Source organism: Eumetopias jubatus, unplaced genomic scaffold (assembly GCF_037043125.1).
Source record: "Eumetopias jubatus isolate StellerSeaLion01/CBP00866 unplaced genomic scaffold, mEumJub1_p1.0 scaffold_1, whole genome shotgun sequence".
Classification (NCBI taxonomy): domain Eukaryota; kingdom Metazoa; phylum Chordata; class Mammalia; order Carnivora; family Otariidae; genus Eumetopias; species Eumetopias jubatus.
This window is the reverse complement of record NW_028274807.1, coordinates 68869230-69011416: the sequence shown is the minus strand read 5'-3', so window position 1 is coordinate 69011416 and position 142187 is coordinate 68869230. Positions and strand designations below refer to the sequence as shown.

Genomic DNA, 142187 nt, shown 5'->3' with positions numbered 1-142187 from the left:
CGACTGAACCACCCAAGTGTCCCTACAATATTTTTAAATGGACACATAAATATATGATGTTTTAAAATAAAATTATTTTCATAGAATTGAAAAGATTTTTTTTTCCGTTTTACGATCAAATTTGCATACATTTCTATACCAGTCTGGCTTTTTTTTTTTAATATCTGTTAGTTTTCTCCACTATTAAAAATGTCAAAATGAACAATAGCTTCATTTCATTTTGATTATTGTGAGTGAATGTGTCAACATGAAAAGGGATGGAAATCTCCATTCTGGAACCACAGATGTTAGATCTGAAAGAGCTTATAGAGGACATACAGCCAATGTTTCTGAAAGTTTAATTTTAAAGGGAAAAAACAGTAGACTGTAAATATGTCTTAGAACCCTAAGTGTAGAAACACTTTTAAGAACTAAAGAAGATATTGAAGACTGTATCTTTCAATTCAGAATTATTTTATTACAAAAGAGTTTTGCTAGCAGAATTAGTAGAACATAAAGCATCATTGTCTGAACGATTTACAGATAGCATAGGGAGTGCTAGTGCTCATGACCAAACAGCCCGTGCCTGGTGCTGCTAGGATAAAAACCGTGGCTTTAGTAGCCCGGCCTTGGCCTTGGCCCCTTGTCATACAGCCTAAACATGATGGGCCAGCTGACCATGACTTACCTCTTATCCTGGACTTACATTCCAGTTGGCCCACTTGGATGATAGTACATTGAGGATAGCAATATCAGTGTGCTCCTATTTCCAGGGAACCCCTCCGTTCTCTCGTGGCTTTACTGAGCAGTGACCACTACATCCCCCCAAGCTTGCTTTGGGTATGGGGGTCCAAAAGACCCCTCCTCCTACACGCCTGTGCCGTTCAGATACCAATTTTAAGACTTGATCTCAGTCAGGTTTTGATAATTTCAGAGGGACCAGGGAGGGGATAGAGCATTCTTCTAATTTCCGGGAAGCTTTTCTTCTGAAGGGGATATGCCAGAACTCTTTTGCGACTCCCCAGAGACACCCCCCCCAAAAAAAAACAAACAATTGACTTTCTTCAAGGTCCACTTAGCAGACTTTGTAGCCGGGACAGTTCTAGCTCAGGCCCTGCGACGTCTCGCAGGGTCCATTTTCTACCCAGCTGGATCCAAATGGACAGTCTGCAGAGGGATTTGGAGTTTCCCTGTTGCGTATGTGCCTGGCATTTTATGTGTAATATTTCAAATTCTGAAAACAGCCCAGTGGGGAAGATGGTACTACGGTGCCGTTTTGCTGATGAGGCTACCGAGGATCAGGAAGGTTAAGTAACTGACTGCAGGTCACCCAGCTGATGAATGAGGAGGTGGGGATTTGAACTCAGACCTGCCTGACCACAAAGCTGCTTCTCAAACTCCTTCTCGCCTGCTGGCTGTGTTGTGCAGTAGAGGCCCGGCAGGCCTGTTTGGATGGCTCCTGCCTTCTTGTCCAGACTTAACAGCCCTTCAGTTTGAGATATGTATATCCCAACATCCTCAAAGGGTGACCTGGAAGATTAAAAAAAAAAAAATCTCCTGTGCCAGATGCTAATTTTATAATCTCTCTTCTTTGGGAATAAGAAAATTAAATGGGCAATGGTCATTGGGTAAATGAGAGGGACTTTGGAGGTCATCCAGTGAACTTGTTCCTAAGTGAACTCCCAGGCCTCTGATGGTTTACAGAAATACCAGCTATTTCTAGTATTTAAAAGAATTAAAAGGCATGTAGATGTATTCTGGATATAAGGCTACCCAGATGAATTAGAGCATCAAATTTATTTGAATTTGACTAGAATAAAAGAGAAATAACATCTTTTCTAAAATGACATTGGTTGCCATGATCTTTAAAGCATTGGGTCGCCATGAGGAGAAAAATAATAAAAAGTCATGGATTATGAAAAGGTTGCACCAACCCAGTTCAATGCTCATATAATAAAATACGGAGGTTGGGGCCCACAGAGGGGAAGACATGTCCAAGGTCATGTCTTTCGCATTTAATTCATTCAGTCATCAGTCAGCCAGTGTTTGTAGAACATTTCCTGGGGATTGCCCTGTATTGAGTGCTATGGGGTGGGGGTGGGGGAAGGTATGTCATCAGAAAGAGAAAACAAACCCCCATTCTTGGAATCAATGAACTTACATCCTCATTGGGACCCTCACCCCTGCCAGAGGTTCCAGCTTTATCTCTGGCCCCTTCTCTGCAAGTATCTAGAGTTGTCTGCTCTCAACACAATTCTGCCTAGTAAGATGTACCCGTGCTGGGGCCCCGTCCAGCTCCCAAAGCCATGTGTCATATATTCCATCTCGTTTGATAACATTATAGCCCTATGCGGTAGGAATTTACTGCTTTCTCCAGGTTTCCGAGGAGAAAGGTGAAGTTTAAAGCCACTATGCAAAAGCTGACATGGAGAAATTTGACTTCAGATATTCTTCCCAGTTCAGCCTGCTCCCTCCTGAGGCACGCTGCTTCTGAACATTCATGTATAGGCTCCTTCCTCCTCTCCCCATCCTGGCACCGATTCCAAAACGGCTTTAAGGGTGGTCTCCTTTATGAAGCCCTCCCTGGTTCTCGGCAACTGGAAGAGAGCGTCTTTGAATTTCTGTGGTAGATTGTGTTGCCCTATGGTGCTCACCTCTCCCCACTTCACGGTGTAGTTCCCTGACTCATCACAGGGCAGGACCCGCATGTCTCCGCCATTTGTTTCTGGCATGATGCTTGGCAGGGTGGGCAAGTAAATAAGTGTTCCCTGGGAGAATCGATGAGTGCACGAAGCATGCTTATAGAGAAGCCTAACAAACGTGCAAACCAAATATGCAAAACTTCACGGGTACCTTGAAAACACAAACTGAGTAAATTAGTCACCTTATTTTTAAAAGTATGATCGTTGGTTTGGCTGGGTGCCCTAGGTCTTTTTGCTGGATAACTCTGACATAGCAGAATCGTATTATTTTAGAACAAAAATCAAATGGGGACAAATTGCTGTGATGAGCCATGTGTATTTATACAAATGAGGTTAGAAATGTGTTTGTGTGAAAACTCAGATACAGTATCACATTTTCCCCCTCTTTGTGGTAGTTATTAAATCTGTTCTCCTCCTCCACAGTTTAAGAACACATTTGGCAATTCTGATTACGGACAGACTGTAATTAATAATGTAAGGTAAGTTTGCTATGGACCGATGGGATACTTCGGAGGCAGGTGTCCATTTGCCTGACTTCTGGTCTTCTCTTGAGTTATCTAAGTCCCTCCAGTGGCAAGTCACAAGAAGAGGTGGTCAGTCTGAGTGCTGGAGAGGGCTCTGCTTTCCATGTCACACTGACCCTGGCCTGGTTGGGCAGGCAGGCGCTTGGGGCAGCAAGATGCTGTCTGTGATTGGCTCCTCAGCAACTTGTACGCATGGCCCAGGGTATCGCCCTGACCAGTTTGTTTGGTTTTATTCCTTGGCTAAAACCACACCTGGTCAACCCCTAGAATGTGCCTTCCAGAGGGCAGGGAGAGAATGAATGGCTCATGGTCATCTCTTTTCTCAAGGGGCGGCGGGGAGTGAGGGAGACAGGAATATCCCAGTCACATACCTGGCTACTGAAGGGCCAGCAGTGAGCTCTCTTCTGCAGGAAGAACAAGCTGTTATTGAATGATATGCAATGACTGGTGTTGGATGCTTATTTGGGGACCCAAAGAGGCAGAGGAGTCTCAAGAAGTTACTGATTCCATGGTGGCCTTCTCTGAAGCACATTAATACACATGCGCTGCAGGCCAGGGAAAGAATGTTCTAAGATGAATGGAGTTGTACAGAAAAAGCAGCCCTAATGTAGTTAGGTTTTATGGTTTTACTGTTGCATCTGTCTTTATGAGCTTTGTCAAATCCTTTGTGAAATAAAACACAGTATACATATTTGATACATACAAATTCAGAGGAGACGTCCTATAAAAGTGGTGAGTTTTGAGCTTGGCAGTGAACAAGGGGCCACTGTGGTTGGTAGCCAGGAGGGCAGCAGGCAGCCTAATGGGAGGCACGGGGCTCACATGGCAAGGGCAAGCAGCAGCAGAGGCCCTGAAGCTGGACGTAGGAACGCAGCAGACTGCTGCTAAGTGCTCTGCATTGTTTCAGGGCATGTTTTAAGTTTGGTTTAATGGACAGCAGGGAGTTCGTGCATCAGGGATGACTGGATAAAGACAGGATCAGTGAGCTGTGGTGGCGTCAGCCACCTCTGTACTTGATTCCTGGCCTTGGCACTTTCTTGCTGTGTGACTGGGCAGGTGTTTCAACCTCTCTAAAGCTTTGTTATGTTGTCTGCATTGCTGGGATGATCTGATTGACTTCCTGGAACCGCGGGAGGAGTAAGTGGGATACCATGTGAAAGACGACCCGCACAGAGTGACTGGCGCATAGTCGATTTCAACACGTGGCAGTTCCTGTCTGTGTCCCTTCCGGAACAGGGAACCCTGCAAGTGTGATGGAGAGCTGGTCCCGGGGAGTGGGGGGGGGTTCCCCGATACTGTGGCATATGTTTGCTTTTTAATGACTTACTGAAAGGGACCCAGGAGCGTTTGGAGGCGACCTTCTACTTGTGAGCTCAGTGTTCCAGAGACGAACTAGCTCCGGCACCTGAGGGGGTGTGCAGGGCCCTCTCTCACCTAGAAAGGCATTTTTTCAGCTCTGCTCCCTGAGCTCTTTCTCTACAGCACCCATGTTGGAATTGGAAGGATCTTCAGAATTTCTCTTGCAAATCTCTCTTCGGAAAGAGGAGGAGACTCAGGCTCGGGGAAACTGTGACTGGCCTTGGGCCACAAAAGGTGGTGGCCATCTTGGGTCTAGATCTCAGGCCTCTTAGTGCCAAGGCTACTGCTCTGACCACTTATGCTATGCCGTTCTGTTATTAAATATGCAGTGGTTCCATTGTTCCTTTCATTGTAACATTTTGCCCCCTAAATTGGAGTGTGCGCTAGTAGGTTCTTTGAATGAATGAATTGTGGATGGCTTTTCTTTCCTAGGCCCTGCTGCAAAATGATACCAGAGATTTCTGCTCACTTTTCAACTGATCTCTTTATCAAATGACTTGTATCAAATATCCTTTGCTCACTGCCCTGTACATTCTATGGCCACCTCTAAATCCTATCATGAATGAATCATTTTCAGCTAGAATCAGAAGCCCATTTTGTTTTTTGCACTCCTTTTGTGGTGACCGTTCCTAAAAAACAGAATTTGGTTCTGACTTTGGATTTTGGATTTTCTCGATAGTTCTGAAGAACTTACATGGCTGTAAACATTTCCTAAATGGGTTGGGCTATGTTCCAAGCTTCTGATGTTTCTTCAAAAGTCATGAGTCTTGAAAACACACAGGCAGAGGTTGGAGAGGGAAGGAGTTTTTGAAGTCCTTTCTCCCCTCTCTGTCTCTTTTAGTGGTTGTATCACTTGATTCCTCTTGGACTGTGGAAGAAGTAGAACTTGGCACAGCGGTTCTTGGGGCGCAGGCACTCAGTTTCTGGGGCTCTGATGTGGTGGTCTTTGCTCATGCTCCCTACACCCCACCCTCCTTATTTCAGGGTATCACGTGTACTACTCTTGATTTTCTACAGAGAGGGACAAGTTAGTTTCAGATGTTACCTGTTCTACTTCTGGTTAGCTCCAGGCTTCTAGCTCCTAAAAAGGATTGTCCACAACTTTTCTCAATATCCTCCAACAGGGGGGCACCTGGGTGGCTCAGTTGGTTGAGCGGTTGCCTTCGGCTCAGGTCATGATCCCAGGGTCCTGGGATCGAGCCCCGCATCGGGCTCCCGGCTCTGCGGGAAGCCTGCTTCTCCCTCTCCCACTCCCCCTGCTTGTGTTCCCGCTCTTGCTATCTCTCTCTCTGTCAAATAAATAAAAATTTAAAAACTAAAAAAAAAAAAAAAAAAGAGGGCGGGGCGCCTGGGTGGCTCAGTCGGTTAGGCATCTGCCTTCGGCTCAGGTCATGATCCCGGGGTCCTGGGCTCGAGCCCCGCATCGGGCTCCCGGCTCTGCGGGAAGCCTGCTTCTCCCTCTCCCACTCCCCCTGCTGGTGTTCCCTCTCTCACTCACTCTCTTTCTCTCTCTCTCTCTGTCAACTAAATAAATAAATAAAATCTTTAAAAAAATCCTCCAACAGGACATTGTTTAGCTAGAGATGGCCTCTGAGCACACATCGAAGCGAGCTAGATCTCTGGGCCTATAAACCGCCATCTTACTGCACCTCCAGGTCCCCCGTATTTGGGCTCCAGTTGTGGATATAGGACAGTGGGTCAAGACTAGAGGAGACAGGAGTCTGGGAGGTTCTGAAGACCAGTCTGTGGATCCTTCGGTTCAGTTCATCAAGTGATGGATTCATTTCATTTTTAGCACCTCTTCAGCAAGATCAGGAGTGCGTGCTGGTGACAATGTTGTTGTGGTAGAGGTCTTAAACATCTTCACAGAAGCTACAAAAGAAACTGAGGAGACTGTGGCTGAATCAATTAAAAAAGCAATTCAAAACAACTTGGCTGGCATCACAAGCTATAATTGTAAGCATTCGATACTTCTCTTCGAGGTTTCCTTGAAGACCTACCTTTTTGTAAACATTTCCATTCTCTGAAAAGGGGGCAAGAAAAGCAGGACACTTGAATCCACAGATGGGCCCAGTTCCAGTGAACCAAGCGTTCTTCCTCCCTCTCCTCCCTTGCTTGGTTCTACTCCTTTCCAGCCGTTCCCCTCTCCCCACCAGGTCATCACACTGACCAGTTTGCTCCTCTCTTTGGAAGGTGGGAAGGTAGGAAGAAAGGAGAAACAAGAAGGCTGTATAAAGCCTTCATCGTTGGAAGCTGCAGCTTCCAAATGATCCCAGAAAGCCTTCCTTGCCCTGTTTCCCCTTTAGGCTGACCCACCAGCCCCCCCAGCACAGCTAGAACAATTCACTTTTGCTGTGTTACAAACCACCCCCAAGCTTAGTGGCCTGAAACAACAACCATTTATTTATCGCACTGACCTAATTCCTCTCCCTGTTGTCTCACTGACCATATTTCTGAATTGTCTGTGCCTCCCAGTTCAAACTCTGTGTGATTATTACGGTTGTGAAGAGGAAAATAAGCAAGACGACTGTAGCAATGGTTTGCTGTGTAAATGCAAGCAGGGGATGGAAAGACCTAACCCCCAGGTCCCTATGTGTGTTGGTGAGTGTTCCACTTGCTTGTTAAGTGTTCTTCACAACGCCTACCTTCTCTCCTTTTTCATTTGCAAAATACAAGCTTTACTGCTCATGCTTCCATGTGCATTCCAGAGTCTGAGGGGTGTGGGTTTGGGCTTTAGACACACGAACCTGGCAAGGCAGCCCGTGTGCATCTTCACAGGAAGCGTGCCGTGCGCGCAGCCAGGCAGCACCCCACTTTACCCAGAAAAAGCAATATTAAAAAATTGTGTTCTGTGACATATCACTTTGCGCTTGAAGGGGTTGTTTTTGAAAATAACTCAGAAATTTTCTTTTGAAGCTTCTGCTATAAAGTGTCCTGACACCTGCAACGCAGACAACAATATGCAATGCTTAGTGAATGAGAAAAACAGGAGCGCTGAGTGTGTGTGCCTGTCAGGCTACAAGGAATATGTTCCTGGGATCTGTCAAGAGTAAGAAGTCGCTCCTTTTTCATCTTACCACAATGGGAGCTAGCCACAAAGGATAGAACGTATAGACGTATGCATGGGTTTAGGGTCAGGATGTTGGAATGCTGCCATACGTTGGTAGGTATAAGAGCTCCATCATATCGTCATCAGCATTGATGGTTCTTGAACATTCTCTGTGTGCTAGGAACCACAACACTGTTAGGAATGAATTCATTCCCCATTTGCCAGGGAGCAATGTGAAGCTCAGAGAATGTAAATAAAGCCCCAGCTTACAGGGCAGCAATTAGGTGGCAGAGCCATGGGGCCTTGCAGCCGAGCACCCCCCCCACCCCCGCCGCCGGCCGCTGCAATGCTCCATGCCTCTGGGCTTCAGCTGAGTTTGAATTGCTGAATCTTCCGGAGCTCAGAGGGTGGAGGGTTCAGTCAGTAGGAAATGGGACCAATTGGAATTGTGTCCCCTCTTCAGCCTTCCAGAGCTCCATGGAAGGTGCTCACCTGGAAGAATGGGAGCATAAGGAAGAAAAGAGAAAGAGGAGAAGGAGAAAGGGGGCGGGTAGAATGAAAGGCAGATGGAAAGGAATACATGGTGGTTGGGTGGGAACTCTGACGTGAGCCCCGCAGAGACTGTACCATGGTTTCCATCATTGTATTTTAGGTGTGCATTTGGCTACAGCGGAGTCAACTGTGAAGACAGTGAGTATAAAAGTTCTGCTTTGTTATTAAGCTTCTGAGAAATAGGGAACACGTTCAAAATTCTGCCCAGGACTCCAAAGTCTCTGGCTCCCTTCATAAAGAGCGAGACAGTCTGCCTGCAGTTTGCGTTCTGGGTCATGCCGTCCCATGCCTGCCTTCAGATCCTGGGCAGCAGCACCCCGTTATAGAAAATAACAGAACCCAGCCCAAGAGGTGGGCTCTGGGTGTCCTAACATTCTGTTTATTTTCTGTCACTGGCAAGGATAAAAGACCAGTATATTCCAAAAATGTGTGTGGTCATGGGAGAGCAGAACTAAAAACCATTTAAATATTCCAGCCTTTCAGTCCCCGAGCTATTTACTAGCTTGGGATGTGTTGTTGCAAGCTCAGTTGCTTTCATTCTCTCCCACACCCCACCCCCACCAGATTGGGACAATACTAACTTTATATTTTTAATTATATTACATTTCAAATTTTACATAAAGACTGGTCATCCAAGGTGAAGGAAACATTACTCTTGGCCTCTCAGCCAGCCACAAAGTTAGTGATGAAAAATGCTCTCACTTTCTATTGTATTTTGTTGCAAGGCTGGATTTGCTAAGTTTTTCCTTCCTTCCGGGCTTTCGGCATGCACACCTACAAAATGAGAGGTTGACCTTTGAGGTCCCTTTCCAAACATGGTCTATGCCCCTATGAATCCAGGTTGGAGGTGGCATATATGGCAGTCATGAAGCAGAAATCTGAGACAGAGGGTTCTAGAACAGCACCGTCCAACAGAAATGTAATGGAGCTTCATATTTAATTTCAAATCTTAAAAATTCTAACTACATTTATTAAAGAGAAGTAAGTGAACTTGATTTTAATAACATTTTATTTCACTTCATATATCAAAAATATTTTTCAGCCTATCATCAATAAGTGTTTCTCATGAGAAATTTTAGGTTTGTTTTCTTTCATCCTGCGTGTTTGAAATCTGCCGTGGGTGCTGTCCGCACAGGCAGCTCATAGCCTCATTTGCCGTGCTCGGTAGTGCCAGCCAGAGCAGATCTAGAGGAAGAGAATGGTCGCCACGAGCTCTCCCCTCACTGATTCTATGAAGCCTCTGTTAGTGACAAATTTAACTCCAGCCTTGTTCCCCCTGCTTATCTGCAAGGTCAGACGTGGTGGGCAGGCAGAGGCAGCAGAGGTTAGGATGGGATGCGCCCGTCGGTTAATGTCTCATCTCCCGCGGAGCCCAGAAAGGCTCTGCCCCCCGCCCCCCCCATCATGGCCTCCTCTGTTGTTTATGGTCTTTTATCTGGCAAGGCAGCCTCTTCCGATTGGGTTCCGAAGACACAGTACCCCCCCCAACCTGCCAGCCAAGCTGGCCCGGGTGGGGGCGGGGACCACAGCCTGATTGTCTTCACAGCCAGGAACCTCTGGGAACCTCTGGGAACCTCTGGGAACCTGTGCAGTAGACAATGAGGGCTGCTTGTGGAAGGCTGTGCCTACTCTTTGCTTTTCCTTTTCAGAATTTCAGCTGATCCTCACTGTCGTGGGCACCATTGGCGGTGCCCTCATTCTTTGCCTGCTGATTGCATTGATCTTCTCAGCAAGGTATGGAGTGGACGTATCCCTTTCCCTAGGGCTTGGCACCACTGGCATCATGCTCCAGGTTCAAAACATACCTAGCCTTGCTGGGGCAGGAGAAGGGAGATGAGGCGAGACCTCTCTAATACTGTTGGCTTTTTCTCTTACCTTAATTTGCTTTGGTTTATATAAGCCATACATGATTACTGAAGAAAACAGAAAAATGTGTAAAGGAGCACAGGTAAAAAACCACTCACAAAACTTATCACCCTGAGGCAACTAACATTTTGGCATATATCTTTCCAGACTTTTTTCTTTTTAAATGATGGTATAGACAGAATTTTGTGACCTTTGTGTGAGTTTGTTGTTTTTGGTTTTTGTTGTTTTTGGTTTTTGCTTGTTTTAGAGACAGCACGTGTGGGGGGTGGGAGGGGAGAAAAGAAGGAAGAATCCCAAGAGCACGGAGCCCGACTTGGGGCTCGATCTCACGACCCTGAGATCATGACCTAAGCTGAAACCAAGAGTCAGAAACTTAACCAACTAAGCCACTCAGGTGCCCTTTGTGTTAAAAAATGTATATATATTGTTAAGGTTTATTTTTGCTTAACACTATAATGTGACATAACAACCATTTTCTGATGTCACTGAAACTCTGTGTTAGCAGTTTTCAACCCCACTGATGTTGTCAAGGATCATTCATCAAGGCCCTGGGCCCAGGACCCTGCGGCAGCGGGCCTAATACCGGCTGCAGCTGAGCCCCGTGGCTTGTTCTCTCCGCAAAGCCATTTCGCGGCTTGGTGCCTTAAGTGCTCTGCCTAAGAACTTGAGTAGCGTCCTTTCATTTATTCAACAAATATTTAGATAAAGTTCCCTCCATTAACTGGGAGAGAGAACACTGTTATCTCTATTCCATTAGAAACGTGCTGAGTGGGATGCACTTTGGTAAAAACAAGCTGCTTGTAACATTTCACTCACATCTTATATTTTGGCAAAATACGTATTTTGCACTATAATGTGAGAGGATAAATAGATTTTGTTTCTTTCTTCTTCTTCTTTTTTTTATTCCAGTTCGATATTAACTCTTCCCCAAAGCCTTTATTATAAGGATGCAAAGCTGAGAATTAGGAGTACGACCTTCCCTTTTCTAGGAAGATGGCCAGAATATTCTGTTCTGGAGCAAGGCTGCATCTTCCTTCCTTAGGAGGATTGCCTAACTGTCTTGGGTCTCCAGCATCCTCAGGGGCTGCATGTGGAACCTTGTGACCTCACCACAGCTATGTTTCTCAGCTCCTGCTTCCCGCTGCAGAGCTGGGTTTGCTCCTAGTTCAGCCTCAGATTCATGACTCTTGGGAACACATTAAGAATGACAATTTCTTGCCTATTTCAAAGGGAATGAAGCTTCTCCGCTTCTCCTCTCCTTAGACAGGAGTGCTCCCAAAGGGCGAGAACTCTGTTGTAGGCTAGGCGGGCTACCGGGGTCACAGGGTGAGTGGGTCTTCCCTTAGGACATTTCCGGTGGGTGACGGTCATTCTGGGAGTGCCCTGTGGACATCACAGATGCAGCCGGTCCAGTCTGCACTCCAGCGGTCCAGGGCACTACAGGGGCAGGTCTGTGGGCCAGAAGGCAGGAAGGGTCACTGTCAGAATTCATCGGGGGTGGGTACCTCCCTCACCTCCAAGCGCTTCTACTGGGCCTTGAATACTTACACTTGAGGTCCTTGAGGGGCTACAGCAGACCCTGGGAAACGCCTTTTTCTCCTTGTAAGATCTTTATACCTTGAACTTGTTTTATTGGCCGAGGTACTTCTGTAGACATTGACTTTGCTTGAATGAAAAATTGTATCACAGATCATCTTTTCTCTTTGACTTCCATATATAACTCAAAAGCACACTTAAGAATAGTAACATTATTAGCAAAATTTGCATGAGACCAACAGCACTGGATGGCATTGTTGGATCAGTGTTAATGTTCTGGTGTTGATGGTTATGGAGAGCTTATGAGGAGACTGTCCTAAAACTTAGGGAATGTACACGAACGGAGTAGTGAAGTATTATGGGTAGTGGGGCATCAGGGCTAAGCACTTATTCTTAATGGTGCAGAAATGTTAACAGTTGGGGCATCTCGGTGAGGGACGCATGGAAGCTCTGTGTAATTTTTTGGTTTGTACCTTATATGTAAATTTGAAATCATTTCAGAATTTGAAAACTTTTTTTAAAAGAATACTAACACTTGCGTCAAGGAACTTCTGCCATTGTCAGATCCTAATTCTTGTTACCATTTATAGCCAAAAGAACAAAAACAAGAATACTGAAGAACAGAACTTGATTGAGAACGACTTTCAAAACCTGAGACTGCAGCAGACGACAGGGTTCAGCAATCTCGGAGCAGATGGGAGCATCTTCCCTAAAGTCAGGGCAAATGTCTCCAGTCAGCCACCGAATCCCTATGCACACGGGAGAAGCATGCCCCGCCCTGACTACTAGGTGAGTCAGTGGGCTTGGGAGGGAGTGGAATGCCCAGGGCAGAGCAGGGACGGGGCCATTGGGTCATCCAGTCCTGGCTGCAGGCCTCTTTGTTTTTGTTTTCCAATCAAAAGAGAAAGATTAGAGGATGCCCCCTCCTATTGTTTTTTTGTTTTTTGCTCCCTCCTATTGTTAAATGGCCACCACTTGGGTCCCTAACACTGACCATCTATGTGACTTTAGACACATCACTGAGGATAGGGGCAGAGACTCCGCGTTCTCCGTGCACATTTCACTTCTGCAGACTTCCCCCGGCAAGCACACCACCCGCTGAGGATTTCTTAACACACTATGACCATCCTGGGAAAACGTGGCTTATTTCTATTTTGAAATCCCATGATTTATTTTGCATATAAAGTTTTCTTAAGTCATGGAAGTCTAAATAATGTTTCGTGTATGTACAAGGGGTTGACTTGCACCAGGAGCGCCATGTTGGATCAGACACATGGTCTAGTCGGCAACAGCCAAGAATGGTTGTCCTATGGGAGTGCCTGCTGGCCCCACGCAAGGTGAACCTTAACCAGCAGACTCATTACAAACCTCCTTTCCTCCTGATGGGGAGAGCTTTACATCAAGCATAATCTCTAAAGAGAACCAACCCCTTAGAGGTAGAATAAGCATGGGATTTAGAGCCCGGGTTTGAAGCCTTGCCCTTCTGTTACTTGTATCAGCTGTGTGATCTTTGACAAGGTATTCGACTTCTCTGGGTTTGTTTTCTCAGCTGTGAAATGGACATACGGATTTTTCTCTCGTAGGATAAAAATCAAATAAGCTAATATGGACAGGGAACCTAGAACAGTGACTGTTCTAATTTGAAAAATAGTATTCAAATACTGTTAATTGAAGTAATGTTAATAATTTGTTAATCTAATTTTTCTCATAGGATTCAGTTGCAATACTTCTAAGAGTTTCTTTTTCCCCCCCTCTCTCTTTCTCTCTTTTTGTCTAGAATGGTAAAAATTGGGGACCATCCATGGCCCTTGACCCAATGTAGGAGCTTTTCTTTTGAGTGTTTAAAAGGCCAATGGAGAAGTGAGCAGCCGGGAGGATCTGGCCTTTGGAATTCCTCTGCCACCCAGGACCCAGCCTCTCTGGATAAAGTTGTGACTGCTTTCAATGAATGCAGCTTGTTTGCTAAGTACCTAGGGAATTAAATGCACATAGATGCTATTAGCACTTGTAAGATAGTTGATTTTGTCCAATCAGTACAGTGGTTAGGTTTTTGGTTTTGTTTCTTTTTCCTGGTGGGGCAACAATAACCATTTCCAATCTAGAGGAAAGCCCCCCAGGATTGTTGACTCCTGGGAGAGTGTTGCTTTGAGTTGATAGCCTATAGATCTGGAACCTAATTCTGAGAGACTCTTAACGCGCCAGCTATGGCAGTTAAGGGCATGAGAAGAAATACCATCTTTTAAGGTTCTCGGGCTCATTCTCTAATAAATTAAAATAGGATGCTACTTCGGTCCCTCCAGTGTAGGCATTTCATCACCCTTGCTCTGCCAGGAGCTTGTGACCTGGCCTCACACCAAGGAGACAGAAAAAAGACCTGTCTCTCAGCTTTCGGGGGAGAAGTGACTGGGAATGCAGGATCTTTTTGATGTTAACTAGAAGGCCCAGACTAGAACTGCCCACCATGGAGTACATCCCAGAGTTTTTGAAATGCCAGTAGGTGGTAGAGGCGAGGAGGAAAAAAAAAAACCCAAAACCCATAACCAGGAGTGAGAGGAACAGAGGCAGAAGGGAGCTGGGCTGCGCGGATGAGTATGGGAGAACGCTCGCTGGATCTACCTTCATCCTCAGATCCTCCTCAATGAGCAAACAGACATTTCCTCCAGTTCATGTCCAACCCACGACTTGGAGCCTAAAGAAGTGTGAAGACAACACCCCAGGGGCAAGAGCTGGAGGTCACTTTGAGAAATTGCAGATTCTGTTTGGTTGATGGTGAAAGAGGGAGCTCGTGCTCTGGCTCCTCGGCTCCAGACGTCCAGGCTTGGGACACAGATTGCAGAGGTCCTTCATGGAGGCCCCGGCCTTCCCTGTGGCCGCCAGCACGCACACAGCCACACCCGGCACGCGCTCTCTTTAATGTTAATACTGTCCTTGTTTATGTCTAATGTCTGGTCCCCTTGCAAGTCATTTTTATTTGTTGTTACTATTATTTGTTCTTGACTATTAACTGTAAGAGGTAACAAAGTGTCTTTGGTAGGTGGTGTTCTTCCTTGTGTTTGGGCCCTTTGGTGATGCACATAGCAGTAAGTCTCTCTCCCTTTCTCTTTTCTTTCTTTCTTTCTTTCTTTCTTTCTTTCTTTCTTTCTTTCTTTCTTTCTTTCTTTCTTTCTTTCTTTCTTTCTTTCTCTCTTTCTCTCTTTCTCTCTTTCTCTCTCTTTAACTTAAAAAAAAAGATTTATTCATTTATTTTTAAAGCGGTGGGGAGGTGCAGAGGGAGAGGCGGGGAGAATCTCAAGCAGAGTCCCCGCTCAGCATGGAGCCGACACGGGGCTTGATCTCATCACCCTGAGATCATGACCTGAGCTGAAATCAAGAGTCTGACACTTAACCAAATGAGCCACCCAGGTGCCCCTAGTCTCACTTTCAATAGCAAACATGACACATGGCAAACTAGATTGATATCTGCAGTCCTCATTAGGGGCTGTTAGATCACCCAGGGTAATTGTTTAATTGTGTAGTAGATGTTTCTGGCTGTTTCCCCATGCACATCCTACTTCTCTCCCATTATGAAGCAGCCAAGCATTTTGGGTGGGACCAATCTGACCCCCAGCTCCAACGGCAGGTCTTGGTTGGCCCAAGCCGATCAGTGGAACCCCATTCCGCCTGCCAGTGATAGGTTTAGTGAGCACATGGCATAAGTGGACACAATTAGAATAAAGCCTTAATTTTAGTAGGAGGCTTGGAGAAAGAAACTGTTCTCTCTCTCTTTTTTTTTAAAGATTTTATTTATTTATTTGAGAGAGAGAGAACGAGAGATAGAGAGCATGAGAGGGAAGAGGGTCAGAGGGAGAAGCAGACTCCCTGCTGAGAAGGGAGCCCAATGTGGGACTCAATCCCGGGACTCCAGGATCATGACCTGAGCCGAAGGCAGTCGCTTAACCAACTGAGCCACCCAGGCACCCCAGAAACTGTTTTCTTAATAAAGTGGGCTTCAGGATGTGAGGCCTCAGACTGCTTCAGTCTTGCTCAGCTGACACACGGAATCATGGAAAAATGGAGAAGCTCTGATCAGACCATGCCTGAAGCATCTGGACTTTACTGTTGGTCCACTGTGAGTAGTTCTTTCTATTTTTGGAGCTGAAAACATCCTCACTGACACCACTCATGTTTACTCTTGTGTTCACAAGGCTAGGTGGTAAATGGGATAAAAGAAACACTCTTAGGAGCTATTAATACCTGTAAAGACATTAGCCATTAGTCAGTTTACAGCAGCAGAAGTAATGTAGATGTAACTTAAAATTGGTTGACTTTTTAAATACTTTTTTTATGTGAGAAAGTGCAAGAGAAAGCATGAGCTGGGAGGAGAGGGAGAAGCAGGCTCCCTGCTGAGCAGGGAGCCTGACAGGCAGCAGGGAGCCTGACGTGGGGCTCGATCCCAGGACCCCGGGATCATGATCTGAGCCAAAGGCAGACACCTAACGACCTGAGCCACCCATGCCCTCCTACATTTGAAGATGATTCTGGATTCAGTGTTAGAAGCAGGCTGTTGGAACCTCTCTTCTAAAGAGTCCCACCTTCCTGTGGCCCACTGCACCTCAGCATGCCAGTTTCCATCGCTTCTCAAATGTCCTGGGCCATACAAACTGGGCTTCATGACCAGAGTATCATCCATTTTTCGCAGACTTTCACTGCTATTGTTTAAATAAAAGGAATGCTCTAAATATGTGTATGTGTAATGTTTATGAAAATGACTTTCACATTCAAAGTTGCTTTTGATTCTTTCATAATATGACCTACAATTCATTTGTTTCTGCTCACTGGGAACTTTGCAAAGGTTTTCCAAACTGATTGTCCCACAGCCTTGGAGGGCTGTCAGAATGAACTTTCTAAGATGCGAATCTGGTCACGATGCTCCCTTGCTTAAGGCTTTCAGGGGTTCTCCACTGAGAGAAGAAAGCTCACAGAACTGAGGCTGACTCTCCTGGCTAATCACTGGTCACCGGGCAGGTCCCACCAACCACTTGAGCTTTGCCTGATGTCCCCACCCCACCTGAACCTGCTGCTCCACAAACAACCTCTTCACACCTCCATTTCTCCACTCATGCTGTTCCCTGCACTGGGAAAGCCCTTTTCTTTTTTTTTTTTTAAGATTTTATTTATTTTTCAACAGAGAGAAAGAGACGGCGAGAGAGGGAACACAAGCAGGGGTAGTGGGAGAGGGAGAAGCAGGCTTCCCGCTGAGCAGAGAGCCCGATGTGGGGCTCGATCCTAGGACCCTGGGATCATGACCTGAGCCGAAGGCAGACGCCTAACGACTGAGCCACCCAGGTGCCCGGAAAGCCCTTTTCTTAAAATTTTACTTTAAAAAACTGGTGGGGGGCGGGGCTGGGTGACTCAAGTCAGTTCAGCATCTGCCTTCAGCTCAGGTCATCATCTCAGGGTCCTGGGATCAAGCCCCACATCGGGCTCCCTGCTCAGTGGGGAGGCTGCTTCTCCCTCTGCCCACCGCTCCCCCTGCTTGTGCTCTGCCTCTCCCTCTCTCTCAAAATCTTTTTTAAAAAAGCCCTTTCCTTCAACTGTCTTAATAATCACCTCCATCTGTCTTGATCAGCTAAACCATCATCCCCCCTGACCAGCTTTTTCCCAATCCTCTCCTTTCCCCCACAGTCCTCTCAAGTAGAGGTATGCCTCCTTCACATCCCAAGAGCGTCCTGAAGCCACTTTCCCCAGGAAAGGGGGTGCATGGTGAGTCTGCGTTTCCTTCTCCCCCGCACAATGCCTGGCATGGAATATTAAATGATTGTGAAACAGCAATATAAAGTGGGCTCTCCCAGCTCGGGCTTGAAGAGTGTGTTCATTACGTGATGATGGTTCATTGTGGTGATGATTTCACAGGTACCTCCAAACTTGTCCAATTGTACACTTCATATACGTATGTACATATGTACATATGCTTATTTTATGTCAGTTATATCTCAACAAAGCTATTTTTGTAAGTGGGGGGTGGACCCTTACACAGGGGCCTCTCCGACCTTGACGGAGGCATCCTCTGATCATAGCCCTTAGACAGGACAGGAACATGTACGTGTTATTCTGCTGGTCTCTACACTGGACTGAAGGTCCTCTAAGGTCAGGACTGGGGGAAATGAGCTGGAGACGGGACGCTGCCCTGCTGAGAAGTTTTAAATCTTCTCAGCTGTATGTTGAAGTCACCTGAGAAGATTTAAAACTCACAGATGCCTGGATCCCAGAGCACTCCATCGGTCTAAGGCAGCCTGAGCATCGGGATTGCTTAAGCCCCCCGGGTGACTAGAATGTGCAGCAGATTTTGAGAATCACTGTTTTAGATCAGTGAGTGGTTTGGCTCCTCACAGCCAACACCCATATCACATCATTTCCCACTCCTTCCCCTGAAAGTCTAGAAACCAGGAGTCTGTTGTGCACAAGAAGCTTCAGTGGGTTCTGAGGCTCCTCTGGAGAAGGAGGACAGACACCAAAAACGGTTTGAGACTCAAATCTCTGGGCCAGTTTTGCCCCCGAACCAAAGTCCCCCTAACCCTTCCTAGCAGCAGGGCAAATTCCAGGGCCAGTAGGTGGCACTGTATCCTTTGACTTGCAGAAAACCCAACATCTGGTGGGGCAGCTCTTTCAAAAGGCTCCTTTGACATCGTTAATTTTGAATGCACTAATTCTGAATAGTTTCCCCTCGACTTTTTCCTGGTCTCTTCAGTGCTTGCTCTTGTGCCAGGGGAACATGAATGTTAGCTGACTCTTGTAATATATGCTCCATTTTTACTGGGTCATTGGAAATCATACATGGTTCCCTTTATTGGCTCTAAAACACCTGAGTATTGAAGTAGCGTTAATATATTATGGTACATAAAATTTGATACAACTATTCAGATAATCAATGTTTTCTTTCTTTCTTTCTCTTTTTTTTTTGAGGCGGGGGAGAGGGAGAGGGAGAAAGAGAATCTTAAGCAGGCTCCAGGCCCTTCTCTGAGGCTGACCCTGGGCTCTGTCTCACAACACTGGGATCATGACCTGGGCCGAAATCAAAGAGTTGAACACTTAACTGACTGAGCCACTTAGGTGCCCCATCAATGTTTTACTTCATGGTGATTTTCCAAAATAAAAAAAAGAATCCATTTTCATTGAAAAATTCTTTAGTTAAGATAAAAATCAAAATGCCACCAGTGGAAGGTCTCTTTCATCAGCTTTCATGAGGTGAGCAGGTCTGGCTGGGTTTTTTATTTTTTTCATTTTTAAAATTTAAATTCAATTAATTAACATATAATGTATTATTGGTTTCAGAGGTAGAGGTCAGTGATTCATCAGTCTTATATAACAACCCAGTGCTCATTACATCACGTGCCCTCCTTAATGTCCATTACCTGGTTACCCCATCCCCCCAACCCCCTTCCCTCTGCAACCCTCAGTTTGTTTCCAGTGATTAAGAGATCTTGTTTTTCTCCCTCTCTGGTTTTGTCTTATTTTTTCCTCTCTTCCCCTATGATCTTCTGTTTTGTTTCTTTAATTCCACATATCCGTGAGATCATATAATTGTCTTTTCTCAGATTAATTTATTTCGCTCAGCATAATACCCTCTAGTTCCATCCACATCATTGCAAATGGCAAGATTTCATTTTTTGATGTCTAAGTAATATTCCATTGTGTATATATAACACATCTTCTTTATCCATTCATCTGTTGATGGACATCTGGGCTCTTTCCATAGTTTGGCTATTGTGGACATTGCTGCTATAAACATTGGGGTGCAGGTGCCCCTTCGGATAACTACATTTGTATCTTGGGGTAAATACCCAGTAATGCAATTGCTGGGTCATAGGGTAGCTCTATTTTTAACATCTTGAGGAACCTCCATACTGTTTTCCAGAGTGGCTGCACCAGCTTGCTTTCCCACCAACAGTGTAGGAGGGCTCCCCTTTCTCTGGATCCTCGCCAACATCTGTCATTTCCTGACTTATTAATTTTCTGGCTGGGTTTTTCAGAGAACGAGGTTGGGGAGAGGCCGGGAGCACAATATGGGGATCTTTCCCTCAACATCCAGGCTATGAAATATGGGTTCTTTTATTCAAAGAAGCTTGGGACAAAATCATCGAAGTCTTAATAATTCCTGCAAGCCTGATTTTCTGAGCCCACAGTCACGACCAATGGTCCAATAGGAGAATTTTTGTCTGCTTCCGGGTGAGACAAGGAAAACATTCTGCAAAAGTCAGTTCTGAAAGGTTTGGACTAGGTATCGAAGGATGAGTCAGAGTTTACTCGTTGGAAAAGATCAGGGATAAAGCCTTTTGTGAAGAGGAAACACCAACGTGCAAAGGTGAGAGTGTGTTTATGAGGCTGAAATGCCAGGTCTGGTGCAAAGCGCCTTGCGTGTTATATCACCTATAGATTCCTGGTCTTTCAGTCACACTGAGTATGTACCCTGCCTTCTTTTTCTGAAGAGCAGGCTAAACAACTATAATTAATGAGGCATTTACTCAAGTCCTGTCTTCTGATGTAGGGTAATTTGCAAGCCTTCAGTGGTCTCTTTGGAAGGAGAGAGACCAGCTTGCTCAAGTTATGGCTTGTGCGCACAAGCCTAGGGTCTGGCTTGGCTCTGGCATGCACACCACTCAGAAAACAGTGATTTGGGTGACCTTGGTGAAGAGCCACAAACCCCCACAGCTAATTACATTTTGGCCTATTGATCTGAGGGTGAAAGGCCCTGTGTTTGCTCTCAGTGAAGATTTAATTGTGGCTGGGGACGAATGCTGGAAGGGCAGCTATAAAACACGGCTCTCTGTGTAATGAAAGGCCTACTGTAACCCTGGAAGGGCCACCTGTTGAACATGACTTAGACGACTAGTAGGTCAGAGCTATTGCCCTTAGAAGTCATTTAGGTCTGCCTCCCAAATTTAGGAAGTGCAAGGTAGACTCAATTAATAATTATTGAATGCCTACTATGTACCAGGAATTTTAATTTTATTTTTTTAAGATTTTACTTATTTATTTATTGAATGCCTACTATGTACCAGGAATTTTAATTTTATTTTTTTAAGATTTTACTTATTTATTTAAGAGAAAGAGAGAAAGCACACAAGCAGGGGGAAGGGGCAGAGGCAGAGGGAGAAGTAGGCTCCCCACTGAGCAGAGAGCCAGCAACTCCAGGCTCAATCCCAAGACCCTGGGATCATGACCTGAGCCAAAGGCAGATGCTTAACTGACTAAGCCACCCAGGTGTACCAGGAATTTTTAGATGCATTTACTAACCTGCACAAAATATTTTCTAAAATAATCACAAGACCACCTATTTGATGACATTGCACTTTAGAAAATATTAAAATATTACTGTATATTTCTTTAAAATACATTCAAATTATATTAAGACCATGTAGTCACACTGAAGATCAGAAATTCCAAATGAGGGACGTCTGGGTGACTCAGTCATTAAGCGTCTGCCTTCGGCTCAGGTCATGATCCCAGGGTCCTGGGATCGAGTACCACATCAGGCTTCTTGCTCATTGGGGAGCCTGCTTCTCCCTCTGCCTGCTGCTCGCCCTGCTTATTCTCTTTCTCTCTCTCTCTCTCTCTCTCTCTCTCTCTGGCAAGTAAATAAAAATCTTAAAAAAAAAAAATTCCAAATGAGGCAGCTGTGAAACCATAGAAAGAAGAGTGGTCCCTGGAGTCAGGAGATCTCAGCTCTATCGCTTATCACTTCTCTAAAGCCCCAGTGTCCAAGTGGGGGAGAATGAGGTATTTTTACAGTGGTTATTTGTATGAACGATACATACCTGGCTGGGTACCATCCTTTGGGCCTGAGTGTGGAGACCCTTAGAATTGTGTTTTTGTGAGGAAGCTGGAAACCCATGGAACTATTTGAAAATAGAATGGCTTGTAAGCCGGGGAATCTCCTACACCTGTGCTAACAGGGCTCCTACCTCCTTGCACCTGAGCTGACTGCTAGGCTCGGCTGACACCGGAGCTCTGTGTGATAAACTGTTGATGCTGCCATGCTGGTCAGCTATGATTCTTAGCCACATTTCTTTAAAGATTTATTTATTTATTTTATATTCTATATATTTACACACACACACACACACACACACACACATATATATATATATATAGGGAGAGAGAGAGAGAGAGAAGGAGTGCATGCATGCACATGTGGGTGGCAGGAGGGGCAGAGGGAGAAGGGAGAGGGAGAGTAGAGCCCAAAGCAGGGCTCAATCCCATGATCCTGAGATCATGACCCAAGCTGAAATCGAGTCAGATGTTTAATCAACTGAGTCACCCAGGTGCCCCAAGATTTATTTATTGGGGGGAGGGGTAGAAGGAGAGACTCTCAAGCAGACTCCCCACTGAGCACAGAGCCTATGTGGGGCTTGATCTCATGACCCTGAGATCATGACCTGAGCTGAAACCAAGAGTTGGATGCCTAACCGACTGAGCCACCCAGGCACCCCCCTCACCCAGCCACATTTTTTGAGTAAAGTCAAGTATGGCCCCTGCAAGGCTTGTGTTCTAAATGTTTAGTTGAACCTAGGAGGAACCTGCAGTAGGCACTGCAGGCATCATGTTTTATGACCTCTGAAATGTTAGAGCAGAGAGTGACCTATCTCTACTGAAGCCAGGGAAGAGGAAACTATCAAAGAAGGCGCTTACAATCAGAAAAACTTAGCGAGGGAGCTGATGGAGGCTCCTGGGACATCATTTAAAGAGCTGGGTGACCATTTGCAGAGTCAACTGTCAAGACAGGTCCTCACAGTCTTCCCACAGGCCTTGCATCCTCTGTTAAAGGGCAGTGGTTTTTTGAAGGACAATTTTTAGTTGGTACAACAGGTTATATAAACCAGAGCCTGTTGCCAAGTGCCAAACACATCTGACTTCACAAGTAGTAATTATAAAGCCAGGTCTGGCATGGACTAGAGTCTTCTCTTTCCACATGAGCAAACTGAGGTCCAAGGAGGGGCAGGCAGTTACATGGTTTTTCACCTAGGTTATGGCGTTGAGACTAGAACTCAATCCTTCCGATTTGGAGCCCAGATCTCTAGTTTTCTTCTACTAGCAATTAAATACGAAGAGCTATATTCTACAAAAGGGCAGCAGCCCTTGCACACAGACCAAATTTGGGTCCCAGGCTGGTGGCTTGATGTCACTTTGCAGGGCTGCTGGCCCTTGGCTTTTTGCAGACCCAGTCCTGGAGCAGCTACTCAGTCTCTACCCCCAAACCAGGCCCCCTAAAAGAGGTAGGGCGTCAGAAGCTTGTCCTACCTTTTGAAAAGCTGCAGAACTCCTGGGAGCTAAGGCAAGGCAGAAGAGAGAGGCAGGAAAGAAGTGGGAAGTGGCAGGTGAGGGAATGGAGTGTAGGCAAAAAGGAGGGCAAAAGAAGTGGTACTCAAGTGGCCAGGGCAGAATGCTGGCTCAGCTTCCGGGAGCATGCTCAAGTTATTGGCTTCTTCCTTCTGGTCTGCAGATGTCTTTGTCCTTGCCTGTGTCCCTGGTGTTCACTGCCCTCTGTCCCGTCCTCCTACTCTATGGCTTTTCCCCAGGCCACATCTGTGTGGACCATACCTGCGTTGTGTCCCTTCCCCATGCCCTACTCACTCCTTCGTTCCTGCCATTTACTCTTGAAGTCTCTAGACATAATTAATTTAAAAGGGGTGTGTGTATGCTTGTATTCATTCACTTTACTTTTAATTGAAATAACTGGAAAAGAATCTATGCCTTTAGGTGGTGTGAGGTAGCTTCTAGAAAGAAAGAAACAAATTTCAATGGCTCTGCTAGAGTGGAAAAGGGGCATTTAGGGAAGGACGCCAGTGGTCTCCTCTGGGTAAAATTGCCCTATGGACAATTTTAAAGAAAAGTTTTCTAAAAAAAAAAAACACTCATGCCAAAATTAGTTGAAAAACATAACTTTTACTGTAATTTTATTTATGGATATTATTTTTGAATGTTTTAGTTCATGAAAGCCAGAAAACATACATTCCCTCTGGAATATATAATCTTAGAAGTATTTTCAAAACTAGCCTTTGAGAAATTGCTCTCAGAAAGATATAATAATGAGTGTTTTCAGAACTGATACTTATATGAACAGAGAGGTTGAAAACACACAACTTGTTTACTAAGGCTGTGCTGGCTACTTCATAAATAAGTTTAATGCTCACATATGTTTCTTAGCTTCAGAGAAATACATTTGTACATTAAGAGCAACAAAAACAAACAGAAACCCCTTTCCTTATTGTTGAAAATCTCTGTCAAGATCTGTTTTGTATTCCATTTCTCAGTGTGAAATTCTACCCACTTCAGGCTTGGCATAACCCCAGTGTGCATGCTTAACCCCAAAACAAACAAAAATCTCTAAAGAACCTACTAAAGGCCAGTTAACATTGTAGGCTGTTTTCACCAAAATGGGACCTGGTGTGCTCACCATGACTCATCATTTGCTCACCTCCCGTGTTTATCCAAGCTGGAGTTTGCCTTTAGGTCTGTCCTTGTCAGTCCTTTAGTGGCTGTAAACTTTGAGAGTCAGCCTAGGGATTATTTTTTCCTAACCAGGACCATGTTATTACAGGAAGAGGAAAACCTATAAGGAACAGGTCATGATCCCAGGGTCCTGGGATGGAGTCCCACATGAGGCTCCTTGCTCAGTGGGGAGTCTGCTTTTGTAGTATCCTGTCACCAGGGTCATTCATTTCTTGCACTGTGACAAATCCTTGGCATGAATATTAAAGCAGAGTAAATTTTTTATTTACTTACCTAAACTAAGGTGAATACAGTAGGGTTGTCTTCTCCTCCCACCTTGAACTTTTTTCCCTACATATTAAATTATGACTATGTATTAGTAAAAGATTTTTGATCTGGATTGTAAATTGAACTTCAGAATATGACAACTCACTCTGGGAGTCAGTTAGCATGTAAATCTGAATTGTGAAATAGAGAAGTTTTAATTAATCTGATTTTTAAGTATTTAAAAAAATTATGGCAAAATACACATTACATAAAATTTATCATCTTAGCCATTTTAAAGTGTACAGTTCACTGGCATTAAGTGCACTCACAATATTGGACACAATTGCTACAATCCATTCATTTCCAGAACTTTTCCATTACTCCAAACTGGAAATTCTGTACCCATTAATTAATGACTCCCCATTCCCCCCCTCTCTCCAGGCCCTGGTAACCTCTATTACACTTTCTGACTCTATGAGTTGGTCTATTCTAGAGACCTTAAATAAGTAGAATCGTACAATATTTGTCCTTTGTGTCAAACTTCACTCAGCACGTTTTCAGGGTTCATTTGTGTTGTAGCATGCGTCAGAATTTCATTCCTTTCTAAGGCTAAATAATGGTCCATTGTATGTAGATACTACATTTCGTTTATCCGTTCATCTGTTGACGGACATCTGAGTTGTGTCTACCTTCTGGCTGTTGTAAATGATGCTGCAGTGAACAAGGGCATATAGCTATAGCTGTTTGAGTCCTTTTTTAAAATTATTTGGGGTATATCCCCAGCACAGGAGTTGCTGGATCATTCTATGGTAATTCTATGTTTAACTTTTTGGGGAACTAACCTTGTTCAATTTTTATATTTTTTAAACATTGTTGTTTATTTTAGAGAGGGAGAGTGTGCACACACAAACATGAATGGGGGAGGGGGGGAGGGAGAGAGAATCCTCAAGCCAACTCCCTGCTGAGCGTGGAGCCCATCCCCCAACCCATGAGATCATGACTTGGTCAGAGATCACTAGTTGGAGGCTTTACCTACTGAGCCATTCAGGAGTCCCCCCCGCCCCCATTTTTAAAACTAATAAGAAACAGTGGTGCATGGGTGGCTCAGTCTGTTAAGGGGCTGACTCTTTCTTGCTTTTGGTTCAGGTCATGATCTCAGGGTCCTGGGGTCACACCCCTCCTTAGGCTCTGGGCTCCTGGCTCCTCACTTAGCGGGGAGTCTGCTTGAGGATTCTCTCTCTCCTTCTCCCTCTGCCCCTTGCTCCCCACAACCCCTCATGCTCGTGCGTGCACACATACTCTCTCTCAAATAAATAAATCTTTAAAAGAAATAAATAAAATAAAACTAATAAGAAACATAAAATTTCTCTGGGTTATCCTTGCTCAAACTTTGAGAGTCAAACCCAATCCAACCAGTAGTGTCCTTCAAGCCCAGAAACTCAATGATCAGCAGTGGGATGTGCCCAGGGCAGCTACAAGGGAAGCTGTCCCAGGAACTGTGAGAAATGCTGACTGTCTCCCCTTCCTGAGGGGGTGCCTCAGTGCACCCTGTCTTTCCTGATTAGAGGAAGGCAAAGTATTTGAAGGGCATTTCTACCCTCCAGCTTAATAAAAAGAATGAGGAGTTCTAGAACAAGATAAAAGCCACAAGCCAGAAGCCAAAAACTTCAGAGAGATTAGAAGAGGCATTTTCAAAGTAGTTCTAAGATAATGCAGCATGGAAGAATGTTGTCATCATTTGGAATTCAGTGGCTTAGGGCAGGTCTGGGCAGGTTGGGAACCACCAGGTGGCACAGAATGGGGGCAGATTTGATTGCAGCCCTTTCCAGGTGCAGTCTAGGTAAATATGGGTCTGTAACTCCCCATTCCCCTGTCTCTCCAGCCCCTGGTAACCTCTATTATATTTTCTGACTCTATGAATTTGCCTATTTTAGGTATGTCATATAGGTAGAATCATACACTATTTGTCCTTTTGTGTCTTGTTTATTGCACTTAAGCAAATAAGGGTCTGAACTGTGAAACACGGTGTTGTGGGTGGGAAGGGGAAGCACAGATCAGACATCAAAGGCTTAAATTTAGAGGATGCTAGATAAATGCAAATTAGTATGCTTATCAATGCAACATTTACTCAGTTTTTGAGACTTAACTTTCCTTCCATCTCTGCCAGACAAATCTTCTAAAATCACCACTTGGCACATGTCAGCTCCCAGTTCAAACTCTCTTTCTAGCTTCCCGTTATTTATGATCATTGCCTCCCAACGCTGGATAAGAGTCGCTCCCAAGGCCACTCTCCCGAGAGGCCGAAAGACCTAAGATAGACCCAGGGCAGCCTCTGCAGCACCAATTCTACTGGAAAGTATTTGGGGATGAGTGTGACTGTTACATCAGAACAAACATGGGGATGTTACAGAGTGCAATGTTTGCATGCAGTTTACCGACGAAATGCTGGCCCTCAGTGAAATTTGGAGCTTTGCCCTTCGGCACAATATACTACAAGAATAAGTTTACTTCGTTAGGCATCAGGGCACCACCTTGGCAGAGTTTGGGAGTGGAAAGGGGCACAAATGAAGATTAAATTCCAAACTCCTTAATCAGGGCAGTCAGAACTATCTCCCGCCTGGCCCTTGGGAGCTATCACTTTGCACTTTACTCCTTAACTGCTTCTGTTTTTAGTAAAGGCATTCTGAACCTCTGGACAGGTATCCCAGCTCTGTCACTTCGTCCAGAAAACTAGCACCTCTGTGTCTCACTTTTCTCATCTGGAAAACAGCAGGGTTGTGGGGAGGATTAAGTGAGTTAAGGTGGTAATTTAGTGCAGTGCCTGGCTAGCAGAGTGTTCTCTGTCCGTGCTAGGCATCCCCTTACTATTGCCTTCCACACGAAGGCCACCTCTTCCCCTCCTATGAACCATTCCAGTCTTAATCCACTCATCATGGCCCAGCCCAAGCCCACCTGTCCCTGCGCGCGCGCTGTCAGGGGAAACTCCTCACTCTCAGCTCTTGGTGGCCATTTCAGAACCAGCTCAGATGTACAGGATAAGCTGAAAGCCCGAACATCTGTTTATGAGTTTAGCTCCACGAAAATCGCCAGTGTGTCGAGATAAGGAAAAGGAAGGATAGCGGCATATCGTCCAGTGTCGAATCCTCGGAAAGGGCAAAGCGTTAATGAGCGAAAAGTGGACCTAACCTGTGCCTCCGCGCCCCACATGCCCTCCCTTCCCGATCAAGCGCCTCTCTCCGTATTACACCGGCAGGCGCTTGCGTCGCTCTTCGGGCGAGCGCACGGCGGGCCGTGCGACTTTGGGACAACCAGACGGCCACCGCGGGATCTCACGGACCTGCTCTCCCTCCCGATGTCAACCCAAAGTAATGGGGGGCGTGGCCCGCCCCCTCCCTGTGCCGCCCGGCTGCTAAGAAAGCACGGCGAGACCCTCCCTCGCGACTCCCCCCCCTCCCCCCGCAAGGGCTCCAGAAGGGACTTCCACTTGGGAGTCAGGGGCTCCGCGTCCCGGGCGGGTCCCCGCGCGGGGCGGAGCTGGCCCGGCCCGGAGCTCGCCCCGCCCCGCCCCGCCCCGCCCCGCCGTAAACTGACCGTGTGGCAGCCGGGCGGGGGCTTGGAAAGGGGGAGAAGGGGAGGAGAGAGACGGAGGGAGGAAAGTGGAGCCTGGCGGGCCGGAGGGAGGAAGGGAAGGGGCGGAGGCGGAGGGCAGAGTGTGGCGGCGCGTCCCGGAGCCCAAGTCGCGGCCCCAGCGCGGAGTCCGCCCCTCCCGAGCCCAGAGTCGCCCGCCGGGGCCGTCCCGAGCCGCGACTACCCCCCGCCTCCCCGCCCCCCGGGCAGCCCCGGGATTCGGCTGCGAGCGCTGCGGGAGGGATGGTGGCGGCGGGGCGCGGGCCAGCGCAGCCGCCAGCGTCTCCCGCCCGGCCGCGGGCGCTGTGAGCCGGGCATGCGGCTGCGGCCCCCGACCCTCGGCCCCCGCGCTCAGCCCGCCGCCGCTGAGGCCGGGCGCCCCCACCATGCCGCGGGCCCCGGCGCCCCTGTACGCCTGCCTGCTCGGGCTCTGCGCGCTCGTGCCCAGCCTCCCAGGTAAGCCGGGCCGCCCGCGGCGCCCAGAAACTTTGTCGGGCGAGGAGCCGCCCGCAGGCGGCGTGGAGGGCCGGGCGGGGGGCGCCGTCTGAAGGGGAGAGCGTCTTCTGGGCCCCCCAGGTGGGCGAGTCGCGGGGTACGGCCGGGTGGGCGGCTCGCGAGGTGCGTGCGCCACTCCGCTCGCAGCCCGCAGTCGCCCCGGCGCGCTGTCGTCGGCCGTCCGTCAGTCCCGGGCCGAGGAGGAGCCTTCCCTTCCTGTGTAAACAGCCTTGCGGGGCTGCTGACGGCCCGCGTGCGCCCGCGCCCAGTGCCCGGGAAGGGCCGCCGCCCGCCCTGCGAGGGGGCTGGGGCGCCGCACTCCCCGGCACAAAGCGGCCCTTGTGGCCGGCCGGGGGCGGGCGGGCTGCGGGGAGGCGCCGACGGATGCCACCGGTGCCCCGGTCCTCAGGCGAAGGGCAGCAAGGGGGGCGGGGGAGAGACCGGGAGTCCTTGCTGGAGCCACGGCTTCTCGGGAGAGGGCTCGTCTCTTGGAACTGCGGGTGCTCGGGGCCCCTTAGCGTATCCTAGGGTTTCACTGCACCCAGGCCAACCGCCTCCCTTTAAAGTTGTAATCCCCTCGCTTCCTCCCCCAAACCACCGCAAAACCCGAGGGAGACCGGCGTCCCAAGCCACAGCCCCACCTGGACTTCCCGATCTGATTCCTTAGGCGTGGCTTTATCCCGAGGTTTACAAACACTCGCCCCCGAACATTCCCCTAACTCTGGAGGGTTCTGGGGCGGAGGGCAGGGGGTGTGCGATTGCTTTGGCGCGACCCTGCCAAGGGCTGGCGACTGTGTGAGGAGCCCTCGGTTACCTGCTGTAAGTTTTCGGGGTTGGGAGACGGCTGGATGTGGCAATTAGGAGGCCCTAGAGGGAGGATGCTCTGTTTTGCGCCTGGCTGCCAGGCCGATAAGCCACCCCCAAGCCCTCCAAGAAAAGCAGGAAGCTCCAGTCTTTCTCCTTTCCCGGAGGAAATAATTGTGTGCTGGGGTGCTTCGTTGCTCCATTGGCTTGCAAGCCCATGATAGTCGATTGCTTTTGTGTCTGGCCGCCAAGCGAGAGGGCACTATTCCCCTGTGGTGCCTCATTTAGGAAGGCAGATGAAGGTTTACCTGAGAGGAGGAGGGTTCTAGGCAAACGAAAACTTCCTTTAGGCCCGAATTCAGACTTAATACTGTAGCAAGGTTCCTCTAATGAGAAAATAATCACTCTAGAGCTTGGAGCAGATCCGTGGTTTGCAAACACCCATCTGGCAGCCAGCACCCATTAATGTTTTCCTGCGTCCTCGGGGAAATGCAAAGAGAAAGATGAAGGTTGTGTCACACACAGGAGTTTGTCTTTGCCAGTGGTCCCCTGCCTCACAAGGACTGTCCTTTAATTTGACATTACGTCTTTTTTATTTTTGGTGGGAAAACTTCTTTTCATAATTTATAGTGATGATAGACGCAAAATAAAAAATCTGGCAATCCTGTATAAACTTCCCCTCCTCTTTCTCTTTGTTTTGTTCTGTGAAAGTTCAACTTTGTCAAGTTCTGTGAAATCCCAAAGTTTGGAACTGCTAAAGGAGAGGATTTGTAAGTACCCCTACAGCTTGACACCCTCCGATTCTAATAAAAACAAATGTTTCTAGTTGTGAAGAATTCTTTTCATATATTGTTTTCCATTTGCGTTGTGATTTCTGTTTTTCACAGTTCACGTGTCTCTTCACAATGATCTCCATCTACTCAGATGGGCCCAAAAGGGCGAAGTGACTTGCCCGCTCTCCTTGTCTGCTGATCTCAAAGCGTCTCAGTCCAGGGCCCTTTGTTCCCCATGATGCAGCTTAGGTAGGGAGAAAAGTAGCGGGCCATGGTGGTTTCTCTCCAGCTCCTCAGAGCTCCCTTTTCTTGCGCTGTTGCCCTATGAGAGCTCCGCCAGCCCGCTGTGGGTCAGCAGAGCCAAGGTACAGCAAGCCCATCGCTGGCTTCCAGACCTGTCATCTCGCTCTTAGCCCTGGAACTTCTCAAGGTTCGAAGGGGCTGACTCATATCTGTGATTTCTCCCGGTGCCCCAGTGTTGCTGAGCCAGCCTCAAACAGTTCGAAACAGTTTTTCTTTTCTCTTCCTTCTCTTTTCTTCTCTCTTGAAGCAGCGCAGGTACTTTTCCCAGAGCATGTTTCCTGTCTTGCGGCTAGGAACGTGAGTGGAAAGAGGAACCTTCATTGCCTAGTGAAAGAAAGAGGTGACCTGCAGGGCCATGCCTGCCTGGGTGTTCCGGGCCCAGGGGCCCGGTTGCCCATCTGTTGCTTTCTCTACACTTCCATCCCTGTGCCTAAGCCAGCAGGAAACAGACTTAATTTAAGAGGGCTCCTTTCAAACAAGTCTCCCGCAGACTGACATCCCCTCCTCGTCCCGGTGTTATCTCCTGCTCTCCTCATCCCGGGGCCGAGAGCCTCCAGACAGGACTTTTGGACATGGTCTTCTCACAGAACCAGCGAAGGGTTTCTCTGGAGTGAGGCCTTTGCTCCCCCACAAGGAAGGGGAGGAGCGTGGTATTGATCTTGCTGCAGGACTGGAGTCGTGTTTGCTATCATCGTTCATTAAAAAAAAAAAAAAAAAAAATCAAATGTTCTTTCAGGAAATGCCCTGCAAATTAGAATGCTCTGAATCCTGAGAGAGCCCTTTATTCTGTTTTGTGGGCTCCTGTTGGCAGCACTCTGCCCTGCACCACAGGTTCCATGGCCTGTGAGGGGGGCCTCTGGATTTCGGCCTTGGCTTGGCAGCTCTCCTCAGGTAACCGGGCCTAGGTTTAGAAATAACAGGGCAGCAGGATGCAAACAGTGGGCTTGGTTTGGAGACTGCTCTTTACCCCAGGTATTTACATTTTAGCCCCACCATCCTTGAATGAGGGGGGCTTTTTATAAAGGGGATTGAGGCAGAAGAGGGCAGGGCCTAATTAGCTCTAATTAGTATTCTTCTGCTTGTTCTCCGTGCTTATTTAGCTACTGAGGCAACGGAGAATTAAAATATCTAAGTAGTTGGCAAAAGGCTTTTTGTGCCTGCCTGCCCTGGTTACTAGCTTCGCTTCTTTAGCTGGCTCCTGAAACTATTCTGAGAAGTTTCGACGGTATCCGTAATGTGGAACAGTTACGTGCTGCTTAAATAATAGCGTCCTTTTCATGGGGCAGTGTGCAGCTGGGTTGGAGTGGGGGGAGTCTCTTTTCACAGGTATTTCCTGTTGGCTGGGGTGGGGGGAAGGCTTCAGAAAGCCCACTGCTATAGTTTGTTTGCTTTCTTTCCAGTTGCATGGGATTAATGGGCTTCATAAATATAAAGGAACACTTTATGTATAGGCACCCACTTGTTTGTGAGGCTTCTTCTTGCTTCTATTGAAGGCAGGGTTTGATTCCTGGGCCACCTGGTGAAAAGTGTGCTCCAAGGCAGGCCTTGACACGTCCCCTATGGTGGATGCTTGGAAGGGGAGGTGGTGTGGCCTGCTCTCCTTACTAGATTCCCTCCCGACACCCCCCCCCGACCCCCCTTCCCCCCCCCCCCGCCCCGCTGCCGGCCCTCCTGCCCTCCTCCTTTAACACCACCCAAGATTTTCTCCCCTCCCCCGCAGACGGGGACTGCTCCTGCCCTTGTCCCTTTTACCTGTTTGTAGCTCTCACTCAGAGTGATTCTGTTAAAACTCAAGTCAGATCATGCCACTCTGCTTAAAACCCTCCAGTGGCTTCCAGGAGTCCTGACAGTGTCCCACCCGGCCTCTCCATGCACTCTGACTTCCCTGACTTTCTGTTTCTGGCCACTGCCACTAGTGCCCTTCACTCTCTCTGTTCTTGCAGCGCAGCAGGGCCCTCCGCGGGGCCTGGGATACGCTCCCCCAGATAGCCGCAGAGCTAGCTGCCTCCATCCTGCAGCCTTTTCTTGGTGGTCTCCTGCTCAGCCAAGTTGTCCCTGGCTGCTGTCAACTAAACCTCCTGCCCCATATTCCTCCTGTCACTTTTCTTTCCTTGATTTTTCTCCGCAGCCCTCATCCTCTCATGTGCTCTCTGATCTTGTTTACTGTGAGTACCCCCCAAGAGGATGCTCCTCCAACCAGAACGTAAGCACTGTGAGGACAGGGAGTTCCATCAGTTTTCTTTATCACTGTGTCCTCTGTGCCTAGGATAGAGCCCAAAGCATACTGGTTCAACGGATGGATGAGCTTAAGTCTTGGGGAGGTGTGTGCACGCAGGGCGGGTGGGGCTTGTTCAATCCTATGCTCCTTGCTGCCTTCTGTAACCGGTTTTGAGGTCAGGGACTGTGCACGTAGCTTACTAGTGGGAAACATTTTGGGAGAGAGAGAGACCCCATTTGAATGTGTCAAGGTTTTTTGAGCAGGAATAGATGATAGAGGCCATGTATTGCACCCCCTGAATTGCTTGCATGAGGATACTGAGGCCTGGAAAAGGTAGTGACTTGCCAAAGGTCATGGAGCCAGGAAGTGGCAGATCCAGTGCTTGGATCTCTCCTGCCTAGGATGGCCTCTCCTCGTCCCCTAAATGCAGCCCAAATGTCCCCTCCTCTGTGAAGTCTTCTCTGCATCCTTTGGGTAGGTGGAATTGGCCTCTCCTTCCCTTGCTCCCATAGGACATTCTGTTAGAGGGGCTAGAGGCTGGCCGGGGGGGGGGTGGTCTCCTTCACGTGCTACATGGCAAATTGCCCAGGTCTCGTTTACCTTTAGGTTCCTGATAACAACCACAGTGGATCCCCCTGCCCCCATCCCACTACCTCATGGTTTCAGTGTCTTTAGAAAACCCCTCAACTTTCTAAAAATGTAAAGCAGTTTTAGATTTACAGAGAAATTGAGAGGATAGTACAGAGAGTTCCTATATACCCTACACCCAGTTTTGCCCATTAGTAACATCTTACCTTAGTGTGGTACATTTTTTACAATTAATGAACCACATTGATACATTATTATTAACTAAAGTTCATACTTTATTTTATTAAAAAAATATTTTTTTTTTAATTAGGTTCCATGCCCAACATGGGGCTTAAACTCATGACCCTGAGATCAAGAGTCCCATACTCTACTGACTGAGCCAGTCGGGTGCCCCTAAAGGTCATACTTTAGTCAGATTTCTTTAGTTGTTACCCAATGTCCCTTTTCTGTTCTAGGATCCATTCAGGATGCTACCTAAATTGAGTTGCCATGTCTCCTTAGGCTTATCTTGGCTCTGTTTCTTAGTGTTTCCTTGTTTTTGAAGACCTTGATAGTTTTGAGGACATATTTTGTAGATTGTCCCTCTATTGGGATTTGTCTGATGTTTTTCCTCATGATTAGACTGGAATTATGGGTTTTTGGAGGGTCTGGGGAGAGGCTCTCCAGTGGCTTGTCACTTTAAAAAAAAAACAATAATGGAATGTTTTTATTTTCTGTTGTCTTGACAACAGTGACTAAAATGTAATTTAGGACCATGAGAAGCCCACTTCTCAATTGAATCATGAAGGTGACACACACACACAAACTGTTCTGAATATCATGGTCTGTTATTGTTCGTGTGTTTTCTAGGGTGAGTATACACCCTATATCCTCATGATGCTTTTCCCACTGTCCGGGCTGAATAGCATCATGTCCCCTCTCCCCCTGCCAGTATTGGGTCATTCCAGCTTGGTACTGGTTTCTGTTATCCCGCTGAATGTCTCAGATCAGGAAATTCCACCTGCTGGATGTGTGCTTTAGTAGGTGTTGTGTGACCTTGGACATGTGGGGTGGACAGAAATGGGGAGAAGCTGCAGGGAGGGGTGCTGGCAGGAGGCCCTTGCAGGAATCTAGACTGAGTGCAGAGGGCTGGCTCGGGCACTGTGGGGCAGGAGGGGGCAGGCAGGAAGGGTTGGATTAGGAGAAACATTTCATACATCTTGAAGGAATGATCGACCGGACATGGTGGCTGCCTGGATATGATTGATGAAAGAGAGAGGTGAGTCAATGAGTTGTGGAAGGAAAGCATATTTTTAGATTATGGTTTGCAGTAAACCCTGGCTGCAGAGATATTAAGGGCTGCAGGGAGTTGCAGTTGAGCTGGAAATAGTCACAGTGCAAACCAAGAAAAGCTGTGGCCGTTGTCTGGGCCACTAGTGCCTATTTCCATGACCTAGACACAACACTTTGACATTTGTGAACTCTAGCTGTTTGACTTTTTGTTCATTGCTTCCGTCCTTTCAAAATGCTGTTGGTGCCGAGTGAGTGACTCATCCAGCTAAATCCAAATTCTGAAATATTAATAGGTGGAGAGAGGAGAGATGCCAAAGGGAGGAGCCCTGGCACTGTGGCATGTGTCAGCACCCAGCCTAGGCTGTGGGTTCCAGGAGTGCCCGTCTGCTACCTGCTGCCTGGCACCCGGAGCTCCCCGGGAGCAAGGCCTGGCTCATTCATCTCTGTATTTCTAGCATCCCCTAGTCCACAGCTTAGCATTTAGTACATGCTTAGTGCAGGCTTTCTTGAATTTGAATGTGTCCCAATAGCAACCTCATTTTAGAGGAATCCTTTTAAGTGCAATAAAACGACTTTACTATTGCATGTGAATATGCGGTAGTAATAGAAACAATTAGTAAAGCAGAACAATAAATATTTTACGATTGTTCAGTATGTTTTCATACCAGATGTCTGTCATATCCTTTGAGCCACATCAGTATTACGTCCAAGATCTTTTAGGCTGCCAAAGCAGAAGACCGGAGCCCAGTCTGTCTGGGTCAGAACTGAGGAGCCCTTACTGCCCTGAGCTCAAGACCCATGATCCAAATTCCTAAAGCTCACTGATGAGGCCCTGGTCATTAGAAAGTGGTCTTTGTGAATTTATGTGGGTTGAAGCAGAGACATAAATGAGACATCTGACCTCAAATTCCTCTCTGATTGAGGGCTTGTTAAAGATCTCCTTGAGAGGACCCCAGAGCTCACTGGTCATGTGTCCCTGAGTCTGGGATGGCTTGGGGATTGCCAGGCATCCCCCATATGGGCTCTTGCTAGGCAGCACCCCTTCCGACCCCTTTTTGGAGACTGAGCTCCTTGTTTCAAGTCACTTATTCTTGTTTTCGCATGTTTTCATCTCTAGGATGAGCTGACTTGACTCGCTCATTTTAAGACATTTCTAGCTCTGAGGGTCTGCAATTCCATGATTTTATGGAAATGATTTTATACATCAAGGGAAATGATATGCCCCAAGGGCCCGAGTTTGTATTCGGTAAGGAGAGCAGGGGGAAAGTCACTTTCATTTCCAGTTTGATCCCTCCTCACCCCACATTTAGGTTTCTGACACATAAGGGGATTTGGCCACAAAGTAGAACTGGCATTTTGAAACTCTTTCTGCACACTTTTTTTTTTTTTAAGCATAAGTGCCTATTTAAAAGTCATCAAGTGAGTGGATTCACTTTAAAATGAGAAAGGAGGGACACCTGGGTGGCTCAGTCAATTAAGCGGCTGCCTTTGGCTCAGGTCATGATCCCGGGGTCCTGGGACCGAGCCCCACGTTGGGCTCCCTGCTCAGAGGGGAGCCTGCTTCTCCCTCTCCCTCTGCCTGCCTCTCTGCCTACTCGTGCTCTCTCTCTGTCAAAAAAATAAAATCTTAAAAAAATAAAATGAGAAAGGAATTTGTCAATGCAGGAGGCAGGCCGGCCCAAATTCCCAGTGGGCTGGATTCAGAGACCTGCTTGGTTAGTGTTTGGACCTGGGAAGGGCTCTTCTTGCTGAAATGAGGTTATGCGTGGTGGTTGGTCCCAGCTTGTTTCTCCAAAGAAATGTGTTCCAAGGCCAGGGCTTGCACCTAGTGGGTCCTGGCGGTGAGATTGGGGTCCCCCAGCTCTGGGGGTGTGGTAGCTGATGGGGACCAGGGGCCCAGAGTTCAGGGTTGGGGTCTCTGCCTGGAGGAAAGCATCTGACTTTACCGTCTCTGAGCCTCCAAAGCCTCCTTTCTTCCCAGCATCTTTGGTCCTGCCAGTTTCTCCTTCTTTCTATCCCGGTGGCCATTCTTACCCCAAATGGTGTATGTTCCCTCTAGTGTTCCTCGGGGATGACACTCCCTGTCACTCGGTTTCTGTTTTTTACTGCTAGTGGCAGGGAAGAAGCAGGGAGTTAAAATTAGCAAGTTGGGGAAATGCTGCAGTTTCAAGATGTCTTACAATAACTGTTCCCCCCCCACCCTGGGATCTTTTAAAATTTTTTATGTTTATTTAAAAATTAATTTTATTTTTTTTATTTAAATTCCATTAGCCAGCATATAGTACATCATTAGTTTCAGATGTAGAGGTCAGTGATTCATCAGTTGTGTATAACACCCAGTGCTCATGACATCACGTGCCCTCCTTAATGCCCGCCTATCACCCAGTTACCCCATCCCTCCACCTCCCCTCCCTTCCACACCCTCAGTTTTTGTTTCCTATGATTAAGAGTCTCTTATGGTTTGTCTCCCTCCCTTGTTTCTTCCCATTCAGTTTTCCCTCCCTTCCCTTATGATCCTCTGCACTGTTTCTTATATTCCACATATGAGTGAAACCATATGATAATTGTCTTTCTCTGCTTGACTTATTTCACTTAGCATAATACCCTCCAGTTCCATCCGTGTCGATGCAAACGGTGGGTATTCATACTTTCTGATGGCTGAGTAATATTCCATTGTCTGTATGAACCACATCTTCTTTATGTATTCATCTGTTGAAGGGCATCTCGGCACCTTCCACAGTTTGGCTATTGTGGACATTGCTGCTATGAACATTAGGGTGCAGGTGCCCTATCTTTTCACTATGTCTGTATCTTTGGGGTAAATACCCAGTAGTGCAATTGCTGGGTCATAGGGGAGCTCTATTTTTAACTTCTTGAGGAACCTCCATACTGTTTTCCAGAGTGGCTGCACCAGCTTGCATTCCCACCAACAGTGTAGGAGGGTTCCCCTTTCGCCACATCCTTGCCAACATCTGTCATTTCCTGACTTGTTAATTTTAGCCATTCTGACTGGTGTGAGGTGGTTATCTCATTGTGGTTTTGATTTGTATTTCCCTGATGACAAGTGATGTGGAGCATTTTTTCATGTTTCTGTTGGCCGTTTCTATATCTTCTTTGGAGAAGTGACTGTTCATGTCTTCTGCCCATTTCTTGACTGGATTATTTGTTTTTTTGGGTACAATAATTGCTTTTATGGTGCTTTGCGGCATTCACTGTATTTTCTCCTCCACTCTCCCTTTTTGGCTCTGTTTTTCCTGTTATACTTTGGGCCCTTCTTTGTAGGGCTGGTGGCCCTGGATTTCTTTTTTCCAGTTCAGTGGGCCTCTCTCCTTTTGACATTTAAGGCAATGACTAGGAGAGACCAGCGGGTCCATTAGCGCTATGAGGGCTGAATAGAGCCATTTTTATTCAGAGAAAAACCAACATGTTCTGCTCTTTGTCAAAAGAAATGTATCCTTGATGTTTCTGAGAGGAAGGGGAAAAATGGTTAAGTTTCACCAAGGATACCTGTGCTGCTGGCAAGGTTGAGAAAGGGTGGGGACTGGGTGTGGGGTGGGGAGTTGAGGGGGCAGTGGGTTTAACTTCACCACCAGAGGGGATTGGCCTTGGTTGAAATAAGTAGCTTTTACAATGATAAAGAAATTTCCTTCTAATCTTAGTTTCTGATGTTTTATTAGGGATGGGTTTTGAATTTGATCAAGTGCCTTTTCATTACCCAGTGAGGTGATGATATGGTTTTTCTTATTTGACCTACTAGTAGGTATACTGAATTAAGGAATTTTCTTTATTTTAACCCAACATTGTATTCCCTGGGCACGTTCTTCCTTAAGGGTTCTGCTGGCTTCCTTTGGTGCACTTGGATTTGGTGTGATAGTACTTGATTTAGGATTTTCTTTTCTTACGCCAGAAGAAGATCAATCTGTTCTTCATTTCTCTCTCTCTCTTTCTTTCTTTCTCTCTCTCTCCCTCCCTCCCTTTTTTTCTTTTAATTTTATTTATTTGAGAGAGAGTGCACAGAGGGAGAGTGAGAGGGAGAAGCAGACTCCATGAGGAGCAGAGAGCCTGACACAGGGCTTGATCCCAGAACCCTGAGATCATGACCTGCGCGGAAGGCAGACCCTTAACTGACTGAGCCACCGAGGCATCCCTCTTTCTTTTCTTTCTTTTTTTTTTTTTTTGGTACTATTTCTTTTTGTCATTTTGGGTGGACTAAGTGTAATGAGGCCTTCAGTGAGGGAGGACCTACTGTGTTATGGGGGTGGAAATCCAGGTGGTCCAGGAAAAGAAATGGGAGTTGCTAACCGAAGTGTGCATGCTCGGTGGGTGCTTCAAATGCTGCCAGTGCTTAGCCTCAGCCCATGTGCCTTACCCTGCAGTCAGCCCAGGGCCCTGTACCCTTCAGCCTTACCCAGACTCCCTGCTAAAAAAAGGAAGTGGCTCATCCTCCCACCCCATTCAAAGGCCTCGTCAATAAGGTTTATGGCCAGGAACTAATTGGTGCATCTTTATCTTTCTTTGAAGGTCTCAACATATGTACTAGTGGAAGTGCCACCTCATGTGAAGAATGTCTACTAATTCATCCAAAATGTGCCTGGTGCTTCAAAGAGGTATGTGGTGGTGTGTGTGTTGGGAGGGGGGGAGTGGCGGGGAGGGGGCGGCCTACACCCGGCACCCAAGTTGACTGCACAGAGAAAGGGGGCACGGATTCTGCAGGCTGCCTCTTCTTTTTCCCAGGGTGATGACAAAGCTACATTTTTATAACATGCTAAATTCAGTCGGGGCTTTAGATAGTGTTGAGTGTTTTAATCCTATTTTAGGAAAGCAAGACCTTCCTTCCCTTTTGTGGGGGAGCCAGTATGACTCTTGTATAGTTTCCTGCTATTTGGTAAAAGATCTGAGCATGTGAAGTGAGTTTGTTGTATAATAGTTCAAAACACGTGTAAGTGGGTGGCATGTGGATGGAGGCCAGGCGTCTTCATGTGGCTTATCTGAGGATATGAGTATTATGAATCGGCCTTTATGGTATAATTAAAAATAATGGTTGCTGTTTCTTCAGGCCCTGTAAGAAGGGTTACAAGTTCAGGGAGATGTTAGGCATATTGCTGTCATAAAGCAGGACAAATACCAGAACTTGGTGGGCTCATCGGCAAATGATCAACTTCTAAAATTCCTGTCTCGAAGGAAGTTCTGGGTCACTTTTTGAAATTGTTGTTAGAACCACAGGGCACAAACCTGCCTTGCACAAATGTACTGTTAAGGTTGTTATTTTTTCTTTTTAAGTTTTATGTATTTATTTTAGAGATAGAGCATACAAGTGGGGGGAAGAGCAGAGGGAGAAGGACAAGCGGACTCCGTGCTGAGGGCAGAGCCCAACCTGAGCTGAAATTAAGAGTTGGACACTTAACCCACCGAGCCACCCAGGTGCCCCGGTTAAGGTTATTTTTTAGAGAAGCTAAGACTTGTCATCTTGGACTGGCTCAGTCTCTGCAGTTCAGTGCACGGTACCTATCAGGATAAGAGATGGCTCCTGGGAAGCTGAGTGTCTTTGCCACGATGCAGCCTCAGAGGTCTGGGGATGGGTTCGACCCCATAAGTTTATTCCAATAAATCATCCCAAAATAGGAACTTCATTGTATTTGTGCTTAATTGTGGTGTGTTTGTTGTGAACTTTCTTTAAAACCTTTCACTGGTATCCTGTGCCCAAGCTCCATGGCCCCTTCCTGCTTCCCCGCCATTGTCCCTTGCCTGCCCACAGCACTTTAGTCAGAGGGAACTACCCGAAGATCCCCAGAGAGCCCTGCCTGATGGACGCCCTCATGGTTTTCCCTATGCTGCTCCTTCTCTGGAAGGCCTTCCTGGCTTCCCCTCCTTTCCCTGACCAACGTTTTGTCGTTGCGTTTTCGAGAATCAGCTCGGGACTCATCTACTCTCTGAAGACTTCCATGGTTTTTCCCAGACACGTCCATCCACCTCTTCATGCATCAGTCTGCCCAGGCCCTTTGATAGGAGAATGTTCTCTCTCTCTCCCAGAATGTGAGGGCAGCGGTTTTATCTGTTTTCTTCATTGCTGTATCCCCAGTACCCAGAGTGTTGTCTGGCACACAGTAGTTGCTCAATAAATATTGACTGAAGGATTTCACTGGATTGCTATTTATTGCGTGTCTGCATGTGCAGGCCATGATCTCCTCCTCATCTCTTTTTTGATAGCACTTATAGCCTCATGTTGTGTTGATTTGTTTTCATGCCTTTGACTGACTCAATCATCATCTTCTTGGAAACCTGAACTGTGTTTTATTCATCTTGGACTCCTCAGATCCAGCCAAGAATCTGGCAGAAATTCATAGTTGATAAAAGAGATGGGCTTAAACAACATGTAGTTAGAAAACCAAAGTTTAGGGCGCCTGGGTGGCTCAGTTGGTTAAGCGACTGCCTTCAGCTCAGGTCATGATCCCGGAGTCCTGGGATCGAGTCCCGCATCAGGCTCCCTGCTCAGCTCTCCTTCTGACCCGCTTCCCTCTTGTGCTCTCTATCTCTCAAATAAATAAGTAAAATCTTTAAAAAAAAGAAAAAAGAAAGAAAAGAAAACCAAAGTTTATTTTTAATTTTAATTTTTTAAAAAATTATTTATTTGAGAGAGAGTGAGCATGAGCAGGGGGTGAGAGGCAGAGGGAGAGGGACAAGCAGACTCCCCACTGAGCTTGGAGCCCGACATGGGACTCGATCCCAGGACCCTGAGATCACAACCTGAGCTGAAGTCAGATGCTTAACTGACTGAGCCATCCAGGCGCCCCTGGAAAACCAAAGTTTAAATCTCAGTTTTGCCATGCTTTACTCCCAGTTTCCTGATGTGTCAAATGATGGTGACAGTTGCCACCCTCCGGTGTTCCTGGGAGTATAAAACGAGATGAGTGCGTGAGGGGGCTTTGGGATGGGACTGCTAGTGAACAGAGTGAGTATTGTCCAGCACACTGCTGCTGTCATCCATGGCACCTTCTAGTAAATGGAAACAGTGGGATCTGGAAGCCAGGGTCAGTTGTCTACTTTACGTTTCTTCCTCTCTTGTGCTAGTGCTTCCAAGAGTCTGATGTGCTAATGTTGATAGTCAATGACATTATCTCGAGGAGCCTTGCATTGCCCCAGCCCACACGTGGGTTTCCTCTCTCGCCCGGCGGTTTCCCTGGGCTTACACGGAGCCTCAGTCTTGGCTGCAGAACTTCCTGGGACGCCTGCACGGAAAGGCAGCTTCCCATTTTCTTTGGGGGTGAACTGCCCTGGGGCCCGAGTGTGTTTCAGGGAGCTGGGTTTGGACAGTTCGGGAGTGGTTTTTGATCAACCTCTGCCCTTCAGCGAGACAGAGTAAGTGTGGCTGAGGGCCTTCCCAACCATGGTATCTGCCGAGGGTGTATGATGTGTGTTTACACTGAGGGCTGGTGCCTCGTGGACGGTCAAGGAGGGCCAGGCTCCTAGCCAGTGTGTTCATGTGGATTCGGACCCGCGCACCTGTCGTTGCCAAACACCAGCGCGGCGTAATCGCAGAACCTGTTCCCCTGGGACTCCCCTGCTCCTGATCTCACAGAGCTTTCTTACTTTACTTGAGGTGGGGTGGGGATCCTTACTCTGCATTTAACATTCCTTGTAACCTAATTCCACCTCTCTACCCAGTCCGCCCTCCCATTCCTGTGTTCTCCCACCGGTACTGAATTTGAGTCTGCCCATACCCAGCTCCCACTCAGCACTTCTTGCTGGTTTTCTACTCCGTTCTGCTGCATGGCCTTTGTTTGTTTGTTTGTTTAAAGATTTTATTTGGGGGGCACCTGGGTGGCACAGTCGGTTGAGCATCCAACTCTTTTTCTTTTTTTAAGATTTTTATTTATTTATTTGAGAGAGAGAGCACAAGTGAGAGCACAAGTAGGGGGAGCAGCAGAGGAAGAGGGAGAAGCAGACTCCTTGCTGGGCAAGGAGCCCGATGCGGGGATTGATCTCAGGACCCTGGGATTAGGACCTGAGCCGAAGGCAGCTGCTTAACCGACTGAGCCATGCAGGCGCCCCTCACATCCTACTCTTTATTTCACTTTGGGTCGTGACCTCAGGGTCGTGGGATCGAGCCCTGCGTTGGGCTGCACACTCAGCACAGAGCCTGCTTGGTTTCTCTCTCCCTCTCCCTCCGCCTCTCGCCCTGTGCTTGCTTACCATCTCTCTCTCTCTCATAAAAAAATAAATCTTTAAAAAAATTTTTTAAAAATAAAAAGATTTTAGAGTTGCCAGACTCTCTGGTACTCTGAGACCAGGAGTGGGGGCAGGCCGCCTGTCCTTGCCTTTCCTCGCCTGCTCCCACTGCACACCTCAGCCCCTGTCCCTAATTCATTCTGCGTGACACTCCTTTGTGCCCTGCTTCTCAGCCAGTGTGAGCATTGTGGGTGCTGTTTGTACTGCACTGGATAAAACACACAGCAGATCCGGCAGCGTATTATCCATTTTGTCTGTCATTTTTTTTCAAGTGGAAATCTGCCCCTGATCTGAGATTGTAAGCCTCACGGCCCAGCTAGCTATGAGAGGAATTTGCAGGGCAGAGTGTGTGTATGCTTTCCCGGCAAGGCCCAGGGCAGCCCACCTTGTTTCCACTCACACTTTCTTGCCAACCACCCAGTCACATCACTATTGCTACTTGCAAGGAGAACCAGGAGAGCGGATGTAGCTGTGTGCCCAGGAAGACAGAGGGAGCATAGGGTTCGTGCTGGAAGCAGGGAGGCCAGTGTGGCTTGCAAAAGGACGGTGGTTTAGGAGAAGTGGGCAGGGCTGAAGGACCCAGACTCCCTGTGAGGATAGAAAGCAGAGTTGTTGGGAGTGGGAGAGGAGACAAAGACAGGCTAGGAGATTGCACGCAGGGCTGGGGAAGTGGGGAGGCTGCTGGGCATGACAGAGAGACACTTTGAGGTGATGTGGCCACGACCAGCACATGCTGCTGAGAAACCAGAGGGAGAAGGGCCAGGGAGGCAAGGCTACTGGCCTGTGGCGTTTAGATGGAAATGGGGTTGGGATGGAAGAAGACCGGGGAAATGTAGGCTGGGGTGAAGGGTCTTTGCCTTGGAAGTAGACATGGAGAAGCAGAAACGAAGGGGTCAGTAGGGCTGGAGGCAGGGAAGCAAGACAGTGTTAGAAGTTAATTGGACACTTAGGTAGTCAGGACCAGGGTCCCCGACAAGAACACAAAAAGGCCGGGGCAGCTAAGACGAAACCACACTAGCATCCTCTTTTACAGCTTAGACAGGACCACAATAGCATCCTGTAATGGGCTGAGTGGACTTTCGGGGGAAATTATGGTGTCCACGGTATCGAGGAGACATTGCCTGTATGCTCCTTTGAGCTGGGAGGAAATGAAGAAAAGAGCATTCACTCCAGCTCACAATAAAATACAGATTCTTTGAGAGAAAATCTCTTTGTGGTCCTGAAAGGAATAATCGTGGCCTATTGTAGATGCTTCATAAATATTTGCTCAGTGAATTAAATGAGCCGACTGAAAGCTGACAGAGGGATTTCTCCATCCCCCAGGCAGAGGGTGGTGTGTTGCTCATGCGCAGATTTTGGTTTGCGACGCTTACCTTCTGCCCTCCTCCGCCCCCCATCCATGAGGGCTCTGTGGAGCAGGTGTGGCCCTGCCCTATCCCAGGGGAAAGCCCCGCCTCAGAGGGCAGTCAGCTCCCCCGCCTGCGCCCATCTCTCTGCCAGGCTCCCTGCCTGTTCACCAGTTTATTTCTTCCATCTTCATCCCAGAAATTGGGCCTGTCTGCCTCCTTTCCTGCTGGGGTTCCTCTTCTCCCACCCCTGCTGTTTCAGAATCAAACATGAATCCGTCCTCCCCCCCTTCCCCAAACCAACACCCACATCTTTTTAGAGTTTCGGCCTTCAGCAAAAGGCAGGGTGGTGTGCGGATACCGTCACGATAGTGTGGCCCACTCAGACAAACCTGAATGAACCCCACCTCACTGGCTAGGATGCGGGCTCTGGCTTTCACTGCAGGGAGAGAGGTTTTGGTGAACCAAATGTCCAGGGAGTTAGGTGTTACAGTGTTACGGCCAACAGTGGATCTCATCCTGTCCTCCACTTCATAGGCCCTGGAGCAAGGAAAGGGGAGCAAGTTAAAATAAAAAGGGATCCGACATTTGGAACACTTCCCTTGTCTTTATGTTACCACAGAGTGACTAAAAGCCATAAAAGATGTTTCAAGTTCCTGTTCCCATTCTGTTGCTTCTCTTGGAAGTTTGCCTGTAATGCCGTTTCCTTTTATGAGTCCTTGGAGGGTTGATGGATGCATTTCTGGAGACCACGGACAGATGCTTCCTCCATGAGCTGAAACTCCATCCAGCTCAGAGCATCAGGAGCATCTGCACACAGTTGCGCTCTGCCCCAGTAGAAGCCCTTTCTGAAACTAGTTTCCATTTTTCCATGTTGAGATGAGGTCCCCCCCCTCTCCTTCCATACCTGTTTTTCTGCATAAGAGAGAATGTTTATCCTCCAAGTCTGATAGATGGCAGGAAGATCTCTGCCTTGGGGGCAGCAAGGAAATACTAAAATCAGAGGGATGGGATCTGTGGAGCCAGAGTTTCCTACTGCAGCATTCAGCCGTGGCCTTCGTTGAGATGGAAGGGAGGCGATGCCAAGAGCCCTGGGGTCCAGGCAGCTGAAGCCCAATGAACTTGAGTTTCTTGGATGAACTGAGGCATGAGCTTTGGCATGTGGGCCTCTGATTCCTCACCCATAGAGAGCAGGACTGGCACCAGGCGATGGATTCAAAGTCCCTTCCTCTTGGAACTTGCTGTCTTCTGGCACCTGGATGAGGGCCCAAGTGTCAGGTCTCTGGCATCTGAAGGACGATCTAGAGAAGAGCTCAGGAGTAGAGGAGGAGGAGAAACACTTGGGCTTGTGGGGTCAGCATTCCCAGCTGGGCCTGCAGCACTCTCTGTCCTTTTCTTGGGCAGCAAGCAATTAGTTGTGGCTCTTTTCAGATTCTGTGCCAGATGGACCCTCAGCTATGTGGGAATCCCACTGCTGAGGTTGCTGCCTTACTCTCAAAAGGTGCTTCACACCTGCCATGCCCAGAGGCGCTTCAGGGGGTGTCTTTGAGGCCTCAGAGCCCTGCGACAATGACAAGATTCAATATATAGGTAAAGGTGTCTCAAAGGCTGTTGAACACATCACTGAAGTCATTGGGCCTGCCCCAAGTAACAGGACACTCAACTTTGTGAAATAGGAGAAGGTTGACAAACTGATGATAGAGATGGGTGGCACTGAGACTAAATCTGAATTTGGTACAGGTGCCACAGTAGGGTGTCCCTTGCTGTGTGTGCCGCTGTAGCTGCTGAGAAGGGCTCCCTGTGTTGTCCCATTGCTGACTTGACTGGCACTTCTGAAGGCACCTTATGAGTTGCAGTTTGTTTGTTTGTTTAATAGTAGTCTCTATGCCCAACATGGGGCTTGAACTCGCCACCCCTAGATCAAGAGTCTCTTGCTCTACCGACTCAGCCAGCCAGCCACCCCGCAAGTTGCAGTTTTAATGTGGTCGTTGGTAGTTCTCATACTGGCAACCAGTGACAATACGAAGGTTGATGGCCCTGCCGTGCCTGTGCAGCAAACTTCCGGGAAGCCATGCGCGCTGGAGTGGAGGTGTGCCACAACCTCGAAGAATATTATTAAGGAGAAATAAGCTATTACCAATGAGGGGAATGAAGAGAGCCTTATTCCTAATATCCTAGAGATTAAAGAAGCCTCAGAGCCTCTAGAATAGAGTTAGGAAAGCCGGACACACAGATCCACTTGTAATTGGCATGGGTGTGGCTGTCTCTTGAGTTCTTCAGGTCAGGGAAGGATGACCTGGACCTTAAGTCTCCCGATGATCTTAGCAGGTACATCTTCCCTGGCCAGCAGGTGGCCCTGTACAAGTTCTCCATCAAGGACTGGTAGCATCTGTTAAAAACCCCTTTGAGCAGGATGACTGGGAAGCTTGGGTGTTCACTGCTAGTGCAGGTGTCCGGGCAGTAGGGCATGATCTCGACGGCCAAGCTGAAATGAATTGCCAAGGCTGTGGATTGGGAATCCTTCAACTACCTCCTGCTTAGAGTGAAGCAGGTTGGCTCTGTGACCTAGTCTATTCCAGAATGCAAGCTGCTTCAGACCAATGGGAGGGGTGTCGGGGGTTGCCATCACTCCGGGGTGACCAAAGATGCTTTCATTGCCAACCTGGTGGCAGAGTTTTGCCCTGGACTGCTCAAGACAGTGTACCTTGAGAGTCAGAACTGGGCCGAGCACAAGCAGCTCGTCAGAACTAGAGTAGCTGGCAGCAAGCAAGGCTCAGGACACCAGGTGCCAGCAGGAAGCTCGGAAATTTTCACCGAGGAGGCTCTGAGCAGGCGAGCCCCTGAGCCCTTCCATCTCTGGACAGCCAGTTAGACTTCCGCTGCAGACAGCTCCAGACAGCAGACCACTACTGCAGGGCCCTCACGAGGTTACCTCTCCTTTCCCTGATCCCTGGGCTTTGTCACTGCTTTATTAGAATTTCTACATCAGAGCCAAGCTCAGCTACTTGGAACCCAGTTTGGAAAGCCTAGCTTTGAAATCTTGTATCATTTCAGGGATACCTATGTTAAGCTATGATATTTATTTTCTCACCTGGTCCACGAGTGTCTGGAGCCACTTAGACTTACAGCACCAAGATCTCCAGGGGTGAAACAAAAAAATTCAATTATAAAATAAACAACAACAACAATCACAGAGGCCCAGAACAACACATCTGGTTTCACTTATATAAAAACACTGCAAATTCTTCTTGACTTCTTAGTGTTGAATGTTGTGAAGGCTCAAACGGGCATTGGCTAGCCCTGGGGCATCCTAGACCATGGCGAAGGGCGAGTTCTCCGAGTCTCTGCTTCTGCCAGCAGTCTGGCTCCTAAAACAGCAGGGAGGACACTTGACTCAGCTGAGGCTTTCTGGCAAAATGTTACAGAGGGGAGAGGAAGCGGTGAGCATCATAACTCCTCCAGCAATCAGGAGGAGGATCTGGGCCAGCGCCGGCATCCAGCCAGCTGGTGGAGGCGATCTTATTTTCTACATGCATCAGTGAGAGGGTGTGCAGAGAGCATCCTGGGTTTGCTTTGCTGTTAAAAATTCCCTTACTGGAAAACGATCAATACTTCCAAAGTACCATATTTTATAATACAGTGTGTTATTTCATTTTAAAGTGAATGGCCTAAACTCCTGGTGCCCCAGATAAAGTTGGGTCATCCTGATATCTAGCCTTCTCCTAAATCCAGCTTAAGAAAAGAAAGATTTTTGTCTTATCAATGTGGCTTTATTGTTCAAAGAACAGTAAAGATGATAAAAGAAAAAATGTAATTTTAGTCCCTCTACACTAATGCCTCAGTTATCTTTATTTTTAAAGGTTTTGTTTTGAATCCTAATGCAGATACAATTTTTTTTTCTGATTTTTTTTCTTGGTATGTTTTGAACTTTCAGTCTTCATCATTTTGAATGACTGTGTCATCTATGGAGGTGGTATACCATGTTTTTCTTATGATTGAGGGATTTAGGTTTCTAAGATCATGCTATTCTCCATGACACTGCAGTATGTATCTTACAGAGTTTCCCCTTTCTTTTGACTGACTTCTTGTGATAAATTCCTGGGACTGGACCACTGGGTCAAAGGGTACAATGTTTATTGCCATGTTGTCTTGCAGAATGGTTGTGTAATGTGCAGTGCCTGCAAGTTAACTCTTGATTGCTGAATGATAACTACTTGTCTACTTATATAGTATCTTTAAAACATATTAAGTTGTGCAACAGACCATTTCAGTTACTTTCCTCCAGCTAATCGTGCAGACAGACCCCTTTTTTTTTTTTAAGGAGAATTTTGATCATTAAAGTAACAACGAAACCGAACATTTTTATTACGCATTTACAGTTTACAAAGTGCTTTTGTATCCAGCACCTTCATTAACCCTCGTAATCCTCAGTGAGGCATTTGGGGTACGTGTTATCATTTTCACCCCTTTCGGGCAATGAAAATGGAGTGCGGAGCGTTTCAGGTGCATGCACCAGATGCTGATGGGTCCACACCCCGAGGTGCTCTGGAAAGACAGCCTGACCACTCTCTGCCCTCTTCCTTTGTTGCCGCACTTAGGACTTCGGCAGCCTGCGCTCCGTCACCTCCCGGTGTGACTTGAAGGCAAACCTGGCCAGAAACGGCTGTGGGGGTGAGTTTGAGAGCCCAGCCAGCAGCACTCAGGTCCTGCGGAGCCTGCCTCTCAGCAGCAAGGGCTCCAGTCCCGCCAGCTCAGATGTCATTCAGATGACACCGCAGAAGATTGCCCTGAACCTGCGGCCAGGTGAGTGCCCTGGGGAGGGAATGGGTTAATAATGGGAAGGTGAGCTGGGGCAGGCTGAGACCAGGGCCGGCAGACGGAAAGGCTTGGTTCCCAGGCCCCAGGAAGCAGAGTATAAGGCCCCTGTGGACAGATCGGCATCTTTGCTATTTGTTTATTGAGGTAAAATATATGTAACATAAAATTGAGCATTTTAACCATTTTAAGGTATATAGTTCAATGGCATTAAATACATTCACCATGTCTAACTATCACCACCGTCCATCTCCAAAACTTTTTCATTATCCCAACCTGAAACTCTGCCTATTAAACGCTCATTCTTTTTTTTTTTAAGATTTATTTATTTATTTTAGAGAGAGAGAGAGAGAGCGCGCGCATGAGAGAGCGTGCACGTGTGTTCTTCAGAGCACGGGGAGGGGGAGAGGGAGAGGGAGAGAAGCAGACTCCCTGCTGAGCAGGAGCCCCTTGACCCTGAGATCATGACCTGGGCTGAAGTCAAGGAAATCAAGAGGTGTAGGCTTAACGGACCGAGCCAGCCAGGTGTCCCTTAACACTAGTTCTTGATTCTACCTCCACCTTCACTCTTGGCAGCCACCATTTTACTTTCTGTTTTGATGAATTTGACTGCTTGAGGTGCCCCATATAAGTGGACTCATACAATACTTTTACTTTTGTGTCAGGCTTATTTTACTCAGAACATGTTTTCAAAGTTCATCCGTGTTGTAGCGTGTGTCCGAATTTGCTTCCTTTTTAAGGCTGAATAAAACTCCATTGTATGTGTATGCTGCATTTTGTTGGTCCATTCATCCATCAGTGGACGCTTGAGTTGCTGCCACTTTTGGCTATTATGAATAATGTTATTGCATTTTATGGGAGGATACTGCTAGGTTTACTCCCTAGTTAATGCAAGTTTCTCAGGAGAGTGCTGCTTCCAGGAAAATGTATTTTTTCTTGTCAGCAAATTCCATTTGAGTCCATGGCATTCTGAAGGGACAAACTTTTAGAGTAGTGTTATCTTATAACCCTAGAGCTCCTGCAAGCCCTAGAACTGACTGTGATATGAGGAAACTAACGGATTTTATGTACCTACTGTGTGCTAAATACCTGGCCTATTCTAAGGCAGCTAAGACCATTTTACACATGAAGAGCGACCTGCTGAAGGTCTGCCAGTTAGAAATAGTGACTCTGATTCCACTCCAGGTCTTTGCGATTACAAAACTGGCTTTTTTTAGTTTACCACTTTTTAAATATAATATTCTTTTTTTTTTTTAAGATTTTACTTATTTATATATTAGAGAGTGAGCGAGAGAGAAACAGCATGAGAGGGGAGAGAGTCAGAGGGAGAAGCAGGCTCCCCACTGAGCTGGGAGCCCGATGTGGGACTCGATTCCAGGACTCTGGGATCATGACCTGAGCCGAAGGCAGTCGCTTAACCAACTGAGCCACCCAGGCGCCCTAAATATAATATTCTACATATTAGAATTATGATGTCAAAAAGTGGATATGCATGTGTTTAAATTAAAAGTGTCACATTTTGAGAGAAGGTAGCTTATTTCCAAATTCCTTTGATTTTTAGCCTTTTCTTCTATCTCACTGCCTAAGAAACCATTGGCAATAACTACTTCCAGATGATTGATTGAGACTTCAGGGCCGCTTGGAGCTGGTGGCAAGATCATGGATGTGATTGGCCATCCTGGGTTCTAGCGCTGGCTCTGTGCCTAGCTTGGAGGTCCTGGGCAGGTTACCCCACCCCTTCACATCTCAAGGTCTTGGTCACCTTCATTCCTCACAGCTACGTTCAGAGGCTTAAATGAGACTTTTTGTATACATACACTTTAAAAAGTTAAAATTACCATTATTTTCAGAGAGTAGTGGCCAAAGATGCAGATTCTGGAGTCAGCGAGGTCTAGGTTTGAATAGCGATTCTCAGTGTCTCAGAGATGGATTTAGCCCAGCGCTGCCATCCTAAGTGCTTAGACATGCTTGTTGTTGCTGTCATCATATATTTAAAAATGTTTTATTCTGCCTATTGAATTGTCTTGGAAATAAGAAACAAAAGGAGGTGTACGTGGCCCTGCTAGATAGAGAGGCACAAGCTACTAGATTGCCAGGGATTAGTGCAGGGATTAGTTGAGGCTGCTATTTTTACAAGTCATCCACTGTAAGGGACACTTAGCCTTTTTGTTTGGTGAACTACCACGCTGAGAGAGAAGGAAGGGAGCCCTTGCAAAGCTGTGTGACTGGGTAGAGAAGAGAGAAGAGTCAGCTGAGTCTTTATGTGGGCAGCTATTTGGCAATGTCCTCTGGGTTAAGATAACTCATCTCCATACATGAAGACAGGCTCAGGGTCAGGGGCTGTGACCTAGAGGGGATGTGGGAATTGTGGCAGATGATTAAGATCCTGGAACATCGTGTGGAATAAAAGTAGCTGTCAATTAAGGTGAATGATGTATCTTCTTTTGTATTTACAGTATAACAGTAACTGAAAGGAAATTCTTGAGAAATCATCCACTTTCATGCGATGTTGTTTTTCATTTTTACTGGACCCTGTCTCTATTCACATGTTCATAATTTTCATAACACTTAAAATGTATTTATAATCATGCACTGTCTTCACTTAATAATTAACAAAGACCAAAATTCACATCGCCAACCAAGTTTATAGCTTCAGGTCATCATCAGGGGAGGTTCTTAACTTATATTTTTGGAACTCCTCATTTAGAATTGCTCTCAGAGCCTCTGGTTTTCTAAGAAATATATTCCTTCATGGTGGCAAATCCTTATTCTTTAGGGTAGATTTAGTTTAGGAAGAAGCTGGAGGGACACAAAGTCAGAGATGCCACAGTTTCAATCCTACTTAAAATCAGAATGAAGGTGTGACTCTGAGGCGGAGAGACTGTTGTTTGATTTACCAACCAGCTTTTTAAACAGCCCCCAACGAGCAGTTAAAGAAGTGACTGGAGTGAAGGCAGCCTTCTTGGGCAGAGTCCTCTTGGCATCACATGTATGCACAATACTGACTTATGCATAAAGCTCAGTGTATGTTCACTTAAGGGAGAAGGAAATCAGTTTTATTTTGATATGCTTGTGGTGGTTGTTAGAAAGAGCTCCGAGTCATCATATATATATAAGAAATGTTTTCTTTTGCCTATTGAATTGTCTTGGAAATAAGAAACAAAAAAAGGGTGTAAGTGGCTCTGCTGGACAGAGAAGCACAAACTACTGGATTGCCAGGGATTAGTGCTGGGATTAGCTGAAGTTGCTAATTTTATAAGTCATGGTATAGTCACATCTCCTGCTAAGCATTATGATACAGTTTCTGGTATTGGAAATAAAATAGAAAGCATGATCCTGTTTTTATACAAAATCATGACATGGGTGCTGTGTGTGAGCTCTCTGGTTGTGTGGAGGTCAAGGTAATGGAGGGGTTGGCTGCCCAGTTAAAATACACCCAAATTGTGAGGTTGTTTGTAGAGCTGAACACTTGGAGGAGATCTGATGAAAATAGGAATTCCTAAAGGTCTAGAATCGTGTGAATTTGTTTGTCAAATATAGAAACACCTGAAGCCAATGAAGCCTCTTAAAATCTTGAAAATTTTAATATTTTTAAAGAGACAAATCCCAGGTATTTATTTGGAGGAAGAAGAGAATGTTATGTTGCAGTTAGCAACATTCAGTTTACCAAGTGCATAGTTAACCTCAAGTTAGTCATCCCCTGACTCTGCTGAAGGCTTTCAGATCTAGTGGTTGGTTTTTCCATTATTTATTTTTAGCAATCCTTTTTTGTCTCCTCCCTTGCCCTGCTCCCCCATACCTCATAATAGATATTTGTTGAGTGAAATGTAACACTTTGCCAACCTTAGACTAGACTAGTCAAAGATAAGCCTCCGCATAATATGAGTGATGCTTCAGGAAAGCAAAGTTATTGTTCTAGGATAAGCCTAGGGGGAAAAGAAGAAAAATTTTCCTCTGTGTGGAACTTTTTGTTTTGGTTTTCTTTCTTTTCTTTCTTTCAAATTAAGATGTGAGTCACATACCATAAAAGTCACCATTTTATTTTTATTTTAAAAAATTATTTTTTAATTTTTTTAAAGTTTAGTGATCTCTGCTCCCAATGTGGGGCTCAAACTCATGACCCCAAATTCAAGAGTTGCATGCTTTTTTTTTTTAAAGATTTTATTTATTTATTTGACAGAGAGAGAGAGACAGTGAGAGAGGGGACACAAGCAGGGGGAGCGGGAGAGGGAGAAGCAGGCTTCCCGCCGAGCAGGGATCCTGACGCGGGGCTCGATCCCAGGACCTCGGGACCACGACCCGAGCTGAAGGCAGATGCCTAACAACTGAGCCACCCAGGTGCCCCTACATGCTCTTTTGACTGAGCCAGCCAGACGTCCCAAGTCGCCGTTCTAAAGTTATATAATTCAGTGGTTTGTAGTATATTTGCAACATTGTACCACCATCACCATTGTCTTATTCCAGGACATTTTCCTCACCTCAAAAAGAAACCCTGTATGCATTAACAGTCACGCCTTATCTTTCTCCTCCGTGGGCCGCGGTCAGCCCTAGGCAACCACTCTACTTCCTATTTCTATGGTTGAGCTTATTCTCAACATTTTATATAAATCATATGATGGATGGCTTTTTATGTCTGGCTTCTTTCACTATGCACAATGTCTTCAGGATTCATTGATGTTGTAGCATTTATCAAGACTTCCTTCCTTTTTATGGCCAAATAATATTCCTTTGTGTATGCACAGATATGCCACATTTTTGCTGATGAATATTGCAACTGTTTTCACTTTGGGGCAGTCATGACTAATGCTACTGTGAACATTCATGCACAAGTTTTTGTGTGGACATGTGTTTTCAATAATCTTGAGTATATAACTAGGAGTAGAATTGCTGGGTCATATGGTAATTCTATGTTTAACTTTCTGAGGAACTGCCAAACTTTAAGCAGGATTTTGTATAAACACAGGATCATGTTTTCCATTTTGTTTCCAGTCCTGGAAACCGTATGTCAGGAAAACAATCTTAAAAAATTCTTAACGAAGGATATAAACTTTAGAATAAAGCTTATTGAAATGATAAATAAAAGGCTAGTGGTGATTTTGAAGCACTGGGGCAGTTAGAAAGGGTTTACTTAAGTCATTAATTTTCCTCTTTTAGCTCATTGACTAGTAATTTTGTTTTTTCATATTAAGTGTTTTATTTTGAAATAACTATAGGCTCACAAGAAGTTGCAAAAGTAATAGTGCTCTTACATACCCTTCCCAGCTTTCCCTGATAATGTTACAAAACCCAAGTGCATTACTAAAACCAGGAAATTGACATTGGTACAGCACTAGTAACTAACCTAGAGGATTGGTTGCTTTTGAGATGGGTTTCCTGCCAGCCCTTACATGTGCTGCTTTTTCCCCCTCTCCTCCCGGGTTCTACTTTGGAGGTGCCAGTTACCTGACTTCGGTATTGCTTCTGTCACCCAGACTGACATAGTATATACTTTATTAAAAAGTCTAAGAAAGACTTGATGGTAGATGGATAAGAGGTTGGCTAATATAGAATGTTTGTGCCTTCCCCCCAACATTCATCAATTGAAATCCTAACCCCCAGTGTGATGGTATCAGGAGGTGTAGGGTCTTTGGGAGGTGCTTAGGTCATGAGGCTGGAGCCCTCATGAATGGGATTAGTGCTATGAATTTAAAAAGACCCCCAGAGGGCTCTCTCCTCCCTTCTGCCATGTGAGGTCACAGCAATAAGTCAGCAGTCTTACAACCCAGAAGAAGGTTCTTACCAGAACCCAACCATGCTTGCACCCTGATCTTGGACTTAATTAGAGGCTTCAGGACCATGAGAGAGAAATTTCTGTTGCTTATAAGCCCCCAGTCTATGGGTACTTGTTAGAGTAGACCAGATGGACCAAGACTGGGTTATTTTCAAGGAAACTAGGAATGCCAGGCCCTAATATTCGGGGCAGACACTGGTAGAGGCCAATCATGTCTTCACATGGTTCCTTCCTTGGTTCCATCCGTCAAGAGTCAGAATTCTGCAGTGAGGAGTGGGGTGCAGTATGGCACACCGGCCTTGTCCTAGACCAGGGAGACAATTCTTTGGTTCTAGGTGTGGATTTAATTCTGGGATACTAATTACCTTCTGCTCCAATAAACAGAAGAGCTAGACGATTGTCCTAAGGTGTGCACCTGGGCCCTAATTCCGTGTTCAGCTGAGGTCCTGTTTGTAATATAGCTGATTTTAATGTGTCCCTTCTTTCTTTCAATTTTTGGCACAGAAGGGTAATTCTGAGGAATCAAAAACTACTTACATTTATTTGGGGATGGCAAGAGTCTTTATTGGTTGGAACACTACTTTGTCTGAACATTTGAACAAAATTCAGTCTTAAAAATACCAGAAGTTCATGGTGGAATTCGCTCCTTCACTCCCTCTTCATTTTTTTTTTTTTAAGATGTATTTATTTGTTTATTTGAGGGGGGAGGGGCAGAGGGAGAAGGAGAGAATCCTCAAGCAGACTCTTCCACTGAGTGCGGAGCTCCACGTAGGGCTTGATACCATGACCCTGAGATCACGACCCTAGCCGAAATCAAGAGTTGGCCACCCAACCCACTGAGCTATCCAGGCACCCTGACTCTCTCTCTCTCCACTTTTGATTGAAGGGAGGGCAGAGAGAAAACAAACTTTGAAAGTACATTTCAAGTGGTTGGTTGATACTTGATTACAGTAGGAGAACCTACACTTAGGAACTGAGCAAGCGGTAGGAATTCTGCACAAAGCACTGTTGGAGCTGGGGGCTTTGGAAGTGGGAAAAACCAGGACACAGGAGGGACTGCTTGCCGCATCCTCACAGCTGCGAGGTGGTCAGCTTTTTTGGGGTGTGTGCTTCGTCTCCTGTGTTTGATCCTGCCATTGGCCCCAAGTGGCGGGGGGGGGCGGGGATATGTGGAATGGCCCCAGAGAAGAGGGCACAGCTGCAGGGGAGGACGAGCCCATCGTGGTCTGAGATGGAGAGGGAGGAGGGAGGACTGTGAGCTGGGGTGGCATCACCGGAAGCAGGTGCTGACCGAGCCCTGACGGTGAAGGTGAGAAGGGCTCTGTTCTTTGCTGGACACATGGACGTAACATGACTCAAGTGGCGGGCACAGAACTGCATAGCTGGACGTACTGCCGGAGTGTGTCTAAGTGTGCGTGGTTCTGGCAGTGTGTCCAAAGGTGGAAAGTGGGCCCCAGACTTTCTCTCTGCACGCAGCAATGGCCTCTTCTTGAGTCTGCTGACCTTGCTCATAGAGGGGCTGGTGCACTGGTGCTTAACTCCCACACTTAGCACTCACACTGAGAATTGCTCCAGGAATGTTGGTCCTTCCAAAATCTGCTGACACAACATCCCGTTATTGCCAGGGCCCCCTGAGGAGTTTGTAGCATTTAAATTCAGGTATAGCTGAGGCAGCAGTAAACCCTCATTCTGAACGCTGATGCTATTACCCTCTTTCTTACACCCTTCCCTTTTTGGAAAACTGGGAGAAATACTTCTGCTTAACATTTGCAACCCCCAAATGGGGAGGGGTATGGGTACTTACTCAGTAATCAATTTCTCTTAGAATTTGATGCTAAGAGCTTTCTCACTTCAGAGTAGATACCTGCTTAGCACAGACAGACTTGTGTGTCACACCTTGTTTCCCTTTCTGGAAAATGTGGAGTTAAACTTAATGCCCAAGGCTATAGGCACAAGTTTCTGGCAGAATTTTCTGTCTCCCTTTTGATCCCTACAGGAAATTGCTTTAATAACTGACTTCTGGGGGCACCCCAGGTGGAAGTTTTCCTACTATAGAGGCATTTGTGTGATGTTAGGATACGTTGTTTCCTTTGATCCCCACAGTAATTAACATCCTCCCATTTTACAGATCTAGAAATTGAGCAGCAAATTTAGAGGAGCCTGAAGTCTCCCCAGTTCTTGTTGACAGGGTTTGAATTCCAACCCAGCTCTTGTTCTCCAAGCCCAGTACCCTCTTCCCTCCCACAGGTGCCTCGCCAAGTCCAAGGCGTTCCCGACTTCCTGGTCCTAAAGTGCTCATTAGTGCATTACTCATAGTCCACAAAAGTGGATTCTGGATAAAAGAAGATGTAGTTGGGAACTTTGGGGGAAGGGCACAGGCGAGAGAAAATGCAGAAGCCTCTTTGAAGAGGTGATGGGGGTCGGACAGAGCAGACATGATCGCAGGTTCTGCCTATTGGGGGTCTGTGGTCTGTCCACACAAAGACCAAGGAGGCACTCCCCTACCCCACGTTCTCCTCCCTCCTGCCCCTTCCCCACCGTGATGTGTCATCCAGGGCTGGGAGGGGCTCAGTGCTGGGACCTGCTCTGTCTGCCTGATGGGAACCAGAGGCCGACTTTGCAGCCGTCCAGAATTCATTCTGGAAGAAATCTCCAGCATTCCTCTGCTTGAGTCAAGTCTGATGGTTTTTAAAAATAGGCTCCTATCAACAGGCAACCCAAACGACGTCAGTCTTGAGGAAGCTAGAGCAGTACACGCAAAGACAAGTCCAGGGAAGCAGGCTCGGTGCTGTCACTCAGGCAACAAATAGTAATTATAATAATTATACTTCATTTATGTAGGCCTTTGCTGCTGGCAAAACACGGCTCTCCACAGGAGTGCTTCATAGCCTTAATCAGTTTTTCCATTGTATCGCCAAGGGCACTGCCGCTCAGGTTGCACCCCTGGCCAAGGGACAGAGCTGGAACTCGGACTGAAATCTTTTGGTCATTTGAATCTCCATGGTCTAGTTAATGCAACATGGCCTTGTCTGGGGTGGGAGGAGGAGAGGGGGCACATGGGATTGGGGTCCTTATCCTGCAAGTTCTAGAAGGCTTCTGCTTGCTGCTGGGACCAGCTCTGAAAACGAAATCCATCCCTTCAGCCCCCAGCAAGTTGGATGACCTCTATTGTGCACGGCCTCTCTGTTGGCACAGGTGACAAGACTACTTTCCAGCTGCAGGTTCGACAGGTGGAGGATTATCCTGTGGACCTGTACTACCTGATGGACCTCTCCCTGTCCATGAAGGATGACTTGGACAACATCCGGAACCTGGGCACCAAGCTCGCCGAGGAGATGAGGAAGCTCACCAGCAACTTCCGGTTGGGGTTTGGGTCTTTCGTAGACAAGAACATCTCCCCTTTCTCCTACACAGCGCCGAGGTACCAGACCAATCCATGCATTGGGTGAGTGACCGGTCATCCTTCTGTTGGGTATTTAAGGGTGGGAGAAGGGAGTAGCAGGAACACTTAGCCCAAAGAAAGGACTAGGGAAGGCCTATTTGGAGGCGGTGGGAGAGCAGACTTAAGTGTTTAAACTGATCAACGATGACCCAGTACTGTCCCTCCCACTATGTGTGGAGACATGAACTGTTACAAGGCTGTAGGAAGGTGTAATGATCATAGCTCATTTGTTTTCCTGCCTGTCTGACATAGCACTGTTTTTTTTTTTTCTTTATCTTAACCCATTCTTTTTTTTTTATTATTATGTTGTGTTAATCACCATACATTACACTGTTAGTTTTTGATGTAGTGTTCCATGATTCATTGTTTCCATATAAACACCCAGTGCTCCATGCAGTACGTGCCCTGTTTAATACCCATCACCAGGCTAACCCATCCCCCCACCCCCTCCCCTCTAGAACCCTCAGTTTGTTTCTCAGAGTCCATAGTCTCTCATGGTTCGTCTCTCCCTCCGATTCCCCCCGCTTCATTTTTTCCTTCCTGCTATCTTCTTCTTCTTCTTCTTTTTTTTTTTAACATATAATGTATTATTTGTTTCAGAGGTACAGGTCTGTGATTCAACAGTCTTACACAATTCACAGCACTCACCATAGCACATACCCTCCCCAATGTCTATCACCCGGCCACCCCATCCCTCCCACCCCCCACCACTCCAGCAACCCTCAGTTTGTTTCCTGAGATTAAGAATTCCTCATATCAGTGAGATCATATGATACATGTCTTTCTCTGATTGACTTATATCGCTCAGCATGATACCCTCCAGTTCCATCCACCTTGTTGCAAATGGCAAGATTTCTTTACTTTTTTTTTTTTTTTTAAAGATTTTGTTTATTTATTTGAGAGAGAGAGAGAGAGAAACAGTATGAGAGGGGAGAAGGTCAGAGGGAGAAGCAGGCTCCCCGCTGAGCCGGGAGCCCGATGTGGGACTCGATCCCAGGACTCCGGGATCATGACCTGAGCCGAAGGCAGTCGCTTAACCAACTGAGCCACCCAGGCACCCAAGATTTCTTTACTTTTGATGGCTGCATAATATTCCATTGTATATACATACCACATCTTCTTTATCCATTCATCTGTCGATGGACAACTTGGCTCTTTCTGTAGTTTGGCTATTGTGGACATTGCTGCTATAAACATCGGGGTGCATGTACCCCTTCGGGTCCCCACATTTGTATCTTTGGGGTAAATACCCAGTAGCATAGCACTGTTTTCTAGATTAAGACAATGCTCTCAGGAAGTGAATACCCAAGGCATTCAGGGAAGGAGTGGGCAGAACAATGGAGACTTTCCTCTTGCTTGGGGTGACTGAGGTGCTTGAGGATAAGGGAATTATTTGTTGTTTATGTAAATATAACTTAACCTTGACAAAATGAAATGGAAACTCTGTGTTTTAAAGGTATGACTTTTTTCCCATCGTAAGTCAAGTACTTGAACTAGAAAATATTTGACAGATTATCAGCAGGAATTTCTAACTACCACAACAAACAAATCCAAAAATATGTCATGATAGAAGTTTATATTCTGGGGCGCCTGGGTGGCTCAGTCGGTTAAGTGTCTTGCCTTTAGCTCAGGTCAAGATCTCAGGTTGAGCCCCACATCGGGCTCCCTGCTCAGTGGGGAGTCTGCTTCTCCTTCTCCCTCTGCAGCTCCTCCTGCTTCTGTGCACGCGTGCACTCTCTCTCTCTCTCTCTGTCAAATAAATAAAATCTTAAAAAAATTTTTTTATTTCCTGCTCACCTAAATCCGGATGGGTCTCCTGATCAGTGGACACCTCTCTTCCAAGCAGGGACTCAGGGACCCAGGCTCTGTCCACCTGTACTTCTTGATCTTCCCCACGTGATTTTTAGTCATTGTGTCTGGACGATTGCTCCTAGGTGGAGCTTATGGGCTAGGGCTGAGTGGCTTTTGCCACTTCTGCTCCTGTATTTTATCAGATAGAACGGAGTTCTAACAAGGAGGCTGGAAAGTAGGTTAGCTGTGCCCAGGAAGAAGAGGAAGCAGGATTGGTGAACAGGACTCTGCCATCGTGTACTTGTGGGGGGGCGGGGTGGAGGGTCACGGCTGCCAACTCCCTAAGGCAACCTTTGTAAGGTTGGTTTGTTTCTCATCTTGCAAATGTTCCCATAAATGTCAGGATGATGTGGTCTGACAGTGAGTGGTAACTTCCAACTCTTTTTTTCTCATCCCCACATCCAACTTTAGTCAGGCTTTGGGATGTAAGGCCCCAGAGTAGTTATTAGACAAGAAACAGCCAAGACTTAGCTTCTTACCAAGTGTCAGGCACCGCACGAAATGCCTTGTACCATATGGATTATCTTATTTAAATCTCATGACAGTGTTTTGAGGTCTCTACAGTAGATGTGAGCCATACTCCGCAGATGAGGAGACTGACACTTGGAATCAACAGCTAAGCCGAGATTACACAACTAGTAAGGGATGAACTCGGGGCAAAAGTGAAGACAAACTGCTTTCAGAGTCTGCATTCCCAGTAATAACAGTGCTTGCTTTTCCCCATCCAAGTCACACAACACAGATGCTTTACCTGAGTCCAGTCAGAAGGCTAATTAATACCCGACCCTCAAGGTGCTTGCCTGAGGGCAGTGTTAGGTGATGCTACTGTAACAGTCCCCAAATCTCAGTGGCTCAGCACCATCCAGTTTATTTCTTGCTCGTATAAAATCTGATGAGGGTTGAGCTGTTTTCCGTGGCAGCTCTCCTTCAAGTGGTGACTTGGATCCAGGCTCTTCTACCTTATGCTGGCATTTTCGATCCTTGGGTTACTTGGCTGCCGTATGGAGGAGGAGAGCTGTTCCTAAGCCCCGACCCTGCCCAACTCCCCAGCTCATCTTCAGCAGCTTCAGCAGCTTCAGCAGCTCCCAGCCCTGCATGGGGCTCGGTGGTCAGGATGCGGTTGTGTTTATGCTGATAATACATGTTCTCTTTAATCTTTTTGGACCCTCTGTGCACTTTCCTTGAAGCTCCCTTAGATCTTCCCTTAGGGCTTAGGAACTGACACAGTGGTGGGAAAAATCAATAAATAAGAAAAAGGTTTAAATACAAAAGCAAGTCTAAGTTTCTTTTCTTTTTTTTTTTTTAAACTTTTTATTTATTCATGAGAGACAGAGACAGAGAGAGAGAGAGGCAGAGGGAGAAGCAGGCTCCCAAGGAGCAGGGAGCCTGATGCGGGACTCGATCCCAGGACCCCGGGATCATGACCTGAGCCAAAGGCAGACGCTTAACCATCTGAGCCACCCAGGCACCCAAGTCTAGGTTTCTTAACTCCGAAGAGGCCTAGGTGTCATCATTGGCTGGATTTAGCTTCCTCCTGGTCACAGGCGGCTGCTGGCTTTATCAGTCTGGTCCCGTCTCCAAGGCACCTTCAGCCGAGGCTCAGCACCAGATGTCCTCTTGCTGGAGTTTTACTTCTGAGCAGGTGCAGCAGCATCTTAACCAAAACTTTTCTGGGGGCGCCTGGATGGCTGAGTTGCTTAGGCGTCTGCCTTCGGCTCAGGTCATGATCCCAGAGTCCTGGGATCGAGCCCCGCATGGGGCCTTTTGCTCAGGGGGGAGCCTGTTTCTCCTTCTCTCTCTGCCTGCCACTCCCCCTGCTTGTACTCTCTCTCTGACAAATAAATAAATAAAATCTTTAAAAAACAAACAAAAAAAAAACCAAAATCTTTTTTCAGTTCATCAAGAGTAGTGATTGTGTCTGCTTCTTTTTCACTTCTGCCCTCTGATTGGGCCCTGTCTGCTGATGGACAGGGTGTGTCTCCACAGTCATTTTCCAAGGACCCTCCATTCACTGTGAGATATGCTAGATTGGAAGCCCAGAGAGGATGAAGGACCAGCTCTGGGAACTCAGCATTCGAGTAGTCAAGGTTATTACACACTGCTTTTCCAGGGTCCTTCTCTATGCCCTAGAAGGCAGAACCAACTGTAGACAGTGAAAGTCTTCACAGTGAGCACAGGCACACCGGAAGACTCACAAGATAGGAAATCTAGTGAAGAATGGGAGTTTTGAAGGAAATATCAGGGATAAGTTAGGCCAATCTCTCTTCTCCAAGCTGGGCACCACGTCAGGGAGTCGCTCTGTGGGTCGGTGAGGCAGAGATTGAGCTCCCCACGGTCAGGCACTGGAACGTGTGCAGTGTCCCAGAGATCACTGCTCGTGGGGAGAAGCGCGAGGTGGCTGTTCTTGTGTCTGGTCCAGCCTGTGTGTGCTTTGTTTGCCTTTCTAAGTTTTCATGGTCTGGTAGCACTGGGCTTGAACCACATGCTTGGCCACTGCTGTCCCTACCGCTCTCTCGTGTCACAGCTGATCTGCCTCACTTGTTTGCCTTTCACCCCTGGTGAGGTGCACGTTGTCTGTGATCCTTGCCTATTCTTTTCCTTCAGCTGGTGTGCAGGGGAAGGTCACAGGGTTCTTCTCGAGCTCCAGTGGCATCTTCAGTTGGGTTTTTCTCCCCTGTGGGAGTGGAAACAGCAGAAGCCCCCAGGAAGTTCAGGGAAGATAGAGTCAGGAGGGAGGGACTTAGCCTCCTATGCAGGACACCTCAGAGAAAAGAGAGCCAGTTTTTCCTGGGGCTTCCCTAAGGTTTGTCCCTCCTCTTGCTCCAGACATTCCTGCCAAAGGATCAAAGTCCTAGACTCATCTCTTCCTATCTTAGAATGTGCTAGAAATGCCAGAACTGAAGTAAGTAGTCCCGGGTCTTCCGTAATAAGAAAAAAGACATAGTATAATTTAATCATCACATTGAAGAACTGTTGAATTGCTATTCTCATTAACAGGAAGAGTGTCACTGGGAAAAGTCATGTGGTGCTCACATACAGGATTTGAAGGGCGAATGCAGCGTGTCATCTCTGGCCTTGAACGCATTTTCTTTTGCTAGAGGTATCAGGCTGTTACTGAAATACATGTCATGTCTTGGGGCACCTGGGTGGTGCAGTGCGTTGAGCGTCTGATTCTTGCTTTTGGCTCAGGTAGTGATTTTGGGGTTGTGGGATCGAGTCCTGCGTCGGGCTCAGTGCATAGTCTGCTTAAGACTCTCTCCCTCCTTCCCTCTCCCCGCCACCCTGCACTTGTTTGCATGCTCGCTCTCTCTCTCTCTTTCTCTAAAAATAAATCTAAAAAAAAAGAAAAGAAATACACGTCATGTCACATTTATATGTGGGATCTAGAAAAGTCAAATTCATGGAAACAGAGTAGACTGGTGGCTGCTGGGGGCTGGGAGATGGGGGGAAACAGGGAGACATTGGTCAAAAGGTGCAGACTTCCAGCTACAAGAGGAAGATGTTCTGGGGGTGTAATGTGCAGCACGGTGATGATCGTTACTACTTGGAGCATACACTTGTATACTTGGAAGTGGTTGAGAGCGTAGATCTTGAGTGTTCTTGCCACACACACACAAATGGAAATATACATGCAAAAATCTGCACAAGTGAGATAACACATCATCCTTCATCATTTGTGTTTTTTCTTACCCTTCCTGTATTTCTTCCAAGGGGTCATAGTATTTCTTCTCCACCTTGATGGTATGATTTCATTGTCTTCTGGCATATCTTGCGGCGGACGAGAAGTCTGCTGTCCGTCTAATGGTTTGCCCTCTCTCTGGTGGCTTTTAATACTTTCCTGTGCTTTCCATATTCTCTAATGATAGGCATTTCAATGTGTCTAGATTGAATTTACTTTTATTTACATTGCTTAGAATCTGGTCTGCTTGTTTAGCCTGAGAATACATCTTTTTATTCTTGAATGTTCTCAGACATTTTCTCTTTGATCCCTCTCCTCTTTCTTTTCTAACGCTAATTTCCATAATAGGAAATTTCTTCTAGTTTACCATTTTGTTCTTCAGTTGCTTCATCCATACACTGATGTTTCATTTTGAATTTCGCTGACTATATTTTTTATTTGGTTCTTTTCCAAACTTCTGTTTTCGATACTGTTTTTTTTTTTTCCCCCAGAGCCTTCTGACTTTTTTTCCTTTTCCTTCTAATAATATCCTGTTCTGGCTTTTGGTATCTATTCTTTCCTCTTCTTTAATGTTTTAAATATCCTGGTCTTATAGTACTTCGGATCATTTTGTTACCTCTATTTCTTGAACTGCAGATCATCCTGTTTGTTGCATTTGTGGACATTCCTTCACGGTGGCTCGTTTCTTGTAGGGTCCAGAACTTTGTCATTAGCTCTTCTGCTCCCACAGTGGTTTTCTGTGCGAGCATCTCGGCCCCAGGTGTGCTGGTGTGTCTGCATCCTTGCAGGGCGGGTGTATGCTTGCTGCCGCCAGGATCCTCTGGGTCTCGATGGGACTAGTTTTCTTGTTCATCTCTCAGTTGGGGCTTCCTTCAGCATAAAAAATATAGTGAATTCTGACTTGCTCGGGCCTGGAGTAAACAATTTTTATGGGTGATTCATCTTGCCCTTGGCCCGGAGTGGATCTTCCTTGCTTCTTTCCCAGGCTATTGGTTGGAGTTTTTATCTTTGATTTTGGTGACAGGGCAGCTCTTTGTAGCGTTCAGCTTTTTGCAGAAAGCCCCGTTCCAGGGCTTCATCCGTCCCTGTTCGGCCCCCGCTCCCAGCCTTTGGGACGTCCGCCCGGTCGTGGCACATCCGGGGGCTCTTCGGTCTGAACTCTCGCTCCAGGCCTACCTTGTCTCCTAAGACTCCTAAGACTCATTTGCTGAACGATTTTTGTCCTTCATTTCTGGCACCTGAGATTTCCCTGCTAAACTTCCATATTAACATTTTGAAACATTTTATGTTATCCAGCAGTTCTAAATACTTAGAGGGGAGCTCTTTCCATGTCAGCTCATCCCCATAATATTGTCCTGAAGCCTTGGATTGTTCCTGGATTTGCCTGGCTCTAGTGTCTTCAAATTGCAATCACTTTTCACATGTACATGCTCCCCCCAGGCAACGTAAGCCTATATACTTCTTAGTTCATAATTCATAACTTAGTAACTCCCTATACATGGCCCTAAACAGGGCTCTCTGGGCAGACGCAGGGTGGGGGTTGGAGTGTCTCCCGGCATTAGACCCCCAAACACCCAGACCTTAAGTTCACTCAGGTCTTCCAGGGGTTAAATTAAATAACTATTTGCAGAGGGCATTGTATTTTAGTGACTGTGAGACAGTCACCGGGTTCTGTGTGACAAAGCCGTTCTCTTCTAAGAGGTGACTGGTTTGATTATAGTAATTTCCTTGTCATGAAGACTTCTGTCTGGCAAACACATTATCTAGTTCCCGATGATTTAATAGTCATTCTCCAGGTAAAAACATCTACTTAATGTTGCTAGCAGGAATGAAAGGGAAAAGGGGAAAAAATGCTGCGCTCATGTTGGTGAGCTTTTCACAGCTTCTCTGGCTTTCTCGTTGAACGACAGTACTGTTCTGTTCCTCTCCTCCCTATCCTCGACCCACATGATCAATGCCTGAAGTCCTAAACTGTGGACCAGAGCCACACAGAAAGGGGTAGCGGCTTGGAGGAAGGGAGTTGGTGTATATTAACTCCCTCCTGCATCTGTCCATTTATCCAGTTATAATAACTACTGATGGGACTTCAGCTCCTTCTTCCAGCCAGGAACAGTTTCCATGGCCTTTTCTTCATGGCAGAATGAGTTGGGAATAAAACGTTTGAGTGGCCTGGGTTCTAGAAAGCGCGAGATGCAGGGGAAGATTTGGGGAAGAAGGAGGGAGTGAAACAAGGGAAGGCAGATGGAGGGGAGCGTGTAGCGGAGGAAAGGATCCTGTCCACACCTGCCCTGGCTGCTGCTTGGCAAGTTAGGCAGGATCCCCTAGTAGTTCCTGTTTCCCTTCCCATGCACATGGCTTAAATTGGATTATAAAGCCTTCCCCCCATGCCTCTCCATGACTGGGGTGTTTTGTTTTTTTTTTTCATCTTTTATTCTGAAAGAGAGGCTTCCTTAACATGGCCACAAACCTGCGTGGTCTCTTTCTGTCTGCCTTCCCAGCCTCCGCTTGGCCCAGCCTCACCCTTACTCCCCGCCCTGCAGCTTCACTGGCCTTCCTGTGCTCGGGCTCCCCGTGTTCTCTCCTGCCACAGGGCTCTTGCATGGGTGCTGCTCTGTGGCCAGGACCCGCTCCCCTCTCCCCTAGAGAATTCACTTGTGAAACAGCATAAGGCCTCTCTTCCTATGTCAGTGGCTATATGTCAAGTTGAGACTCCTAGATCCATAATTGGGGTATAACTTCCTCCAGGTATGGAGCCACTTGGTGTTACAGGATTTTGTGTCCCCTTAGTGCCCGCGGTTCTTGGTCACGCCACTTCGAAGAATGGCGAGGTAGACTGGATGAAGAATGGTGGGCAGCAAAGCAGAGTTTATTGAGCAAAAGTACAAAGCTCCCAGAGAGGGAGGGGGGACCCGAGTGGGTTGCCCTTGGAGTTTCTAAGTTTGAGGGTTTTTATGAGGTCTTTTGCGGAACTTTCTTAAGCAATCAGAGTGTGCTGAGTCATGCCAATCAGGGCTTTGGTCACGTTTTTGTCTACCCATTAGGTTAATGTCCATGTGCTGATGGTCTTTTTTTTGCTGACATCTGGGGGCTTATGTCTTAACTGCCCCTTGCCTGTGATACTGACAGATGCTTTTGTGGTTAATTGTCTTATTTTAGGACGTTTTGCAGAAGTCATTTCTGCAAAGGCTGCAAAGCAGAATGTCAGTGCAGTCCTGTCTAAGCTGCAAAACAGGATGTCAGTGCTGTAGCTGTCCTAACTCCATATTTTCTTGTTGGGGACCCTGGCCCTGGCCACCTAACTATCCAACTCCTAACATTGGGATCTCTACTACAGACTGCAGATGAGATGGTCCAGTATCGTAGGAGAAAGATGCAGCATTCACCTGCTAATGAGATGCCGTTCTTTCCTCTTCCCAAATTGCCAGATCTAATTTTCCATTTGAAGATGGTTAGTTTCTGAATGATTTCTGTTGCATTTAGGAGAGCTGATCGTTTATCAGTGCAGTATTTACAAGTGAACGAAGTAGCAGAAAGAATGTTTTCATTCCTTTTCCATTAACATTTGCTCATGCGCCAGGATGTCGCGGGTGTCTCCGAGGGGGTTGGCACAAAGGGGTTATGTGATCTTTTGGCACATGGCGGCAGCAGAGGTGATGTGGGAAGCTGGTTTCAATGAGCACCTCTGTTCAGGCTGCTCTCACTCGACATTGCCCACCTTCCTCAGCCCAAAAGAGCCTTCCCTGCTGGGCTGCCTAGGCCACGGTGCCCGTGTCACTGGTCCCCCGCATCTCTCAAGGCCCACGGCAGGACTCCTCCGTGACGTCTTCCTCTGACCACAGTAGCCCACTCTTATCTCTACTTTTTCGAACCATTTGTCCATTCCGTTCACTGAACAACCTGGATATGCCGACTTGCCTGTAGCTCAGGCCTCGGTGTTTGTAGAGTAAGAACCGTGTTGTTTCTCTGTGTGCACTCCACTCTGCCTGTCCCCCGGGCACACAGTCGGCGCTGGGTAAATGTTGATTAGTGCTGCTCGAGGCACTCTGTGAACACCCTCTGTGAACACACTGAGTACTTGGTTGTTTAAGATTTATGTACAGTGCTGGAAAGTGACTCTTCTCTTCTTTCTTTCCAGTTACAAGTTATTCCCAAACTGCGTTCCATCCTTTGGGTTCCGCCATCTTCTGCCTCTTACAGACAGAGTTGACAGCTTCAATGAGGAGGTCCGCAAACAGAGGGTGTCCCGGAACCGTGATGCACCTGAGGGGGGCTTTGACGCAGTTCTCCAGGCGGCCGTCTGCAAGGTAACTTTTCTTTCTGTTTTCACCTCTGCATGTGGGCGGGCGTTGGCACTGCCTGTAGGAGATGGCAGATTTTGAGCCATCCAGCCTGTGGTTCCTGTCCATTCTTACCTCAGAGGCTGAGCTCAGGGACGCGTGGGGAGACCTACAGCAGTCATCAGCTGGGGCTCAGTGATGGGTTGGGGTTGGTGCATGTCTGCATGTCTCTGTGTCAGGGCGCGGCTGTGTGCAACAGGACACTGTCTTTGCCAGAAGACAGCTGTTCTGTGTTTATACTTTAGGCTGTTTTGCTTCTTTTCAGGGGAAAAAGGTAAAGTTCAAGCCCTGTGCATAGAAACTTGTTGAGCTTTCTGGCCCAGTTTTGGTAAATCTTAAAGATTGCTGTATCAGGGAATCCAGCTGAAGAAGAGAATTACATGTCATCTTAGGTTGCATTTCTATTTGTTTGTTTTTCTCCAGCTTTTTCTGTGATATATGAATCCAGAGGGAGGATGTAGACTTAGGTCAGACATGAACTCATGCTTTGAGAGGTTCCAGTCTCAGTGAAATATGTAAATGGAATGTTGGTAATGACTTCTTTTTTTTTTTTTAATTGAAGTAGAGTTCACACATGATGTTACATTAGTTTCAGGTGTATAACATAGTGATTCGTTAAGTGTATGTATTATGCTGTGCCCATCACAAACGCAGCTACCCTCCACCACCATACGACACTTTTATAATACCATTGACTGTATTCCCTATGCCAGACCTTTTATCCCCAGAAGTTATTCTTTCCAGAACTGGAAGCCTGTATCTCCCTCTCCCCTGCACCCATTTTGCCCCCACCCCAACTACCTTCCCTCCCCCCCACTACCCTCCCTCCTGGCAATCATCAGTTTGTTCTCTGTATTTGTGGGTCTGTTTCTGCTTTTTGTTTGTTTGTGTGTTCATTTGTTTTGCTTTTTTAGGTTCTATGTAAGTGAAATCATATGGTATCTGTCTTTCTCTGACATATTTCACTTGGCGTAATACCCTCTAGATCCATCCATGTCACAGATGGCAAGAGCTCATTCTAATAGCTGAGTAATACTCCATTGTGTGTGTGTGTATCTATACCCATTCATCTGTGGATGGACCCTTGAGTTGGTGTTTTCTTGGCTGTTGTCAATAGTGCTGCAGTAAACATAGGGGTACATAGGTATTTTCAAGTGTTTTCATTTTCTTTGGGTAAATACCCAGTAGTGGAATTACTGGATCGTATGGTATTTATGTTTTTAATTTTTTGAGGAACCTCCCTGTGATTTTCCAGTGACTTCACCAATTTCTATTCCCACCAACAGTGCGTGAGAGTTCCTTTTTCTCCATATCCTTCCCAAGGCTTGTTAGGTAGTAACTTATTCTTAAACTAATTTTCTACTGTCAAAATAACTCAATAACAATAACCAAAGATTTTTTTAAAAATCACTCGTGAATTTGCTTATCCCAACACATACTTTTATAATTTTTCCATAGTGGTCATCATAGAGCATGTGTAAATGATAATGCTCTCTCGAGAATTTTGGTGGCTCAGCAATAGGGCAATCGTTGGGACTCCCATGTTTGGGGGAGGCCTGGGAAAGGGGACTGGAACTCAGTTTGGAGAGGCTGCTATTCATGTACTAAGTGGTAAGCACTTAGTTGTCCACTTACATAGTTTCTGACCTCAGAGAGCATGTGTACAGTGTGTGACAGACTGACTTTTTCTCTACTCAATCCTTGAGTGAGTGATAAGAGAGCCACAGTTGTTCTTTCTGAAATAAAAAACTGAAATGGTAGACAGGGAGGGATAAAGGGAAGGACCATGGGAGGAAAGCGCAGTCTCCTGCGGTCCTCTTCTTGGTCCTACTGCAGCTCTGTTGTCATTCGCTCTGTCCTTGGGGCCACCCCTAAGGAAGGTCTCACAGTGGCTCCCTATCCAGGATGGCTGCAGCGTGACCCTTCCCAGCTGCTGGCCAGAGCCACATAGTCTGATTCAGACGTTCCCTGGGCTTTGTAGGAGTCCAGGAAGGCCAGATGGAACATAGCTAGAATGTGTTCAGTTCTCAGTCATTACCTTGTGTCAGAAAGTGGGCCACTTACGGATTTGCTTCGGAAAGAAAAATTACATTGTTGGTTGGCATTCAGACATTGATCGTATGAGACGTTGTCTTCCAGATATTCTGCCAAATCTACTTCTTGACAGGGTTAAATAGTGCAGGGAAAACAAGATCCCTCTCATCTCCCTATCTTGAGAATTTTGTGGATTTTCTTTTTTGGGGGAGGAAATCATCTTTAAGGCTTGGGGGAAAGAACTCAGTGATAAGATAAGCAATGTCCAGTTCTTTTTTTTTTTATTAATGTTTTTATTTATTTATTTATTCATGAGCGTCAGAGAGAGAGAGAGGTAGAGGCAGAGGGAGAAGCAGGCTCCCTGCCGGATGCGGGACTCGGTCCCAGGACCCTGGGATCATGACCTGAGCCGAAGGCAGACGCTTAACCATCTGAGCCACCCAGGCGCCCCAAGCAATGTCCAGTTCTATTAATTCTGCACGTAATTGGCATGGCGTGACTGAATGCTGGAGGCACAGGGGTCTCTGAGAAGCCGTTGGGTCCACTCTTGTGCCTATAGAGCCTTCCTATAACACCCCAGGCCCAAGCAACTCTTCTTGCCTTTGAAAACTTAGTATTTCAGGACTCGAGCATTTCAGAGTTGCTAGCGGATTTCTTGAACTCATTGCGTGGATTTGGTGTGTGAATTATTGTTGCCTAAGAGGCACTTTCTGAGTATGTTTCAGTTTTATGTCTGTTGACATTTCCTCCCACCATGGCCTTTGCAATAGCAAGTGCCTGGAAAGTTAGTAAGTGCTTGGAATGATCTAGTCCGGGAGCCAGCAGCTTCTCCCTTACTATTCCTCCTTTTTGTGTGTGTGTTGTTCGTTTATGTTTGGGGACATAGTCAGAAATTTCTTTCTTACTTGGAATCAGGTACATAAGAAATGTCATCCTTCCTCGTTCACCACACCCTTACTTACAGAAGCCAAATATTGGAAATAGATTTTGACTTACCTTTTGATGAAAGACTATGTAACAATCATACCCTTAAAGGACATTTAAAGACTTGAATAATTCTGAAGATAAAGTAAGAGAGGAATGGAGAGCAAGTGACAAAACAGTATAGACGTATGATGTTATTTTGCAAACAAAAGAAGAATATGAAAGAGATTGGAAGCAAATAGAAAGAAGAGTTAACAGTAGTTGTCTCTGGTTATAGGACTATGTGTAGTTTTGTTTTCTTCGCTGTTTTTAAATTTTATATTTACCTACGTTTTCACATTGCTTTTGTATGATTTTTTTTTTTTACTTATAATGAAACATCTCAAACATACAAAAGTAGAGAACAGTGAAATGAAACCCATGTACCTGTTGTCCATCTTTGACAGTGACCAACTGCTAGCCAATCTTGTTTCGTGTTCCTCACCATTCTCTCTCCCATTATTTGAAGCGAATCCCAGATATCATTTGTTTCATTGATATTTAGATTTTTAAAGATAATTAGAGTTTGAGAGTTTTTTTTTTTTAAGATTTTATTTATTTATTTGACAGAGAGAAACAAAGCTAGAGAAGGAACACAAGCAGGGGGTGCGTGAGAGGGAGAAGCAAACCCTCCACCGATCAGGAAGCCCGACACAGGGCTCGATCCCAGGACCCTGAGATCATGACCTGAACCGAAGGCAGACACTTAACGACTGAGCCACCCAGGTGTCTCTTGAGAGTTTTTTTTTTAAGAGCTAAGCATTTCTGACTTTGTTTGCAGAGTTTTCTGCTGCCTCCTGATTGGCGCAGATTAAAGGCCCTTCCACTTAATCCTGCAAACTGAGCGTGAGAGAAGCTGCAGGCCCTTGAGCTGTGCCTGGAGAGCAGGGTCATGGAGTCTGGAGCTGACTGGGCAGCCGGCCATGCCCCTACCCCACCCCCCAGCAGAGAGTGACCCTGAGCCCTTGGAGATGAGCTGATAGCAGGCTTAAGCAGCTCACAGGGGGCTCTTTGTTCTGGTTTCATTCTTGCTCTGGTTTTCCTGAGATAGACTGTTATCAACTTGTGGGATTTAGGGCTATGGAATGTTCACATGCCTGACCTTAAATCCCACCTCTGTGGCCCACTTTATATTTCTTGGACAACTGTTCTTTGCAAAAAGAAGGAAACTGTTTCTGTTTTTTTGGATAAGGACACTGATTCTACAAGTCTTTTCCCCCAGCAGGTCACATTGCTGTGAGAGGCCCTTTAAAAGGCGTCCACAGCCAAGGGACGCCTCTGTCATTAATGCAGGCATTTTTTCCAGTGCCTTCTGTCTGGCTAGGTTGGATAAGGAAATAATGCTACTGCCCTTGATTTCTTATCTTTACCTAGTAATCTATGCTCGAACCTTTCTTGATCAGAATAATAATTTCCCCATTACCACTTTTATTGCTCGCCCAGGATTTTCTAGAAGTTGACTCTAGGTTGTTTATTCTGAAACTGTGTAGATGGAAGTGTGAGGAGTGGTTCATACTGGAACTAAGGCTGCTTTCCTGTTCTCCCTGAGCTGGGCCCGCCCTTGGCCTGGGGAGACAGGGGAGGGGTGGCCCAGGGGCTCTGCTTTCCAAGTTGCCAGTCACCACTTTGTGGTTGTTCATGGTTAAAGAAGTGACCTGAGAATTTCAGCTTGGCCAGGTGCGTCCTGGCCGCACGGGTTCCTAGGGGCTGCTTTCTCCAGTCAGACAGAAAGTAAGATGTGTGTGACCCAGCACATTCTCCTTTTGTCTTCAGCTTCTGGCCACCCCCCGCCTCAGCATTTATTCACAACCTTCAGGCAGACTTTGTTTGAATATTGGTTCTCTAATTCCACGCTGTGTGTTAAATTTTTAAAGCATTGTATGTCCTCCCAGAAATAGGTGGATGAGTCAGTCTCAAAGCAAACAAAGTAAGTTTACACGCCGAGTAAAAATCTGTGGCATGGGTTGGGTCCCTTTATGCCTTTGCTGGTGAGAACATTCTAATCTAAAATGGAGACCACAGCCCTAGGATTGCTGGGGGCGGGGGACAGCTTCACTCTGGCAAGACTTTCTGCAGGAATGCAAATTCTGGGGACCTCTAGAAACAGAATCATTGCTGCCCTTGCTCGGCCCTCATCCACACTCCAGGCGTTTTACATATGTTCTCTCTGATGCTCACAGCAGTCTGGCAGGTTATTTGTGGTGGTGGCTGTCCCCAGCTTACGGAGGAGGAAACTGAGTAACACAAGGATTCGTGAAACTTACTGTTAGTAAGGGGTAGAGCCAGACTTTGAACCAGATTTGGTTGATTCCAAAGCCCATGCCCTAACTGTTAGCTGGTGCCTGGTGCTTTGGGAAATAGTGACAGTGCCGTGCAGAGCAGGGAGGACTCAACTTTGAGTTGTTGTCCTATTCAAGCTAAGCCTCTTTTGCTGCATACTGGGTCCGTGGAGGCCAGCTGACCTCTCTGGGCCTCAGAGCGTTTTTTTCAGAAAATGCAGGGAGGTGGGATTGGAGGGAGAATCTCTAGAAAATGCAGGGAGTTGGGATTGGAGGGAGGATCTCTAGGATGTCCTCCAGTTGTGCTGGTTGGTGCTACTTTTCAGGAGGGACTCGTCGTGGCCCCTCCCCCTTTGCTCAGAGCCTTCAGTTTTGCTTTTGTGTTGCTCCCTGTTCAGTCTTGAGCCTCCGGCCAGGGACGCACTGAAGGTAGTCATCCCCGACACTTAACTGTCACCTGAAGGAACTCCCTGCCCTGTTCCATTTTCTCACGGTCTGGGTTATCCATCAGCACACGCAAGCTGTTTCTGCTAGCAGGTTGTACCACTGTCCGGGGGGCTTGTTCCAACCCCAGCGTGCGTGCTCTTTCTCTGGGTCAGTGTCTCAGTGAAACGCCACGAAAGTTGGAACCTCGCCATGGCCCAGGGAAGTGTTAGGGACCACATGTGCAGGTGTGTAGGCCCTCTGCCCGAGCCCATGCAGGTTTTTTGCCTGAAGTGGTGAAGATTCTCCTTGGCTTTCTATTTTGCAGATCCTTGTGGTCTCGTGTGCATTTTTGTATCATAGGACTGTTTTAGTCCCTGAGGTGATGTTTCCTTGTTCTGCCCGGTGCCTGTGAACTGTGCTTTGGGTATCGGCTGCCCTGCCAACAGCCACTTGTTGACGCAGGGGGTGGGAATGCACTGAGTTACAACTCAGAACTGTCACCAGGGCGGGGATGAGAGCTTTTGTCTCTTTCGGTCCTCCAGCAGAAGCCTGTAGTGCCTGTTTTGAGCTTGTTTGCACCCCTGAGCTCGCTCGGCTAATGACGACAGGGAAGAATCATCCTGGGGAGAGGGTAGGAGGCCCACTCCACGACTGAGCCTGTATTTCCATACCTGGTTAGGATGTCACTTTCTTTTTAAGTTATGGGCTCCTCTGTGCTATAAATGTCCATTGGCAAAGAGGAAAAGAGACAAGGATTGATTCTTGGGCTCTTCTGGCCCCGCTTTCTCCCTAAACCTGCATCCCTGCCCTCTGCTTTCCAGCCACAGTGACCTTGACAGTGACCAGGACTCTGTTACTCTGACTTACATAGGGCCCTTTGCACACGCTGTTTCCTCTGTTTGCAATACTCCTCCCCTGTATTCCTGCTTTTCTTTCTTTCTTTAACTTTTTTATTAATGAACTTTATTTTCTTTAAGAGCAGATTTAGGTTCATAGTAAAATAGAGCAGAAAAGGCAGAGTTTCCATATACTTCCTGTTTCTCCTGCCCCCTCCCCGTTCTCGCCCCACTCCCCGCCCCCCCATCAACATCCCTCACCAGAGTGGTATATTTGTTACAATCCATGAACCAACATTGACACGTCGTTATCAACCAAAGTCCATAGTTGACTTCTGGGTTCACTCTTGGTATTGTACGTTCTGTGGGTTTGGACAAATGTACAGTGACATGTATCTACCATTGTTTATCACACAGAACTACTTCACTGCCCTGAAAAGTCTTTGCTTCACCTCTTCTTCATCCCTCTCTTTTTCTCCCCAAACCTGCTTTTCTTTGAATGTCTAATCTCTGCCTACTGATGTTTCGGACCTCCACTTGTCTGTGTATCCGGGAAGCCTGATGGAGTGTCCTGATGAGGTCAGAGCACCAGGCCCTTGGTCACATCTACTTTAGTTACCATTTTATTTGTATTTGGGCCACTCCCTGAATGATGTCTGCCTCCCTTGTGAGCCAGGAAGCCTCCTGAAGGCAGGGACCCCATCTCTTTTCTCACTACCGCATTTCCCTAGCACCCTGCGCATTGCCTGGCGCATAACAGGCCCTCCTTAAACATTTGGTGAGCAAACAGATGCTTTGTTCTCACAGATTCCTTTATGCTTCTAAGTTCAGGAACCTGCAGGTCCACCTGGCTCCAAGCCCCTCTGCCCTCCTGTCGGACCAGGCTGCCTGTGTCATTTACAGTGCTTCATATGCGTCATTAAAGAGAACCCGAAGTATCGTTAGCTGGCAGTACTTTCCAACTCAGCAAGTGAGTTCAGTGGCAGGTGTGGTGGGAAAAACTAAAGAAAGATGGGGAAAAAGTCCCTGTCCTCGGGGGTTTGATCTGAACTTGCAGATCCACCAGAAGGTAAAAAATAACCTATTTGTAAACATTAGCAGGAACCATATGAAGTTACTGACATTTGACAATCAGTGATATCTAATACTTGACTACTAATAGTTTCTGCTAAAAAAATAGGAACTTCGGGGCGCCTGGGTGGCTCAGTTGGCTAAGCGACTGCCTTCGGCTCAGGTCATGATCCTGGAGTCCCGGGATCGAGTCCCACATCGGGCTCCCTGCTCAGCAGGGAGTCTGCTTCTCCCTCTGACCCTCCCCCCTCTCGTGTTCTCTATCTCTCATTCTCTCTCTCTCAAATAAATAAATAAAATCTTAAAAAAAATAAATAAATAAAAATAGGAACTTCATCTGGTTCAGCCTCATACATTCCAAATGTTTCTCTTCTTCCATTTGGATTGGACTCGCCCATAGAGTCCACATCAGACAAAATCTGTTGCATGTTGTTGGGCTTGGGCCTGAAGGGAATGTCTGAATTCTGACTCACAGGCCAAGATTTCTTTTCCCCAAGGAAAGAAATACACTTTTGCCCTCCTTAGGTTTAGCCATAGAACAGATTAAAAAAAAAAATGTTCATTGCAAAGTATGGATGGAAGCAGGAAAAACAACTAATGGGAACATGATTATTGTCATAAAGTGACAGAAATAGACTTGAATGTCAGTGTGGTTAGGGAAGACAATCACAGAACTAACCTCCGTTTTCCTGATGTGTTGTGTTTGTATTCGGACTCTGTGGTCTCCAAGCTCAGATCCGCTGTGGGGTCTGCCTGCTGGCTGGGCCGGTCAGCCCCCTTTCCATCCTTATTTCCTTCCTCAAACTTGTTCTCTCTCCTAGGGTGGGGTACCCGAAAGGGTAGTGTACAGTGTTTTATTATTGCTTCTGAAAACTTCTGGAGTACTTACTCCATACTACATACTTACTTACAGTAAGTAAGTACTTACTTACTGCAGGACACCGTGTTAGGTGCTCCAAGGATGCCCAGATGCATGAGCCACAGCACCTGTCCCTATGAGCATCACTCACAGCGCTGGAAGACAGGCGCTTGTCTGACAACCTGCGGGACCAGCAGAGCACACAGCAGTGTGCCCAGAGCTGGCCCCGTAGGACCTACTGACTGAGTCACAGCATTCTTCTCCTTCAGGGTGTCCCCTTGTTCTCTCTGCCTCTTGGTCCCCCTGCTGGTGATGTTATTGATTACCATTGGTTCCATGCTCTGTGAGAGCCAGGCTTCATGCCAAGTACTTCAAAGGGCTTATTTTACTTCATCCTTTGAATGTGGTTTTACTGTCCCCTTTTGACGAAGAAACAAGCCTAGAAAGGTTGAGCAGTTTCACAAGGTTCTGCCAGCTGGAGATGACAGAGCCAGAGATGGGACTGTACCCACTCACCTGGCTCCAAGGCTGGAGTTCTTCATCTTGACGTTAGAGTGCCTGCTGACTGTTGTGTCCCACAAGAGCACAGGGGTGGGAGGCGTGTGCTTCCAAAGACAGCAAGGCTTCATCTAAGGAACCATTGCAATTTCTCACACGAGGAGAACTGAAACGGTCTGCTGTTTCTCTGGAACTAAGAGTTTCTTGTTTATCAGGAAGCAGTTATAACATGGCTCTGTCAGCCCTCAGGACTTCCCAGGGAGACCTCTAGTGCCGTCCCACAGTCAGAGTGCCGATGGAGCCCAGCCCTTTGAGCGAGCATGCTAATCTTTGTCCTTGGCTTCACTATCTGTAAAATGGGAACTCTGCTATCTGCCTTCTCATTCATAATCCAGCGGTTCTGCTCACAGACAGTGCTGCGGTGAGACACATTTTCAGATGGTGGGTCTTTTCCAACAACAAGGGAGTGGGTGGCTGGAGATGGAGGCCCATGGGCTGTATCAATACCTTCGTGTTGCATGAGCATTCACTTTGATTAGATTGACCTTGAGGTCCAAAAACCCAGTCATTTAAAGCTAGTGTTTCCATCCTCACGGAAAATGCCCCTGGGATGGCATATTGATTCCAGCCTGCCCTTGTGTGTGAACATCGCGTATTGGAGGGTGTTGTGGGTCGTCTCCGACAAGCAGGCCAGCCCACATTCGGGCAGGCTTCCATCCCTGTTTCCCTAGGCAGCCGAGTGGGACATCAGCTTTTCTCAGGTTCCCAGAAACCAGCATTTCAGGCCCTCACAGCACTGTCCCATTGGGACATTTTTTTTTTTTTTTTTAAGATTTTATTTACTTGAGAGAGAGAGAGAGAGAGAGCGAGCATGAGCAGGGGTGTGGGGGGGTGGGGGAGGGAGAAGCAGGCTCTCTGCCAAGCAGGACTCGATCCCAGGACCCCAGGATCATGACCTGAGCCAAAGGCAGACACTTAACCGACTGAGCCACCAGGCACCCCCTGTTGGGGCATTCTTGAGGCTACCCTTCTCACTGGTCATGCCTAGCTGTGGTCCCTGTGTAAAGCAAGTCACTATGGAATGGATCTGGGGACTGGCAGGCATGTAAGAGGCCAGTCCCAGCCCTGCTTTCCTCTGTGAGGTCAAACCACATCCCCAGAATTGCATATGCCCGGGGGGCTGTGTTTAAGACACACAGTGAGAGAATAGAGGACAGTGAGTAAGTGGATGGTGCTGGGCTTGGAAACCACATCTTAGGAGGAGTAGGTTAAGGTCAACCAGGAGGAGAGACACCAGGGAAAAAGCATACCTGAGGTCAGACATCATCACAGAGGTGGTAGTAGACTCCTCTGGCTGTCCCGGCGGGGTGGGGGTGTGCTAGGAAGCAGGTTTGAGTTCAAGGTAAGGAAGAATTTTCTAACAAAGATCTCTGCTCAGCCCTGGGATAGGCTGCCGGATGGGACAGTGAATGTGAGTGGGGGCTCCCTGCACACATGGTGTGGACACCAGAGGAACGCTCCCTGCGCTGGGCAGGAGCGAGGACAAGGCCACCTCTGGGATTCCTTCCAAATCTCAGGCGCTACAGTTTTCCTCTGAGTCAGTTTCTGGGCCCAGTAAGCACTAGTGCGTTTGTTCTTGGAGTAGCCCGTTCTAGCCTGTCCTCTCTCGTTCGCAGCAGAACACCCTCTAGGCTGCATTTGTATCTGGCTACCATGACCGTGAACACCACCGTGCATACTCATTTGTGTGCCAAGCACAGCTTCCTTTGACCTGGTGCCTAGAAAAGCTTTCCCTGCTCCCAGTGGCTTTTCCGTGGAGCCACCTTACCATGGGGTAAAAGTCTGGGTACAGTGCGGGAGCTGTTCCCGGTGGCGGGGGGGGGGGGGAGGGACAAACTGGAGGTTGGCAGGAGAGATGGAAGCCTATTCTTTTTCTTTTTTTTAAAGATTTATTTACTTATTTGAGAGAGAGAGAGAGCAGAGTTCAGAGCCCGACACAGGGCTTGATCTCAAAACCCTGAGATCACAACCTGAGCCAAGACCAGAGTCAGAGGCCTAACCGACTGTGCCACCCAGGTGCCCCTGGCAGCCTATTCTTGATCTCTTCAGTGATGTTCCTCCTTTGTCACCCTTTGCAGTCCCTGATTGTGACAGAGAAACCGCATCCTCTGCTGCCTGGTCCCCATGCTGTCCTGGGCCAGATGTTAGAAGTAAACAAAGCAGCAAGTTTGTCTTCACTCTTGAGAGGAGCCAGTTTTTGTTTATTTTCTCAAAGTCAGGGAGGCCTGGTCTATCATCTCGGTTCCCACTTCCCCCTTTCGTGGACTGCTGCCTCCTCTTCACCGTCTCACAGAGCCCCAGGTCCCCCAGACGGACTCGCAGGCCTGGCTGTGCGGGTCCTCCCAGTAACCATCCCTGCTGTGTGCCTGGCCTCTGCCCGTTCCCGCTCCCACAGCCTGATGCAGACAGCAAGCCAGTCCGCAGCCCTTAGTGCTTCCCGTATTTAGGTGTTTCAACTGAGATGTTTGTGAGGATGGAAAGCATACTAGATAGCTGTTGGAATTGCGAGTGTTGTGATGGGAGACTTCTAACCCCGCTGGGTCGGGTTGTGGTGCCCAGCTCTGATTGTGTGTGTGTGTGTTCACCTGCTTGTCCTTCATTGAGTGCTGAGCATATGCCGCCTCCAGTGCTCTTGCTATTCTGGGGTGTGGGCCCTGCACCCCTTTCTCTCTTTCCGCAGCTCCAGATCCATCCTCGCTGCTGAGGGCAAATTCCCTACTGAGTTTTCCACCCTGGGAAAGTACTCTCTGGCCCCAGCCCTGGTTCAGCGGGTTGGTCCCCCACAGAACTAGACAGATAGATAGAGGGTTTGCCTCCAGGGACCTGGATGGGATCGGAGATTCGGGCTTGGTGACGGTCCCCCCAGCCGTTCATTACTCCTGGCTCACATCCGTAGTCCATGGAGGGCTGCTTTCCACATAGTGTGGCCGCCTGCCCTTGTGGGTTGCCAACCTGGAAGAGCTGGAATACACTGGGTCATGGTCACACCTCCCCGGCAGAGTGCAGGTAGGTGGCCAGGAGGAAGGTGAGCCTCGGGCTGTGCCTGCTCGCCTGCAGTGTTTAGGAAGTGAAGGGAAAGCTTGGGAAATCGTGTTTAGCATTGCCCAAGGGTTCTGGCTCCACACAGGAATGAGAAAATTGGGAGTTTGGGACTGGCTGGTGCTGTTGGGGGAACAGAGAAGATGAAAAAGGTAATTCCAAGGTTTCGGGAGAGGGCATGTGATAGTCCCATTGTCAGAAATGAGGAAGCCTGGAGGAGCGGTTCATCTGGGCCAAAGATGGTGCTGCATCTTCAGATGAGCTGAATTCCAGGTGATGGCAGACACTTGGGTTTTGGCTCAGACCTGGGAGGAAAGCTCAGGAGAGAGGGCAAGTGCAGGGTGTGATTGCCAGTCAGCCAAGTAAATCTCCACAGTGTTGTCTTTGACCTCATCCAACTGCTGGGAGAGCAGCAAGAGGGGCAGGGGAGGGACGGTGCAGTGTGCCGGACGTGCAGGGGGGCTCAAAGGAGCTCCGGGTTGGCACAGAGGCCCCAAGAGCAAGGCCTGTGGTGGCCATGGGATTGGTTCTTATCCTTGGCTGCACATAAGGCTCCACCTGGGAGCTTTAGAAACCCTGATGGCTGGGCGGCAGATCAGCCCAGTTAGATCAGGAGCCCTGGGCATTCGTATTGGTGAAGCTCCCTCGAGGACCCTAAAGTGCAGCCAGGGCAGAGAACCACGTGCGCATGAGGGAGGGAGACAGGATGTGAAAATTGCTGTCTGGGGGTCATGGTCATGTGGAGACGTCTGATGATAAGGAATTGAGAGGAAATAGAGGCCATAAATCTGCCAGTCTTAGAGGCAGAAACAAGTGAGATTGGCAGCATAGCTGGGTCACAAGAAGAGTTATGCAAAGTGGGTCATGAGCATGTTTTTAGGCACATGGAAAGGAACCAGAAAAGAGAATGACCGATGGAATAAACTCTCCAAAGAGGGCAGGATGCAGGGGCTGTGCTTCCTCGGGACAGGAGGAATACTCCTTCTTTGGGGACAGAGGGATCAGAGAGGCCAGGAGGATGCCCCTGGGACTGAAAGGCACTGTGAGCCGCCGGGAGTCGACGGGGAGGCAGTCCCGGTATCTGTCTCTTTTGGTGATGAAAAAGCTGAGGTCCTCTCCTGAGCGAGTGCGGGAATGGGGGTTTGAAGGCTAAAACAGACCTCGTGGTGAACTTGACGCAGATCTGAGCCGCGAACCAAGAGAAGTTAAGTGAATTGCGACCTTGGCCGGATGCCACATTTCTTGCTTCTGAGTCGGGTACATTTCCGTCCTGCCTAGCCCCTGACATTTTCATCTCGCGGCTGACCTCTATGGCATTTAATGAAACTGGCTTTTAAATATTTTGGTTTTACTCTGAGACGTGGAGAAAAATGTAGCTAAATAAATAGGTCTAGGTTTTTTTTCTCTTAAAATTTTTTTTTTCTAAAAAGAGAATATATTCAATCTAAAAGTATAGAAAATGCAGATAAGCAGGAAGGAGAATAAACATCACCCGTGACCCTACAGTGCGAAGATAAGATTGTGTGCTTCTGAATTACATACTTAGGTCGCAGATGTGCAACTCGGTGGAAATACCGATGACAGTCATTGTCAGATTTTAACTGTTTACTACATAAACGTACAGAGCTGGGTGTCCCTCCTCTGTGTCATTTTCTCAACAGCCCCATTTTATCAGTATTCTGTTATCTCCTTTTTATAGAAGAGAAGCAGCGGGAGAGGACTGAGTAACTTGCCCGAGGTCAGAAAGACAGGTTGAGGCAGGTGTGGGGCTGACCTGGGACCGGCCAGACGAGCCCCTTACTGCTGTGCGACGCTGCCGTGGAACAAGAAGATGTGTGCCAGCGGTATTCCCCTGCACATTACTGATGTTTGTCTATCCGTGTCATTTCTTGTAATTAAGAGACTTTATGAGCAAACCAAGTCTTCCTTAAATGAAACAGCTTTATTGAGGTATAACTGATGTATAATAAACTATACATATTGAAAGTGTACAATTTAAGAAATTTTGACATGTTTACACACCACCTGGGAGATACACACACACACACACCCACGCACCCACGATCAAGATAATGAACATACCCTTCTCTCCCCAGGGAGTACTTATGCTCCTTTGTCATTTCTCCCTCCTGTGTCTCCTGCTTCTCACCCCAGGTAGCCCCTAATTAGCTTTCTGTCACTATACATGAGTTTGCATTTGCTAAAATTGTATATATTCAGTATATATACTTTTTTGGCCTGGTTTATTTCACTGCACACAATGATTTTGAGACTTATCTGTGCTGTCGAGTGTCTCCATCCTTTCCTTTTGTTACTGAGTAGAATTCCATTGCATGGCTGGACCACAACTTGTTTATCCATCTACTTGTGGATGGATATTTGGGTTGTTTTGGATATCTGGTCATTTTGGCCTATTACAAATAGAGCTGCTATAAATGTTTGTGTTCAAGTGTTTGTATGGATGTTTGCCTTTGTTTCTTTTCCTTCTGTAGCTGGGAGTGGATTTGCTGGGTCATCTGGTGGGTGTTTAACTTTTTAAGAAACTGCCAGACTGTTTTCCAAAGTACACGTATCATTTTACATTGCTCGCGGCAGCGTGTGACTCCGCATCTCCATCAGCATTTGATGTGGTCAGTCTTTTTCGTTTCAGCTATTTGGTTAGGTGTGTGGTAGAATTTCATTGTGGTTTTAATTCAAGGCTTTTTAAACTTTTCAGTATGCAGTACTTCATAGGCCCTGTGACGATGGCAGAGGCTCCCACATCAAGCAGTGAAGGCCAAGGGAAGAAATGGAGAAATTAGTACCAGTCTCAGAGTAATGATAGACCCTTATTGTAGCCCCTCTTTTATGTGCTAAGGGCTTTTTTTTTTTCCCTAAAGATTTTATTTATTTATTTGACAGAAAGAGACACAGCGAGAGAGGGAACACAAGGGGGAGTGGGAGAGGGAGAAGCAGGGTTCCCGCTGAGCAGGGAGCCTGATGCGGGTCTTGATCCCAGGACGCTGGGATCATGACCTGAGCTGAAGACAGACGCTTAACGACTGAGCCACCCAGGCTCCCCGCTAAGGGCTTTTTAATACATTACATCTACACCTAGTATCAACCCTGCAAAATAGGATTTCCTCCATTTTACTGATGAAGAAACCAAGGCTGAGAGAGGTGTCGCAGAGCAAAGCAAATTTGAACTCAGCCTCGTCTGTTCAAAAGCTCATGTACTCTGGCTACCACACCATACTCCATCTTGTAGCTCTTCTTTCTTTAAAAAAAGCAGTCCGCTTTCCCACTATTGCTCTCTGCCCCAAACATGGCATACAGAACTTAAGCCTTCAAAATAATCCAGGCAGACAGTAGGAAAATTATTTCTAATGTAAATCCTCTGTGGAGTCACTGCTTATGAAATCAGAGCCCAAAAGCCTGGGTGAATGAATAAGCATGTCCTGACTCATTCTCTGCAGCCCAACCTCTGGGCCAAGTTTGTTAACGTCACTTACATAACAAGAGTCCAGTTCAGAGAAAACAAATATTATTATTATTATGCTGCGCCATTCTTCTTTTGTAGAGCTATTTCTGTTTCAGATGCAACCTTTCAATTTAACAAACATTTATCTTGGACCCAGCAGTCATTAGTTGAGAGATTACTAAGTATTTTAATGAATTCTTTCATTTCTCTCTCTCTCTCTCTCTCTCTCTCTCTCACACACACACACACACACACACACACACACACACACACACACACACACACAACCCCACACACACCCCTATGTCATCCTCTTTCCCTGTATGATTGGCTAGTTCAGCTTTGTAAGTAAGAAATGGATCACCTGACTCTGGCTTTCCTGGTCCTTACTCTTTCAGTGACCTTGAGCTACTTAATGTCTCTGAACACCAGTGTCCCCATCTACATGATGGCGGTATATTCCCCACATTACAAGGGTTGTGGTAAAGATTAAGTGGAATAGTAGAGGTGATCAGTAAATGTTAAGTAGTAGTATTCCTGTTTTTACTAACAAGAAAAAAGCTTTTGAGGCGTCAAAAAATTTGGTCAAAGCTGCATGGGTAAGTAGGGGCAGCAACAAAATGGGAATGCCTATTTGGGGGCACCCAGGTTCCACATTGTTCTGTGTCCTTGTTGCCAGCCTCCTTTAGGTTCCTACAAGCCCCCTGGGGAGCTGGTGTGGAAGAGAAGACGGAAACAGTTGAACAACAGACCCGCGTTCAAAACCCAGTCTTGTGAAAGTAGTACTTGCTTCTAAAAGACAGTTGGGGGCACAATGGAAAAAAGAAAAAGATATTGCTTGTCGTCTCGCCCCCAACCACATTATGGTGTACGTTGTTTGAATTGCTCTTACTCTCTTTTTCCTCAAAAGTCATGCTCGTTTCTCACCTGGTTTGTAATCACACCGCCATTATAGTATTGTATACTTTGTTTTCCACTTAATATTACACATGTTTACACATAATTTCATACTTTTAATGAACATCATTTCTAATGGCCAGAGAGAAGCTATCTCCGTTTACTTAACCATTCCTGAATCAGGGTATTCACGTCTTTCCCTGTGTGTCACTGCTGGTGAAAATGCTGTGTGCATACTTCAGAAAACTTGCAGATAGAGTCCCTTGAAGTCAAATCATTGAGTGAAAAGATGTACACTTCTTGAAGGGTTTTTTGTTTTGTTTTGCTTTAAGTCCCATTATTGGGGGATAAGTTACACAGAGCAAAACTCACCCTTTTAGGCTAAGGTCTTCCAGCCACGCCCACAGTGAAGATAGAGATTATTTCCCTCCCCCAGAAATTTTCTGAGCCTCCCTTTGTTGCTGGCCCCTCCCTTTACTCCCAGCCTTTGGCAACTACCGATTTGTTTCTGTCCCTGTTTTTGTCTTTTCCCAAGTATCATATGAACAGTACGTTGCCTTTGGAGTCAGGCGTTTTTCACTTAACGTAATGCTTTGGAGATTGGTCCAAGTTATGTGTGTGTTACTAGTTGGTTCCTCTTTGTGCAGAACAGTATTCCATTGTATAGATGTACAACATTGTGTCTCTGTTCACCACTTGATGCACATTGTTTCTACTTTTTGATGATTATGAATAGCTGCTATAAATATTTACGTAGATGGGCACCTGGCTGGCTCTTTCCAACTCTCGATCTTGGGGTTGTGAGTTCAAGCCCCATGTTGGATGTAGAAATTCCTTAAAAATAAAATCTCAAAAAATATATATTTACATAGAAATCCTCATGTGAGCATAAGTTTTCATATCCTTTGGGTAAATACCAAAGAGGGGGATTGCTGGGTTGACGGTAAGTGTATGTGTAACTTTATTAGAATCTGCCAAGCTGTTTCCAAAGTTGCTGGAACGTTTGTATTCTCACTAACAATTGTGAGAGCTCCAATTACACCACATCTTTGCCAGCACTTGGTATTATCAGGGGTAGTGTGTTTGTCATTGGAATAGCTATCTAATGGCATTCTTATTGTGGTTTCAATGTGCAGTTCTAATGATGTTGAGGACCCTTTCTTGCGCTTATCTTCATCCCTATCTCTTCTTTGGTGAAATGTCTGTCCAAGTCTCTATCTTTTTAAATTCATTTGTCTGTTTTCTTACTGACCTATGGAGTGCTTTATGTGTTCTGCTTACAAGTTCTTTATCAGTTTTTATTTCTTTGCAAATGTTTTCTCCCAGTCCATGCCTTGTCATTTCATTTTCTTAATGGTGTCTTTCAAAGAGCAGATGTTTTTAATTTTGATGAAGTCCAATTCATCTCCTGTGAATCATCTAAGAAATCTCTGCCTAGATGAAGGTCACAAAGGTTTTCTCCTGTTCCTTCAGAAGCTTTATTAGTCTTAGGTCTAGTTAATTTTTTAATCTCTTTAGTAAGAGGTATGGATTGAGCTTCATTTTTTTCCATATGGATGGCTAATTGTTCCAGTACCTTCTATTGAATTGACCATATATGTGTGGGTCTATTTATCTCTTTCATGCTCCACCGTCTATGTTTATTGGTTGTCTCCATTACTGTTGCTTTATAATGAGCCTTGACCTTAGATAATGAGTCCCTCAACTTTGTTGTTTTTAGAAAATTATTTGACTAGTCTCCATTATTTGCCTTTCCATATGAATTTTAGATTAAACTTACTATTTTTTCAAAAAGCCCTTCTTGGCTTTTGATTGGGATTGTGTCAAGTTTATAGATCTGTCTGGGAAGAAATGACATCTCAGTAACATTAATACTTCTGACCCATGGAAACTAACTCTCTGTACATTTTTTTAGGTCTCTGATTTTCTTTAAGGTTCTTAACACACATTGCCAAATTAAAGGTTGTTCTTCTACTTTCTTGTCAGGGTGTTTAGCACATTGTTGTGTCCTCGTGGATAGCAGATCCACATTTTTCCTGCAAAAAGTGCTGTTGATTTACATTCCTCCCCCCCCACTTTGTTGTTTTTTTTTTTTAGAGAGGGAGGAGGGGGGCAGAGGGAGAGCGAGAGTCTTAAGCAGGCTCCACGCCCAGCACAGAGACCAACCCAGGGCTCTATCTCACAACCCTGAGATCATGACCTGAGCTCAAACCAAGAGTCAGCTGTTTAACCGACTGAGCCACCAGGCCCCCTACACTCTCTTGATTATGCTCTGTCTCCTAAGCATCCTGCCCTCCCACACTCCATGGTTTATAATATACTGCTTTATTTATTTCACAGTTTTAAACTCTTTTTTTTTTTTTTTAAGATTTTATTTATTTATTTGAGAGAGAAAGCATGAGCAGGGGGGAGGGACAGAGGGAGAAACAGGCTCCCCGCTGAGCAGGGAGCCCGACATGGGGCTCTATCCCAGGACCCTGGGATCATGACCTGAGCCGAAAGCAGATGCTTAACCGACTGAACCACCCATACGCCCCTCACAGTTTTAAACTCTTTATCAAAGTCTAGAGTATGTGCAGAAAACAACAGAAGAGTGCATCTCCGTAAATTTTCACAAGGTAGAAATACCAGATCAATAAACAGAACATCACCAGCAAACCAGAAGCCTCCTTGTGACCTTTGTCAGTTATTAACTCCCCCTAGTTGTGCCTCCAAGGGGAACTATTGTCTTGACTTCTAACACCACAGATTAGTTTTGTCATGGCTTAGCTTTCATTGCTGTCAGAGACTTGCTAGGTTTCTTATTTTAGGTCCGCAAAATGTGCTTGGCCTCCTCTTTGTGCCTTCGCTAGTGCCAAGAACACCCACCCCGCTCTTTTGCCTTCTCCTTCATTTCTTCTTCCAGCTTCCTTGAAGAGTCCTTCCTGTCTTTCCAGCTCAGCTTAAGTTTCACATACCCTGGGAGGGCTTTCCCTCCGTTTCCCCTCCTGTTTCCCTTGACATTGTATGCCCTCATCATGAGGTGTTGGAGTTGTGTTTCCATTTGCCTGTAAGCTCTTTGGGATCTGGAATAAGCTGTTTTGTGGACCCAGTGCCTTCCATAGGGCCTGGCACACAGTAGAGATCAGCAAATATATGTTGGATGAATGTTGAGTATCAAGGAGACTGATTCCCCAAAAGGTTAAGTTCCTTCTCACAGGAGGCATCCTGCTTGCTCTCAGTCCTCATTGGCTTCTCTTCAAACCTTTTTTCTCCCTCTCATTAGTCTGACTTTTTGTGATTTATTTTTTTATTTCCATGCTGCTTTTGGAGCAAGTGAGAAAATATTATAGTTCTTTAAGGCTGTTAAATTCATCAGTATGGTGATAAGAAAGACACTGATGCCTTCAACCCCTCATGTCTGAAGAACGACAACTCTTAACTTGTAAAATCTGTGAATCCAGTCTTCGGCTTTCACATCAAGTATGCATGTGTAGATAACTCTCGACGTGTTTAATACTTCATGTATTCACTGTGCTACCAACATATTTGGGGATGCCCTTTCACTGTGTGTAAGAAAGTAGCCATGTCTCAGTTTCTGTTGCTCTGGATCAGGGTCCAGCTGCTAATAATAACAACTGGGAGTGTTTTTGTGTAGCATTGGGGCCACAGTGGCTCAATATGAGAAACAGTCTTCCCTTTGCCATACAGACCATGTTTAGCTGTGCCTCTGACTGGAGTGAATGTATGAAGCTGGGAAGGGAGAACAGAACAATCTGATCGACCTTAAACACTAAAGTAGCTCAGTTAATGACTGAAGTTGTTTACACCTACCAGACTAGATGGCAGATTTTTACCAGATCCTCCAAAGACAGATCCATTAATCATTGGGACACTCCATTCTGAGCGATTTGTGTCTCACTGGGTGACTGAAGTATTCCCTTACTGGTCATCTTAGATAAGGCCAGCCAGCCCGAGTACATTGTCGGGGGTTGGGTTGAGGTGGGTTAAAGGCTTTTGTGATGAAGGAATAACACATGCAGCTAGAAGGGGTAGCCCTCAGGTATAACTGAAAGGAGCAGGGAAGCATATGATGGTCAGGAGGGAGGTTCCAGGCACTTGGGCCAGTATAGGCCTAGCTGTGCAGATTTGTCTCTGTGTACTTAGGCTTCCTGAGTCCAGGCTGTGTCTCTTCTGAGCTCTGTGGAATCCTTCCTGAGTGGTTTCTGTGAGCGCTCCCCAGCTATGCATGTAGGGGAATGCCTCTGATTCAGACCGTGACCCGGGGAGATGGACCAGTGCCCTGTCCAATGTCCTGGGGCACGCTTGGGCAGCAGTCAGAAATGCTTGGCACCCATCAAACTTCTGTCCTCAGGAGAAGATCGGCTGGCGAAAGGATGCACTGCATTTGCTAGTGTTCACTACGGATGACGTGCCCCACATCGCGCTGGATGGAAAACTGGGGGGCCTGGTACAGCCACATGATGGCCAATGCCACCTGAACGAGGCCAACGAGTACACTGTGTCCAATCAGATGGTGAGAGCCTAGGACCCCAGCCCAGCTCCCATGATCCTGCCTGTGGTCCAAGTGTTCACCTGGCCCTCCACTCATGGACTTTCCAGTCTGTTCTGGGAATCAGGTTTCTATTCCATCTCGCCCAGCTAGGCTTCCAGAACTCCTCATTAACTTAGAACATTTCTCACCAATTTCTGTAGCTGGTTCATCTTCCTGCCATTGTGCACTTAAATGCAAGCCAATTGAGGAAGAGGTGACCAGGGCAGACAGGATACGTCTCAGAGGGTGGAGGTGATCTTACAGGAGGGCAGGGACTGTGCTCCTGTGGAGATCAAAACTGGGACAGAAGTTACAGGGAAAAACAAGTGACGATAATACTTTGTGACTTCTAGAAATGAGCTCCCGTAGGCACTGAGTTCTGTCGGTGTCAGGAGTATGGCTGCAGGTGTCCTGCCCAGAATGGGAGGCCCCAAGGACCTTCCATTCTCAATAGTCTGTGACCATGACCATGTCATTTAAAACAGTTTATGTAAAATTTCAAACATGTATAATAATAGATAGACCAGTGAAATGAACTCCTATATACCTATTGCCTAGATGCAACAATTATCAAGATCTTGTCACACTTAACTGTGCAATAAAAAAAAACAAAACAAAAAACTATACCCTTTTCCTTCCCAAATCCATTCTGGTGTCTGGCTAGAGAGAAATATCTTATATATTTTGTTTGTTTGTTTGTTTTGCTGGACAAGCCCATTTTCTCCAGTTTCAAGCCTTACATATTATCCAAGAATAATGGAGTCTGGAAAATGGACTCATAACTATGAAACTTGATAACTGTAAGAGCTGATGAGGACCTCTGTACCCATCGTTAGCCCTTAAAGTCCTTCAGGGCATTATTAGACTGCCTCTCAGCCTCCACCCTCCCCTCCTGCCTGGCCCCCCGCCCCCACCACATCCCAACTTTTAATCCAGAGGTCAGCAGCCTCTTCTGCCCATTCTGAGTTGTGAGCAAGACCTGTGGGGGACATCGACAGGCCCAGTTGTTGGGCTTAGGAGAAGGTAAATAGGGCACGGAGATAGGGAGGAGAGGTCTTAGGGAAGACAGGAAAGATAATGACCAGGTGCTGGTGGTGGATGGTAGGATGTGGTGGGTGGACTCGGGGGGCCTCTCCTCTGCCCCATTCCCGCTGGAAGGATAGAGGAGGCACGGATCAGGTGTGGGGATCTCCTACTCATCATATCTCCATTCTGGCTTGGGAGGGGCCGGGGGGGAACGCATCTAGTTTGGGAGGTGCCAAAGGGTCCTTTCCTGGAGATCTCGGCGTATTTCCCCAGTTTGAAGCTGCGGATGGGGCTTGGTTATTAAGGGTGGCCAGGGGAAGATGCTTTTCCCAGCAAATGATGAGTGCCTGAGTGCATGTTGGAGCTGGGGGCTGCTATCTCAGCCTGTTAGAAATGTTACAGCTTTGACCTTTTTTTGCCTTGGCCCTAGGATTATCCATCCCTTGCCTTGCTTGGAGAGAAGTTGGCAGAGAACAACATCAACCTCATCTTTGCAGTGACAAAAAGCCATTATATGCTCTACAAGGTATGCCTGGAGGGAATGAGGGAGGCTGGTGGCCTGATTCTGGGGCCCATGATGACCCCAAGGTGAATAGGAGATTAGAATGTGGGGAGGTGGGGTGAGGAATGTTAACAGCCTTGCTCTATGTGGGAGGGGATCCAAAGGAGGGGCGGAATATAGCCCTGTCTTGATCTAGTGGAAAATAGTAGTATTGAAGAAGCTATTAGCATTCTTCTAGCAGTACATGCCTTTATAAGCAATGTAAACATATGGTATCTAGTCTGATCCTGAGAAAAACTTTGGAAACAGTATGAGGTCCCATTTTTCAGGTGATGAAATGGATATCCAATGTAATAGGGAAGAACAATATAAAATAAAAGTATACAGGAAGAAAGCTCAGGCATCGAAGCAGGCTACATTACTCACTCCAGTATTTGGAGTTTTATGCCTTCCTCAAAGAGTGGAGCAGACCAGGGGCTTAGTCTGAGACAGGAATTCCCAAAGAAAGCAACAGATGTCTTGAGTGAATAGAGCAGTCTGTGTATGAATCTATTCTAAGAGACTTTTCCTGGGTCAGCCTCTGGACCGTCATTATAAGCTCCCCTCGTGAATGTGTTCTTTCTCACAACCATAGGCAAGTCACATTTTGAACCAGAAGTCTCCTAGTTGCTCAGGGAGTGTTCATGTAAGTTAAATGTAAAACCCAGCTCCCCTCCGACTTCCTTTGCCTTGAGAAGTTATGAGAACTGAATCGGCAATCCCTCCCCAGCCCTGCCCGCCCCTCAGACTGCCAGTCCCCGTCCCCTCTCCAGACTGCTCCTAAATATCCACAGAAGAACCTCTGTCTGACTGTGGTTTTTCTCTTGCTTCTGCCTGAGATTATCACTGATAAAATGCCACTTACATCTACTTGAGTTCTTTCTCTTCTTCTAGTCCGAATCAGTTTTAGAAGATGAAAACAAGGGAAGAGGATTGTTTTTCTTGTTTTGTGCAGTGGAAGATAGGACAAAACCTGTCCGTTTACAAGGAACATTTCTAGAAGGATCGATTGCACACACTAGACTGGGTATGCTTCCAGACACTTCAAGACAGAAGCGATCCACTGTGGCCTAAGCCATTCTTGCTCAGAACCAAGGACACCTTGCTCAGGGAGGCGGCCCATGCGGTCCAGGACAGGCTGAGGGCAGTGGGAGTTTCTAGAGGTCTCTGGCACTTTAATATGTGGCCTGCTCAGGCGTTGGGACAAATGAAAGAGGAAAGGCAACCACTTCAAGGTTGCCTGCTGTGCCACGGGATTTCACCCTGAGATACCCAGCTGTTCCTGGGAAACCACCATTCACATCTCAGTTCCCTACTGAGGGAAGAGGCCATAGTTGAGACTCTTGGAAGAGCTTCCCCTTTTGCTCCTGCTGAAGATATTGAGGGCGTCCTTGAGCTGAACTTGGGAATACAGATCTATGTAGACTTGAGAAAAGATGGCAAGAATATTGAGACTATGTTACCCATAGAGGAGACTGGAATTTCGGAGAGTTGTCTGTTGCATGTCAGAGGGGAGAGGTCTCCTGGAAGGAGCAGGACATTCTACTTCAGGAGCAGATCTTGCCAGGCCCTTTGCACTCAGACCTTCAAAGGTCGATATCCCACAGCCTGCTGTGGCAGCTCCATTCCGCAGAGCCGGTTCTTCTTGCCTCGCGTTGTGGTGTCTTCTCCAGTTTATGGTGTGAGAGAGTGTGGTGCTGCAGGGTCCTTACTGGTCTAAGCTCAGAAGAGCAGTCAGTATAGAAGGGCAAAATTGGCTTACATTTCTTCTTCCTTTCTTTTTCTTTTCAAGAATTTCACAGCCTTGATACCTGGAACAACAGTGGAGATTTTACATGGAGACTCCAAAAATATCATTCAGCTGATTATCAATGCATACAATGTAAGTCAGCAGTTTCTTCCCCACTGCCACCTCCACCCCACCCTCTCCCGCCAAGGCCCCAGGAGCTGATGTGCATGCAGGTGGGCAGTGAGTTATGCTGGTGTGTGTGGCTCTGCTTCCTTTGCCTGTCTCTCTCTCTCTCTCTTTTTTTAAAGATCTTATTTATTTATTTGAGAGAGAGAGAGCAGGAGCAGGGATAGGGCAGAGGGAGAAGCAGACTCCCTGCTGAGCAGGGAGCCCGATGCGGGGCTGGATCCCAGGACCCTGGGGTCATGACCTGAGCCGAAGGCAGACGCTTAATCAGCTGAGCCCCCCAGGCGCCCCTTTTGCTGCCTGTCTCTTCAGTTTGATGCCTCCCTCCTTCACTCAGGTTTGGGATGGAGAAGGCCACCCTACTTGATGCCACCTCTCCCCTTGCCTCTGCCCTCTTGACTCTCATCAAAAGTTGAACCCAGTGATCAGCAAATGGCTCAGTCAGACTCAGGCCCGTGGCCCCTGGACATGCTTGGGTTCTGACTTCGTGATAGCCCGGGCCCATTGGAGCACCATGCTTGGGTAGGCGTGGGCTCTCTGCACCCGTCCTGTTGCCGAGGTGATCCTTCCTGTGGGTCGGCAGGAAGTGAGAAGCATGCACACTGACCTCACATCCCAGTGGGCAGGACAGTCAACATTCCCCATGCTCTTAGAGCTCCGCATCGAGCTGCAGACTAAAATGGAATATAAGGATCCGAGAAGAAGCAAAAGGTCTTTTGCCTGCCCCCTTACGTCTGATTGTAATCAGGGCCTTTCAGAGAGAGGCTGTGAGGGCCTGGTGAGTTCTCTGCTCTGTAACTTGTCACACTGACTGGGCTCTCTGTGAGTGGTAAGTGGGGCACTCCCAGACATGCTTTAGCTGTCCCTTCCTCAGGCCGAGCCCAGCTCCATGATTCCCAAACTTCTCTCCTTCCTGTCCTCCTTTCCCTCAGTTCTGTGGACCCGTGAAGTACTTGATTCGGACCTACTTTTCTCAGGACAATGGCAAGCCCAGTTTCTTGTGCTGGCAAGTTCATACCCTCAGCCCTCCCCTCCCTGCTAAGCCCCACTAGGGTTGCAGCTTTCAGCGTCCACCCAGGCCCTCGTGGGGCCAGGTAATTCCCAAATTGGAATTCAGAGTGCGTCTTCCTGTTAAAACAAAGTTATGCATAAAGTAAATATACTTTAAGTAGCACTATTAGTCCTAAACTTATGTAGAATAGACATTGGTGGGCTAACCTCTGGGAACCTCATTATCCACTATGGCACCACACGTGTGGTAGAAAAACCATCTTACTTTCCCAGCCGTGACTGATACACACATGAGTATTTGAAGCTCTGCCTCTCCAGTGTTGACTTTGTCAACCTACTGATGCAGTCCTGTTTTGAGTTACAAAATACTGCTCAGCTGACCAGGAACCAGAGGTAATGTCCTTGCCACTGGGGGACCCCAGAGCCCTCAAGTGGTCTCCGGGAGCTTGAGCGTCCAGGCAATGAGGATTTGTGGATAGCTTTCTGTCCTCTAACCGCCCCCACCTTCTATTGCAGTTAAAGGTCCTCTTCTCACAAATGCTCCAATCCCTCCTCACTCCTGGAACTTCCTATTGAGAGAAACCAAAGACTTCCTTCCCCATCTCTTACCCCATTCCCCACATACTGACATCCTCTTTTCTGTTCTCTGATTTTTAAGTCTTCACCAGACCCAGCAGGCCAGGGTTTCCGGGTTCACCTTATCTTTGGTGGTTTTCACATTTCCACGTTGGGTGGAAACATAACTTACTGACAGAGTGTCTTAGAAGAGTGTGTGTGTGAGGGAGGGGGTCCAGGCCTGCTAATGTCACCCCCTTTCTGAGGGCCACTCCTTACTGTGAACCCCTTTGGCCTCAAGCTCTGGACTCTGGACTAGAGGGGTCAGAGTGAGAGAACCCCCTGGTGCTGCTCTCCCCGTCCCTCTGGGGGTGCAGGGGCTGAGAGACCCCTGGGTAAGGAAAGGAGAGGGGCTGCTGTTGGACCTTTTGTCACTGTGGGGGGTGTGTGCATGCATGGGTGCGTGCGTGTGTGTGTGTGTGTGTGTGTGTGTGTGTGTGTGTGACCATAGTTTGCCTTTTGCCAAGCCAGGGCCTTTGGAAAAGAAATGGCTGAAGAGTAAGCCCATCTTGGGCTCTAGGGTGGGGTGAGGATCTCTCCTAGGTTTCTGGGGAGGAGCCCCTTCCCCAGCATTTCCATCCTTAGATAGTTCCTGAGTTTAGATCCTGTTGGGAAGCTGGCTGACCTACCTTGGGGGCTCCCCCGAGAGAACTTCCTGCTGAAGGCCTAGGCTCTCTGCTCCCATGGCTTTAATTAAGGAGGGCATAATGATCGGCTGGGTGGGAAAATGGTGCTTTGTGTGGCTGAGTGGTTCTACACTCCAACATTTGTGTGTGGGACCGCTGAAAACCAGGGAGCACAAGGCATTATTGTCGGTTCCCTGTGTGGGAGCTTGTAAATGCCTTTCTCTGAGATATGTTGCAATGGCCCTTAGCAGGTTTATTACATCTAAATTCATTTTCTTAATGAAAATCCAGGGACCTGGGGAACATGCTCTGTGCGGTTGGTGGAGGTTAGGAGAGGAATGAAGAGCCCTGTCTGCTGCTGAGGAGTCGGGGTCTGGATGAATAGAGAAAATGATCTTTTCCAGGCAGGAGCTACATTTCACCTGTGATGAACTCTGAGCGTCCAGGACCATAGCTTAACTCTGAGCTCAGCTGGCTCCTATGAAAGAACGTGTTAGGAAATGAGACACACAACTTGTGAATGAACATTTGAAACTCAACTCTTAACATGGCTGATTCTGGAATGCTATCCACAGTGACAATTCAAATTTAGTGGAAATATTTTAAAGGAGTATTATTGAGATCATGAACAAAATTAACTGTACAGATTTAAAGTGTAAAATTTGACAAGTTTTGACACAGGTACACATTTTTGAAACCATCACCACCACCAAGATATTGAACATGTGTATCAGCTCAAAGAGTTGGGATCGTTGGGAATTCCCTACTTCCGCCCCCTCCCTTCAGTGGGTATTTTAAAGATACTAACTACACTAATATGAGACAGCTAGGTATCTGGAGCCAAGTCTAGTTGGTGGAAGCCGTGTTGGGCCTCTTGGTGCTCAGCATTGAGTAGTACCTATTTCACAGGTCGTGGTCATTTCTGACAGACTCGAAGGCCAGGGCTGGGCCTCGAGGGCGTATGTGTGTGTGTGTGTGCCCATGCACTTAGTGTGCACTTAGCTCTGGTTTTCCTTTCACCTGCTCCTCTCCTTGGCCTGAGTGTGAGCCCAGCTGTGACCGGACTGTTTGCTTTTCTCTGTGTTACCTTACCGTCTCAGTGTTTTGTGGTGGATTCCATATGAGTCATGCAGCAGATGACTAAGTTTGGGTGTTGACTCTGACCTCCCCTAGAGAGCTGGCCAACCATCTGTGGGGACGTTCTGAAGAGATTTTGGTTGAAGCACATGTAACAGATGAAACAGCTGTGGGATTTAGCCAGGCTGAGGAGGGAGCCAGATGGGAAGGGTATGTTTAAATCCATGTCTTGCAGACTCGAGTCTGTTGTAGACAGCTTTCATAGTGTGAAATCTTCAACTCTGGGCTTTGATTTATGTATTTTTGCTTGCTGTGCCAAATTCTTCGTTGTGAGAGATCACCGAGTCCTCTCAAGAGAGGTTAGCAATGTGGAGTTTGGCTGTGCTGTCAGTGCTGGGGAGAGGTTCCCTTCCAGAGCCCAGAGGGAGGCTCTGGGTGCACACACACAACACCAGCATTATGTTACACTGAGAAAGGGGAATAGGGCTCAGAATCATGGGAGGGGGGCTCTTTTCAAATGGGGAAGAACAGAAGGGGCTGGAAACCGCTAGCCTGGCATGTGGAGGAGGGTAGTAGGAGAGACTGTGGTAGATGTGCCTCCTAGCGGAGCGCGTGTTCCTGTTTTCGTCGTTGTCATCCATTGTGCGCCCACCCACAACACAGCTGGCCTGATGTAAAGCAACTGCAGAGGTGACCTGGCCTGCCTGAGGATGTTAATAGCCTTTAAACTTGTGACATCCTTGACATTGTCTCCTTGTCCTAGGATGAGGAGTAAGGAAACATCTTCAGGGGCAGATCTGGTAGGAGTTAAGTGAATTTCAGGAGTCATATGTAAGTCTTCAGGCATAAGAACTGCATTGCCTGTAGCTTTGATCCTCTACTGTATTTTATGTTCCATCCCATGTATTCATTCATTTGTTCAGCAAATATATACCGATGGCCTGATGTGTGGCAGACATCATCTATATCTTGGGGGGGGGGCAGTAAACACAACACTGTCCTGCCCTCTGGGATCCCGTAGTCTTTTACAGCAGATAGACCCTTATGACCAGAATGCAACCTGACCATCGGCACGTTCTAAGGTCGAACACTGCAGGGAGAAGGCCTGGTTCTGTCCTGCCTGCTTTCAGCAGCTGAATGACCTTGGATGATACCTTTTCTTTGGCCTCAGTTCCCACTTCCATAAACTGACAGGTTTGAACTGAATAATCTCCGCAATTCCTATCCCCTGCCCCCAACATCTTAAGAGTTTCTGATTCCTATGGGGAGTAGGAATAACACAAACTTCAGATCACAACACAAGGCTTTGGGGTCTTAGGGCCAGAATGAAGCACAGATTTGATTTCCACCCATTACAGTTACCAGTTCATTCAATAGGAGTCCCAGTCCCCAGTGCTCTTTCTCCGCTATTAATGCTTCCAGGTGGCAGCTCCAGCAGATCTTCATGGGGAGGGAGCACTAGTGTTTCCTCCCAATGTCTTGCTGGCAAGCCACAGGACCCTCATGTTTTATGTGACTGATCCTAAGTAATTTTTTACATAGCTCCAATCTACCTAGCCCTTTTTTGATATACTGATTTACCTCATTCTCATAGTTGTTCACAATTAGAAAATATGTATATTTTAAATTGACCTTGTCTTAGAATATAAATTGGTAGTAATCAAAATAGTATGGTACTGGCACAAAAATAGACACATAGATCAGTGGAACAGAAAAGAGACTCCAGAAATAAAGCCACAATTATATGGTCAATTATCTATGATAAAGTAGGCAAGAACATACAATGGAGAAAATAAAGTCTCTTCAATAAATGCTGCTGGGGAGACTGGACTGCCACATGCACGAAAATGAAGTTGGAACACTTTCTAACATATGCACAAAAATAAATAAACTCAAAATGGATTAAAGACCTGAATGTGAGACCTGAAACCATACAAATTCTAGAAGAGAGCACAGGCGGTAAATTCTCTGACATCAGCCAGAGCAACATTTTTCTAGATGTGTCTCCTAAAGCAAGGGAAAGAAAAGCAAACATAAACTATTGGGACTACATCAAAATAAAAAGCTTCTGCACAGCAAAGGAAACCATCAACAAAACAAAAAGACAACCCACTGAATGGGAGAAGATATTTGCAAATGTATGTATCCAAATACAGGGTTAATATTCAAAATATAGAAAGAATTTATTTTTTTTTCCTTTATAGAAAGAATTTATATAACTCAGGGTGCCTGGCTGGTTCAGTCAGTGGAGCATGTGACTCTTGATCTTAGGGTCATGAGTTTGAGCCCCACATTAGGTGTAGAGATCACTTAAAAAGAAAATCTTAAAAAAAAAAAAGAATTTATATAACTCAATACCAAAAAACAATCTGATTAAAAATGGGCAGAGGACTTAAACAGACATTTTTTTTTAAAGATTTTATTTATTTTGACAGAGAGAGAGTACAGGCAGGGGGAGTGGCAGGCAGAGGGAGAGGGAGAAGCAGGCTCCCTGATGAGCAGGGAGCTCGATCCCAGGACCCTGGGATCATGACCCAAGCCGAAGGCAGACGCTTAACCGTCTGAGCCACCCAGGCGCCCCAATAGACATTTTTCTGAAGAAGACATACAAATAGCCAATAGACATATGAAAAGATGCCCTACATAACTAATCTTCAGGGAAATGCAAATCAAAGCCACAATGAGATATTACCTCACACCCGTCAGAATGGTTAAAATCAAAGTGACAAGGAATAGCAAGTGTTGGTGAGGTTGTGGAGAAAGGGGAACCCTCATGCACTGTTGATGGGAATGCAAGCCGGTGCAGCCACTCTGGAAAACAGTACGGAAGTTCCTCAGAAAAATTAAAAATAGAAATACCATATGATCCACGTATTCCACTATTGGGTATTTACTCAAAGAAAATGAAAACACTAATTCAAAAAGATACAGGCACCCCTATGTTTATTGCAGCATTATTTACAAAAGCCAAGATATGGAAACAGCCTAAATAGTGGATAAGGTAGATGTGGTGTGTATACACGATGGAATATTACACAGTCATAAAAAAGATATTGTGCCATTTGTGAGAACATGGATGGACCTAGAGGGTATTGAGCTAAGTCAAATAAGTTAGACTGAGAAACACAAATACCATATGATTCTACTCATAAGTGGTATCTTAAAAAAAAAAAACCAAAAAGCAGGATCAGACCTATAAATAAAGAGAACAAACTGATGGTTGCCGGAGAGGAGGAGAAGGGGGGATTGGGCAAAATGGGTGAAAGGGAGAGAGAGAGAGAGAAATACAGCTTCTAGTTATGGAATGAATAAGTCACAGGGATAAAAGGCACAGTATAAGGAATAAAAAAAAAATGACCTGTCTTTCAAAAATAATTTTCAGTTTCTTCCACTAGGTCTGAACCCCTGAGCATAGCTGCCATTAAAACATCCATCGATTCATTCAACAGAAGCTTGGTTCAATCCTAGGGAGAAATATGATAGGGCTGTGGGAACTCACAGCTCACTGGGGAAAGGAGCTCGGTAAAGAACTGTGTTCAGCAGGAGAGTGCTGTGTATGTTGAAAGGTGCTCACGCAACTCTCTGCCAGTCGAGGCTGACACAAGAGGAAGTGGATTTAAGAGAGAGAGTATTTTTAGAGTTGTAAAAGCACTTGGACAATTTGTTGCAAAGGGGGAGACTATTTTTTGCAGGGCGTATTTTCAATAAGCTATTAATTTGTTAGGAAAACTGCATATTTAACTTACTCAAGTTTAGCACTATAGGCTCAGGAAAAAAGGGGAAAAAAAAAAGAAAAAAAAGAAAAGAACCCCAGAAGAGCAAGAGGCAGTCCTGCCAGCCATCTGTTCATGTTCCCGGAAGTACACCTGAGAAAGGAGGGTGCAGGCCTCAAGGGTCATCCGTTGATCTTGGGGTCCATGTATCTGTGTGTCTCTCAGAGTGTGTGCATCCTGCCATACTGAATGTACTTAGCGTATAAACATTTATTTTTTGTAAGATGTAGCCCCTAGATACAAGCCAGTTCACTGGGCCTGAGTCACCAAAGTATGTCCTCCTCAGAGATTTTCAGTGGCAAGTTTTTCAACTTACAGGCGTGCTTCTGCGAAATTTGCGCAAACTCCTCACAAACTAAACAGTATCCAGCACCCAGATCCAAAAACGATATTACTAACACCCAGAACCACCTATTAAGCCCTCTTCCATTGTTTATCCCTCCAAGGGTAACCATTAATTTGCCTCTTTTTAAATTTCATATGAATAGAATCATACAGTGTGTATGCTATTTGTGTCTGGCTTCTTTCAGGCAGTGTTGTAAGATTCATCTATGTCATGGAATGTCATATTTCATTAATTGTTACTGTATGGTATTCTATGTGAACACACCATTGTTAAAAGTCTGTTCTACCATTGACAGGCATTTGGGTGGTTTTGGTTTCTAGCTACTATGGACAGTGTTGCTCTAAACATTCTCAAACATGTCTCTGGTCAGTATGCATCTCTGTTGGGTATAATCCTACAGTGAATTACTAGGTCCAAGGTTGGTCCAAGGTTGGTCCAAGCATTAGTAGATGTTGCCTAATGGTTTTCTCAAAGCTTGTACCAATTCACACAGCAGGGTGCGGGCCCCAGTTGCTCCACCCATCCTTTCCAACACTTGATATTTTTGGTCTTTTTATTTTTTCTCTTCTGATGGGTAACTTTGGCTTGATTTTTATTTCATTCACCATCTTGAGAACATAATCCCCATGTAAGATGCTATCTTTCAGAATGTGGTTCAAAACTCAGCGAATGTGGTCCTCATCTGGTGGAGGGTGGGTGTGAGTGTGAGCATTGGCAGGATGCATTCAGGAGAAATGGTTTTGCTGAACTGGTTTTGAAGGTTGACAAGATGCTAGCCAGGGGAAGAGAACAGAGAAGAGCCATTGACTAAGGGAACACTGTCCTGGGCCCATGTAAGGGGGCACGTGGCAAGATTTGAGGAGCTGCATTTCCAAAGCTGAGTGGGATGAGAGATGACTCTGGAATGGCGAGCAGGGACAGAGCATCACCCCCTGGAAGCAGATAGTTACCATATGGCAGGTGGACCCTTGTCAACCTCACTGAGCCCATGGAGGGAGACCTCGGGCCATGTCTGGCTAGGTGGTGTGTGGGTGTGGAGAGAAGGGAAAGGATGAGGGACGGGCAGTGAACCAAGCCCACTGGCTCTTGCCTTGGCCTGAGACTCCTGAGTTAGAGACAGTCATGTGGGCCTCAGAGGACCAGTACGGCGAACATCTCTGCTGCAACCCGTACTAAATGGTTCTGGCTTCGTCTTCTCTCTCTGTTCAGAGCATCCGGTCTAAAGTGGAGGTGGCCGTCTGGGATCAGCCTGAGGATCTTAATCTCTTCTTCACTGCTACCTGCCAGGATGGTGTGTCCTACCCTGGCCAGAGGAAGTGTGAAGGCCTGAAGATTGGGGACACGGTAAGTTCTCACCCCCAATTATACCTGTTAGCGTTGGTCATCATTCTTTGGCTTCTGGTAACTTTTATCACTTACTAGAGTCCTTTAGGGGTTTCTATTCTGTCTTCCAACTCCGCATCGGGGGGGGATGCCTGCTCTGTGCCGTGTCTTCGGGGTGCCAGGTGGACTCGTTAGAAAGCTTGTCAGGAGACAGCACTCAGTGTGTTGCCGCATGAGGCTTCCTCAAGTTGACATTGTGCTCTTGGCATTTTAAAACATTATTTTCTTCATTTGACAGGCATGAAATTAGGTGGGAGAGTATGGTAGGAATCTAAGAAAACTGGCCTTCATTCCTAGTTTTCGACAGCTTGCTCTGTGCCTTGGATAATCTGACCCTCGCTTTTCTCTTCTGCAAAATATGAAGAAAGCCATCCACTTCTTCTGATTTGATCTGATGGGGTGGATAACTCCACAGCAATGGAGGGCACTGAAGCTTTGTGTGGATTAAGTGGCTATAAGTAACGATGGGGAAGAACCATTGTATGTAAAGGTGTGCGTACTCATGCGCCAAACCAGGGACTAATATGGGTGATGGAAACAGAAAACACACACGGGCACAGAGGCAGGCAGAGTGGTGATGGAGAGCTGTCCACACGTCTTCCAGAGCTTCCTGCTGCTAGACGGAGGCCACGGATCCTTTCCCTGTTGCGTTGACAGTTCCATTGCTCAGAGTATAGAAAGGCAGTGAGAGAAAGTTCCCTTCCACACATGAAAGAATCTGACTGAAGCCAAAAAATTTATAGGGACCTTGAAAGTAGATGACTGTATCTTTGGGGTATTAGGCACTAATGATGGCCAAGGTGGGTATCAGCAGACTTACACCCTGGACGCCAGGGAAACAGCTCAGAGAGACGTAGGTAGAGCTGCATGGCCGGTTGTACCTCAGCATGGCCTTTTGGGGCTTTCCCACATGCCATGCTCGATCCTCTCCCTCCTTCCTGTCATGGCTGCCCTTCACCCATTTGCAACACACAGGCGTACATCCCCCCCCCCGCGTTCTAAATCTTATAGTGATGCCTTGCCCTGACAAAAGGACAATTCAAAATATGGTATCAATGTTGAGAAGGTGAGGGACTCTAATGACTAAGTAATAAATCTTTATCTAAGACCTGTTTCTCCCAAGTTGCTTTTGTTTAAAAAAAGGGAAAGATGGCCTAATCAAGTTGTCAGATGATACATCATTAAAAGTGAAAAATGATTATTTGTGGCATTTAACTCAGAAGGCGCTCCTAGGGTCAGGTGACATTGCTGTAACAAAAATCCTTCTATTCCCATCTTCCTAATTATATGAATCAGGTTTTTTTGGAGGGTGTGCTTTAATCTAGACAAATACAAAATAGGAATAGAATCAATCCCTGTCTCATTTAGCAATAAGTAATATTTTATGTATACATGAACTCTTTGCGTGGGGAAAGCTTTCATCTCCTTAAAGAGGCACTTCTGATAAAATTTTACATTTAATATTTGTCAGATTTTGCAATATGTTTATGTTATCTTGATCTGTTGGAATGATTAATCAGTCCAGATGATTTTTTGAAAACCACAAAAGCCCAGTGGTCACAGGGTTGAAAGAGACAGTTATGAAAAAAATGGAAGGAGGCAGAGATCACGAGAGAAAGGGACACACAAGTGAATTCCATGGATCTGTGGGTGGAATGTCTGGTGCAGTGTGTCAGGAAAGCAAAAAGCATGAAAAGCACCCAAAAGAGGAGCCCTTTACCTGAAGAAATAGGTGCAGTGGGACAGAGGTGAGAAAGAGCCTCCAGCGTACACGAGATGCCTGGGTTTCAGGAAAGTTCTAGACAATGTCTAATGGCATCCTCATGAGTAAGATAAATAGTGGGAGTTGATGATAGCACGGTTAGGCAGATTCGTAGCTAAGTAAACTTGCTTCTTAAAAGTGTTAATAATGTCAGCTGGAGGAAGACTTGAGTGGGGTTCCAAATGTCTCTCATCTGTCCATGTTCGCTACTGGCTGCAGTTGAACTCACAGAAGACCTGCTTATCAAATGTGAGAAGGTCACAGAACTGGAGAACACAGTTTATCTCAAAATACAGGAAAACCAAGATTTAAAATAACTTTCAAAATTCAGCTGGGTTGAAATCACAGGACTGATATCCTGCATTCAGCTCAGAATATTAACAGGGTGGAGGAAATTTGGTTTGACAGTGGTTTTTAAGAAAAGGATCTGGCAGATTCTGATTCTCAAAGGCTTAATGTGAATAAACAGTGTTGCTTAAAAAAAGAAAAGAAGCCAACTGAGGCCGCATTAACAGAAGTATTTTGAAACCCCAGAGAGAATGGTCCCACTCTTCTTTGTGTGGGTCACACTGCATCTGGAGTTCTGCGTTCAGTTCGCTCTCCTTTTTTTTTTTTTTTTTTCAAAGCACAAGTGACAAGCAAGTGTCACGATGAATTGTCTGGAAACCAGAAAGGTCAGAGGAACTGGTGTTTGTTGATAATAATGACATAAAGTTGGATTTCTTTTTAGATGCAAGAAACTCAGGCAATTGATGCTGCCTTAAGCAAAAGCAAGAAAGTTCTTTTAAGAGTATTGGGGTTCCTCATAGACCCAAGAGGTAGGTGCAGTTAGCCTTGGGAAAGATAGTGAGTTAGCTCTGTGTTCCTCACCACTTCCCTATGAGCAAGGTAGTGTTATTCATGTTGACAGGTGAGAAAAGTGGAGCCAGGGCTTTCTGGCTGTGTTGCTGGTACCCTAGACCACCTTTCCCTGGCCTCTTACTGCCTATGATTCTGTTCTCTCATGTCTGTTTCAGAGGGTTCATTTCAAAGGGTTCATTTCGGAGCAAAGTATGATAACAAAGAAGGCCCCCCCCCCACAGGGAACATAGTTTATTGAGTGCCTTTATGCGCCTTACTTCATTCAGTGTATACACCCCGTGGCTCTGGTGGGGAACGGGGCGCTGCACTCATTGCTGCTGGGCATCCTGAGATTTGGGAGTGTCAGAACCTGCCCAAGATCCCCAACTAAGTGGTGGACTTGCAACTCAGACCTCGGTCACTTGACTAGTCGTCCTTACCATGGAGGGAATAACCCATGTACCATTTCATGGGGATTTATGATGGGCTGTACTGCATGCAGTAGAGACTTCTCTGCTTCCTGCAGCACCTGTAAAGTAGATGTTACTTCCCCACTTGATGTGAGAAAGACTGGGGCTCCCAGGGGGACCTGAGAAACTTGCTGGAAGTCCTCTGCTGCTGAGCCACAAGAACCTGAAGTCAAATCTGAAACTACTGATGCCAGAGTCTGTGTTCTACCTCATGCACTTGGGAAGTAAAGCTTTCTAGGAAGCCCAGGTGGCATCACTATGACTTATGTACGGACACCCCTGTGTACAGATTTTTGTTTTTGCTAGGATAGCCCAGGAAAGTAGGGACATTGTCCAGAAGACAAAAAAAAGATTTTATTATTTAAAAAAAATTTTTTTTTAAGATTTTATTTATTTGAGAGGGAGTGAGAGAGATCACAGAAGGAGAAGGAGAAGCAGTCTCGCCACGGAGCAGGGAGCCTGACATGGGGCTCAATCCCAGGACCCTGAGATCATGACCTGAGGTGAAGGCAGATGCTTAACTGACTGAGCCACCCAGGTGCACCCCCCCAAAAGATTTTAAATGGCATTTTTTTCACAAAAACAAAAATCTCTGATGTATTGGGATGATTTATTAGAGAAGCTGAAATAGAGACAGAAGAAAGGTGCTTCGTCCACGCTGATCGCCCTGGACAGCTTTTCTGTACGGGTGGGCCAGCAGCCTCCCTTCAGCTCAGAGGGAAGACTCCCGTGGCGGCTCCCACTGTTGTCTCGCTCTCCAGGAGGCCACAGTCCCACGGCCCCTGGCTCTACTGCACGGCGGGGGTGGAGTCCTCGTTTTCTTGGATGGAAATAGACTGGCACGGGGCAGCAACCACTCACCTGTCACAGTGGACAAGCTGCTACCCGCCAGGGCCACACCAGCCCATGAGAGGCAAGCTCTTGGAGGGCTCTGGAAGCACAGGGGCAGAATCAGCTGCATAATTTGCAGGGCCCAGTAGAAAATCAAAATATCCCCAGGGTCCTTGTTCAAAAATACAGAGTTTGAAGATGACAACAGCAGAGGATTAAACTGAGCACAGGGCCCTTCTGAGTGTGGGGCCCTGGGACTACAAAGGCCCAGGCCCATGGAGCCAGCCCTGGCAGGGGAATGAGGAGGGCTCTCCCTCAGCCCCCCTTTTGCTGAAGGAGAGACGCACTTCTGCTTTCCCAGCTGGGGCCAGTCTGATTCTCTTAACCCTGGGCCAGGAAGGCAAACTTCTGTCCCTCCTCCCAGACTGAGCTTTCTCTAGAGGGCTCACAGTTGGGCTTCAGCAGCCAGGCCTGCTCCTGAGTATGTGGGCTCTTCCCCCCTAACATTGGTCTCAAGGACAAATCTGGCAGAGGAAATAACACATGCGATGAGTCAGCCCCATAGAGGGTGAGGGGTGCAGCTATAAAAGTTAGGCATGGTGTCCCAGCAGCCCCAAGGACAAAGGACCCACATCACAGAGAGGTGCTGTTTCAGCTGAGGAACATAAGGTATCTGGCCGTTATTTGGCAGGTGGGTGTTATTCTTCAGTGCCATGACTTGGGAGGTCCGTGGACAAGTCAGGGAATGGCAGGAGGTAGGCAGAAGGGCTCAGGGACTTACCCAGAGAAGAGGGATTAGGAAAAGCAGTCAGGGTATAACTGTCATCGGGTATCTCTGGGTCTGGCCTGTAGATGAGGACATGGCCCATGGCGGGGATGGGGGTGGATGGGTGCAGCCTTGGGACAACTGGGTTCAGGTGGCAGCCAGGTGAGTCTCACCACCTTGTAACTAAAGCTTCCTGCAGGAGCAGTGGGGGGAGGGGGGGGCAGGCAGAGGCTTTATGGTCACTTCCAACCAGAGGCCATAGTTTTGTGACTCTTCTGTGTTCTCTGGGTTAAGAGATCTTTCCAGGCAGGAAGCAGGAGAGGTTGCAGGGGGGTGAAGGGCGAAAGAAATACTCCTTGAATAAAACCTAAGTGTCAAATCCAATGAGGTTCTCTTCTCCAGTGATTTCAATTTTTCCCTAATTTTCCTCCTCTGGTCCCAACACCAGCCAGTGCTGACTGAGTGGGCCTGGCCACTGGGAGTTGGTTTTCTCATGAACTGACTTTGACAAATTAGTATGCAAGTGGCCAGCCGTGCAGCAAGCACTAACACCCAGTACAAAGGACCTAGTGAGTCCCATCACAGGCTTCCCACAGCATCCCCCTCTCCTGTCCCCTGCTTTGGGGCCCTGTAGCCCGTGCCCATGCCCAGCACTTTGTTTCAATGAGCTCCTGGTAGACTTGGCATCTGTACAGACCCGGGTTTGGTGGGTTTGGGGTGGGGGCTGGGCAGCCCTTTTGAAAGCATGGATCAGGCCAACAGCCCTGCAAGAAAACCAGGAGCATCCCAATGAGACTCAAATAACAAGACTGGATGGGAGGGAGGGCTGCTATGTCCATGACCTTCCTCTGGAATCTTGGAGTGGGAGATGGAAAGTCTCCAGGAACTGGGGAGCCTTGAGTATCAGTTGAAGTCCACAGTAATCAGGAAGAAGTCTCATTCCAGGGGCCTGACAGACTCTGGATTCTTTCCCAATCCCCCAGGGAAATGGACTCTGAAAGGAGGGTAGCAGAACAGATTTACTTGTTGTTCCTGAAGTGCTTTTTATAGCATTCCTGTGCCCAGCAGGACCTGCGAGACCAGTGGCTGAGTTAGAGCTGCTCTCTGCTTATCAGATGGCTGGCCACACGCCAGGCTGCATGGGCCTGACAGCTAGGACCTGGGTTAGACCAAAGCTTTGGCTGAAGAAAGCCACCAGGACTGCCTAAAGGCCAGTCTTCCTCATTCCCCTGGCCAGCCCGCCAGTGTATGAGCCTTTCTAAATCCTGGGCCGCTGGCTACTCTCCTGGCTTCTCCACTTACTCCCCAGCAAACACAGACACATTGGGAAGACTGGGGAGATTGAATTCTCTTGTTACTTTGTCCCTGGATGCAGGCAAGTTTCCCTGGGGGCAGGTTATGCTCCCAGATGGACACTCCTCACAGTCTTTCAGTAATTAAATCCCTTTGGCTCTTGGTCTAGCTTATATCTTTGCCACTTATTCCATATCTGAGCCCCAGATGCCTTTGGGAGGCAAGAACTTTTCATTTAACAAATCCTACATCATTGTAACCCCGGGAAGTGGTAGCCTTGAGCAAGTCATGGCTTCTCTCCAAAGGAAGGGATGTTCACCTCTGCATTCTTGACAACCCCATGGATAGCTTCGGTCAGGCACCCCACCCCCTTCCTGTCTGTAGGCTTGAGTCATCCCCAGCCCAAGGCAGGTAGATTTTGGAGATGCCTCTGGTCACCACCTTGGAGAATTGCCATCTTGTGGTCCCTGCAGTTAGCTGGGCTACCTCTCCCACTGAACCCAGATATGGACACTAAACATCTGCCGCATTCCCACTTCCAGGAGGTGACGTGCCAAGGAGAGCCCAGTCCCACCCCCACCAGCTGTGTGACCAGCACTAAGCTCCCCTACCCACCAACCCCGTTTTCTCTCCAGTAAATGAGAATGCCTCTTTTTAGGGCATATAAATGAGACACTCATGGAAATGCCCAGCACAGTGCCTGGCACATGTAGGCATTTGACCCCCGGTAACCATTCATGTTTGTTGTCATCAGGCAGAGTTCAGTTCCCGGGTGGGTCTTCATCTTGTTTCCTTACCTCAAGAGCCCACCTATACCTGAGGTCCTTGAAACTTGGCCTGGTTCTCCCTTTGTTTCCTCCTAACCATCTGTGTAGACCTGGAGGGTGGGGGTGGGCTAGTCCCAACTGTCTGCAGCTGGTTTGGCTCTCCCAGCGTCCTCTGACTCTGGCTGTTGGTCATCATCGTCAGCTCACCTGTCCAACAGCATCTCCCGTGACTCCCCTTGGCTAACACTGATTCTTGGATCTCTGTTGTTGGGTTCCCCTGGAGCCATGCCGGCTGCCAAGTGGGTATTTCTCTCCAGGGCCTGTCCTCCTGCTCAGTCTCACCCGCTCCCACCCTGGGGTGTCCCTAGATGCCACAGAATCTGAGGGGAGGCCTTTTAGAATTAGTAAAGACCCCAAAGTGATAGGGATCTGTAGAACATTTAGAAAAAAACATGTTTTCAGTGTTCTCCAAAAATATACCTAATTGTTACCTAAGAGTGGCCAGTAAAGCCAGTTATAGATGACTTTTTAAAAATCAGGTTTAATCCAACCCAAACAATGAAATTAAGAATAACAGTAGCTAAAAGTGGTTTCTAACCCATTCTGAGCCCCAGAAGGACCTGAGGAGCCTTTTGAAAAATAAAGGCATTCGGCCAGCCGCAGCGAGTCAGTTGGAGGAACGGGCCCAGGCCCGGGTCCGCGTCGGGATTGGCCCCCCCAACCCCCGTTCGGAGGAGACGCGTCTCAGGGTGGCCTTTGGTCAGGGCGGGCGGCTACCTGGCTGTGGACCTCCACGCGCCGGGCCCCGGGCGCAGCCTGGCGGACGAGCCGCACTCGGCTCCTGTCCCGTGGGAGGCCGGGAGGTGGCGGAGCGGCGCTCAGCTTCCGGGGAGAACGCAGCCGAGCCGCGCCGGGCCCCGCTCACCTCGCAGCCCTGCGGGCGGCTGACGGCCATCTCTCCCGCACTGCCATCTGCCAGCGGGCCCACCTTGCTGCCTGTTTCCAGGGCGGCCCGTGAGAAGCTCAGGAGTTAGCGACACTTCTCCACGGGCTTTGTTGAAAAAGTCTGTCCGTGTGCGGGGCGCGTTTGGTCTGTGATAACGCTTGATTACGACCACGGGGCCGTGATTGAGGACGATGGATGCGGCTGTGAGGACCAGTCCAGGGAGACATGAGGGCAGAGCGAGGCTTCAGGCGTGTCTATGCGGAGACAGACACTCCGGAAGGGACCCGGGGCCCTCTCGTCCCCTGTCCAGCAGGAGAGGAACGCCTTCAGAGGGGCAGGCAGTTGCCAGGGTGTGTGGACCCCCGTGCCCCGTGACGTCGGGGGCACATCTAGCTCAGCGCCCGGCACAGAGGAGGTGCCCAGGAAGTATTCGCGGAATGAATGACTTTGAAAATGGAGAGGGGAGCGGGTCGGATAAAAGTGAACCGCAGGGGAGCTAGACCCACGTGCCCTTGAGCGTGTCCGGCTACCTTTGGGCGGCTGGGCGGCGAGGAGGAAAAGGTCACGTGCCTGTGGAATGTCGGCGCGCCTGAGTGCTGTGGGCCTCCGCCGAGAGCGCGCTCGCGTGTCTGGGGCCCCTTGCTCCTCGGGCCTTCAGCCGCAGCTCTCGGTCCAGGGCCCCAGGGCCTGGGGGCTGGGGCGTGCGGTGGGGGGCCGTTCCCCCGGGCCAGGCCCCGGGGTGGTCGGGGAGGCCCTGGACTGCCACGCCGCAACGGCCCCTTTCTTCTTCCCGCCCAGGCGTCCTTCGAAGTGTCGGCGGAGGCCCGGAGCTGCCCGGGCAGGCCCGCGGAGCACACGTTCACGCTGCGGCCCGTGGGCTTCCGGGACAGCCTGGAGGTGGGGGTCACCTACAGCTGCCAGTGCGGCTGCAGCGCCGGGCTGGAGCCCGACAGCACCAGGTGCAGCGGCAACGGGACTTACGTGTGCGGCCTGTGCGAGTGCAACCCCGGCCACCTGGGCACCAGGTGTGAGTGCCAGGAAGGGGAGAGCCAGAGCGGGTACCAGAACCTGTGCCGGGAAGCCGAGGGCAAGCCCCTGTGCAGCGGGCGCGGGGAGTGCAGCTGCAACCAGTGCTCCTGCTTCGAGAGCGAGTTCGGGAAGATCTACGGCGCTTTCTGCCAGTGTGACAACTTCTCCTGTGCCAGGAACAAAGGGGTCCTCTGCTCAGGTAGGCGCCCCGCAAGCACGTTAGCGCTGAGCCCGGCCCGGGCACCACTAGGGCATCCCCCTCCCGAAGGGTGCCTTGTGCTGACTAACCGCTGTCCTCCGGGGAGAAGGCCAGGCAAGCCTTGCGGGCCACCGGGCCTGGGGGTGGGGACCAGCGTATGGAATACAAGGGCAGAAGGACCTGCCGTGGGCCTGTGGACTCCCAGAGTCACAGGGGTGTGTGGGGGTCGTCCAGGACTTACTCGCACAGCATTCCATTCTTCTTGATTGCCTCCTGTGGTCATCTTTGGGGGCCGTCATTCTGCCTCCTACAGACATGGTTTGGAAGTTTCTTTTGATTGAACAGAAAATTGTTTCTCAGTAATTGCCACCCACTAATTCATATTCTAGACACCCTCTTCCATGTGACAGCCTGTCAAACATCTGAAAATTTCTTTGTTTCTCTGTTCTCTTTTCTTTCTACACTAGCCACCACGTCTCCTCCTGCTCTGAGGACTCCATCAGTTTGTTAAGTGTGCTTCTGAGCGCTAAGCTTGTTATTTGTCATTCTGGAGAGAGAGGGCCCAGCCCAGAGTTCAGCTGAACATTTCTGTGATCTGGACGTTCTGCTTCCATTCACATATCCTAACAAGATACCCGCTTTCCCTTTTCTTTTCTGTTAAATGATCACATGATACTCTTGAGTTGTTCTTGAACTTCATTACCAAAAGCTGAAGTGTCTTAATTTTTCCAAGTTAACTCTAGTCAAGCCAAGCTTTTGTTGTGTCCTGTTTGAACACTTAAGTTTTCTAATCTATGCGTAAGACTTTCCATGGATTCCAGTTAAATTACAGTTTGGCACTTCCCATTCTGGGAGTTGCATTCCAGTGAGACACTGTAAAATCCTATCTCAGAGGGGGTTTTCCCTCCGACGCCATGCTGCCTTCAAATACAGTAAGTGGAACCATTTTAGGCAGGATTGTAGTTTCTTCTGCTGTTGCTGGAATTCCTCCCTTGAGAGTGGTCTTCCAGTTGGGAAGTAGTGATTTGAAAGGAACTTTTGAGTATCATAGGGAAGATAAAGCAGAAACATGGGAGGCAAATCAGAGCATATAAATGACCTGTCACTGTGGGAGGAATGACCGTCCCTCTTTGGAAGGAGCAAGTGCTGAGGGTGGCCCCAATGTGGGTGAGGCTTCCTGGGGCAGACCGCACAGTGAGACAAGTATGAGTGCACCCACGGGAGCAGTGGGGCCAGCATGTTCATAACTGGAACTGCTCCAGAAAGTACAGGGCATGTGAATGTCATAGAGGAATGTCACGGAGTGAAGAATTAGGATTTGATATGCTGACCATGCAACAGGGGATCTGCTCGTCCTCTGGCAAAGAGATGCTAGACTGGGATTCACTGGATGGTTCTATCTGAGTTAGCAGAAAAAGTACTTAGGATCAGGCAGTCCTGGGTCTAAATCCAGTAACATCACCTGATGCTTATGTCACGTTGGGCTTAGAGCTCTTGTGAAAAATAGAGCATGTGTATACAGCACCTAGGGCACAGCCTGGCACAGAAGGAGGACTCGCCGAGCACTGGATCCTTTCTGAGTCAATGCCACCACCTCTGGTCAGTGCAGGAGGGGCTGCCACCATAAACCACCAGGCTGTGCCTCAGGAGTTCCAGGAGGGGGGTGGGGGGTCGGGGGTGGACTTTCCAATCCCTTCACCAGCACCGTAGAAGCTCCAAGGATCCTGGCAGTGTCTGTAACTGGCTTTTAGCAGTGTTTTTTTCTTCTTCCAAACATATTAGCAAATAGTGTCATGAAACTGTCCTCCCTTCCCCTCAGGAGCCAGAAACAATCCTCTGATACGTCTTTATCCAGAAGGCTGCTTGTGACATGTTGTGTCCATATTGCCTGGGGGCAGGGGCTTCTAAGTCCGCTGACGTGTGCAGATTCCATCCCCATAATTCATCAGCCTGCTGCCTGGGTTCTCTCTCGTACATTTGGTTTTCCTGTCTCAAAATGGCTCGCCACCCTTCGTTTCTGCATTATTCTGAAAATCGAAGAAGACATAGACAAAGGACCTGGCGTCGTGCTTGGTAGGAGACAGGGCCCAGCATGTGGTAGATGCCTCCTCTCCCTCCCTCAGATGTTAGGTTTCTCTGAATACAGCACAGAGCCTGGGGGTGCAGGGCAGGTGGTAGATGAGGTGTGAGTGACCTCAGTAGAGAAAACTTGTCGTTTTGGAGGCAGGAATATTTTGTAATTGAGAGAATACGTAGCTTTTTTGTTCAGCCACCAGAACTCACAGTTTTGAGTTAATCTTGCATTTCAGAATTCTGCCCGGGTGCTGTTTCTCTCCCTTCACTCCATACAATCCTGCAATATTGAGAGACTCTCACATGTCCCTGGGTAGAGAGAAGGGAGATCCTAGAAGCCCTGGAGGCTCCCACATACACGGTACTTCAGGTCACTAACATCTCAGGATGGCTGGGGTGGGATGTCTTTTTTTTCCCCATTTGAAAAGCCATACACATTCATTAAAGAAAATTTGAAAAATTACTCTTTTGATAGATACGTGGTCAGTCCTTGCTGTCTGCCTCCTTCTTGGTGACCAGGATTAATTTGGACCATCTGGTCCATCTGGAGGAACTCCTTCCTCCCACACTGGTTCACATGTCTCCCTTCCAAAACTGTGCTCGGTCAGATAGCTGGAGAATTATTCTTAGTTTTAGAAGAGTAGAACAAAATGAAATAAATTGTTTAATTGTTTATAATTCCATCAGTCATACATTAAGAGGTCCGTATCTTTCCTTTCAAACATTTTTTCTAAGTGTGTGTGTGTCTGTGTACAATTTTGTGTCTTGGTTTTATCAGGTAATATTATATCCTAAGCAGCCCTTAAAGTTGAATGACTTTAATACCTCGTTGACTGGAACATTTTTACTCTTTCCATTGCATCCCCGATTACCCTCCCCACCCCTGCACTTGAAAAGCAACAGCTAGTTGAAACGTGAAGCTATCCAAGTCTTCGTGGGGAAAACAGTTTCTGGAATGATGTCATTGTTGTGTTTGCTTATTTAGTAAGGACTTTGAACTGAGCCCGGCTCCAGGGAGGACTTGTTCCTGTGTATCGTTGCAGCATCCCGCTCCTCCTTCCTGGTCTTCCCGCCACAGCCGGCTCAGGGGGCAGCGGTGACTGGGTGGGTGATGGGTTCCAGCGCCCAGTTCCTTGGCACGCATGGTCAGCTTGGGGCTCCCGCTCTGGAACCGTGCCCACGGGTTTCAAGCTCTTGGATTGCTGTTATATTTGGGGGTTTTGTGGGGGAGAAGTCTGTTGCCCGACAGCCACTCTGGTCTGGAAGGTGCTGACTCAGAGCCTCAGGAGCAGCTGACCTCAGCACTCTCTCACAGTCCTTCCTGCCCCTCTCCCTGCAACCTGGCCCACCAAGGGCCATGTGCTTGTGGTTTGACTTCAGGCGGGGGCTCTGGTTTGGTGGTGGGGACGTCCTGGAAAAGCTCCTTCCACTTCTCTCTGGTCTCTTTGTCTATCAGACGCTTCTAGTCTCTTGTCCCATTGCCCTCCCCCTCCCGCAGAGAGCGCGGAGGGGGAATGCGAGAGAGTCCAGGTTTGTAACGTGTCATGTGGCATAAAAGTTCGTAGTGGAGCAATCAGACGAAGGTCCAGAAGCAGCGGAACCGTTTCTGTTACTACTTTTGGGACACGTTGTCACGGGAGTGTTTCCGGGCTGTTGTGTTTCCCTCTGGTTTCTAGAGGCAACAGAACCTGGACGATGGTTCTGTCCACAGGCTGTCCCTGTTTGTGCACAGGGCGCTTTGGGGAGCCGTTGCGAGGGCTTCTGTTCTTCTGAGTCTCGTGAAGTGTTGACCCTTCCGAGCCCCTCTGTCACCAGAACATGAGAAGTAGGACATGGCCTGTTTGGTTTCCTTCATATAATAAAAGATTATTGCTCAAACTTTGTTCTTTGTTGGTTACCATATCCAGACAGTGCATTTCCTGGGATTTGAGTTACTCCACTGTGGTAAACTGTTGAACTCTGTCCCAGCCCTGAAGTTTTCAGCCCTCCCTGTACTTCGAATGACTGCACTGGGGTACAGTGAATAACTTGCTAATGGTCGGCCTACTTCTTGGGTTTCATATATTGGGAAAACTTAAATAGGATATGGGATTTTGAACAGAGCCCTTTTGACTTCCGAACAGCCCTTTTGAACAGAGTCTTGTGACTGCAAGATCCCAAAAGTACATCTAAGTAAGGTGTCAAATATTTTACTTCCTCTAATAGGCTCTTTGGCCAGTTTCTACTTTATATATACTTTTTTCTTTTTAATATAGATTTTTGTATAGATACATAAGTCCTTTAATATGTGGCAGGCAGGCAGAGGTTAAGGGGCATCTGGAGTTCCCTCCCAAACATAAAAAAATGGGGAGCAACAGTAATGGCATCATCGGCAGAGGCCAGAGCCAGCCTCCAAGCACAGGCTCTGGGTCTGGGCTGATGGCTTCCAGAAGGCTTCACGAGGCTCTGTGACATCTCTCCAGTTACAAGCGCCTCTGACATTCAGGCCTGGTTTTAGACTTGTTGATTCTTGCCAAATGAAACACCTCCTTTGGCAGTAGTTATCCAGCTATGTTTATAAAAGTTCTCACCGTATTTATCCTGTTTTTCTTCAGAAATATAATTTTCACTCAGGGTAAGTCTCCCAATGGCCATTCCCGGGTCTGTGGTCACAGTTGTACCTTCTGCCACTGCATCAAAATTTGTATATTTCATAAATGGGTTGTTAGAGGACCATCTTGAATGCACTCCACAACAAAGGCCTCGAAAAGTACCTTTTGAATGAACCAAGATTTGACATATTGAATGTTCTAAGAAAGGGGCCTCTTGGCAGGATTGCTACTACTGTGTGCCTCAGGTGGGAGAGCCTAGAAAATTCTTCAAGTTTTTGCATGTATATCAGTCTTTGCTCAGTTTATTGATGGTTACCCAGGTGCTAATGGTAAATATAAAAATACAAAATATATGTATTTTCTAGAGAAAGGGCCTCTTTTCCCCAAAGGAACATCCACGTTGCAGTTCCCCTTATCTGCTATTATATAAATCTGAATTATGCACATGACAGCAAAAGTTGAGAGAGTCATGTTCCATTGTAGAGTGCTCAGGATATGGAGGCTCTAAGAACAGAATTTATTACAGGATTCTTCAGTAATTATGATTGTAAGGCATGCTGTTCCCCTAATTAGTAAAAACACTTCCACAGAGACCGTTTACCCAGTGCATGTTCAAATCTGGATTCTAAACCTGGCACTGCCCCTTTCTACCTCTGTGACCTTGGACTCGACTTACTACCTCCCTGACAGATATATTCTTTTAAGTTTTGACTTAAATTCCAGTTAGTTAACATAGAGTATAATATTTGTTTCGGGTGTACAGTGTAGTAATTGTACAGTTGTACAATTACAGTAAATGTACAGTTCCATACAACACCCAGTGCTCATCACAAGTGCCCTCCTTAATACCCATCACCTATTTCACCCATCCCCCACCCACCTCCTTTCTGGTAACCCTCAATTTCTGGCAGATCTTTTTTTATCTGTCACATACACCGGAGAGTTGTTGTGAGCATCAAATAGAACAATGTCTGGCGGCGCCTGGGTGGCTCAGTCGGTTGAGCGTTCGACTCTTGGTTTTGGCTCAGGTCATGGTCTCGGGGACGTGGGATCAAGCCCTGTGTTGGGCTCCGTGCTTGGCGCAGTCTACTTGAGATTTTCTCTCTCTCTCCCTCTGCCCTTCCCCTTCACTCTCTCTCTCAAATAATAAATAAGATATTTGAGAAAGAAAGAAAAAGAACAATGTCCAAAAAGCTGGCTCTCCATCAGGGATGTTGAGTAAGTGTCATGACCTGGTCTCCCCATCCCACCCCTTCTTGGAGAAACATTTTCTTCCACAGAGATAAGTATCAGAGACATTCATGGCATCAAAACAGGTTGGTTTCAGAAGTTCTCAACAGGCACCCCATGATCAAGAATTCCCTAAGAATTCCATCTGTATCCAGACATTGCTCCAGTTCACTTGAGAGACAAAAAGGTACCAACATTTAGGGCCTAGCCCTACAATGAAACAATGCATCTTTCAGACTAGCCACATGAACCAGGTACGCTGGACTGCTTATGTCTGGCGTCAGCCAGCTTCTTGCAGCTTGCGATTAGAGAAAGTTCTTTGGGAAAACCAGAGTGTAGCAAGTATCCGATGTTAGTGCGGCTAAAGATACGGAAACCATGATCTCTGATTGCAGGTCATTTTGTTTTAGGTAGGTTGCTGATTTCCTCTCATTCAATAAGAGCTCACTGAGCATTGTTCACATGCCAAGTGTTGTGCTGGGTGCCAGGATTACAGAGCCAGAGTTGCTTGAATTAATTTCTAAATGTTTGTACCCCTAGAATTTTCCACTTCCCAGAAACTTGCTGGGATTGAGGAATGAGGATATGAATCACTCATGTTTCTACCTTTACCATCCAGACTTTTATGAGATCTTGTAATACAAGGGAGAGAATATTGGGAAACCATGTTGAGAACCTGCCTTGTTCCATGCTCTGAGCTTAGCTCTGGGAATGGAGTTTTCTTACTGCCCTTGCTCACTGCCCAAATCTTGTTTCTGCAAAGGTCTTCAGCAACAATTCACCAGTGATTCTGAAAAATGGACTATTCTAAGCATTGGATCTCACCTCACTGCCTTTCTCTCTCTACTTAGAAAGGGAAGTGTGCAAGAGCAGCCCCTGTTTTGAGGACCCTGTGCGTGCCTTTGAACGTCAGAACTGATCCTTAAGGGCATGACACTTGGCTTGTGAAAGAAATAATGAAACTTCAAAAGCAAAGGAAAACCCTAGGAAGACCATGAGAATGCCAAAAATAAGATCTTGGTCATGTATAGGTTTGGGTGGTATTAGTTTTTTGATGTTATAGAATGACACATCAGACAATTTTCCATTCTTTAGTTAAATTGAGCACTTAAAGTACTCATTTCATTTCTTGGTCGTTGAGCCATAACTTTGCCTTTGGTCTTGATTTGGAAACTGTGACATAATTGGTTATAGGCCTGTGTTGCTCACTGCATCTGGTGGGGTGGGGCGGAATTGGATGGAGGAACCCTGTTTTCCTTAGGGGGAGTGTTCATGACTCTAAGAACACTGACCTAAGAACCCACCCAGATGCAAATTCTCCCTGGTGTCTGGAAGTTGCTCTGAGTGAGTTTGACCTGCTGCAATTTTGGCTTCCTCTCTCTGGGACCTTCCTAAACCCTGCCTGTTGCCCTCTGACCCAGAGAATGGGGTCACTCCAATTACCCCAGCTCACAACTACCACTCCTAAAAGTTTTGATCAGGTGACCCCACCGTCCCTAAGCTAAAGGAATATACTTCCCAAGTTAGTATGTTATTTCAGCATTTTGCTCTCATCATGAGCAAGCACGAAATAGTGGGATTATTTGTGTCTTGTGCCTTTCCTAATAGCACCCCTAGTCACACACAGTGGGCCAACATTGTTTTACCTGTTTAACGGTTTACACTTAGGGAAACTGAGACCCAGAACTTGGACTAAAGCTCACTGTGATTCTTCTAAGTAGGCTCCATGCCCAGCGTGGAGTCCATCGTGGGGCTTGAACTCACGACCCTGAGATCAAGACCTGAGCTGAGATCAAGAGTTGGACGCTTGACCAGCTGTGCCACTCAGGTGCCCCACATGATTCTGGATTATAGATTCAGACCAGGAGAACCTTGCAAATCAATAGTTACCTCATTTCTACCTAATTTTACTTATTTTGATTAGCTTGAGGCCCTTCTCAAATCTCTGAATTACCAGTCCAGCCTTCTCCGCTGTCACCACCCAAGCATTGAGCCCACATTTTCCAAGTCTTACCTAATGAGTGCTCTTTATTTCAGTCAAAATTTTAGGAAACATTTAGTGCCTGTTTTCCCAAGTGAGTGTTTGTCTGGGTTACATAAGGATGTATCAGACACAGCGGACCAGACTGAAGGTCACATGTGAACCAAGGGACTGGCTGAGGTACCTGTCCTTTTATGACTACTATTTGATGGAAGGCAGAGTGTTCCTCTTTGTGTTCAGTGGGTGTCTATCTGTTGTTATTGATTATGCTGAACCCACTTTCCTGAAATGAACCTTTGTTAGCCTGTTCTAATTTATAAACCACTTTTGACATGAATGATGTCACTTGGTTGTTGTTACTCTACCAGGCGATTGATGTGGCTGTTACTGATCCAACCCAAGTGGAGGAGGCTGTGGCTGAGAAGATTGGCCTGTTGGCCACACTCCCCACCAGTGGTTGGTCCAAAGCCTTGACCCAATAAAAGCCCACCTCCCCTAACTCTCAGGGGGTATTCTTGGGCAGCTGCTTCCTGCCATCTTGTGGCTTGGCTGGGCTCCTAGCAGCCAAGCTTCAGCGTGGCCCACTCATGTGACATTCCAAACTAGCTCTGACCATTAGGAGTGCTGCACCCGGCTCTGAACAGTGGCCAGCTGAGGGTGGAACATGGCAACTGTTAACCAACCACAACACGACAGATTTCCAGATTGAAAATAGTAACCCTCTCATCCTGTTTCAGTGATCAAGAGGGTAGCAAATTCATGTCTCTCCAGATGTGGTTGGCATTCCCCCAGAAGTGCCTGCCAGGTGGATTGGGCAAGTTAAGCCAAATTCAAGATGTTGATCTGAGAAACCTCTGTTTCTTTTGGCCACGGGCCCTCTGTTTTTCTTTCTGAGTCAGCATTCCTTAGGGTCCTATGAGGACTATGGTTCATCTCACTCAGCTGTTTACAGACTTCTTTGAAACTGGAAAGATGAGTTCATTAAAGAACACAGATTTTTCCATCTTCCATCCATTGCTTTAATCTCCTGTGATTGATAGAGTTGGGCCAGAGACCAAGTCCTTTCCTTGCCACCCTCATGCGAAATGCAGTAGTAAATCAAGGGACTTGGCAGCCAGTCGTCAGCATTGAGAAATCAGGTGCTAAGACAGGAAGGGCAAAGGTACCCTTTGGGAGGGCTGTTGCCTTTGACAATGGAGTCTTAGCTTTCCAGCCAATGCTGTCATCTTAGAAAGTAATGTTGAGGTTTGGAGAAGCTTCGCTTAAAAGCAACATCACCTTATTTGTTTAGTGGTGGTCATATTTTGCTGCTCAGATACAACATGAATGCAACATACGGTCCAGCAGATGAAGGCAAAGGGTGAGGGACTTGTTGGGACATTGCCCCTTGGGAAATGCCATCAATTGACCTTGTTACAAGGGCCCGTTAGTTGACACTAAGCCAAGGACAGAGGAGCAGCTGGCCCTGAAACTGAGGATGCATCATTGTTCACATGTCTGAAGAGCCTCTTGCTGGAGAAATCTGAACAATATGCAAGAGCAAGAGTGGGGTGTAAAGCTTGTGACTTCTGCTTGACCATGACCCGCCAAAGGAAAGAGAATTCTTAACCATTTTTTCCTCATGGTATTCTAAATCTTTGTATTTCTTTGGACATGTGTTAAGAAATCACATTTAAGTTCATAAGCCTCAATAATACTTCTCTGTTCCCTTTCTAATTTACAGCTTTGGATGTCTTCCCTCAGGGCTTCAGGCTCATCCTAATGATGTTCCCAGCCTCTAGCAACATGTTCTGAGCATCTCCTGTATGCCTGGCAATTCTAGGCATTGGGCAAACAAAAATAAAACACCATCTTTGATTAGTATGGGTTTGCAGGCTAACGGGTTGAGGCAAATGAGTAAATAAACAAATATATCCATGTAATAAGTGATTTTATATCTGCACTTTCCTCTTAATGAAGTCTCCCCTCAGCTCTTGAACATGCTCAGGTCTCTTCATTCTAAAAAAAAAAAGAGAGAGAGAGAGAAACCCTCAACCTCCCACTCCTCACTTGCCCTTCTTTCCTCCATATTCATAGCTGTATTTCTGAAAACATTTATCTCTGCCCAGTCAGCCCTCACCTCAGTCTTCCCAGATCCCTAATGGCCTTGTGCTGCTACAGCTCATAGACTTTTTCAGCCCTCATCTGGCTGGTTCTGAAGAGAACCAGCACATAGTTCTCTTCCGATTCTCCTTATCTCCCCTTTGATTGGTTTGTGTAAGCCAGAAACCCAGAAATCCTCCTGCTCCCTGCCTTCTCCTACCTCCCACATTCCATCTGCCACCAAGTTGGCCACTGACTGCTTATATTTCTTCGTAATTCATCTTCTTTCCATCTCCTTGACCACCGCTGTGGTCCGTGTGCAAGGTGTTTGCTGCAAAACCAAAACATGCCAGTGTTCAGCACCTCGTATGTGTTTTGCAATGGCCAGAAGCTAGGGTGACTCAAGGGGTAGCCTAGATGTTGGACCACAAAATAGAAATGCAGAAGCTGTGCTGTAGGTGATGAGGAAGGGCTCTAAGCAAGAGTGTCATCACAGTTTACATTTTAGAAAAGCGCTGTGGCGGCCACCTGGAACCTGACTTGGGGGAGGGGCAGATGCATGGTGAGAAGGCAGCCAGGTGGGAGCTGCCTCCAGGCGAGGTTCTCTGCTTACCTCAAGCCATAGGAGTTTATTGTCAGGCCATTTGGGGGCTAAAGGATAAACTTAAATTCCTTAGTCTAACACTCAGGCCTCCTTCCTCCATCCTCAGACACCCTCCCCTCCCTCCTATCTGTCTATTTGTCCATCTGTCCGTATATACATACATTCAGTAGGCCTGTATCTATTTCTCCACCCTTGCTTCCCATTCTAGTATAATTCTCCTTTTCAGATACTTCCCTTCCTGGCTGCCCCCTATATTCATCTTCACAAATGAACTCATGCAACTTTGGTTTTTTACACCCAAAATGCCTTCTCTCTTCTACTATTCCAGAACCTATAGCTCAACCTGGAGCCTATGACAGTCTCTCCGGATTTCTCCCTGCTCTGACCTTAAGCAGTATTATGACGGTGGTGGAGAAACTGTAGAGCCTGCCTAGTCTACTGCCTTTACTTTACACAAGTGGCCAAGTGATTTAATGATCAGTGATTAAAATAGCCATGCTTGGGGCGCCTGGGTGGCACAGTCTGTTGAAAGTCCGACTCTTGGTTTCAGCTCAGGTCATGATCTCAGGGTCATGAGATTGGGCCCCGTGCCAGGCTCCGTGCTCAGCGCAGTCTGCTCAAGATTCTCTCTCCCTTTCCCTCTGCACCTCCTGCATGTGCTTTCTCTCTCTTTCTAAAATAAATAAATAAATCTTAAAAAAAAATAATAAAAAAGCCAGTCCTGTGGATGGATCTGTTGCACATTTTTAACTATACTACATCCTGGGCCCCTTGAACATTTATTCTATGTACTGATTTAACTTTTCTCACTTACTCATGACTGGATTATGCTACAGAAGCAGCATATGTAGTGGTTAGGAATATGGGCTCCAGAGTCAAACAAATGTGGTTTAGATCCCTGCCCTGACACCTACTTGCCATGTAGCTTTGGATAAGTTACTTGGCCTCATGTGGCCTCTCTGTGCCTCATTTCCCATCTCTGAAAATTAGGGTGGTACCGGTACTGTGGCACAGGGTTATTGCAAGGGCTAATGAGATAATTCACGTAAAGTGCTTCAAACAGTGCCTGGCCCCTTGTGAATATTCCATGAAGTTTCTCTAGGTTAGGAGATTTTAAACACGGCTTGATGTCTCAGTGAAATTAAAAATCTCTTGAAGGCAGTAAACCATACATTCTATGTTGCACATTACAAAGAATCTCCCCAATCCCATACCGTAGATGAGGTGCGATCCCTCTTTCATTGATGAGGAAACTGGACCGTGGCCCAGAGACAGCAGGTGGGTAGCTGAGACTGCACAGCAGCATCGATGAGAAAAGACGTCCCCAAACCGAGCAGCTCCAAGGCATTTCGAGTAGAGTGACAAGGATAGGACCGAGCTGGTCAGAGGAGACTGGACGGAGAGAGCTGAGCTCCAGGCTTGGTGAGGAGGGAGGAGGCGCTGTGCTGTCTTTGTCGGGGAGCAGCCCTTCCAGGGCACATTCTCCAGTCGGTGACTGCCCTTGGCAGGAGAGTGCCCTGTTGACGGACTCAGAAAGCCCGTGGCGCGAAGTGTACACTTGTCGAGAGCAACATCTCCCTGGCCCCTAGAGGTTTATTCACTTGTTGCTGAGGTGCGCCAGCCTGGCTAAGATCCCTTCGGAGGGAACGGAGAACATGCCCTGTGCATTTCAAAACTCTCCATTCTTTACTTTTTCTGGAACCAAAGTCAGTGTACGGAAAGGAAAGTTAAAGTAGTGGGAGGGGCACATTCACTTGGGACCAGACTCAGAGACACCCTGAGACTAGCGGGCAGCACAGGCAGAGCAGGGACATGAGAGGGCCTGTTATGTAACACTAACCTGCTTGTCAACAGGGAACCAGGAAGCGTACTTCCTAGGAGGGATTTCCCCTTCCTGTTTGAAAAAGCCCCGGACAGAGAGGCCATACCCTTTGGAAGCCTGTAGGTGTGTTTGGCCACAGAGAGGTCAGCCCATGTTTGGCATTGGTTCTCCACGATTTGTGTCTGTGCCAGGATGTCTGTTTACAACGAGGGCCCTCTCTGCTGTGTGTCTACAGTCTCAGAGCGGGGACTCCGGACACCCCCCTGAGGTTACAGGAGGCAGGACGGTGGGCTCTACTCCTCGTTGCCGTGGCACCCTGGCTTGGCAGCTCTCAGGGCCCTGCGCCTCACAGACACTGGAAGCACATAAGGCTCACAGTTGGTTTCCTGCTCTTTTTAAGCCAATTGTTGGAGATTTTAAGACCTGACTTTGGTGACAGAAACCACCCAAATGCGCAGAAATTTTTCAGAACACACCCCTTTTTCTTTCCTCTCACCACTTCCTGTTTACAGGCTGCCTCTTCTGAGAGGACGGGAGACTGGGGGGCAAACAGAGCTCTGAGAGAGGGGGTACTGGGTCTGTGAGGAGAGGAAGCAAGGAAAGAGAGAGGAAGTGAGCGAGCAGTCTGCTTGGGGGGGGGGCACTGACTGGTGAGAGGGAGGGAGGGAGGGAGGGAGGGAGAGGGAGGCAGGACCAGGAGAAAGAGAAAGGGAACTGGGCTTAGTCCTCCCTCCCCTCCCCAGCCTTCTGAGAGCCAGAATGGACTCCCGGAGGGACTGGAGCTGCTGCGGAGGGAAGCCACAGTGTGTTCCAGAGCCGGATGGAAACTATTTTGGGACCAGCTGTGGAGAGAGACGGTTTGTGCCCTGAGGGTCTGATGTCTGCCTGGTTGTGACCCCTTGCTCCTGTGCTGGGTGAGAATGGGGAGAAGAGAATCACTTCTTGGTTCTGCCTGTCTCAGGCTGGCTCCCTCCTTCCTCAGGCCCCCCGGCCCTCAGGCATCTCCTCTGAGGTCACCCCAGGGCCACCTGGGTCCTCTGCAGGCGGGAGTCCAAGTCCAGCTTGGGGGTGAGGGGGAGTGGCGGCTTCCCCCCGGGCCACTTTCGTGCTGCCTCAGACATACCTCAGGGAGCTCCCCCAGCAGGGCCTCAGGCCCCTTTATGGTATCGGGCCCCCCACCAAGGCTCTGGAGGCTGCAGAGCAGCTGCACCAGGTCCAGGGTATTCTCGCTTTGGGTTGGATGTGGATAGGTAACCTCAGGGGAGCTTTTAACCCTGGGTGGTTTTGGACCCAGCCTCCCAGAAAGTACTTCCCCCACTGTCCTCTGAGATCTACTCTGAGCTTCCCCTCCCCCTGCACTCCCATCATAGCATCAATGATGAGGAAGCTAGCTGGTGTTTAGTGAGCACTTACTATATGCCAAACACTGCTTTATACAGGTTAAGCGATTTAACGCATACAACAACCCAGCGAGGGAGGCATTTTTATCAGCCCCACTTTAAAAATGACGAAACCAAGATACGGAGGGGTTAAACATCAGTAACTGCTGGTAAATGGCAGATTCAGGAGGCCAGCTCAGGCGTTCTGATTCTGGAAGCCACGTGTTCACCACACTCCCCTGCCCCATTTTCCCAACCTTTCCTTGTGCCTCCACTCTCCACCACCCATGTTCCATGGGAAACAGGCTCCTCTTCATCCTGAGCCTCTGCAGAAATCCCTACTCCCCCCTCTTTCCTGAGACTGATGGGCCTTGAGAACAGTTGGTGGGGACTGAGGAGCTGGCCCCTCCTGGTCGGCATTCTCCCACCCCCTCAAGTCCCCCTTTAGATACTTGCTTTCCACCTCCAACTCCCTCCCCTCCTTTGAAGTTGTGCCATCCCAATTACACCAGTCTCGACTTTTCCCCTTCCCTGTCACTTACTGACATCCTGGCCATTCCTAGATTCCCCGAGGACCCTGGGCACTGCCTCACGCTTGCCCCTCTCCTCAAGCCCCACCATCCCTGCATCTCCCCGTGACGTTGTCCAACACATTGATGTCCATGTGCCTTGCTCAGCTCCAGTGGCAGTTCACAGCAATTCTAGCCCATTTCCTGGGCACCCCCATGCACCATATACTGCGTTAGGGCTTTACCTGCAATAGCACCATATTTCTTGGCAACATTTCCATGAGGAAGGCATTGTCCTCATTGACAGAAGAGGAAATGGATCTTCAGATGGGTTTAGGGACTTGCCCAAGGTGACGCAGTGAATGGTGGAGGACAGACTTGAACTTGGCTTCATGCAGCCCCTCAGCCTCTCTCAACACAGCTGGAAGCTTGAGCATCCCACTCTGGCCACAGCTTCCCCCCTCAGCTTGCCTCCCTTTCTCCCTGCATCTTTCTCTGCTGTGACCTCTTCTTTTTAGAGCTTGCCATTACCTCGATCCCTCTGTTTCCCCCCAAAACCTTCTCTCTTCTGAATCTTTGTCTTCAGTCAGAAGAGTGCGCAAATAGATCCCATCTTCAGGATATCCTGTCTGCCTTCCTCCCCGTCTCTTCCTTACCCTACACAACCAGATCACGTGTGGGAGCTGCCTTCTTACAGTCACCTCTCTACCGGCTGGATTCTGCCCTCAGCCCTCCGGACTGTGCCGAAACCTGGCAGCCACCTAGGATTTGCCCTTCTTGGTCTCTTCTTGCCCTTGCCAGGCCTTCCCCTCATGTCCCTTTTGGCTTCCAGGCCACTGGTGCTCCTCTCTCCTCTCTAGCAGCTCCTCCCCAGCCTGCTTCAAGGGTGCCCCTTCCTCTAAATAGTCGGGATTCTATTTTGTAAAGGGAGGGAAGGGGCCACGTCTTGGCCCACAGCCCACACAAGCACCATTGTGCTGATGGAAAGCTGTTGAATTCTGTAGAGCTGAAATTCTGTATAAATAGACACATTTACAACTTTCTGTCCATTTAGCTATCAATCATTCTAACAAAGGTAGTACTAATAATAACTCGCACGTTGAGCGAGCCACAGCTTACAAAGTGCTTTCACATGCCCTTCAATATCCCTACCTATGTGCAGTGGAAATATTTTTATGTCTGCACAATATTAAACGGGCATCATTAAATTCAGCTCACTCTGCCAAGGCGTTGGGGGTTAGCATTATAAATGAGCTGTGTTTTGCTGAAGAGTCCTTGCTTAGGCCCTCTGGGTGTTGTTAGCCAAGATCAAGTTCCCAGTCCCCCATTTAGTTTTACTGGTGATTGGTAGGTTAGGTTATTGATCCTTGGGATGGGGCCAAATGACCCTTGTTATTTTAATAACGTGTTCCTTTCCTACTAGGGCATTAGGAGAGGCTAAGGGCTGACCAGATGATGTGGAGAATCTCCATGCATGCAGGTTGAGGGAAAGGTGGGTTGAGGCCCAACTACAGGATCTAAGACATTTGGATTAGGATAAAGTGTAACCAGACTGACCTAGTTTTTGAAGACCTATATGGGTCACACTTTTTAAAGGAGACTTGGAAGCTTTAAACCATGATGGCCAGTGGTTGTATCTTGTGTGCTGGCTCCCCACAGTTGGTAGAACCTGCTTGGAGTACTGTGTTGAGGATTTTGAGGCCAAGCCGAGGTTCCCGTGGTCAGACGGAGTGGTCTGCCATAGGTGGGAAGGAGGACATGGCAGCATGTGCCACATCTTTGCTGTAGCTGCTTCAAGCTATCTTCAAGAATCGAAGAACTGCTTCACAAACTGAACTGGGGCGATCAGGGGAGCCAGCGAGCTATGACAACAAGCATTCACGAGATTTCAGCCATGACACCAGGCCAGGAGGCGGCAGCTGCTTCCCTATTTTGGCTTGTTGGGACTTGGCTTTGGAGTTGTCAAACATTTGAGGCCAAGAGCCACATAGATGAGGAGTTTCTGTTGTCCCACAGCCCCTCGGTAGCTCCCCAGTTGCTTGCTCACCACACTGGAGGGGGCTGGGGATATTTGTGCTCTGTCCACTTTATACCAGTCTTGCACACTGTTTCTTGTCATGTCCTTGCTGCTCAGGTGTTGTGGGAGGCTTTCGGGAGTGGCTCATGTCTCTGGTGGTGAGTCCTGTTCCTCTCTTGCCCTTGACCCCTGACTCGCCCTGCTTGTGCCCTAGGTCTGACCCTAGCCCTAAAATCACTGACCTCTGGCTAGGCTTGGGAGCTCTTGGGCCTGCATGGTATCAGACGTGCCCAACGCAGACAGGCTTATGGCTGATCTGGTGGAGAATACAGCGCAGCAGGCACTGTTGCTGACCTTCTCAGCAAGCAGATCCTATCACTTCCGTGCCTAGCCGCCTTGGGGAGCAAGTTCCCCCTTCAGTGTGCGCACACACACACACTTCACCTGAAACCCAGCTCTTCAACAGAATAATAGCTTCCCTCTTCTCTAAAATGTTGGCACTTTGGAAGACGATGTCAGGTTGTGTTTGGCTAATGTTGTATTGCTGCCACACACCATTAGAGCAGGGAGGGAAACAGCCCTTCCTTTCTGAAGCAAAGCAGCCCCTCAGGCCTGGGTACCATTTTGCTGCTTGTAAATACAGCACTGACCGTGCCTTTCACTTTTTGTGTGTTTGCTTTATGGGAAGGTATGATGTACAAGCTGCTGGAGAGTGCCAGAGCAATAATAGAAACTTACCCCAGAAGCACGCTCATCTCTGCAGCTCACTTTGAAATGCATTTTGGAAACTCTACTGATGGGTAGACAGAGAGAGGGGTGGATATGTGATAAAGCAGCAGGTAACTTGCTAACGGTGGAATGTAGGTGGCAAGTATATGGACGTTCACTGTACAATCCTCTCAACTCGGCTGCAGGTTTGGAAATTTTCGTGATAAAATTGTGTGTAGGGGGGAATTACCCGCAACAGTGACCCATTTTTAATTGAAAACAGACCCTTGACCAGTGTGACCCGTGAGGCTGGAGAGTGAAGGGGTTGTGCAGATTGGATCCATTTCATTTGGGAAGTCTTCCCGTGGGGGGTGGTTTCCTGCCTGCCAAGGCCTGGAACCCGTGCTGTTCATCAACTGGGTGACAGGAGAGGTGTGCAGCCTCCCTCATGCATGAGCTGTGTGCCCCGCAGCCAGCCCCCTCTGGCCCCCCACCCCTGCCTGGTGTAACCCCCTTGGGCCTCACCTCTGCGTGCCAGCTTCTAGGGGTTCAGCTGCACTCACAGCCTCCTGCTGACCTGGGCCTGGCTTTTCTCACCTTTCCTAGAGGGCTGCCGTATGCCTCGGCCCTGCCTGGGAAATGGGAGGGCTCAGTATCGGCTGTGGCTCTGAGTCCCGGTGCAAACAGAGAGGCTGTCTGGCGCGGGAGGGTTGGGAGACTCGGTCTCTCCAGATGGCTTCCCTCCCACCTGCAGATTTTAGGCTCTACGGAGCTGACAGAGCAGAAGGGGTGGGAAGCAAGTGGCAGGTGAAGAAGCTCTTTAGAATTAGGCCCTGACCTAAATTGTGGGTCACCCTCATTGGTGGTCTTACAGAAGGTGCTGGGATCCAGCTACTGGGATAACTGGTTCAGGTGTGGGAGTAAAATGCAAGGCCTCCACCTGTGTGACACCCATCGCCTGCCGCTCCAGTCTCCTGCTGGTATGTAAGTGGGGGCTCAGTCATGCAATTCGTGCTCCTTTTAATCTTAGCCTCAGCAAAACAGCATCAGGAAGGAAAACGCTGCAATAATAGCATAAGGGAGATTTTGTAAAGTGAAGTGTCACGTATAGCGCTGGCTTTCTGCCTCTGTTGGTGCAGAGGATCGAGAACCTGTGGTCAGGCCCTTGGTCCCCTTGAAAGTTGGCGCGCTCCGTGCTTTTCACCAAGACACACGTTCACTAGCTCACACTCAAACACGCTTGTCCTCTGAGCGGAGTGAGCCTCTGCCCTTGGCTCCTGCAGAACCTCAGGGGAGGCACAGCCCCTCCCCTCTTGCCGGCTAGGGAAAGGGTCCCTCCTGGAAAGGAGAGCAGGGCGCCCCTCAGCTGGTTGTTCTCTCGGCTCGGGCCTGCTCTGCTCTCTTTCCTCCCGAGAGGCAGTGGGTGCGGGAGGTCAGACTCCCTGGTGGGAGTCCTGGCTCCACGGCCGCTGCCTCATGACCTTCAGCAGGACTTCATCTGTGTGTCTCGGCTACGTCAGCTGTGGAGCAAGGATGCTAAAGGTCCCTGCGTGTGGCACAGTCATCGGAACCGCTCACGTTTGTGCTGTGAAGCCTGATGGATATATAGCAAGTGCTGTTCAGTTAGCCTCCACTGCCCTCAGCACTGGCTCCTGAATCCTCCCGCTCTGGGCTACAGGTCTGGGGCCAGAGCGAGAATTTAGCATCACTGCACACTGTGGCTGTAACAAATTACCACGGAGTGAGTGGCCTTTAACAACACAGATTTAGTCTCTTGAATTCTGGAGGTCAGAGTCTGAAATAGCTTCCACAGGGCTAAGGTCACAGTGTTGACAGGGCCGTACTCCCTCCGGGGCTCTGGGGAGGATCCATTTCCTTGCCTTCTCCATCTTCTAGAGCTGCATTCCTCACATTCCTTGGCTCTCTGGCCGCTTCCTCCATCTTCAAAGGCAGCAGCTGGCATCTTGTTTCTGTTGTCCACTACCACTGGCTGCTGTGGTCAGATCTCCCTTTGTCTTTGTCTTCTGTGGACCCTTGTGATGGCAGCGGGGCCACCTGGGGAGTCCAGGAGATGCTCTCATCCCAGAATCCTACACGGAGTCACAGCTGCAGTCTCTTTTGCCGTAGGAGGTGACATTCACAGGTTCTGGGGATTAGGATGTGGACATATTTGGTGGCCATTCTTCACATGACAGCTGAGACAGGAAGAAGCTCTCTGGGGTCCTGGTCCTGTGGTGTTCCTTGGGCAAATTCTGAGCCAACGTGGAGCACTGGCCCAGATCTAGCCGGGCCGCACAAGCCCGTGGGCTCGGCCCTGTCCGCCCACACAGCGCCAGAGGGCACTGTCTGTGTCCTGTTCTGTGGGCTCTGCGGTGCCTGGCCCATGGCAGGGCCTGGGGCGTGGGTTATGTGTTTGTGCAGGCAGGCGCTGATGTGCTACGCATGTCCTTTTAGGCCATGGCGAGTGCCACTGTGGAGAATGCAAGTGCCATGCAGGTTACGTTGGGGACAACTGTAACTGCTCTACGGATATCAGCACATGCTTGGCCAAAGACGGCCAGATCTGCAGCGACCGTGGGCACTGTGTGTGTGGGCAGTGCCAGTGCACGGAGCCAGGAGCCTTTGGAGAGACGTGTGAGAAGTGCCCGACCTGCCCAGACGCTTGCAGCACCAAGAGGTAATGGCACCCTCACTCCCGCTTCTCACCCCGGACCAGGCCTGTCCTCCAGCCCGTTGGGCCCTGGGGCTGGCCGGCCTCTTCCTCCCATCGCCCACATCTTCCGCTGCCTGGTCTTGCTGGGGAGCGAGACTCTTCCTAACAGTAACTCAGTGTTAACTATACGGTATATTAAAAGTGTTTTTTAAATTTTTTTTTAAAGATTATTTATTTATTTGAGAAAGCAAGAATGAGAGAGAGAGAGAGAGAGCACATGAGGGGGGGAGGGTCAGAGGGAGAAGCAGACCCCCGCTGAGCAGGGAGCCCGACGCGGGACTCGATCCCAGGACTCCAGAATCATGACCTGAGCCGAAGGCAGTTGCCGAACCAACCGAGCCACCCAGGCGCCCTAAAATAGTGTTTTTGAAACGCTGGTTCTGTGGGGATTTTGTAAGAAAATAAAAACAGAACCAATAAAACAAGACTGCTATTCTATTCCCAAATTTAGAAGTTACCAGATTACTGAGTTAAATTAAACTGGTTTTGGTACCAAAATAGTGGCTTTTCAGAGCCTTTCGAGTGCTATTGAGTTTTTCAAAAGGGGATTTAGCATGCATCTGTTTTTCCAGTGAGTTGGAGCTCCTCCCCAACATTAACATTTCCCAAATAACGGTTTACAGGATGCCCACAGGGCACATGCGGCTTTGAACAACACATAATCAGAAGGTTGATTGGATAGGAGGGCATCCGACCTAGATAAGGCCTGCCAGACACAAACCACAGAGGCTTGTGAATTTTCTGCTCCACTTAGATCATGGAGCCCTGGCTGTGTGCTGCGGCTGAATGCAGATACTGGACAGCGGGCACCGGGCCTCTGCTGCTCAGCCACAGGGTCATGGTTCCCCAGGCTGGCCTCCCCACGGCCCTGCCCTTCACCCTCTGTCAGAGTGCACATGCGTGGGAATAAAAGGGATCAAGGAGCTATGCCAGCAGGAAGGCAAGAGTGACCGTTTCTCTGGAATTTTGCTAGAGAAACTGCTGTGTCAGCATCATCCACGCTAAGGGGCCTGAATGAGGGAAACGGGCACACATAATCAGAAACAAATAATAACACAGACATCGTCTCTCTTTGGCTGGGGAACGCAACTGTGCAATTTTCTTTTGGCAGATTTCCTCTCTAAATGTCTGGCTCAGGCTGATAATGGAAGGAGTTCATGCTCTGTGAGCCCGCCGTGGCTGCTGGTCAGTCCTTGCTCAGAAATGTTCTGGGTGGCAGAACCCCTGCTTGGACGTTTGCCTCAAATAATCCAGGCGTGGGTAATTGAAAGCTGGCTGCAGATCGAGAGACAAGATAGACAGGGCCAGATTTTATTTTGTGTAATTGGAGAAGAGCAGGGGAGAGTAAGGGAGAAGAAAAACAGATCCACTTTAGACCTGCTAAGAGTGGAGAAATAACAGAAATCCAAATAGAAACATCCCGGGGAAGGAGGGCAGGATCCTGGATCTGGAGCCCAAATAGCTGTGGCCATTTGAGCATGGAGTCACAGCATTACCCACATTTGATGGTGGCGGCAAGGGCCCTCCCCAGCTCCCTGAAGCAGAACTCTTTCAGGTATGTGCTCCTTGTCCTTGGGGCACATGAGGTGAAGGGGGGGAGGGGGCAAATGAGGACAACACACATGGTATCAATAAAAGTAGATAAAGCCCGTTTCTTCCTTTCCTCTGGAGCCACAAGGCAATGTAGGTTTGGCATAGGTCAATTAAAAGACCCAACAACCTTTGCTTTAGTCAAAATGGCACAACCCGAGCTGCAAATGTTTAAGACATAGAAAACATAGCGCTTCTTATCCATTAAGCAATACCAAAGAAACAAGGAGAGCAAGGAGATGCCATAAGGAAACCACTCTTCCTTCTTCTTTATCTCTGGGCCACAATGGCCCTCTGTCTCTTTCTCTGCCAAGTTGCAATTGTTGTTTTAAACAAATTCCCTTTGATAGTGACTTATAGCAGGCTGTTTTTCTACACTGTTTTGCCAAGAACCACCAGGTTTTGAATGCCTTATGTCTTTTTTTTTTTTTCCTGGAGTTTCAGAACAGCCAATCTCTACTTTCTAGCACTAACCAAACATACCCTTCGCCTTGGGTGAGGTCACACTCAGCCTCAGCTAATTTCAGTTAACAGGCTCTCTGAGTAAAGTCTCTCTCAGCAACTTGTTTGTTTAAAAGGCCAGACTTATTTTAACACATGACTACAGTATATCACAAGTTTCAACCCAGTGCGTGGAGCATACAAGTTAGAGTGATATGTCCACATGGATAATTAGGGAATGTTTCCTGGACATGGTCCTGTGGTTTAATGTGGTTTAATGACAAGCAGGGTTGCAGCTGGAAGGCTCGGGGAACCCTCGCTGAGACGGAAGGTCGGCTGGGGGGCCATTTGCAGTGTGTTCATCCAGGAGGCCCGAGGAAGGGCCTGAGCTAAACCGCCCCTTCCTGGCCCCCAGCCCAGTCTCAGTGGCCTGCCCTCTGGGACTCCAGCCTCAGGGGAAAGGCAAATATTACCAACTTGTTTGTAACTCCACACTGTTTCCATGAAGTCCTTCCCAGGAAAGTGGGATTTTTATGGTCAGTTCTGGAGTAGGTGAATTCTTAAGTCTTACCCGCTTTCCTCCCTAGCGTTCGGAAGGGGGCGTGAGGACTTGGGAGGGGCTTCCTGAGAGACTGGGCACCTGGGTGCTGGACCCTCTGCCACCACTTCTCCCGGGCCCCATCGCCTCCCCATACACAAAGGGGGTCCTCGTGAAGTACTCTCTGACTCCCTTCCCGTGCTCCCTCTACAGTTTCTCTCCTGGAAATGTAGTAACCGGCCTCAGTCTCAAGGAATTAAAAAAATGGATGATGACAATGCAGGCTGTGCATTGTGGTTGTACATCTCTCTATATTTTTGCCAGAGAGCTTTCCAGACACACAGCCTTGTTGGTCCCCACGGGCCTGTGGGGTGAGCAAGGCAGCGTGTCCCCCAGGTCGCTGTGGCTCTGTGGGGTCACCGCCTGCACTCTGTACATGCTAGGCTCTTAGGCCCTCACCCAGGCTCCTGAGGAAGCCCCTGTTTCTGGGGTGCTCACCTCCCTTGCAGGCCACCGGGAACCATGGGTTCCCCACTAAGCCCCTGAGAATTCACTGACAGCTGGTTGTTTTGCCCCAACCCACTCCTCCCTGGGGTTCTGTTTGTGCTCCCCCCATCCCACCATCCCCCAGAGGGGTTGGGGCCCTTCTTCACCACAGCAAGCTTTACAGACCCTTCGTCAAAGCTTCGCTACTCTGGCCCCACTCATCAGGAGTCATCCTCTCCCTGATGTAAACCGAAGATAGATGGGGAATATCTGGAGCTGGGTTTGACTCTGGAAAGTATAACTACTGATCCTTAATTGAGCATCTTTGTTAAGCATTTTCACACAATGACAATATCTGACTTAAACTGTGCACCTGAGGTGGGAGGAGCGGGGCTCAAAGTGTCTCTCTTTGGCCCCTAACCCGATTTCTCCAGAAGGCACCTGTTGAAATGTAGGTTTCCTGGGAGGAGGCTATCACCCTATAGCCTCTACCAGACCAACTCACAGGGGGTAGCCCAACTCGCAGGCAGGCTCCTCTGGGTGGGAGAAGAGGCTAGTAGTGCCTGAGGGTCTCCTGGACAGCGGTTCACCGCGCTCACTGTGAAGCTGAACCCAGAGCCCAGGCTGTGCCCTGGCGATGTGGATCTCCTGGGGGTAGTCAAGCCCTAGAAGCAGTGTTTTCTGGAAAGGCCCCTGGAGAGTCTAATATGTAGGAGGGTTGAGGGCCCTGCCCTGGTAGGAATCTCCCAGTGGCATCCAGGGAATTGGGGTAACATGGGGGCATCAGGCACTGGCTGAGGGGGTGTAAGGACCTCTCTGCAAGGCCCAAAACACCATTTCTTAATCACTCTGAAGTTCCTGCTTGGGGCAGACTCCTCGCTGGCATCGGATGCAGCAGAGTGCAGGCGGGTTTGGCTCCTGGTATCTGAAATTAAAAGGTCTCCAACCTACAACTTGACATGGAGACCAGACATGCCTCTAAACTCACATATGTTCCTCCGAGGACCCTCCAGCTTCCCGTATAACAGCAGTCAGAGGCCAGCAGAAACACTGACTGAGGCCGAAAATGTGAAGATAGGACGAAGTTAGAGCCTTCAGGGGCCCAGGCCTGGTGGGAGGGTGGACCACACGCCCCTGGGAGCTCAGCTGCTGGTGGGGAGCTACTGCACAACCTCTAACACCCGCATTTATCACCTCTTCTCCAAAGAGACTGCGTTGAGTGCTTGCTGCTTCACTCGGGGGGCCCGGCGGAGAACCAGACCTGCCACAACCTGTGCAAGGATGAGGTGGTCACATGGGCGGACACCATCGGTGAGTGTGCCCCAGCGGCCCTGGGCGGCCGCCCCCTTCTGTATCTTGGCACGCACCTCAAGGCTTCCTCCCCATGGGGTCGATTCATTGGCAGGGCCGCCTGGCAGAGAGTGGGGCAGTTCTAGCCTTGGGTTAGGAACCACAGCGTCAGGGTCCTGGGCATTATGGGGGGCTCCCCGAGAGGACTTGGCATGCCTGTGCTAGGGCATAAGTTCCAGGCCCTCTGCATGTACAGCCTTGTTCATAACTTTCTGTGCCATCCCTGGAGTCCAGCCCCTTCTTAGCCACATCTCTCAGGCTCTCTGAATGCAGGTATATTAGGACAAGTCGTGTTGGCTGCTGTAACAAACAAACCCCAGACCTCAGTGACTTAACAGAATATAAGTCATTCACTGCAAGTCCACTGAAGACATTCCTGGTTAGCAGGACCTTCCATGAGGTCGTTCTGGAATGTAGACCGTCTCTATATGAAAGTTGCACTCTCCTCAGGGTCCTTAGAATCCTCTCCACTCATCAGCACGTGAGGGAAGACAGAGTGAGGGATTGCGTGAGACGCTTCAGTGGGCCAGGCCTGGAAGTGGTGCCTGTGAGTTCCACCTGCATTTCACTGGCCAGAACTCAGCTGTCTGGCCTCACTGAGCTGCAAGGGTCACTGGGAGGTGTAGTCAAGCTCTGTGCCCAGGAGGCAGGGAAACCATGTTTGATGAACGACTGCTGGGTCTCTGCCATGTTTTGCCTCGGCCTGGTGCAGCTCTCACGATGCTCCAAGGCAGCAGAAGGGTCCAAGCTCTCGTGTGGCCTGGATCGCACCTGGGCTCGCGTGCCGCCCTGGCTCTTGTCCCCACGGCAGACATCTGTCCCTGCAGCTCTCACCCGTGCCTTGTTCTGTTCTCTGGCGCAGCAGCTCGCATCTGAGGCTTCTTCTCATTCGAACCGCTCCAGTTTGACTCCATCCATCCATCCTGTGCCTTTGCCTCTGGACAAATGGCTATGAGTCCATTTCTGGGTGGGAGCCCACAAGGAGGCTCAGGCGGAGGTGCACAGACCTCTGCTTTCCACTGTCTCTGGGCTGCCTCTGTCCCTTTTCTAGCACAGCCGTTGCTGTCCCGGCTGAGGAGTTTCTAAGGGTAAGAGATGCAGATCACATACCTTAGCCCTGTGTGCACATGGCTGGCTTTGGAACTGGTCTGGAGCACTGTAACTACACCAAATCAAAGTGGCCCTGTGTTGGAACCCTCACACATTCTGGCAGCAATGCAAAATGGTGCACGACTTTGGAGAATGGTCTGGCAGCTCCCCCAGATTAAACAGAGTTACCACATAGTTCAGTAATATCACTCCTGAGTATATACACAAGAGAACTGAAGACATGTTAACCAAAACTTACGCGTGAATGTTCATAGCAGCATTATTCATAATAGTCAAAAATTTGAAACAACCCAAATGTCCATGAAATGATGGAAAACTAAAATGTGGTACAAGACGTGGTGTCCTGATACGTGCTACAAAAGGGACAAATCTTCCAAGTATTATGCTGTGTGTGAGAAGCCAGACAGAAAAGGACATATATCGTATGATTCCATTTACATGAAATGTCCAAAACAGGCAAAAACACAGAGACAGAAAGTAGATTGGTGGTTGCCAGGGGCTGGGGAGAGAAGGGGATCGAGACTGACTGCTAACAGGAAGGGTTTCTTTTGGGGGTGATAGAAATGTTCTGGAATTAGATGGTGAGAATAGTTACACAACCCTGTAAACATATAAAACAACTGCATTGTATCTAAAATGGTGGGGCAAGGGCACAAAACTGTGTGCCATGAAAGGGGTTCTGCCTCTGAGGCTCCCTTGCTGGTAGCCTTGCCCTCAGCCTTGACCTCAGCTGCGGCAGGCTCTTGGCCCCAGCCTCCCGTCTTGGCCCTGACTCGCCTCCTCTGTAGCCTTCCTTTCTCCTGCCCCCCCTGGTTTTGACTGACTGCTGAGTCATGCACTCAGCCAGTCCTTGCTCATTGAGCACCTACTGTATGCTGGGGCATGTGCTAGACCCGGGGGCCCAGCGGGAAGCCCACAGAGTCTAGGCTCACACCATTTTCCTGCCGCTGCTTCTGCTTGCTACGTGAGGCCCGGCTCACAGTAAGGTCTGCCCGCTGACCTGGGGCAGTGGCCCCCACCGAGGCAACACACAGAAAGGACAAGATGATGCCTTCCTGGGGCCCCCAACTGAGGCACCTGCTCTGGAGCAGTTCTAGCCATCATGTGTAGCTGCTTCTCAGTAAAATCCTTCATGAGAAGGTGTCTGCTCAGATTCACTGTTTTTCCTTTTCCCTCTCCTGGCTTTTTTCATGCACACATACACTTACACTCACCCAGACCAGGCTTACGGGTGGGGGCTGAGAGAGACAGTCCAGGGCTTCACATTTGATGACCACACTAATTGGCCTGGTTCCAGGTTAAGACTCCTTTGAGCAGTAGGGTTGCAAAGGCGAGAGCTGAAAGGCGTTTCACGCCGTAACCTCAGCCCGCTGCAGTTGCTCGGGACTGACTGGCCATTGCTGCCGAATGTCCCCTTCCCCTTCCTTACTCCCTTTTCCTCCTAGAAATCAGTCTAACCCTTTCCCAAAGAAGCCTGGGAGTGCAGGTGATGCCTGGACGGGGGCTGGGGGAACAGCAGTGTGGGGCCAGGTGGAGGCTGCTGGCTGCAGAGGAGCGGGGCTGCGGCACGTGGTGTCCAGGCCCCGCCCTGACCTCCAGTGCTGGCCCTCGGCACCCTTGTCTGAACGTCCTTGTCACCCTTGGTCGTTGTGGTTTTACATCCTAGCACATAGCTGCTGATGCTTGGCCACCGTGGCAGGCTCTCAGCCAAGTGGACTCAACTGTGAGCTCTTGCCCGGGCCCCCCCAGGGCATCGGGATGGCTCTTTCCTTTCTGTGTTTCTTTGACGTCCAGCGCAATTCCACATACAGGCTTAGCCCCAAGCATAATGCTGGTGCCTCCTTCCACTTCCCATCACCCCCGGCCAACACTTGGGAGGTGTGAAGAGCCTCTCTCTTGGATTCCCCAGAGATTGCTCGCACCTCAAGGGACTCATGTTGCTGGGGCTGCATCCTTGATGTGAGAAACCCGAGCTCACTTGTAAGGGCCCAGCCTCCCCCTTATGCCTCTCTGTACCCCCTTTCTTAACTGAGGTGCTCGGCTCCCCGCCATCCGTCAGCGCACTGGGTTGCTCGGAGCAGACATTTCTGCTTGGTTTTCTTCCAGTGAAAGATGACCAAGAGGCTGTGCTTTGTTTCTACAAAACCGCCAAGGACTGTGTCATGATGTTCACCTACGCGGAGCTCCCCAGCGGGAAGTCCAACCTGACAGTCCTCAGGGAGCCAGGTGGGTCGGGGCGGGCTCTGTCCGCTGCCCCGGGGAGCTCGGCTTCTGACACCTTCCCCTGCTCTGGGCTTGTGGCCCTCTGTCCTCACTGCCTTTCCAAACCGCAGAGTGAGGAGGGGTCTAAGGCCACCCCTGCCCAGCTCCTGGAGTTTGGCAGAAAGGTGGGCGTACGCCTGAGGACCTGCTGCAGGTGGGGCTCTGGAGGTCACAGCCTGGAGGCTTGGGAGCTAGAGGGTCTCGTCTCGGAGCAGCCGGAGCTTGGGGGGATGAGAGGCCACAGCACACACTTCACCTGCATCGCTGACGGCGGTGAGCAGCTGCAGCTTCCGCAGAGGGCGGTCGGGCGGGTCAGCGCTTGCCTCCACGAGCAGCCGCTGCACTGCCCCCGCCGCGCTCAGCTCCTGGGCCCCTGAGGAGGTCAGGCCTTCACGCAGGTATCCATAATTCTGGCTCCTGCTTTGGACCCAGGACCCAATGGCCTTTTGCTTTGGAGCATTCACGGTTTCCAGCATGACCCCTTTTCTTCTTCCCTGGAAGCGGGGCAGGGGTGAGGAGAAAAAGGGTTGCTCCCTTCAATTTACAGCTTTGCAAACTGTTTTTCCAAATTGAGCCAGACCACATAATATGCCTTCTTGGGGCCAGCGGAAGAGGAAATGCTGTGGTACCAGCCCAGGAGACAGGCCTGCAAGAATGAGGCTTTGTTTCTAGGTGCTGTCTTTGCGGTTCTTTGAAAATAAGCACATCCGCTGCAAAGGGCCACACTAAGGGCTTACAAATGTTGGCTGGCCCCCAGCCCAGCCCTTGTGGGCTTTATGAAACCTCCTCCCTGCCCGGTCTGCTCCTGAAACCATTTACATGAAGGCCGAGGCAGGTTCAGTCTGGAGAATGGAGACTGGGCCAGGCTGGGGCCTGGGCAGTCACGTGAGGGGAGAGGCTGCTGAGCACACAATGCACACGGCGTGTGGGAGTGAGGGGGGCAGCCACCAGGGCTCTCGTCTGCATGTTGCCACAGGTAGATTTGCTGTGGTTTGGAACAGGAGCCATCCCTCTTGGACTCTTCCCCTTTATGTGCATTGGAGAAAATTCTACCCCTCCCCCACCGCCCCCCCCAGGTCACCCAGAAGCACTGTGGGACCTAAGAGAGAAGAGAGGGAAGACATTCTTAGAGAGGCACACCTGTCGCTCCAGATAGGCCTGAGGTGGGGGTGGGGATGGGGTGGTGTGCACGGCCATGCTCTGGTGGTTCTGCTCACCCTGCCTCCTGGTCTCCTCCAGAGTGTGGAACTGCCCCGGACGCCACAACCATCCTCCTGGCTGTGGTGGGCAGTATCCTCCTGATTGGGATTGCGCTCCTGGCCATCTGGAAGCTGCTTGTCACCATCCACGACCGGAGAGAGTTTGCAAAGTTCCAGAGCGAGCGGTCCAGGGCCCGCTATGAGATGGTAAGCCAAGGGGATGCTGGAAGTAGAGAAAAAGTCAAGCTGAGAGGTCTGGTTGAGGTCCCACAAGGTTTAAGGCCCGCTAACATCTTTGGCATTCAAATCAGGCAAACAAAACCTGAAAGGCGGTGTGTGTGGCCAGTTCTGGATGGTGAGAATGCACGGCCCAGGAGCACGGGGGGCCCCGTGCAGAGCCCCACAGCAGGCCCAGCTCAGGACCCTCATAGGGCAGAGGCACGTGGCACAGCCTCGTCTAGGAAGACGGTCCTAGAGACCGCAGACTCAGCAAAGGACCTCAAGTTGTTAGTGTCCATTACAGCATCCATCTGTGAGAGTCTTGTCTCCCTCGGCAAACTGCACTTTCCCAAAGGACTGAGCGCAGTGAACACCCCTAAATCCCCAGTTAGTTTCTGTTAAAGTTGGAAGGGACTTCAGAGATTGTATGGTCCAGCTCCTCGTTTCAGAGATAAAGAGTAGAAGCTCCGTGACCGGGTGGGTCTTTCCCAGGCGTGACAGTCAGCGGCTGCGTGCTCAGGCGGCTGCCTTCTGGACTGACGGACCGAGGAGGAAGGGCCTCGAACCCTGAGTATGTGTGTTCAAGTGAACAGACACACATGTTCTCTTGCCTTTTGTGTTCTGTAGGCTTCCAACCCTCTGTACAGAAAGCCCATTTCCACACACACTGTGGATTTCACCTTCAACAAATTCAACAAATCCTACAATGGCACAGTGGACTGACAGCTCCTTTTCCTTGGAGGACCAGAGGGGGCTGACGAGAAGCCAGAGACTGATATGCCTTGGACAGCTGCTCAACTGGATCATGGCCCCCTAGAGGGACAAGCACAGACAGCTTCCCGTGAGCCTGGGCCAGGAGCCCACTCCCTGCACCAGAAGGCGGCCAGTGTGTCACCTGGCTGCCCGGCCACATCCACGCCAGACAGCCACCCCTCCAAGCCCAGGAAAAGGCCCGGGACCTTGGCGCTCTCAGCTTTCTGCACCACATCCAGCTCGACATCTCCAGGCACGGCTGGGGGCCTAGGCCGCCTCTCCCTTCCAGGAGGGCTGAGCCTCCAGCCTGGCCAGAGGAGAAGGCTCTTGGGAGCATCAGAGTGTGCAGAACCAACACGCACTCTGGCTTCTGTCATGTTGATCATTTTTATATGAAATAAAAAGATCGTGCATTTATGGTATAGTTCTGATTACTGCGAACTGTCTGCTTGATATCTGTCCTTGCACAGGGGTGTGTCGGTGGTGGGATTGTTGAGATGCCTGCTGAAGGCGCATAGTTGCAAATGTCAGTTTTCCAATTCTGTCCGTGTTTGTTTAGTACTTTTGTAACGAAAGGGGAAAAGTTTGGGATGAAAGTAAAAACTAAACCAAAAAATCTTGTGTTTGCCTGACATTCTCTGTGACACGTGTATTCCTATCCGAAGTAGTCTTAAGTGGTGCCCTGGTGGGGGCTGAAAAGGCTGTGTCCTTCCTCGGGGGACCCAGCACAAGCCAATCCACTATTCCAGGCCAGGGCTCTTCAAACAGGGCTCTGTTGGGATGCTCGAGGGAGAGCTAAGCCTGTGCCTTTGGACCCTCCCAGTTTTGGTGTAAAGAGCTTCATGCTAGAAACTGAAAACCACCCCACTGGCCTGCCTGCCCTGTTCCAAGGCTGGAAATGGATTGTGCACATGAAGAAAGGTCCAGATGTGACTTCCACCCAGTCTCTTTCCACATGGAGAATAGTTCTCTTCCAGTGCCTTCCCCAGTCAACTCCCATCTCCCAACCAGGCCCAGAGCATAAAACCCATTTCAGCGTGTTTTCCTGCACGTAGGTCCCTGAAGTGCCCTTAGGTTCCCCTGAGATGGAAGGGACCCGACAAATTCTCTGCTCCTGTCCCCTGTCCACGTGAGAGGAAAGGGTGAGACGGGCAGTCACCTGTCCAGGGGTCAGGATGTTAGCTAATGGCCTCCCAATACCTGCTCGCTCTTGTAAAATCTCTTTCACTTATCAGTTTTTCTGCTCTTGGCATCACGTCAAGGCTATTAGGCTTTCATTCCAAATTTATCTGTCCTCAGCCTTGGACCGATTTCCCTTCCTTCATTTTGGCAAACACGGAGGGAGGCAAGTGCCTGTTGGTAAATAAGGCCTCTTACCTGGGGCAAATACAAAGGGATTCTGAGTTTCCTTTGTTCTGCGTAATTAGGGTGAAACAGACCTCATGACTTGGTGAAGCTGCCTTAAAACCTTTATTGTACTAAAGCCAAATGTAAGTAATATATAAAAAGAGTCCCTGGTCCTTTTAAATATATAAATAAAATGGTGGCTTTGAGACTAAATTGAGAAAAATACAGTTTGGGAAGAAACTGGGTTTCTCTTGTTTAATTGTGGGTTTACCTGGAGACAAATTGTTAACTTGTTCAAAGGCTTGTTTTCCATCAGGCAGCTCTGTAAGGGCGCGCAGTTCCTGAGCCACAGACTCTAAAGGCTTCTTTGCTTCTGGCGTCCACCTGACAGAAGTAAGGAGGATTTCATCTGTGACCCCCACCCTCCCACCCCGCTCCAACTGCTCACAGTGCCCTGCTGCCCTCTGCTGGGGGCTCCCGGGACTAGCAGTTGGGAGACTGGCCCCCTGAGATTCTGACCCCATGTGTGATTCTCTTACTCCTTTCCCTCGTCATTTGTCCGTGCTAGCACCACCGCCCCGTCACCACCAGCACTCCTCCATGGGCACAAATAATGGAGCGGGGGCTGGAGGTGGGCTGCAAGCGCTCTCAAACCGTGGGCAGACTGACACTGCCCTTCCTGCCGCTGCTTGGAAGCACGCGATGCGAGTTCTAATGATGGCAAAGGGACTTGCAAGGGGCACCTGGCAGTCTCTGGAAAAGCCTTTCCTCGTATCTGGAGGGATGGTCAGGGATGCACTTGTTGGAAAGAGGGAGGGGTGGGGCTATTTGCCTTGTAATTCATCTATAGTGATTTAATGCACCGGTTTCCAAATGGTACTTGTTTTGATTAACTGATTTTGAACACCTTTTTCAAATTGCAAAAGTAATATATGGGAAAGGTGAAAAATAAAGATATCATAAAGAGAGAATCTTTTATAATCATACCAAGTAGGGTAACTACTCCAGGTTTTTGTGTATGACTTCAGTCTGTTTTTTCTATGCATATACATATATATATAATTTTAACCAAATTAGGATGCAACTATCGCTCTCTTTAAAAGGACCAGGGACCCTCATTCCACTTGGTTGACTAGTTCTTAGTCAAACTAAAGTAACAGCTA

The 142187-nt window shown here is 47.9% G+C and overlaps 2 protein-coding genes and 1 pseudogene across 4 annotated transcripts in view; all 3 read left to right on the top strand.

The window, feature by feature from the left end:
* MUC13 (mucin 13, cell surface associated) overlaps positions 1-14656 on the top strand; it is a 20133-nt gene extending 5477 nt beyond the window's left edge. Inside the window, exons 4-11 of the mRNA XM_028091305.2 lie at positions 3105-3160; positions 6360-6520; positions 7040-7165; positions 7481-7613; positions 8266-8303; positions 9815-9899; positions 12158-12356; positions 13345-14656. Of these exons, the coding sequence (XP_027947106.1) occupies positions 3105-3160; positions 6360-6520; positions 7040-7165; positions 7481-7613; positions 8266-8303; positions 9815-9899; positions 12158-12356 (798 nt within the window). The 3' untranslated portion in view covers positions 13345-14656. The remainder of the gene's footprint in view (positions 1-3104; positions 3161-6359; positions 6521-7039; positions 7166-7480; positions 7614-8265; positions 8304-9814; positions 9900-12157; positions 12357-13344) is intronic.
* Positions 14657-27923: 13267 nt separating this feature from the next.
* ITGB5 (integrin subunit beta 5) lies at positions 27924-140094 on the top strand. 3 transcript variants are annotated; one of them, XM_028091289.2, is made up of 15 exons: positions 27924-28385; positions 38904-38989; positions 48553-48757; positions 57735-57984; positions 67647-67815; positions 88625-88786; positions 90261-90356; positions 92164-92253; positions 100944-101078; positions 109591-110020; positions 129471-129693; positions 133992-134095; positions 137351-137470; positions 138746-138912; positions 139552-140094. In XM_028091289.2, exons 1-15 carry the CDS (start codon positions 28316-28318, stop codon positions 139645-139647), a joined length of 2403 nt encoding a protein of 800 aa, XP_027947090.1. In that variant the 5' UTR covers positions 27924-28315; the 3' UTR covers positions 139648-140094. The 3 variants fall into 3 exon arrangements, with proteins under 3 accessions (XP_027947090.1, XP_027947091.1, XP_087880978.1); XM_088024852.1 differs by lacking the exon at positions 27924-28385 and adding an exon at positions 37539-37557; XM_028091290.2 differs by lacking the exon at positions 92164-92253.
* On the top strand, positions 45472-46826 carry LOC148165016 (alpha-enolase pseudogene; annotated as a pseudogene).
* Positions 140095-142187: the final 2093 nt, after the last annotated feature.

Excerpts from the sequence above, each read along its gene's own strand:
- ITGB5 (XM_028091289.2), top strand. The coding sequence starts at position 28,316 with ATGCCGCGGGCCCCGGCGCCCCTGTACGCCTGCCTGCTCGGGCTCTGC. Across the intron at positions 129,694-133,991 it reads GACGCTTGCAGCACCAAGAG|AGACTGCGTTGAGTGCTTGC; the intron begins GTAATGGCACCC and ends TCTTCTCCAAAG. Across the intron at positions 134,096-137,350 it reads CACATGGGCGGACACCATCG|TGAAAGATGACCAAGAGGCT; the intron begins GTGAGTGTGCCC and ends GTTTTCTTCCAG.